The 140,709-nt window shown below is 40.9% G+C and overlaps 2 protein-coding genes across 5 annotated transcripts; both read right to left on the reverse strand.

The window, feature by feature from the left end:
- Positions 1-24,996: 24,996 nt before the first annotated feature.
- vax2 (ventral anterior homeobox 2) lies at positions 24,997-50,394 on the reverse strand (the record flags this gene model as incomplete). Its single annotated transcript, XM_083937275.1, has 3 exons — positions 24,997-25,488; positions 45,370-45,557; positions 50,160-50,394. 3 exons carry the CDS (start codon positions 50,392-50,394, stop codon positions 24,997-24,999), a joined length of 915 nt encoding a protein of 304 aa, XP_083793401.1.
- Positions 50,395-59,133: 8,739 nt separating this feature from the next.
- Positions 59,134-90,646, reverse strand: adisspb (adipose secreted signaling protein b). Of its 4 annotated transcripts, XM_083936774.1 has the most exons (7): positions 90,526-90,646; positions 85,160-85,263; positions 75,199-75,338; positions 68,544-68,682; positions 65,781-65,906; positions 63,402-63,519; positions 59,134-59,167 (listed from the first exon to the last, which is right to left on the reverse strand). In XM_083936774.1, exons 2-6 carry the CDS (start codon positions 85,176-85,178, stop codon positions 63,419-63,421), a joined length of 525 nt encoding a protein of 174 aa, XP_083792900.1. In that variant the 5' UTR covers positions 85,179-85,263; positions 90,526-90,646; the 3' UTR covers positions 59,134-59,167; positions 63,402-63,418. The 4 variants fall into 4 exon arrangements, with proteins under 4 accessions (XP_083792900.1, XP_083792897.1, XP_083792898.1 ...); XM_083936771.1 differs by lacking the exon at positions 59,134-59,167 and having other exon boundaries at positions 60,377-63,519; XM_083936772.1 differs by lacking the exon at positions 59,134-59,167 and having other exon boundaries at positions 60,377-63,519; positions 90,521-90,635.
- Positions 90,647-140,709: the final 50,063 nt, after the last annotated feature.

Here is a 140,709-nt window from a genome sequence, read left to right on the forward strand (position 1 = left end):
AAAAAAAGAAATCAACAGAACATCATCGACTGGTGCAGTGCATCCTGGTAGCTCACAGTCGAGTTCAAGTCATGTCCACCTCTCTCCCCTCTGGGCCTTTCTCTGTAACTATTGAATACAGCAAAAATACTCCCAAAAATGTTGGAAATAATTTCATATCTTTTAATACAACCAGCAATTTGTTGTAGGTTATAGACAGATCTGTAAAGACAAGGCTGGATTACTGAATGGACCTACCAGGCACAGGCCAGGGACCCATAAGGTCTCATAAAATGTAGCTGAAAATCACAAAGATATGCTAAAGTATACACAAAACGCCCAAAAATGACCACAAAGAGACAGAAAAATCACTATAGGGATGCAAAATGATCACAAAGATATCCTAAAGTAGACACAAAACGACCCAAAAATGACCACAAAGAGACAGAAAGATCACTATAGGGATGCAAAATGATCACAAAGATATCCTAAAGTAGACACAAAACGACCAAAAATGACCACAAAGAGACAGAAAAATCACTATAGAGATGCAAAATTATCACAAAGATATGCTAAGTATACACAAAACCACCAAAAATGACCACAAAGAGACAGAGAAATCACTATAGGGATGCAAAATGTTGACAAAGAGAGGCTAAATAACTTAAAATAGACACAAAACGACCACACAGAGACAAAAAATGACCACAAAGACACGCAAAATGTTTGAAAATAGATGTAAAATGACCGAAGAGAAAAATAAAATGATGACATAGAAACGGAAAATGTCTAAAAATAGATGCAAAATGACTAAAAACTGATGCAAAACAATTACAAAGACATACAAAACATCTAAAAATAAGTGCACAATGACCACAAAGAGACCCCAAATTACTACAAAACAACAACAAGTGGACTCTTTGAATGCAGGTGTCTTGTTCTTACGTAGACAGAGTGGGGGGCTCTTACATGTCCGTGCCCAGGGGCCTTTTGTCTCATAATACGTCCATGTGTATAGGCCTGCTTTAATATCAATATTTATTCGTCACAAGCTAAGTAATTATCCTTACATTAAACAACATTAGCACAAATAGCGTTCTGTAGGAATGAGTCGGAAAACCTGGAAATGAGTTTGCGTTTGCACTTATGTTTCCCTTGTCTCAAAGTCGATGTGTGTGTGTGTTGAGTTGGTTAAACACCTTAAATAAGGTCTGGATTAAGAGATATTTATATTATATCATATTATATTATATTATATCTACGACATAGATTCATCAGTAGACTTTGAGGATTTTACATGTCTTAAAAAGGCGGTTGCTACGTGGTTAAGTGAGAGTGCAAACGTCATTGCGGCGTAGGAGAGAAATGAGTTGGAAGCTGCAGGGTGGTGGCGCTCGTTTATAGCCCTGTGTTAACTTTTCACTCCTGGCGATTGCATTTACGCTTCAAAACTCACGTACGTATCATAAACTTTTGTTCGCCACAGAGCTTAAAATCTCTATCTGCTATCTGCTAACGGCTAACTGCTAACTTCTGTGTCGGCCCTACAAAAATACGTGTTTTATTTATTTTATCCGTACGCTGAACGCAGCAGAAAGGCCGAACTGAGTTTAACATCTTTAATGAAGCTGCAACGTCTGTTTCAGTCCACGACACGACGCCGGCGACGCCATCTGGTCGTCGATGTGACAGATTGTCGGGTTTCACCGCCACTGATCTGATGTGTTTTTGCGCCAAACCGGAGAAGCTTGTGATTATCTGCTAAAATCTACATGAGCAAAACAATCTAGTTAAAGATTATGAGAGAGAGAGAGAGAGAGAGAGAGAGAGAGAGAGAGAGAGAGAGAGAGAGAGAGAGAGTGTGTGTGACATAAACACACACACACTCACCTGCTCTGGCCTACTCAGCACTAATGACTGTGTGATTGGATTATCCGGGCTTTTAGCAGCACTGCAGCTGCAGCCGACTGAGAAGCTAACCTGCGCAGGGCCAAGCTGGGGTCAACAAGAGGTCCACGGGGGTCACGACCTTTGCATAAGAGGAGGCCTTTGGGTGGGACTGCGTGAAGAGAGGCGGGGAATGAAAGAGGTGTGATAAGCATGCATCCACGGTGAAAAAGGGGAGGTGTTTTTCTTTATTTTGGGTGACAGACAGGATCCATGTTTCTGGGAACTCAGAGAGGAGGATGCTGAAAAGAGAGAAGGGAGACGGGATGCGTTGTGACAGGAGAGCCTCGCAGACACGGCTGGCCTCGCGATGACTCCACTGTACGCTGGAAACAGAAACAAACAGGGCAGCCGCCACCACCGCGCCGCTGGCTCCACTCCCCTCGTTCTCTCTCACACTTCACCGTAGAAGAGAAAAAAACGCGTACGAGCCATTAGCTACGTTTTGTCCAAACAAACCTCAGAACAGAACGATATCATTTCCCCGTGAACCCAAACTGTCCTTTAACCATCTGCTAGGAGCCAGGGATTTATTTTTAGTTTAATGGGATATTTAACATGTGGGCCATTTTCATATTACATCACCATGAAGTCACAGATTTAACATGCGTTCACGTGATTGGATTTTCTGAGTCACCGCCGTACGACACATGGATATTTGAGGCCGCAGGTGTAAATGAACCGAGTCCAGGCCGTGGCTGAGATGAGTCAGCGCCCTGCAGGGGATTTGTCTCCGCGTTAGCTCAGGCCGGAGGAGGATGATCGAGACTATTAGGGTGAACAAATGAAAATAGGCGGCTCTCGTCGCACACAGATTCACACACTGATCCCCTGAACTGAGAATATTCACAAATGTGCTGCTGGCTGCTGTTGTTATTGATCAAACTTTACATTTAGGGGAACTTTATTACAGTCATTAGTGGATATCTGAAGGACTGTGTGCAGTTTAAATGTGTTTATTGCAATTTTATATTTAATGTGTCTGGTTTCCATGCATTAAGTTTAGGATGAGGATTTTTTTATTGTCATTTCAGCACATTTGCACATGAAAGGGGACTTTTAATAGATGGAAATAGAATTAAAACACAATTAAAGCGTTTTATTCACAGCATGAAGGGAAAAGCTGTTTCTCAGCCAGCGGTTAGTATAAAAATCAAATGTATATTGTGCATTAGTCCCTCTTTGTTTTACTCTTTTACTCTTTTCTCCTTCTTCAAAATGAGTGGAAACAAGTGCTTAAAGCGAAAACACTGAACGCTTGTTGAGATCTTAAATCAAATATTGCCTGATATTTATGCATTTTTTGAGGTTTTCCAAAATATGTGATAGAGTTTTAGTTATTTTTAAATTATATTTACAAAGCTTGTCTCAAATTCCCCCTTCAGAGATGAATAAAGTGAAGAAAACAACAGTGGATTTGTTTTCTGGGTTTTGAAGATAAACCTGTTTTTACTCCTCAAGTGACGTAATGGGGGGGAAAGTATGCCAGCATCTTTAAGATCAATGCCGCCCTACAGGATTTAGTTTAAAATAATAATGATAATAATAATAATAATAATAATAATAATAATAATAATAAGAAGAAGAAGAAGAAGAAGAAGAAGAAGAATCATAAGAAGAAGAAGAAGAAGAAGATTGGTAATAATAATAATGATAATAATAATAATAATAATAATAATAATAATAATAATAATAATAATAATAATAATAATAATAATAATAATAATAATCTTTATTTGTATAGCACCTTTAAAAACAAACTTTTTCTACATATATATACACATACAAACAGACAGTATATGCACACATCTTTGTCATAGTGAAATAAAATATAGGACACTTTTAAAGTTAGGCATTAAATAGAACATGAATTAATATCATGCATAAAATCCACCCACACACACACACACACACACACCCACACACACACACACACACACACACACACACACACACACACACACCCTTTTTTATGTTGTATCTTATCGTATTATATTCTATTTAAGATGTCTTATTTTCTCTTTTTTTGTTATTTTTAAAAATATATTATTTGTATTTTACTGTTATTGTGATATAATGTCATTACATACTTTCTGCTTAAATGAAGTGTTAGTGGTTAAAATGCTGTGTGTGTTGTGTGTTTTAACTAAAATCGATAAAACTTTGATTATTAAAATAATGAAACAGGAATTAAAATAAATGAAACTCAATAAAATCTTAAAGAAAGCCACCTGATCTCTAAAGTTAACGTAATATTTTATCCCTATTGTTTCATTAGTCTAACATGTTTGGTTGCTTTATTATCCTTGCACTGTATTTGTATTTCTTTCTATAGAAAGTCTATCAAAGGAGCTCATGCACGCCTCCTTTACATGATGTTTATTTATTTATGTGTCCCTGCAGAGAAAGAAAATCATAATCTAAACTTCTCAAGGCCTTAGAGCTGCTGTGACTTCGTCCAGCAGGGAACGTAGAGACGCTCCCCTCTCTCCGGCTGTGTGAGTGTGTGTTAAATAGCTGGAGCTGGTGGTTCTTCCACCTCGGGCTCTGTAGGTGTCACTCTAACTCTGTGATCCACCACCTGTTGCTCTGCCACATTTCTGCAACAGGTCCCTCCGTCACCGCTGAACTCTAAACCTTTTAAACTGCAGGGGGAAACATTTGAACTTGGACTTTGAATAGAAAAATAAAGCAAATACTCACACAGAAGTTTAAATTCTTGTGTGTTTTTTTAAATCTAAAGAAAAAAGTAAAGGTTTACATGAAAAATGAGAAACAACACAGTGTTTCTTTGCTCTCATGATGAAGTTTTATTTATTTTGGCTTATTATTATGGGAGATAATAACTGGATTCTCTTTCATTTCTCTGCTCGTGCCACATTCAACTGTAAAACTCAGTGAGAGATGACCACGTCATTAAAGCCCGTGTACGGCAAACAAAATACCAGACGTCCTGTCAGTAACCTCAGCTACATCACCGTCTCGCAGTGATGATGTCAGAGGGGAAGCCGTCTGCTGAACCCGGTACAAAGTGGCACAGACGGGCCCTGATCGCCGTCTCCGGGTCATGACAGGAGAGGAAGCGGGGTGTCTGGTCATGGTGGGCACACAGTGGCACTGTCTGCAGCTACACACACACACACACACACACACACAGATACATGATTCACACACTGCAGCTGACTGAGGCATCTGTCTGTCTGGGTATTAACAGCATACATTAGCATAATTTATCTTTGTTACGGAAAATTATTTCATTACCCCTCGCTCTTAAAATCATAACTTGCTGTACGTTTAGTCACCTTGATTGCTGCTTATTTTCTCCTCAGTGAGCGTCGGAGGAGGCTCTTTGTTGTGGAGCGCCGGTTGACATTAATTACCTGATTGCTCTAAACACACACTTATTTCTCCTAAATACTGCTTTTTCTTTTTAATGCAATCACAGTGTTTTGGTTCCAAACGGGAAGGACACGTTTGAATGAGCGACAAGATGCAAAATACTCACTTAATTAGGACGTTTCTCTGAGGAGAGTTGGCATTTGATCACACACACACAAAACAGATACAATAGGGCTTACTTTAGGTTCAACCGGTGAGGAGAATATAAATATGCTTCTTTGTATAAGTCTCAAAGGGCAAAGGTCAAGAGGAGACTGTCTGCATTTACAAGCAGGCAGCAAAGCGAAAGATATTTTCTTTTATTGCACAAATATATGATTAAAACATTCATTATAGTTCGTTTTAAAGGTCACATATGGTAAAGAGTGAGAGTTATATGTGTTTTCATCATTATAAAGCAAGTCTAGGTGGAATACTCACAGCCCGTATTCAGAAAATGTGTCTTTAAATGAGCCGTCGGGAGTTACTGTACGGTTGTAATGTCACATCTATACTGTATATAGGTAGAATGTGCTTCTACAGTGATGTTACAGTCGTTCCCCGGCTGCAGTGACGGTGCAGAGATGCTGTAGATGTAGAAGGCCCAGAAACAATCAGACTGGGCTTTTTCAGGAGGGCGTCTTAAAGGGACAGGCACGTTTCATTTTTTAAACATTAAAGTGTGTTAACATGTTCGAGTAGAAACCCAAAATACAAGCATGAGCCTGAGCAGAAAACGGGGCCTTTAAAACCGGTCACATCTCCTCACCTGCTCTCATTTTAGCTCAAAGTGTGCTTTACTCTCACAGCATTAAAGTTTTGCAGTCTCAGCTCGGACGAATCGTAGAAGATCAGCAGGAAAAACAAGGTCTATAAGAAGCAATAGTGCAGTATTAAAGCAATTTACAAATGCAGGGTTCAAAGGGGGAGCAGGATGACACCAGACGTGAAAAACATCTGTATTTACCACCAAAGCACCACCCACTTCTCTCCCTCTATCTCTCTCTCCTTCCTGCCATCACAGCATCACTTAGGGCTTCATACCTCGATAACGGTGTATAATCACGATACAGCAGGGTTTCTGGTAATTCAACAAATAGTGAAGTAATGAATAGTGAAATAACCACAAGGGCAAGCCTCTTTTTTATACTCCTGTGTGAATTTAATATGTAACAAACGAAAAGTATTTTCTCATTTTATCAAGAACTCAGAGTATTTCACATCAGATTTTCTGAAAAATTAAAAGTATGTGCTTGTTATGATCAATTTAGACGACGTTTTTATGTGTCACGATATCTGGATGTATGTTTTCTTCTCATCTAAACTTGCCTGACACTCTTCCTCTCTTTATTCCCTCCTTCCATCCATTTTGTTCCCTCAAACTCCCTCCGTAAAATATTCTCTTCCTCGACATCCTCCGCCATTTCGACTCCCGCTCCAAAATCTTCCTATCCATCCCCTTTTTTCCCCACCTCAGTCTTTATTCGGTCTTCATCTTTTTTCCTTACCTCTGTCCTTCCTCCTCCTCCTCCTCCTCCTCCTCCTCCTCCTCCTCCTCCTCCTCCTCCTCCTCCACCTCCTCCTCCTCCTCCTCTCTGTGCAGCTGGTGGGGCCCTTCCATTAGTCCTGACATGCAGAGGCACTGATTCTGTAAAGGTCGTGACCCCTCGCAGCAAGCTTCGCCAGGGCTTAGTCCTTCACACTCACACATCTGCGTGCCCCGGGATGCCCACTGCATGCACCCTTCACACACACACACACACACACACACACACACACACACACACACACACACAAACACACACACACACACACACACACACACACACACACACACACACACACACACACAGACACACACTCATATCTGGATAATATACATCAGAACACACATATATCCGTGCACACTCAGATTCACACACACATCTCTGGCCTGCTTTCATCGTGCTCACAACCCCTCCCTCAAAAGCACCAACTGACTGCACAGCTGCGGTGTGTGTGTGTGTGTGTGTGTGTGTGTGTGTGTGTGTGTGTGTGTGTGTGTGTGTGTGTGCGTATGAGATGTGGAGTGGGAGAAATCCTGCTTAATTGGACTGCTGCAGGCTTGGGAAAGACCCACAGTCGCTCTCTTTTTCTCACCCCTCTCCCTCTCTCTCTCTCTCTCTTTGTCTTTCTTCGCTCGTCCACCTGTACTCTTTATAATCCTGTTTCTGCGCTCTCAACAGCAGTACAGTATTCTGCACAGCTGCAGTGAGTGCAGGTGTGCTTTGGGAATACATACTCAAACGCTCAGAGGCAGATTACTGAGCATCATCCATCGTTTATCAGCAAACAGGCGTTTAAATGTTTAGCCCCAGTCATCAGGTGCGTCCCTTCATGAAGTCAACTTTCACAACACCAGAGCTGAGCAGAGGAAACTTTAACTACAGACAAAGAGGAGATGCCTTAAATCAACCTGCTTTGCAAATTGACAAGAGGCCAGTTAATAAACAAACATATTTATCAATATATGATCAGATAAAATGACACATTACAATGTTTCAATCATCCTGTTTCCACACATGCAGCGCTCTGAAGCAACGTAGCAAAGACAAATGTTTATTGAGTTTACTGCATTGTTGATTTATATATGTACATATATCTATAAAAAAATATATGTATATACAGTATGTTACCCTTCACTTCATTACATATGTGGAAATTATTATAGTTTCCATTTTTTTAAATGTATTTCCAAATGAACTGACTTATTAACACATTAACTAAACCAACGTGGTGCAATAATTGTTAAAATATAATAAACTAAGACAGATTCATTTGTCGATTTTTCTTTTAATTATTTGTTTGTTTTAAACTTTTCTTCTTTTGCACCCTGCAGATCGGTGTGTGCAGCGTTTAAGGGCATTTAGGGATCATTAGTCTCAACCCACAGGAGTCCTCCTGACTTTTGTTTTTTATAAAGAATCTCTATTTTTATGCTTTTTATGCTTTTTATGCTTTTTATGCACTCTGTTGGCACCTTAGCTCCATTCAAAGTACATGAAATCCCCATGGTCAATCAGTATATTTGTGTTAAAGTTATAATGCTGGTGAAGTTGATCCTCCATCATGTTTGTCTCATTTTGTATAAATGTTAAAATTGTTTGCATTCAGATTCTTCAGTTTTAACTTTTACATCCAATCTCAATGTAATCACATTTAACTTAAGGGTTTTAATGGAATTAGATTTGAATTAAAATACTTTTGTAATATAAATAAAGTTAGAGGTACTACTGGACATATTACGAATAAAACTAAAAATATAAACATATATATGAATTTATCATATATATTTATGTCCTTTTTTGTTTGATTATTCTGTCTGATTATTAAAAAAAGGAAAAATCCACTTTTTTAAGCATTAAGATTTTATTTCTAAATTATGTGAGCTTGTTTTTTTACTTCCTTTTCTGTGATTGTCCAGGAGGTCCATTAAATACACCTGTGGTTTCTGTACCTCTCCTGACACTTTTCTTATTTTTCCAACATCTGGATTTTATGCAGTCTTCAGTGTGTGCAAATAAAACGTCTTTTAAATGTGAAAGAGTGTAAAAACATTTTAAACACATGCTACTGTAATGTTGCTTCTGGTGAATTTGCAGCAGAATTTATTTCTATGACATTCAATAAATGCACATTTTTTCCTGCTTTAACGACAAGTTGGTTTGTAGAGAAGTTGCGATCGCGATAAAATTGAACAAACACAATGAAAAAACCTGTGCTCTGATATTAAATATCAATAATAAAGTGATAATAAGTGGATGTTCAACTGTCACTGGACTGCTGCATGAATCTCTTGTGTGACTGAGCCCGAAGAAGAAGAAGAAGAATTCCTTTATTAGTCCCGCGAAAGGGGAAATTCAATTTTCACTCTATTATTTTTCATGTTACACACACACACAGGCCCGAAATACACACACATGCACAGACAGGACCTATATACATGCAACCAATGGAGGGATGTTAGGGCGAGGGGGCTGCCAGTGACCGGCGCCCCGAGCAGTTGGGGGTTCTGTGCCTTGCTCAACAGCACCTCCTCAGTGCCCAGGAGATGAACTGGCACCTCTCCAGCCACCAGTCCACACTCCATACATGGTCCACACAGGGACTCGAACCAGCAACCCTCCGGTTCCCAGCCCAGTCACCTATGGAGTTAGCTGGTGCTGGCCCCTGATGCTATGAAATTCACCCTACTTTATAAACCTGGAGCTTTATTTATTATTATTTAGCCCCTTTAACTCTTTCATTTTAATGACACACTAATTTGCTTGTAAGTTTATGATCAGCATAAAAAAATGACTATCTCTAAACTCGCTTCAGGCAAGTACAGACAGTTCTTTGATGCTTTTTAACTGATAATAAACCACCACAATCATCTTAAATGCTGTCCTATATAAAGTCTTGAGTTAAAACACGTAAAGCTCTTGCTGCAAGTGGATGAAACCTGCACACTGCAGATTTCCCTCCAGTCTCGCCTCGCCCCCCTTTCTTTCTCCTACCAGAATATGTCTTCATCTCATTTCACCACTGTTTTCATCCACTGAACTTCCTCAGATCTCTTCTTTCATCTCTCCCCTCCGCGTTTCCTCCTCTTCCACCCTTCCCCGTTTCCCTCCCCCCCTTCCATGACTCCCTCCTCCCGCTGCTCACTGTAACTGGCAACTTTGCTTCTCTCCCCTTTTGTGGTGGTGACAAAAGGGGCCGGTGCCCTCTCGCAGGCTATGTTACAGGCTGTCACATGAGGCGGACACTCTGGGATGGCCCAGCGTTATCTGCTGTGACAACTCAGATTACTTCCACAGCCTCCCATCTGATCAGCACATCCAATTCAATTAGTGGCAATTAGTCCTGGTCCTCCCCCCCTCTTCTTCCTCCTCCTCCTCCTCCTCCTCCCACCGCTGCCACCTCCTTCCTCACCCGCCTGCTGTGTCTCGACAAAAAAGCAAAGCTGCCGAGCAGGCTGGCTGGTGAACAACTTTGGAGCGACTTGCGGCCCCCACCTTCATCCCCCAATTACCCTCACACACACACACAAAGACTCATTCACACATTCATACTCATTTTCACCGCCAGAGCACATATTCAAAGTGACACATCACATAGAGGGCACAGTTTTGTGCACATAAACTCCCACACATCCAATTCAGCAGCAACACGGAGAGACGTGCATGAATGCGGTGCAAAATCTGCACCTCAATAAGTATACAAACAAAATTAAAGCAGTTATAATCAATATTGTTATAATACCAAAGGTTCAAAAGACGACATGTAATGTGAAGGGATTAGTGACATAAACACAGATTTATCACCTAGATTCGCAGTTCTTCTCAGCTCATCGTTTGTTTTTTGGCCCTCAGCTTTACTTGTTTTGGTTCCCTGCTGACTTGCATCGGTCGCCGCAGGCAGAGATCCTTTTTTTAGCAAGAAAGCTCTAAAAAGCTACAGTATACTGTGCACCAAACGACAGATGTATTTAGCAACTAAAATAGGCAGATATTACCCTTATGAGTCGGTGGAGACCAAAACAGAGCAAAAATAAGTGAAAATTTGTCGCCGTATGACCATAAACTATAGTTTGAGTGAATGCTAATGTTGCTTCATATCTGCTGCATGAATACATCAGCAACTGTTCGCAAACAATTTTGACATTTCAACTTAAAAGGTGCAAATATGCGTTGTTTTTGGCGCCTCTCATAAGGCCAAAGTGCAGGTTTAGTCCATTAACGTACAGTTTAGTGTCGTGTTTCTCAACATTTTTGGATGGTGAGCCCTTTAAAACAAAGCCACTTGCGACACTGCATCTTTAAAAATGTCGACTGTGCTTTATTTCAATGATATATAGAGCTCAATGATATATAGAGTCTGAAATTCTGCTCCAGAAAACGTGTCTTTTCTGCTTTCATCTGCCATTAATCCTCTTGTGACCCCTCAGGTGGGACCCCTTGTGAGGGTCAGACCCCCAGATTAAATTCACACAAACAGAAAACACATTCAAAAACAACCAAAGAAAAAAATTGAGAGAATATGCCAGAAAAAAAGTCTGCTCCGATGCTCCTCCGGTTTGTGGAACCCTTTTGTTTACCCCCTGCCCCTTCTTCCCCCACGCTCACCCTTTTCCTCCCCCTTACTGTGGGTCCGCGCACACCTGGCCTTCGCAAATTAGGGCCCTGGAAAACCAGCGAGCGGAGAGAAAAGCGGGATGCATGGTGGAACGAGGGGAAGGAGAGGGGGGCGTTTGGTCGACGGGGTCTTTCAGCATTCCGATGGAGCAAAAAGTTAATGACGGCTCTATTGTGTTGCGAGAAAGCTGGCCGGAGGAGAAGTGTTACAGGGAATCACGGCCTTGGCCAGTGAGCAGTGACAAAAGGGGGCCGGCATGCAATGAGTTTTTACCATATTTATATCGCTTACATGGTTCGCTTTATGGCGCGCTGAAAAAGTGCACTCACTCATTCTCGCTTCTGAAACAATGCAAAATTTGTTTGGAGCGGCAAATAATGAGAGGACTGTTGTTGCCCTGAGAGAAACACATCGAGGTTATCAAGAAAGACCCCGTAAACCAAAAAAAAAGAAAACGCTTTAATTTTCAGCTGATTTTTTAATCATATCCAATCACTTTCTCGCTCCTTAACTCCCTCCCTCGCTTCCCTCTTCATAAAAGCCGCCCTAACACGCCCGCCTTCCGCGCAGGCCTTAATGCATGCTGACAGCTTCCCTCCGTAATTGGTGATCACACCCAGATGGATGGTTCCTTAATTTGCTGTTCCCAATAAAGCTAGGCAGCTCAAGGGAAAAGGGGCAGCAGGGGGAGTTGAGCTGTGGTGGTGGTGGTGCAGAGGGGGATCCTTGATTTGTTGGTTATAGATACAAGAGCGGTAAACACCCTAGGCTTCGGGCCCGACAGTTTGACCAGGCTTTTGTTCACACGTCCGTTGAAAAGCAGAGAGGGGCCTCGTCCTCCTCCTCCTCTGCTTCGGCCCCCTCCTCCTCCAGTAACCCCGTGGTGAGCCCCTGCTCCGGCTCTCTCACTAGCTCCCCCTGTTTTTTTCACCCCAGTCCGGAAATGCTCTGCATGAGGATGCATGTGTGTGTATATGTGTGTGTGTGTGTGTGTGTGTGTGTGTGTGTGTGTGTGTGTGTGTGTGTGTGTGTGGGCGTCCTGGATTTGAGGGCAGGACGAGGAAATGATCTCCTGTGTGCATGTGTGTCTTTCCCCTTTTCATTGACTAAACGGATTGCTGCAGTCCGACTGAATGAATGAATGAAGTATGAATGGAGGCAAAGAACTAAGTGAAGTTCCCGAGGTTATAGGTTACAGTCCGGGTAGGAACCTCGGTTTATGTGTGGTCGTTTTTCAACTCTATTAGAGAGGACACAAATAGGGTGATGGACTAGGACTGAGACCCCCTGTTACTAATGAGGGCAACCTGCAGTGACCCCAGGGGTGCAGGAGGGTCAAGCTGAGCCTGATGGGAGGATCCGAGTGTGAAACCAAAATTTAGAACAAAAATGAGACATTTTAATATGCCACACCAAAATGGTTGCAGTTTTAGTTTATAGCCTTTTCCAATCATAGCTTAGCATCTGTCAGGCTACCAGGGGGAAAAAACACAAGATGAGGAAGGTGAGGAATGGATTTACCTCTAACATAGGCTGCAAGTGTTAGCATGCTAACGTGGCTTAGTGCTACCAATCATTTGCTAACTACATTATTTTTTGGGTTACAGGTATAAGAAACTCCGATTCCTGGATGCTACTACTTTATATCAGATCGTAAACTAACATCCTAGTTTTATTAAATTTGGGAAGAAAGTCATCATTCTTTTCTTTTGTAAATGTAGACCTAACCCTTTTTATTCACACAGGGTTGTGTGTTTGAATTAAATGCCATTTTAATTACATTTTGTTTTATAATATGCTACTGTACCTCAATAACGGGAGCATACCTATGTTCCCCAGGTCCTATAATCCCTGCTTTTTGTGTGACCCGGGAACATCGGACCCTTGTCTTGTTCCCCGCTTTTCACAGAAAGGGTCCGATGTTCAGTGCCAAATTCCTCAGCAAATAGACCTATGTAGACGCTAACACTACCCCCTAACCCTGACCCCAACCGTTACCTCTAACCTTAACAAAATGCTGAATCAAATCAGTGAGGCAGAGGCTTATGCGACATGGGAACATAGGGATGACCCTCACTTGAGCTGGTGTGTTCTCCGCTAGAGACTGACATGGTAGTGGATTTTCCCGCCCCGCTCCCGTTACATAATAAAGAAATGACATTGACTCCCAATCTGACCCACTCCTGTTTATCTAGTAACGTATGCTGTTAGCCTAGCTCCTGGGCGGTCGTGCTAATGTTGCTAATTCGGTATAAGTCAGCTAGATGGGTCCTTCTCCCCAACATCACATCAATGCTCTTTTTTGGTAAGAGGAAATGAGGCAAAATCTGACAAGATGGCGACTCCCATAGGAAATGATGATTGGATCAACTTGAAATAACTGACATTGACGAAGAGGCTTCATACATCATATATACTGTCTATGCGTGGGAGTCGTCACTACCCCACCTCTTTAGGAGACTAGCGTCAGATCCTGAATGTATTGAAGATCATTTAACCCCAGAATCGCTGCAAGTAAATATTCAACACCTTCTTTTCAAAAGCCAAATATCTCCAAAACATTCTGACACCAAAACGGCATTTTTCAGACAAACACATCAAGAGAAAATTCACTTTGTTTAAGAGCTTTTTTTTTTGTCTCAGATGTTCACGGACGCCGCAGAAAACCCTTTTTTGTAATGTTAAATATGGCTGTTAGCTGTGTAAATATCTCAAATTAGCAAAAGAAAACCCATTCATCCATACACATGATGTTCACTACACTTACAAACGAGGCCGTGCCCATTTAGGAGACTGGAAGTGTACACCATTTAATCCCATTGCTGTATCTTTAGTGTAAAGAATCTTTGCAATCACTCAAAACTGCTTTAGAAATGATGCTTGGCAAGATTAATAGCCCCAACCAGACAGTGAAGGGACACAAATATTCTCAGAAAACTTCATTCATATGAGAAGAGTACCTTTAAAGCTGTCAATGACATACTTAAGACTCCAGTGCAGCAACAAGTGACTTGCATTTAAACATTCAAGGACATGCACACTCTCTATTGAGATTGTCTTCTTATCTTAAATCTTAAAGTCCTTTTTTGCTCTCACTGGTGTGAAAAATGTAGCATTTAGTCTTCGTTTCAGACTAAATGCTGCTTTTCCCCGCCACAGACTGCACTCTGCTCATCTTCACCTCACCTGTAATTTCCTAAAAGGACTTTCTTGTGCCGTTTTAAATAACATATTCCCTCTCAGTGTTGCTGAATATGTAATTAGCTATTGTCGGTTTGCCTTGAATGCGTCTGCAGTTCAGTAAGTCTTGAAGTATGCGATGATCATAGTATATACAGAGGTTTCTGCACAAAACCTCGCATTCATTAGTGGAGGAAGCACTCTGCTGTGCATTAGTGCTGTGCATTATGTTGGATTTAAAAGCAGAATTGATCAGGTTTATTGTAACTCAAGGGAGTCCAAGGTTCTGAGACTGTTTGCGGTGGTTAATGGTAAAAGATCATTGCTTTAGAGGCTGTGCGCATTGTGCTGCCGGAGACAAACGAAGGTGCCATCTTGTGTCCTTGAGGTGTAATCACTTTCTGAAAACCCACTGACCTAATCGGGGAAGATAAGCGCAGGAATGGCTGCCCCCACAAAAGCAGCTTTATAGCCAAGGCCAATGTCAATCTGCAGCTCTGTCCGCTGATTCACAACACAAAACAACGCTGGAATGTTCTTGATGCACTCGCCGCTTATGTTGTATCATCTGAATGCACGCGAAACGGACATAAACGCGGAGGTGAAGAGGTGACGCAAACATGCGGCGTTTGACAAAAACAAGAGACGGAGGGGAGACGTCCTTGAATACAACAGAAAAGTGTAAATTGATGTTATCTTAACTTTTCATGTCTTCGGCTGCACTTCTTTGTACACAGAGGCCAGGTTTTATTCAGCCCTGTGAAAGGCTGAGAAATTGAAAACAGCAACAATACGACGACGTGTTTGTCTTGAGAGTGCGTCACAATACCAAAGGATACAACAATGACGCCTGCGACAATTCTTCAGTCTTAATGCCTGTTTGTCCACATGTTTGATCTGTGTTATGTTGGTTATAGGCCTTGACTCGACTGTTTTCAGATGAAGCTGATCATTTGCTTTTGGAATATTTTTCCTTCTCTGCTTTTGCACAACGTTGTATCAGTGAGAGATACTTTCAATATGAAAGCAGACACAGTGTTGTACTCAATACATATAAATACTGGAGTCTTTTTTAAAACTCTTACCGAAAACCTGTTGTTGTAGAGAAGCAGACTCACGTAGTTTGATGCATAAATGCACTTTAAACACATTCATTCATGACCTTGAAAAACACCAGTTGAGAAAGCCTGAAGGTCCATTTAATAGCTTTTGATCCTCTCACATGATCTTCATCAGCAGATGGAGCTCGCCTGGTGAGATTGTTTTGTCAGCTGTTGGTCCAGAATTAACTTTTAAGCTCAACCTTATTGCGCATATGTATGTATATATATATATATATATATATATATATATATAGAGAGAGAGAGAGAGAGCGAGAGAGAGAGAGAGCGAGAGAGAGAGAGAGAGAGAGAGAGAGAACATCATTTCTAGGAGACAGGGTTGTTGTATTGATTCAAGTGTCTCGACAAGTCTCTTCCCTGCAGACACTTTGACTTGTGCAGGTGTTACAAATAACATTACCGGTGGCTCTGTTCTCTTAGTAAGTCATCACAGTTCATTCACATATATTTATGCACATTTTGAAGTATCACACCACAATACTTCGTATAGAAACGGCAAGAATCTTGCATAAATGTTTTTATAAATGCTTAAGTGGCTTCTGCACTAGATTGGAAACACGCTGAATAAGTTCTGAACGTTTAACTGACATAGCTGATGAGCTGTTTGCTGTCGGTGTCCTCCTGGGTATTCCCAAAAAATGTCTTTGTTTCCGGACAGCGTGAAGCATGAGCGATACTATCTGACATGTAAGAACTGTTTTGCCAAATACATAAAACAAAATGTGACCACACTTCTAAAGACTTCTCTCCATTTTAGATTGTTATATGTCCAGGGTGACTTCTTATGTTTCCTGTTAGCAACCTCTACTTCTTCTACTCTGTCTACTTACATGTGTGTCCTATAGCTCCAACTTCTGAAGAAAGTGTGGCCTAGTTTAATTTCTCCAAACCAGTTGACAGAAACTTCAAAATTAGCTTGACAGTTGAATGGAAACACAGTGAGCCAGCATGCTCAGACCAGGACCCTGAAACTTCTGCAGCTAAATCGTTCAAGTATTATTCACTTTGTGCTTGAACATGTGATTTTCCTACTATATAATGTAAAATACACAATTTACCTTTTAATATTTAGCATGCATAATTTATATTATGCTGCCTTCTTTAACATGTGATGCCTCCTCCCCCTCTTTTATCATCTCACATCTTTCCTTTGCATCGTTTAAGAAATAAAAAAAATGTTCAAGCCGGCTGTTTCTCTCTCTCAATCTGGAAGATTTTCAGGTCGGTTTGTTTCTCACAGGAATGCAGCTGTGAATCTTTTCCGGCGAGCTTAAGCCCGACTCTTGTGTGAATCGTGTCAAAACAAGCAGACATCACTTAGTCCACGAGAGCTGAGAGAGGCAGGCCGGCTTGGGGCCTCCGCTGAGCTGTCCGGCCCTTAAGGTCACCTGGCAATTAACCTCTGACCAGGCAGTGTGTGTCCCCGCCCGAGTTTCTTAACGTGTCTTTCATTTCTCTGCATATCCACTGCTATTCTTTTTGGACAATTTAATACACTTGCATTTGTGTCGGTTTGTTTCCCGGCTCAGAGAAACGCTGACAGAGCGCCTGTAAACGGGTGTGACACCACCCTGGAAAGACATCATCTGTTAACCTTCATTTCCGTTTTGTAATTTACTTTCCAAAGAACTTGTTTGGCTTTCGTTTGGCAAAAAAGAATGAAATCTAAAGCGTGAAATGCATGCTCACTGAAGTTGCTCAATAGCTTACAAACAGGCTACTTTTCCATCGTTTTACCCTTTCTTTTTCCTCCTTTAACCCCTCTCTTCGTCTGCTCGGTCAAACTAATCCAAACCCTCCCTCCTCTCTACCCCCCCGACTACGCGACCCTTGACCCTACGCACCTCTTTGAATGTCACATGACCGTGCAGGTGTGGAGGGGTCTCTGCCCCGGCCAACCCCCAATTAGTGACCCTAATTAGTGGAGGGGGCCCCCTGATGGGCCGCTGAGCTGCTTTATAGGAGGAGGAGGAGGCGGAGGAGGAGAAGGAGGAGGAGGAGGCGGAGGAGGAGGAGGAGGAGGAGGAAGCGGTGGAGGGAGGTGAGCAGGGGGAGGAAAGTGATGCATTCCTAAAGGTCTGTGGACCCTCCAGAATCACACACAAACACATACGGCGGCTGTTAAAAGAAAAACAGAGGCAACATGGAGCTGAGAGTTCATTTGTTGAAGCACAACAAACAGCGTCTGAGTGCTGATGTGGAACTGATACGGTGCTCACTTTTAAACATGAGGCCGGTGGGAAGCATCAGGTGCACATGAAAGACAACTCTTCGTGCATCCTTACTTTTGTTTCTTCTTTCATTTGTTTATTCCTTCACTTGGTTTTATTTGGGGTTTTTTTGTACATCACTGTAGTACATTTTTGTTTTTAACTGCAAACTTTATTGTCTCGTGATCGACAAAACAGTTGTCTGATTGGGATAAATCACAGTAAATTCAGATTTTTTCCTTTTTTGTCATAAGCAAAACATATTAGGTAAAGAATTAATGAATGAATGCAGTCACAGGGACCGTCATCATCGTTATTATAAAGACAAAGTCAAATAAAAAGTCCTAACTTCTTATCTTGTGTCCTGGAAACATTTGACTCCTTCTATTTAACATATAAACATTCAATAAATGGTTTAAAACACACTATAATGTAGTTGTACACAGCTATAAGTGTAAGTGTAAGTGTTTATTAGCATTTGTCAACAATTCTCCTAAGCGTCTCCCTTATGAATGCAGAGTTATAGTTGTTGACAAATATGTTATAGTATACATTAAATAAATTATAATTTGTTATAAATATTTGATTTAATATTAATGTACTTCTTATAAATGCTAAGGGGACTCAAAATTCATATTTTTACACGTATCTTTACACGTATTTTTGATGATGTCTTGAACTCTGAGGCTGATGAATGTTTTAAAAATCATATAATGTTTTTGCAGCTTTCCTGTAGAAATCATGGTGTTATCGACGTATAAATGAACTTTTCTGCGGTTCGCCACAAAACGAATGCAATTCATATGTAAGATACAGCTAAATAAGGGTTTGAATTACACACTTGTAGATTAAAGTTGATGCCAAGTGATTATGAAGAGTGATGATTGTTTAGCACAAACTAAATTTACTCCTGTTTATTTATTTTAATTTTATTAAAAAAAGGAAAGAAAAGGAAATAGGAAATAAATGTGTAATTTGAACCATTTACAGGAAAAAGAGACTGAGTAAGTTATAAGAGTTTAGCCAGTTGTGTTGACTTTCTAAGCATTTTTTAATTTTCAAAATAATTTACTCAAAATAATAATTTTATTGTTCATGATTATTAAATGTATCGGATTATGTGCCTGGAGACAAATCTCCCATTTTTGCACCGACTAAAGACGACATAATAACTGAAAATAATTCATACTAAATACATCAATTCATGTATTTTCTTTAAATAATCATCTAATTCCAGTGCACTTTCCAGGCATAACACAAAACATAACATAGCATGACATACTCTGCTGCATGGCCTCTCAATAGCCTCTATAATAACATGTTATTGTTAATATTATTTTGTTTTTATGACCACTTAGTTAAGTTTTCTACTGTTTCACGCCTTGTTCTGCTGCACACACAAAGCAAAAAGCCCAATTTTAATGTTATTGGTTAATGTGAGAGATTACCAATTAAAACAATCAATAAAAACCCAATTAGTGGAGTTGTGCTGCTGTTTACCACCACAGTTTCTTCCTGTGCTGCAGGGCAGTTCCTCCCGTCCGTCCCCCTCCCTGCCCTCCTCCCCACCTCTAAAACGGGCCACCCATCTGGTCTCCTTTCTGCGGGCCCTCTCGCCTTTTCCTCGCTCAAATAAAGGTGCCAATCACTATAATTGGCACCCTGCAGATCAATTGTCCCAGCTTGGAGAAGAGCCCCTCGCTAAAGTCTGAGGGTATACTGTATGTAGTGTGTTACCTTTACAGCTTACTAAAAAACTGCCCTTATTCTCTTCTGTTGGATATTCTTCTTCTGAAAGTTACGGACACATTTAAGGTTAAATCGGTGAGACGAACTGTTGAATGTATTTGTCGTTTGCACGCAGGTATGCTGGCAGAAGATGCATCAGGGCGGCCTTTAGCTGAGACCCAAAGTGTTCAAAATAGATATAAAAACTTTGTCACAACTCAAAACCCTGAATTCAAAATTGAATTAAAAGACAGAATTATTAAAATATACAGTACTTAAAGGACCAAAAGTAAAAGTACTCGTGTATAATGATATACTCTATATTACATTATTGGATTATAATTACTGGTTGTTCATCACTTTTAAGCACATTTTTTAATATATTTTCTGCTGGGTAGATAAAAATACATCATGATTTATTGATTAACCTTAACCCCTGAACTGCGGTGGAATCCAAGTATAAATTGCACTAACACTCAAGTGAGGTACGAGTACTTGGTCATCTATATTAGAGAACTAGAGGTGCTATTTCTTATGTTAAATGACATTTATATACAGATGACTTTGCATGCTCTTCTTCCGTTTATCATTAGTTGAAGGATTAATTTAAAGCACAAAATAATGAGTGTTTTGTCGTCTTGTCCTGTGCAAAAATCTCAAACCCAAACTACAGCATCAAGTCTTCTGGTCTATCCATGGTTCTAAACATTTGTGAGGGTGCTTGTGCAAGTAAGTTCAACTTTAACAAACAATTCAGCAAGCTCCAGTCTCCAGACATCTTTTATCCTCATTCCTCTTCAGGGAGCGCGTGCGTGCAAGTGTGTCAGAGAGTTTATATGTTTGTGTGTGCTGGACACGCACTGTTTTTTGTAACATTTCATTTGTAACAGGGAGTTTTTGGAACGATTTGGTCAAACTGGGACATTACTTATATCTGGCATTTTGTATAATTATAGTGGGGAATAAAGAATAACATGAGGTGGGGGACGCCAATCACTTTATTGAATTTGTACTTTCACCAGCAGTCCTGTGCAAAAAATAAAAAATTAAAAAACAGTGTTTTTCCACTAATTTTTCAGTATAAAAACATTTGTTTTTGTCATGAAAATATGAGATTTATTTATTCATTGAGTCATTCCACATTTGTGAAGTATATTTTCATCCAATTAATGTCCCAAGGGCAAATCGATTCAGTCTTTGTGCGCCACCATCCAAATCAAAACAGAATTAAAAGTGCAACATATTTAAAGGCCTCTGCGGAGACCTGCAAATAGCGAAATGTCCACTGCCTTGATGTTTTCTGCCATGCAGATTGGGAAGGACAAAGAAGCCAAGGTTTTTTAATACATTTGCGAGCGAGCAAAGTCCCAGTGCGTCCTCAGTGTGAATAGAAAGAGCTCAAACATGCAGATGTCAGTCATGTTTGTCGACTTTTTTTGACTGATTACAAACAGAAACTCATATTTTCACTGAATAGTCCTCTAAAAGCAGCCTGATTCGTATCACGCGCATCTTTGTGAACAGCAAAAAACTGTGAAATAACTTTCCCCCCCTTAATTGAGTCTAAAAAAGACTCTCAGATTTGAGTTTTTGTGGCCTTGGAGCAGGTGACAGAGTGAGGAAAACAGAACACAGGAGCCAAATTACATAGACATATATTTATATGCATATGAATAAAAATACATATACATATTGTACAATATCTTGGCCGAGCGTGAAAACAGCTCTGTCAGCCCAGAAACAGAAGTAAGCCTCTTTAAATAAGTGCAAAATGTTAATGAGACAAAGAATTGTAAAGCATATATAAAGTCTTTTTTTCTGAATCTTCCATCGCATTTTTGTTTTTCCTGTTAAAATCACACGGAGCGGACATGGAGATAACTTGTGCAAAGACCCATTTATATATATTCATATATACATTTATATCTATGTACATACAGTTTGTTCATCATAAGTAGTACTGTAGCTGGTGCCATTAGCTCGACATTAAGTAAAGTTTACTGCTTAAAGAAAAAGAAGTTATGGCCTCTGCAGGACCTTGGCTGTGCATGACGAAAAAAACTAAATAAAGGAACATTTGCACACAATCTCAAAGGATCTTAAAAACCCACGACACAGCAGTGAGAGCTAGGAGGAGTTCCCTAAATGCTTCTGAGATGGCGCGAAAAACAAGTGCGGGATGTCACAGATTGCACACGAACAAAAAAAGCAACACTTCCGCTCAGCTGGAACGAGACGAAGCCGCCTGAAATAGAAGTGAGGAAAAATAAAACGTTGTTTCCCGTAAAAGGGCTCTGCGAAAGCTTGTTTCTGTCGAAGAGAAGTGACACACACGTCACCTCACAAGCTTCACATGGCCACAATACAGGAAGTGCACATGTCTACCTTACAACACACCACCGGACAGTGACAGAACGCGGAGTCAGTGCTGATTCTGAATGAGGGGTGTGAGAGAAGACACCGCACATCTGTTTTTCTATATATTCCTCTCCTGTGACGGACAAATTAATGAAAATGGGAGGTTTCTCTGCAGGTAATATACTCACTATCTTGTGCGGCTCTAAATCATGCAACAAAAAATGTAATATTATACTTTGTTTTGCTTCGGAAGGAAAGCAACTTAGCAATGAAGCAAATTGACCCTCTTGTGAGTAAAAGGGGAAAAAAGAGAGTTTGTGAAAGTGTACATGAGAAGCGAGCCTCCTGACCTCTCAGCTCCATCTCTCTGCTGAATATTTGATGCCGCAGCGTGTGAATTATAGATGCAGCTTATAGAAAATAATATTCAACAACAGCACCAGGTGCACCGCTGCAAAGAGCCGTGAGTGGATGACAGGGGTTTTTCCGAGCGCCGCTGGGGCACCCGAACACAACAACAACGACAAATCACCTGCTACAAGCCGGCGCTACACGGGTGCAAAAAGGCCTGCGAGTCGCCAGACGAGGAGTGAGGGTGGAGGAGGGTTGAGGTCATAACCTTCCCGTGCATTTATCCGCAGCAGGAAACACGCTCGGTGGTTTTAGCTGGAGCCTGGCCTTTAAATTGATGTCAAAAGAGTGTCCGTTTTAAAAAAAAAAAAAAAATAGATGTGGAGTCACCTCCAGTGAGCGTGAGGGAAAGGGAAAAACGTATTAGAGCTCACAATGAAAGAGGAAACCTAGGCATGAATAGACACACAGGGAAATAAGAGGTGAAAACGAGAGATGAGAGACAGAAGTTATGAAAAGGGGCAAGAACTCATCTGACACAAACAAATTGAGGGCAAACTGCAGGGAATCGCAGGCTCTCGCAGGTGTGCTTTGAATTTCTTTAGGGGGGAAACAAAATACAACAGCTGATGTGGTTTCTCTGCTTTTTCAGCCTGTCGCGCATGAATTTAACGTCTCAGCCGCGGAGAAATGTGGGTGTCTCAGTGTCACGTTCTCGGATCCTGAAGTCAACTTAGGTCCGAAACAATCAGTTAAAATTGAAGCTGAAGGAAGACTAGCTTTATTTGGAGGTAAATCTTACTAAAGCTGGGAGTTTTGTTCAGTCTGTTCTCAATAAGGAGTTAATGGGAGGACATACAGGAGGAGGAATAACAAGCTACAAACGTAAAGTGCTTTCAATGAGGGGCGAGCGGAGGAAACCTTTTTGTCTAAGACAGGCTGAAGTCTAACAGGAGGGCGAGCTGAATGTAAAACATCTGAAAAGGTGAAACGTGGTGAAACAAAAATACCAATTTAAAGAAACAAATAAAACACCATTTAACTTTTCACATGCGATGCCGCGTCCATGTGCACACAGTTAAAGTTCCTGACGATGGATATGACCTGATGAGGCAGTACTTCTGATCGTGATGATGTTGTTGCAAACCATAAACTGGGCAACTTAGAAAAAAAAGAAGACAAAGAAGAAGTGCTGCAGCAAATTCTACGGGTGGCGCGGCTCATCGTGACGTTAAAGATCCGTCCCGACTAGGGCTGCAACCAACTGTCGTTTTCATTATTGATTGATCATTTAGTCTGTGGAGCGTTGAAAGAAAAACCCAGACTGAAGTGATTTACAGTCGAGAAACACAAAACAGCAAATCGCCATGTTTTAGAAGCTGATATTTGTGATTTTTGCTTGAAAAATGACAAAAAAAGTCGTGGGCGGATCAATGCAATCATTTTCATCGATTAATGGACTTATAGTTGCAGCTCTAGTCCACACTGATGAACAAGATGCAAAACAGAGATCTCTGGATGTCTAGATCTCAGGATCGAGCGCACACTGAGACTAAAAACTGAGTCCTTGAAAAAGCGTTTTTTTTTTCATTTCCGGGCCAACGAAAAGTTTGGTTCTGCAAACAAAAGTAAAACGTTCAAAAACTCGGCCAAGATGTTTCAAAAAGTGTTTCTTTGAGTCTCATTTAACAAAAGCGTCTCTTGGACGTTTCAGTGAGTCCGAAGACTGAAAAGTGAATCTGGGCTCAAAGGTCAATTCTCGGTTTGACCCTCACGATTGGAGGACACACCTCCAAAGCTTACTCCATAAATGCTTTGGCAGAGTCTAACCAGCTGTCTCACACAACTATTCCTCATGTTCTTTTATATTAAACTTTCAGATCTAGATATGTGATTTTTGCACCATTTGTCCAGATCCTACCACATATTATTTCATACACAAACACAACCAAATAAAGAATTTACAACACACCAAAAACGGCTGATATTAAAATGCTACGATTCTTTTTTTTTTTTTCAGTGTCCATATTGTGATAGCACATTAACTAAAATCAAACATGGCCACCTAAATGGGAATATGTACGGAAAGTGTACGAACTGCTCTCTTTGAACGTCTGCTCTTCTCCTTCAGACACTGATTCAGTCTGAACTATCCGTGTCAAGTATTTTTTTTTTTCCTGAACAGTTAATGAAGGCCTGTATAGAGAGAAAACCACACACACACACACACAAACTCACTGGACAAAAAAGTGAAGAGTCACTTGAAACCACTGCGAAGAGAGTGGTGATAAAAACATCTGTCTGTCACGGTTCAACATACACACACAAGTTCTTTTTTTATATATATATATGTGAGAGAGTCTCCGTCACATCCTGTCCTTTGTCACCATTTTGTGTCAATGTGTCCAACGGTGCTGTGGCACAAAATGGTGCTCTGGTCCAACTGGTCTCTTCCTTTTTTTTCACATTTCTCATGATCCAGGTTGTTTTTTGTCCTGCGTCTGCTGAAGCTCAAGTGTCAAACAGGCGGCAGACTGAGGAGATGCGTCCCGGTCCTCTACTGTCCTAAAAGAGGGACGCATCACTTAAGAAACTGTCTTCTTCCCTCCGAGATCTGCCTCCTTCCTGTCCAGCCGCATGTACGGCTCAAAAGCTGAAGAACCGCAGCCATAGGCGGAGGTCAGTTCATGATGAGCGCCCCCCAGCAGCGGCATGGAGAAGCAGAGGGAGTGTGGCGGTGGGACGCCCAGCCGCGGTGATGGCGGGGTGCCGCCCAGCGAGGGCAGCGACAGCCCGAAAGTCCCCCCTCCGAGGGAGTTGGGAGGAGTGCTGCTGCTGATCCCCGGAGAGGTGGAGGAGCCTCCTGGACTGCTCAGCATTGAGCCGTTCGCCGGATGTGGAGGCCCCAGGAGGGAGTTAGGTGGCGGGACGGGCCCCGAGAGGAGGCGGCCTTGCTCCAGGAGGCGAAGGATGTTGCAGGTGGCCAAAGACTCGTTTGAGGAGGAGGAGCGTTTGTCTGAGTCCTTGGTGGTGTCCTTCTTCTGCTTGGTCCGACGGTTTTGGAACCACACCTTGACCTGCAACAACCAGGAAGAAAGATTCACATCATCAGGTTTTGTCCCAAACGCTTTCTCAGATGTGGAGTCAGAGGAATAGGAAGTGAAAGAGCCGGAAAACTACAAAGAAACACTGACTTAAAACAAGAAGTTGTATATGTTCTTTATGTTAAATCCTTCTGGTTTAATTCCAGTTATATAAATGTTAAAGGTCCTATATTGAAATAAATAAATATGTGTTATTATAAAGCAGGTAGAGGTGCTTTATTAATTCTGTGATATTATTAAAAGGCTCAATCCACAGAGAAACACTCACAGCCTGTATTCAGAAACTGTGTCTTTAAATGACGCGTCAGGACTTCTGAACAGTTGTGATGTCACAAATATACTATATACAGGTAGAAAGTACTGCTACGGTGATGTTACATTCATTCCCCCACTGCAATGATGGTTCAGAAACACAGTGAGCGCAGATGAGGAAGACCCAGAAACACTGACCAATCAGAGCAGACTGGTCTTTTTCAGGAGGGGGTCTTAAAGAGACAGGTGCTAAAACGGAGCGTTTCAGACAGAGGGGGAATACAGGTATATTCAGACGGACAGGATAAACCCAAGTACAAACCTAAAAATGAGCATGATATGGGACCTTTAAATGTGTGTTTTCTTTATATTGCACCACAAAGCTTCTGCTACTAAAAGTGATTCATAAACTCAAGAACTATTCACACTGTTGTCTTCTTATTAACATCAGAACGTGTGCAGATCACTGATGTGTCACTAACACCAACTCATGCTGACATTAGTGCCCAAAAGTTGAAAGTTTGCACAGGGTGAACACAGGTATAATTGACTTCTTTGTGACCTCCGCTCGATGCATATCTATGCTGTAGCATGCTCTGTGAGCTCACGATCGTAAGCGTTGAGAGCACGCTACTCCTAAGCATCAAATCAGTCATACACGCATAAATTCGTGCAGAACAAGGAGAGATGCTGTAATCCCTTGGCACCAGCCATTGGATCAACTCTGTTGTTTTCCTCTGCACATTTGATCATGGTCGGTCCCACGCACTTTGCCTCCTCTCACACTTCAAGGCTCTAACAGCCCTGAAATGTTACGTATGGGGACGCGCAGTGATATTAAAGCTACACAGCAGAGTGGGAATGTTATCCATCACGTTGGAGAGACTAAAAATAGACAGACACCGTGTGTGTGTGTGTGTGTGTGTGTGTGTGTGTGTGTGTGTGTGTGTGTGTGTGTGTGTGTGTGTGTATGCGTATGCGTATGCGTGTGCGTGTGTATGTGTGTGTGTGTGTGTGTGTGTGTGTGTGTGTGTGTACGCGTCTAAAGATAGCATGAGAAAATGGAGAACAGAAGTGTGCAAATGCATCACAAACCCAGCTTTTTTCTGGCTTTAGAGGAAAAAGAAAGTGAACATGTTAAATTAAAAGAAAAAAACAAAAAATAATCTGCACCGCTGTCTTCTCTCACGTCAGCAAACTGCAGAGTTTCAACCGCACGAGTCGTCACGCCACACGCAGCAGATTGAGAAAAGCCTGGTGAACTCTGCCTGTCCTTGTTCGCCGTGTTTAATTGATGGAGTGCAGCGTGGTTTTAATGTATAGCGTGTGGAATAGTGGGGGCCGGGTGAGATGTTGATTGGAGGGCACGCTGGGGTCACAGGAGATCGCTGCACGGAGAGCCACCTCTGAGAGGAATCACACACATGAAAAATGCATACGATCCTGACCGAGATTAACCGCAGACTCATTACAGTGTGCCACGCTGCAGGGTGGTGGGTAACATTCATGGGGGTAATTTAAATGAAATCTTGTTATCTTTTTTAGGTTCATACTTGTATTTTGGGTTTTGAAGAAGTTTAAATGCTTTAATGTTCAAAAAACACATTATTTTTCTCATCCTGCCTGTCTGAATATTCCTGTATTCATCCTCTGTGTGAAACGCTCTGTTTTAGCACCTGTCTCTTAAGACCCCCTCCTGAAAAAGACCATTCTGCTCTGATTGGTCAGTGTTTCTGGGTCTTCTGCATCTGCGCTCTCTGTGTTTCTGCACCATCATTGCAGTCAGCTAAATGACTGTAACGTCACTGTAGCAGTATTTTCTACCTACTTATAGTATAGTTGTGACATCACAAGAGACCGTTTTTGAATACAGTGCGCATCTCTCTGTGGATTTAGTGTTTCGATACCTCCACAGTATTTATAAAGCACCTCGACCTGCTTTTTAATAAAAAAAACATGGAAATCTCTCTTTTTACAGTCTGGGACCTATAATATAAAGTACAAAGTGCATGTTTGTTTCAATAGATGAACAGACGAGTGCTTATGCCACTCATCTTCACCTTTGCACTGTGAGGTTACCAAACACTACACTGAAAGTTATTTACGCACTCAACAGACCTTCCATCAGCCTCTTCGCGATTTTTCGTAGAAATCCATTAATCTAATCCCCGATAATTGGGGATTGACAACAGCACATATAAAAAGGAAACTCCAGTTACGGCAGAAATGCGTAAGCCTGTGACGGGTCAGCGTCTTGATTTAACGAGCAGTTTGATAATCAAACGAACAAACGTGTCAAGCCTGAATGGAGGTACAGTGCAAACACAGCAGGACAGTGTGAGCGCGAACACACACACACACACTCACAGATTTCACATGTGGCCTGAACACGTGACAGTCAGATTTGGAGTGAGCGAACCTCTCACATGATCCCATTTATCGGTGTGACCGCCTTTCTCTGTGATGGTACCACTGGTATTGTCCAACTCTGTCAGACTGGAATAACACTACTCTCTACTTTTAAACTACTTCTCTTGTCTTTTTCAAAGGTTTTTGGCAAACAACAACAAAGTCTGAGACTGTGGGCCTCTCCCAAGCCCCAACCACAGTGATTTCCTAGTTGATCCAATAAGGAAGTGCCAAAACTGCAGTTCTCTGTGTGTCCACTAGGGCAGGTTTCATAATAGAGCAGTTTCTCGTTGACCCCCATGTTAAACAGGTCGTTTTCACAGCATAATTAAACCTCTTTAAAGCCTGGTACTAAAAACATTCTAGTCTGTATGTTTAGGTCATATCTCCCTCCCCCTAACGTCACATACATGCCCTTTTTTTGGTAAGAGGAAATGAGGCAGAGTCGAAGTCAGACAAGATGGCGACTCCCATAGACAAGGACGATTGGATCAAGTTGAGAGAACGGACCTCGACGAACAGGCTAGGTCCATTTTTTACACAGTCTGTGGCCTCTCAGCCTGGTCCCTCACTGGGTCATACTGTAGATCTTTCAGCAACCGACTAAACCAACGGATGAGTAACACAAACAAACCCAGCTGCCAGAATAAAACATTGACATTGTGCGTTTCTGCAAACCACAGATATGTTGAATACCAATTTTTCACCGGCACTTTTAATGCTATGTACGACACAAGGAACGTTACTTAACATAAGCATGAAAATGACTTTGTTAGGTTTAGGAAAAGGTCTCAGTTTGGGTCAAAATAAGTACTTCTGTTATGTAATTGAGTTTCACTTTGACACAAACGGGACACCGGTGTGTGTTTGACCCATCCATCCACCCTGACCTTCTCCCTAAGCGGAGTCTGAGACTCGTTATACAAGATCACATGACTTCTGGAGTACTCACTTTGAATGTGTGATATAGGGTTTTAGTTGAAAGCCTGATACTTTGCACTGAGACGTAAATGGGCGCCAAAAAAGTCAAATATCAAAGTTTCTTTGGTTTGCAGAAACATACAATGCTGTTGTCGTGTACATTCACATATCAGCACTAAACTCTCTTTTTACTGATGCTATCTGTACTGTTTGTATATGTGTCTCTATGTGTACATTTCATTACTGCTTCTGACAACCGTGGGCCCTTTTCTAATCTTTAAACTGTTATTTCGTCCTTATTTTGGTGTATTTTTAGGAGGACTCTTAAAATGGCATGCCCTGCTTTTGTCATTACTTTGTTCTAGTACTACAGATGAAAAATAGCATCTTGGCAAATTATTTTACTATGTGTATTTATTAATTTGCACGTTTACTTGCTTGGGTTAAATCCCTGAATGCCTATTGGATCATGTAGAACTGTTTTTATTTATTTTATTCACATTCAAACCTACACAGTATATGCATGAAATTTGCTCTTGGCTGTTTTAATGTTTTCATATTTTTCTATTATTTGTTTTTATGTCATGCTTTTATTTTTATGGATTGCGGCACTTTGCCGATTCTAATCTGTTCCTTGTTTTGTGTTTTATTAGTTGTTTTTATGTTTCAACTCTCGACTGCAAAACTAGTTTACCCCTGGGTATCAATAAAGTAACCTGAACCTGATCTTTATATTTAATCCCATCAATAATTCAGCCATTAAAGCCAAATATTACTGTTTGACATAACTTATGATGACACCAAAGACACACATGTTGACTATTCTATGTGCATTTCTCTCTTAATCTTGTAACATTGTGCCGGGAAGTCTCTGTTGAATGAAATTCTAACTGAAAAAAAAAAGTTTCTGTGTTTTGCCCTTTAGGAAACACGTTCAAAAGTCCGAGAGTTGTGAAAAAATGCTTCTTTTCTAGTCTGCGGTGTGTTTAACACAGCTCCTTCATGCAGTCGGCGCCGGTTAATCTTCTAAAAACAGTGGTGAGGAGCTTCTCCAACAGCTGCTGATTGGCGGTAACCTGGCTCTGGCTGGTGATAACTATAGTATCACTGCACACAGGCAGCGGGGGCCGGTGAGATTACAGTCGGGCTGCTGACCAGGATCCAAATAACGGGATCGTGGAGGATCCACCGGCTCAGAGAGGAATACTGACACCAGCAGGTCTTACAGTCACCAGCAGTCATTTATACACGCAAACTTGCTTCAGTCAGGGGGCTTTGCAATCTGTACATATTTCGAAAACTCAAACAAATCCCTGTAAAAAAAGAGGCACAGAAGGAGGGAAGGAGACAGGAGAGGAGGTGGGGGAGGAGCAGCAGAGATGATCTGTGCAGATGCTTCTACGTTTCTTCCTCGTTAGCTCACACACCGGCTCTCTAAAGTCCTCATGTGCCACCGTCCTGCCTGACATCCCTTTTAAAAGCTTCACACGCCCGACCAATCGCCGCCCTCCCTCCACACAATGAGGGGCGTGGCTCGGCTCGCTGGTGTTTTACGGGGATTTTACTAGAGCGGGGGAAATGATGAGAAGGGAAGAAAGCAAAGCTGCCTTTGGTACATCTACACTATTGGATGTAAATCCTTTTTAATGGGATCCAGGGTTCAGAGCTGGGGCAGAGATTACCAAGGGAGATCTGGATCTGGCGTGACCTGCATTTGCCCCGGCCTCGCCCTCTGCACCCCGCCCGCTGCACTGGGAGAACTATGGAAGTGGTTAAAAACACATTATTAACTAATATCCATGTCATTGTGTGTTTACGTACACCTGGTTATTGTCTTTTCATGTATTATTATATAGCTTGATGTCAATTTAGTGACAAGGAATTGAACATTTAAGGAAAAGTCAGCTGTTATTCTGTATTTTCCTCACGTGAAAACACCAAAACGACACTTTGTCATTTTGAATAGTGTCTAACTACCCTGACCCGTCTGTGGTACTGAAGGTGTTTAGAAATGCCTCATGAATAGATGGTTACCAGCCTTGTTTTCTGTTAATATATTAATATAAATGAGATAATAAAATGTGGTTCTGGAGACACTGACTGTAGCAGGAACTACCACAGAGGTGGGTTTTTTATTTTGCTAGGTCCCAACTGACCCGACAGTCACAAAAAAGGTCAAGTTCAAAGATGGGTGAAGTCCGAGCAAGAGCAGTCAGACTTCAGCCTGTTTTGCAAGATGGTCTGTAGTTAATTTTATGTATTTATTCATTTATTTTTCACCAGACTAATCATAAAAGCTTTTTTTCCTGGGCCCTCTCAGTTGAATTTCTATTTGAAGGGGGCGTTATCAACAAGCAAAACGCTTCTGGATGCAAATCTGTGGCGGCCGGGTCACAAACTTTATCAAATTACAGCTCAACAGGACTAAAAAACTGCTTCTGAGAAACATTTTATACAGTCATCAATGCTGCCTAGTTCGACAGTATGATCAGAGTTTGGTGAACGGACCTGCAGACTGGACGGGGGCGCTGTCAGTCATCGTCTTAAACCCGCCCCACATGAGATGAACGGTTTTGATTGGTCCCTGTGAACGGGCCTGGATGTCTCTGCCAGAACAAATTAAAACTTGAGTTTGACGGTTGTTCTGTTTCCAGGCTAGGGGGCTGTAGTTTTTACCAAAAATCACCCAAACTGGAGTAAATAGTGTATTTGTTGAGGACTTTTTTCACCTGTGGATTAATGTGCATTTGGTGCTTTAGTGAGTATTTACAGAGCAGACTGATTCGAAGTAAACTAGGACTCTGGTTAGGCAATCTGATGACTTCATTGTTGGTTTTGGTCTTTTTTATTGACATTTAGGAGAATTATCACTGGCTTTGTCCTTTAAGATGGCTGCGAAATTGGTTCATTTTAGATGTAAATTAAAATAAAAGGAGAGACACACGCTTGTTTTTGGTTCGATCCCCAGACCAGCAGGTCAAATCTGGGATCCCCGCCCTCATTACCACCACTGAGGCGCCCTTGAGAAAGGCCTTTAACCCCGACTGCTCCAGTGGAGCTGCTCAGAGGTCAGCAGGTCAGACTGTGGTCGTACGGAGCTGCTAACTCGTATGAATGAGATCGTTCGTTCCTGAAAAAGGGAAGTTGCTCTCAGGGAAACTCCCCCTGAATAAAAAAGGTGAGATCAAGCAAAACAAAACTAAAGTTTACTCAGGCCGACTGTAATAATTAAAGGTAAAGGTGTGAGTTTTGTGTGTCAGTATAAGTGTGCAGAGAAAAGATATTAAAAGAAAAACTAGGGCTGGCTGAGTCATCAAATTTTATTTTCAATTATATAAAAAAGGTATTTGAAATAAAACGAATATTACGCATCCTTTCCTTTACTGACTGAAATATGTTGAAATATGTTATTACTCTTTAAGCAGGTTGTGTACTAATATTACAACAAATTAGATTTTATTTAGTTTGGTCTAATTTAATAAAATATTTTAGAATATGTTTTTAATTGAATATATATATATTTCATGTCTTTTTACAGTTTTTTAAAAATATATTTAAAGTTCAAGAAAATCCCCAAAGTGTGTTTTAAAGTTCAGTTAATGCACAATGTTTCAAAAGTCAATGAATAACTGTATTAAATGATTGGGATTGATTTGATGATCGAGCAGCCTTAAAAAAACACATTATAAAGTTGTTTTTTAACGATAACTTAATTAATTATAAGTTAATAAAACCTCAATACTTTCAATTAAGAGAGGTGTGGGACAAGAAGACGCGAGGTATCGGAGAAAAATGAGAGGCTGTGGGTTAATGTGTTCACGGTGGGGTAAAGTCAAGGTCAGGGAGAGATGGGCGAGGCCGGCGTGCATGGCTACGCAGACCAGTCGGGCAGAGGTCAGCCAATCGGAGGCCTGCGCTGTGAATCCAGACAGCTGCAAAGAGTGCGGCACAAACTGGGCTAGAGGTAGAAAGGTTAAGCCAGCTCAAGACCCAGTGCGCAGATCAACTGGGCATCCATATGTGTCCATAAAACAAATCACATAATCTTACATGAGCAAAGTTAAAGGTGGAATAAAGACGATATTTGTTTGTTTTAGATGTTTTTTTTTTCATAAATCTGTCCTGCTGTTCTTTTTAAATCACTTCCCCGCGACGCAATAAAGCTGAACCCACCTAAGCTTCGACGATGATGGAGGGCATTAACTAAAAAAAACGTCTAATGTGACACACAACGCTCTCCTGCCCGGATCTATAATGCCGATAATGCAGAGTGAAATGCAGGATTGTGACGGTAAAGTCTTTAAGAAGGACACTTGGTGACAGTCTTTCACACTTTCCATGACCCCTCCAGCAGCTCGCTGCACCCTCTGTGACCCCGTTCAGACCCCCTGATCCCAGGCATGTGATGAGCCGCAGCACAATGAAAACTCTTTTCCATGGAGGTTGTACCAGGCGCACCAGCAGCCGTTCAACTGTACGTAACAGACCAGTGGATGTGTAATGTAATGCACCCGTGAAACTGGACGTGACGGGCCAGTGGGTGAAGAAACCAAAAAAGTAATGGGCTGATTTAACGACTTACTCAATAGCGTGTGTTGGATCAACACATCAGTCTCTTTCAGATTGTATCAGTGACACCAGGAGCAATTATTACATCTGCCAATGAGGTTGTGTTTTGGGCTCGGTTTGTCTGTTTGTCAGCGGGATTACGGGAAAAACTATAAGTCTCATTTTCATGAAACTTGGTGGAAGGGTGGAGCACGAGGCGCGGAAGAACCCATTAAATATCGGATTGGATTCAAATCAGGAGGCGGATGCACAAATTATTTTTCACTTTTGTTGACATCGCAAGATAGGGCACTTGTGCTGCGTTCATATGGTGTGGGAATAATTGGAAAAATGAGTTTCCCACTGGGAAAGCTCACACTGTATTAACATTTTGAGATAGGGCTCCGAGTTCCCTTCTAGGTTTAAATTGAAATTATTGCTTCTATAATGAAACCTGCAGACTTTTCAGGTTAGTAGAGTTATTTGACAGACCAATAATTCAGCAGAAATAGGCCTGTAACCGGAGAAAAAGAAATAAGCTAAAAAATTGAGTTATTCATTTTTATTTTAAACATATTTGTTGCCATTCGATGTGGTGCACCCGGGACGGGACAACCTGAGAAAAATACTCATAGTTTGTCAATGAAATGGTCTTTTTCAGCAAATATTAAAGTGATTTAACTCTATTCAAAGAATTATTTAGGCAAAATGACAAATTTACAATTCACAAAAGACTTCTATCTCAAGCTACATTTGTGACAAAATTGAGTTAATTATAACTAACAATTATTTTCTCTACGATAAAAGTGCTGATTATTGTCTGAATTAATGGATTTATCATTTAAAATGTCAGGAAATGCCATAAAAATGTTCACCCAGCTGCTCAAAGTCCGGTGTAATGTGTTTGTACGACTTGTTTTGTCCCAAACCCAAACAGCAAACTATGATTTAAAGCAGAGAAAACAAGGAAATCTCAATATCTGAGACTGAAAACAGCATTTTCCGCCATTTTTGCATGCAAAATTACTTTAAAACTTAATCAAAAATATGTGGAAAATCATTTATTTTGTGTCGATCGACTAATCAAATCATCTGCTCATCGTGGAATCTATTATTTTAACATTTCCGGGGTTATTTGAATAGTCTAATCTGTGTCTTAATATGAAAGGAGACTGCATTTCCTGTTTGTGCAACTGCTCTTTGGAATAGTTGAGCTTCAACGCATTTGACATTTTTTTTACCTCCTCATGCTTTTCTTTTGTTCAGTGTCATTTCTATGTTTGTTCTTGTTTTTTTAAACGAACTCTCGTGCTTTTATGACGGTTTCTGTGAGATGCTTTTATTGTGAAGAACATGGAAGTCCTGTTTTTACAGCAGCCATGACAACAGGGCCTCCGCCGCTGCTGCTGCTGCTGCTGCTGCTGCCGTTAAGGTTAAGAGGACTTGACCTCAACGTTGTCTCTGGGATTTGAAAAAGAACATTTTCTCCTCTGTCATTGTTGAAATGGGTTTTAAAGCAGCATTTAGACAATTGTGTGCTGGAACTGTACAAACTCTACTGTATGTTGTTGTTTATGGTTTCAAATCCACCAGCATTAGGATTACAAACCCATAGATCACAAACGCTCCATTCACGTTGAGTTTGTTCCTGCCTGGTTCTGCTCTTCAAGTCATTTTCCATTAACGCATCAGCCGCTCTCCCCTCCCATCATCCTCCTCTTCTTCATCATCAACCAACATCATGCAGTGCTTTCAACATCCCCTCGAAGCCTCCTCCATCAGCCAACTTCACCCGAATAAACCCGATGTGGTCCTCCATCGCTGCAGCACATGTCCAGCCAGGTTCAGCCAGGGGTTAACCCCGTCTTATAGAATCGCTGGTAGATATGGCGGCCTAATCCTCCTTAGTGCAAAAGCACTTGGGACTCTGTTATGAGGCCCACATCTTTCTCTGTCCCTCCCCTCCTGTCCTCCGTCCATTCACCGCCCAGGAGTGAACCCCACCAGGTTCAGATAATAGCCTCCGCCTCCTCCCTTCCTCACACCGTAATGTCGGAGATGTGCTGCACTCGTGCGTCAGCAGGGGTTTGAATGTGGTCCATGACTTTTCTTGCATGTCACCCCGCAGTCGCTCCAATCGCCTTCGGTTTTATGCTTTTTTTTTGGGTGTTTTTGTTCTTTTAGGAACCAGATTTGATTTTTATTGTCACAGCTGGTGAAAGCAAGACAGAGGACGAGTTCACAATTCAGCTGCCTCACGCTCAGTTTTCATCTTTTATCCCCGTATTTCACATCAGCGCACACACCTACATCAGTTTCTATCTGAGGACAGTGCTGCAACTAACGATTATTTTCATTTTCCATTATTTTCTCGTTTAATCGATCGGTTGTTTGGTCTTTAACATGTTTCCCAAAGCACCACATGACGTCCTCAAGTGTCTTGTTTTGTCCCAAATCCAAACAGTTTATGATGTAAAACAGAGAAAATGAGGAACTCTTAATATTTGAGACTGAAAACAGCATTTTCTGCCATTTTTGCATGAATAATTACTTTAATACTTAATCAAAAATAAGTGAAAAATCATTTAACAACTCACTGATATTCAGTTTAGTGCCATAGTGGAGGAAAGAAACCAGGAGATATTCAGCTGGAATCAAAGAATTTGGACATTTTTTCTTTTTCAAAATGATTTATAAACTGTTAAAGTAGTTGGCGATTAATTCAATAGTTGACAACTAATCGATTAATCAAATTATTATTGGAGCTTTACTGCATTTGTGAGTAAATCTTGACTGAATAATCACTTTTAAGAAGCTGGAATCAAGAGAATTGAACAGTTTTTATAAAAAAACTAAAATACTCAAACTGATCAATTCATTGACAAATCAGCTGCTGATTCATTCGGTTGACAATTAATCGATTAATCGTTTAGTCGATTCATTTTTCATGCAAAAATGGCAGAAAATGTTTTTTTCAGCCTCACAAATACAGAGATTTCCTGCTTTTCTCTATGAATTCATAAAAGAATGAACTGGATATCTTTGCGAAACAAAACATCTTATTGCATCACTATTTTTATTTTCTGACATTTTATTTACCTAAAGATTAATCTAGAAAACACTCGTCAGATGAATGGATAATGAAAATAATCACAACCCTCAAAGAAAAATAAATAAAACACTCAGAACAAATAGCTCCTTCACCGAAGAGTCTACTGGAGTCACGTCTATTCATCTGTGAAGACACTGACCATGTTTTATTTACAGTAACATAACTTTATTTATATCTGACGTAGAGACCAGCTGTGAAACCGCGTCGACGTGGAGCTTTACACAGGACATAAACACACTGTATTGTTGTTTTTATTTCCTACATTTTATCCTGCATTTGTGTGTATAAATAACAAAACAATACTAGTTTCACAAGTTAAATTTAATGTGTATCGTGTATATTTTTCTAAATCGTTCTATAGCGATTTACGCGATTTACGTTCTTCTCCTGCACTTCATGTTGATTTTGCACTTTAATAAAATGAGAAAATACACTTTATTTGTTACGCATTTAATAACAGGAGCATAGAAAAATAGACTTTACCATGTAGTTATGTCACATAGACATGTTATATATGATATATTTCATTAGAGAGATAAAAAGACTTCTATCAGGAGAGAAGACTCCAGCCATTGTTGCCCAGCCCTCATTTTAAATGATTATAATAAACATTTGTATATTTTTTGATAAAGGCCTGTATCATTTTTTTATGAATTTTGGGTTCCTGACAGATTCATCATTTGTCACATTTAATTCTGCCCAACAAGCATTTTATCTTTTGATATTTTAAAGTACACTTCTACACTTTTTCTTTCTTCTTGTAACAAAGTGTTTTTTGTTTTGTCTCCTGAACACGATGACGTTCCCTCTGCACTGGCAGGTGTCTGAAAGCCTCTGCAGGTAATCTGCCAGTTAAATTGCATTACACATTCGTGCGTGCCTGTGTGTGTGTGTGTGTGTGTGTGTGTGTGTGTGTGTGTGTGTGTGTGTGTGTGTGTGTGTGTGTGTGTGTGTGTGTGTGTGTGTGTGTGTGTGTGTGTGTGTGTAGGTGAGAGAGAGAGAGAAAAGAAGAAAACCTCTTGTATCCAATTTGGCTGATTTTCCTGTTTTCACATCGGTTGAAGGATTACATGGTCCTCCATATGTTTGGAAAATTACTCCAACCTTGGCTTCACACAGTCTCACACACACACACGCACACACACACACACACACACACACATACATATACAGACACACACACACACACTTCACTCTCCTAGAAGCTGATGAAACAAGTCAATGCAATCTGAGAGAGTGATTAAGGACAAAGGCAAATACGATTTAATTGCTGTTATGTCCTTCTGATTATCTCATCAACTGATTAGATGATCAGAACCTCGCAGGTTTCTTCTTGACCATCAGTCGGACAAAAGTTTCCGTTCTGACTCTCGCTCTCCTTAGGTCACCGCTAGAGGAAAGAGTTTGTTTCTCTACAGCACCAAACATTGGAGCTGAAGGCACAAAGCAGGGCGTGTGTGTATCTGTCAGTCTGTCTGTGTCCCTTCCTATCTCTTTCTCTATTCTGAGTGTTTGGACAATCCCCGTACTGTGCTGCCTCGTCGCTGCTACATCTGCACGGCTATACGTCATGGCTCGGGTCCTCTACGCTCCAGACGGGTGGCCAGACACCGTCTGTCTGGGCCGTCATGGAGAAAAATACACACAAACGAGGACATTCACTGTACGTAGACGAGCGCTTAAACACAACTTGCCATCTTGTCTCCTCTCGCCTCGGCCTGCGGAGGAAAACACAGATTTCCTGCAGTACGTGGCACAAAACGAGAGGGTTTTTTTTGTCTTTTGAGAGGAAAAAACACAGAAGGATTCGGTTTTTAAGCCAAGGGCGTCCGTTTATCTTAAATCAAATGTACCAATGCAAAGCAGTTGCACAAGCAGGTGTAGCTTCGTAACAGGGAATTTAGATTTAGCAGCTTTCGTAAGAGCCTGAGTCTCTTCTTCGCCCTGCCAAAGAACTCATAATAGAAATACTAATAGGTTTTATTTATAGATCACTACTCAAGGTACTCAAGACATGCGTAACATGTAACAATAAAGTGTCTTGCAGGACAGTAGCAGCCCTCGAACTCTAACCTCAGTCTGTGGTACAGAAAGCCACGAGGCAAAAAGAAACAAACCCAGACAGCAACAAGAAGCGTCGTTTGAAAGTTTTCACAGGCGTCACTAAACTGTGCTTGAGGCTTGTTTGTCCGTGTGAGAGAAAAAGACAGCAGGTCAGGACGTGACACTGAGCTCACATGACTTGCCTGTCGGAGGTTTCACACCGAGGTGGGCTCTGGTCTTAAATCATATCAAGCACACGAGGACGCTGACCGAAAATGTGGGGTTTTTTTTTCGGCAGGTAAATCAGTAAAGGTCCCTGCCTGACAACGTTCACACTAGAGACGGTCTTGATGGGATCACAAAGTCCGCACTTTATACCCCCCCTTCTATAATTCCTGCACCCTGCTCGGACCACACCCATCTTTGATCTTTGAACTACACACCTGTAACGTTTCGTAACTGTACCTTGCACGGTTGGGACGCCATCAGGGTGTCAAAATCAACAACCAAACACCTGACAAATACTCAAATTAATGAAAAATTACTGTCTTTTTTATAAAAAATTGCTTCTGGTCTTTGCTTGTTGTCAAAATGTGTCCCCTGCAGGCCTCCGTACACTCCCTCTTAGTGAACTTTAGTGACCAATAAAATGGCAGGAGAGCAGGGTCATCGTTTTAGTTTACAAGTTCTTGCTTTTAAAAGTTTACTGTACTGAAACCAACACCACATTGATGGCGTTATACATGGATTTCAACCAGAGTTAATGTCGAACGCATGGAGCTTTAATGTTCCACAACTTGACACAATAAAGAGACGACGTCCCTCCTCTTCCAAGCAGCTAGGTGACGTAAATTTGTGCGAGAAGAGAGACGTAGTCCATTGAGCGGTTTCACATAAAACTAACTGGTAGATTATAGGATTTTGTTGACTTGCAAAATGATCTTTTAAATTGACAAAAATCATATTTGTTATTCGTGGCACAATTCAAACGGGATGAAAATACAGTTTGTCTCTCGCAGTTGGCTACCGTACAGATTTATTACAGAAGTAAGGTCCCAGGGGGTCCACTGGAAGAGGAGGGACGTCGCCTCTCTATCTTTAAGTTGTAACGTAACGCCCTTTCAAAGTACTATTTCCAGGTCCAAACCTCGTGTCTCTGTAATTCTGCAGTGTTGTGTTCCAGGAAGAAGATGTGATCGTAAAAGGTTCACAGGTTTGCCCGTTGTTGTTTGTTTTTTCCACGTAAAAAATCACTAATAACATTCATAAATACATTTTTAAAAAAAGGGACTCTGGACTCTGACACTTCCTCCTCCAAATTTAACTGACTTCGTTACACACTTTGGGCTCAGTCTCGAACGTAATATGGCATAATAATGTCCAGCCCTGGGTCCAGATCTAAACCCCATAGAGAATCTCTGGAAAATCCTCAGTAACAAAGTAATGTGTAAGAAACCCACTACAGTTACTGAACTGTGGAAGAGACTGAAGAAGAACGGACCAAGATCAAACCAGAGAAGTGTGAGAAACTAGTGATGTCCTGTGGGCGCAGATGTGCTGAAGTCATTCAAAGCTGTGGCCCCTAACACTTCCTGTTCATGTTTGAATCCTAGAGAAGGAAACATTGTTTAAATCTTCTCTTCTGACACAACGGCTACTGTTCTCTAATTTTGCTCACTGCTTTTTTACAATATAAAGATTTTTGTTGAAGTGTTTTGGTTATTTAAAAAAAAAAACATGCAAGCACAGCAGTGGTATAGCCACAGCTGATATACTATCAAATTATGAACAATGAAAAATAACAGTATTTCAGAATAAATCACGTTTTAATACTTTGTTCTCCAATATTAAGTTTGTGACATTTGTAAACTAATTTGAACAGAATCCTCTTAAATTAAATCCTGACCAGACAAACAATTTAAAAGCAGGAACACATCCACCTCCACTAAATATCCACTTTCATCCCTCAAAGTGTGTCAAAAAAAGGACAACAAACGTAAACATTTGCTCACATGTGTGTGTAATGTTCGCCCAGCTTCACATGAAAGCTTAAATCACTGGAGCTCTCTCCCGTTTGCGGCGGGATTAACATTAAACCCATAGCTTCTCCAGTGGAAAGGGCTGCGAACAACAATGGACTGATACAATGGCAGCGAACACGTCAGCTGCACTCAACTCAGGAGGACTGTGGAAGAGCTTAAAGTGACCACACGCAGCATGGCGTCCTGAAAAAACCCTCCTGAAGTCACACTGTGTGTGTGTGTGTGTGTGTGTGTGTGTGTGTCTGTGTGTGTGTGTGTGTGTGTGTGTGTGTGTGTGTGTGTGTGTAAGTTTGTGTCTCCTTCCTGCCGACAGAGAAAGCAAGTTTGACACATTTAAAGATAAATGTGGAAGAAACTGGGGAAGAAAGACTCTAAAATGTTCAGATTACAAGTTCAAAACACAAAAAATCCACAAAAGAAGTCAAAGACGTAACGATGTTGTCCTTTTTACACAGAAAAAAACAGAAAACGGGGAAGTTAAAGCTCTCCCTGTGCTCATTTACAAAAGACTCACACGTGAATTTATCCTAGAATTAATATTAATGATCCTCCTCCTCATGCAGGAAACACACCTTCACAATAAAAGCTCAAGCGTCCCTAAAAAAACAAAAGAATCCTCCTATAATCTGTGGTCATCCATGAGTAAACTGATCTTTAAAAGGTAACTAAACACACACACACACACTCACACACACACACACCCTCCTGCTGGGTTACCCTGTAGCGGGGAGCCACCTGCCGGGATGAAGGAAGAGCTCCGAGCTGGTAACGGATTACTAAGTAACGCGTTACTCCAGAGGGGATTACTGAACGCAGGAGTTGCTCCGTGTCCTCTCGCGATGCTGCAGATCCCGAGAGACTAAATAAAGTTGGTCCGCACGTGTTTGACGCATTTCAGACTCACATTTCTTTGTATTTATATTTCATTTGAAGTTGTATTTGGAGGAAAGGTGATCGAGTGAATCAAAATGTTGAATAACGGCTCAAATTTACGCATTAACAAGGTTAAGGGGATGCAAGTGACAAGTTAAGACATGCAGGTGGATGCAATTAAAAGAATGACGGACTAATATATTAATGCCATTAATGTTTGTGTTGGATCTGAAGCAACAATAAGCAGTAGATGGTTATTCGCAGAGCAGCGGACTCCACCCAACTGGCTGCGCCCTTTTGTTATAAGCTTTACTGAAGCTGTTTTCTTATGTTTACTCTCATTTGTCCCGTTTGATGAGCGCTTCGTCAAAGGGAAGGTTTTTGGAGACGAAACTGCGCGCAATGGTCGGTGTTTTCAGTGTACTGAGACCAAAAGTCGTCGTTTTGGTTTTTGTTTTTACTTCCTAAAGAAAATATCTTCAAAATTTGCGTTGAAATCACCGGAAGTACATTTGGAAAGCCACAATTTAAAAACATATTTTAAGATTGTGTGTTTACTCCAGTTGTGCGTCTTGGAGATATTTATATTTATTTCTAAGCATCATGTGATTTTGTCTCTGTGTGTGTGCGTGTGTGTGTGTGTGTGCGTGTGCGTGTGCGTGTGCGTGTGTGTGTGTGTGTGTCTGCTGCCTCGTTGCGTGATCAGTTTGAATACCTGACCAAACTAATTGGAGTTACAGCATGGGTCAACGACCCAAACATTGTTAAAAAAACACTTAATGGTCCAACCTCTCGTATTCCTGTATTTCTGCTGCAGCCGCAGATAAAAACCACGTTCATGAAATAAAGTTTATTAACAAACAAAAGTGTGATAATGCTGCTTTGGGTGCAAGAGAGAGGATTGGGTTCAAATGCAAGTGCTAGGTCCCATGGGGCGCTGGGGATACGGTTTCTTTCTTTATGTTAATGTGAAGGCAACTTGTTTCAGTGCCAATGAGAAAATATCTGATTTAATGTTCATATTTGCATCGTTTCAGCACGTTATGGGTTAATATTTCGATTGTAAACCCTGAATTTCATCGAAATAAAAGGAGCAAACTTCGTGCTCTTATAAAACATTTTTAAAAACTCGACTTTTGTATCTAAACAGGAGCTTATTCCAAGTTATTACAGGTTAAAAATGCCTTTAGACGCTTGGAAACGAAGCGAACAGAAACAGTGCTGCTTTAAAAACCCGGAAAACCTGGAAAACGAGTGGCGAAAGGAGCGTGTTTTAATAGAAACATTACAAATAAACCGCAAATATCCCTTTTATGGATGCATGTACAATGAAAAGCAGTCTTAGATGAGCAGAAACGCTCATAATAAAGGATAGATGGATAGATAGAAACAGAGAAAAGCCTGTAACGGAGCGTTTCAGACAAAACAACATTTTGAGAGATCCATCTTTCATTGTGTGATTTGCGTGATTAGCCTTGAATGCTGCATTTGCTTTAAAAAAACACATATGAAAACGCCACAAATTTAAAAAAGAAGATAATAATAATAACAATAATAATAATATTCATAATAAAGAAAAGCCCACTGATGCCAACTAAAAGCATTTTGATCACGCCTAAAAGCTGCCTCAGAAGCGCGCGCGGCTTTAACGCCATTTACTGAAGAGACTTTTTTTTTATTATTTACATTATTCTGTTTTCACTTGAAGGTCAGGACGTTTCCATTCAGCCAATCCGCTGCCGTCTCCTTAGCAGCAGCAGGAAGCTGAGGCCCTCCCATTAACACCCCTAGTGTCAGCACTAATGAGGGACACAGTGGCTGCTCTGTGCTCCCCAAACTGCACACACACACACACACACACACAACACCCTTACACACACACACACACAACACCCTTACACACACACACACACACACACACACACACACACACACACACACCTCTGTGTTTGAGTGCGTTAGATATTAATGTTGGATGATGCGTAAAGCTCCTGCAACAAGTGTTTTTATTTATACAGACGAGGTCATTTAAGTCTGACACGACCTCCAAACCCTCCTGGAGTTTATCTGCATATTGGAATCTAATTAAATTGGCTCAATACGCTTTTAATTATTGTTCCTGGACATATTTACGCTTTGAAACATGTCACCATCTTCCCCAAACACAACTGACCCCCTTTTATTATATTAGCGTTGACGTATTGACACGTGGGTTATTTTACGCACAGAGATGTTTCTGTATTAAACATCGACCTGTATTTGGAGACTCTACGGCACAGTTATTGACAAGTCTGCAGGTTCTCAGTCAGAAGTAAACACTAATAATAAGAATAAAGAGAATAAAGAGTTCCGGGGCTCGTCCTTTAAATAAATGAAGACTAGAACATGTGTTGGGTAAAAGTCACAAGATTTATGCTTTTGGCCCGAATGGCCTCTCCAAGGGGAATCTGAATATTACAGAAACTAATACTAAACACTAAACAACAACACTAAACCCTGCAGTGTGTTGACTATGTTCATTATTTGTTGGTTTCGTTCATATTTTGTTCATGTGCTTTAACGGGTTCTGCAGTAATTTATCACTTTTTGAAGCTTTAAACGTAAAAATATCGCTGTGATGAAACGAATTCTCCGCATTAAATTATTATTACTATTTCTTATATTATTATTATTATTACTGCACTTCTATATGCTCTCCAAGTCCGCGTGTGAGCGAGGATGCACATTAAAAACGCAGAGGGGTTGGGCTCGTGGCGCGGCATGAAGTTTTGAATGAAGCGCGCGGGGTCTGTGCTCGGAGCCCGGATGCACCGACAGGTCGATCTAACCGGGCATCAGCACAGGGAAACACACTTTGGGGTTTCTTTATCAAAACGTATAATAAAAAAACAGCGTGCAAGGAGCGTTTTATAGATATAGATTGTTGGTGCTGAGAAGAAGATACACGTGTAAATATTGTTCTATTCTCTCTTTTTGGTGCATTTTTTTGCAGGATATGAAAGAAACCGGGCGCCTGGAGAAGCTGCTGTCACTCATATTCTATAATTCATACTTGTAATATTTGTATGTTAATGTAGACAACATCCAACATGTTTTGAAAGAACTGGGCCACATAAATGACACACAGACAGTTGTGCAATGTGAGGTTATAGGGAGGCCATATAGCCCCGTGCACATTTAAGGCCTTATCTGGCGCGTGCACAATCCCCTGGGGCCTATTTATCGCGAGGACTTTTGGCGGAGACATCTGAATTTAAAAACTCCTGCCCCTCCTTAAGGATGCTTGGCCCCGGATGTGTCCTTTCAACGAGCCGTGTCTGAGGAAGGTTTTGGGGCGGGGCAGCCCTCCTCCTCCTGCCCTCTGATTGGCTGAGGAGCCAATTAAAGGTCTCCAAACACCTGTGACGGTTCATTTAAATCAAAACGACCCGTAACACTGACTTCGACAGCAAAGACGAACACAATACTTATAATACTTATAATTAAAATATCCCCTTAACTCAGCCGGTTGCTAGGCTACTGGTTAGCTTCGTTGACAACAAATTATTTTGCAAAACAAACAAACAAAATGTTAAAGAGGTTCCTCAAAGAATCCGTTTCTATGTTCGTTTCCACTCTTAAAAACGGATCGTTTGCACCGGCGCGTCCTCGTACCTGGGTTTCGGAGAGGTTCAGCTGCCTCGCGAGCTCGGTGCGCTCGCGGCCCACGACGTACTGGCACCGCTGGAACTCGAGCTCGAGCCGGTAAAGCTGCTCGGCCGTGAAGGAGGTCCGCGTGCGCTTGGGCCGGTCCAGGTCGAGCCCCTTGGGCAGGACGATCTCCCGGATGGTGCCTTTGGCGTCTGTGCAGATTTAAAAAAAAAAAAAAAAAGGAAAACAATATTTAGCAAGTATTTTACATACATCCAGGAACAACTGAGCTCATAATTAAATACGAAAACACTCATGGACTCACAGATAAAACAGATGAATCAGCTTTTCTTTAAGGCTGGAGTGAAGATAGGGTAAAAACAGAAGGAACTGTAGATGTTCATGGCGCCAAACTCATGTAATATCAACGCGAATCGACACAAAGTGGTGGCTTCAAACAGAAAAAATGGATGGAGATCGACTTTGAGAGAAACCAGTTACATTTGTGTTATTTTGAGCAGTGTAAATAACACACCTGTGCTGTGGGAAAGGCCGCATACTGTTATTAATCTGTATGGACACAAGTGTGGTGAAAATGACACCTTCTGTATTTAAATTAGTGGCTCATAATAATAATAATTATTATTATTATTATTAGTATTAAGTAGTATAGTTTGCAGACACCGCGGTATGCTATAATCCATAGTTAGTAAATATATTAAATATTTGCTGGAAGTTGGCAACATGAATCACGCTCAAACGCGTAAATCCCCCTCGCGCAGAATACGTAACGTCGGTTCACGTGGCTGCGTCAGTTTCGCGTAGCTAAGCAAGAAACTGTCTTGTGCTTTAACTGCAAACCATTGGATGAAATCTGCTGCAGTTAGAACACTTTATATAGAGTCAGAGTGATGCAAACATACATATAAGGTGAGTTCTGGTCAGTTTCCCCCCCCCCCGGTTTCTCTGCAGCAGAGTGACACGAGCCCTGAGTGTGTGTCCGAGACGATTAAGTGTTTTTATCAATCAGTGGTGTTGCACCAAAAGCTGCGTAGCTTTATTTCTCTGCATGACCTTTAAATCACCCTAAACTAGAATGTAATCAAAAGCTCCTCAGTTGTTACACTCCGAGTTACTGTGTGCGTGTGTGTGTGTGTGTGTGTGTGTGTGTGTGTGTGTGTGTGTGTGTGTGTGTGTGTGTGTGTGTGTGTGTGTGTGTGTGTGTGTGTGTGTGTGTGTTTTTCATAACAGCATCCCACCTGTCACAGTTTTATGTATTTATTTATTTATTTATATTTGGTTACGTGTGTGCGGCTTATTTGTGTTATTTTGCCTTATTCCAGATTTGTTTGGGTCCTTTGTCCTCACTGTTGGCAGACTACCTGCTGTTAATCTTTGATTTATTTTAAGGATTGGCTGCTTCAGTGCTTGTTTCTAAAGATTGTTTGCTAAAAACAGAACAGATTTAAATAAAAGAAGAAAAGTACGAAACCAACATGGATTATAGATTTTTAGTAAATAACAATATTAGACGGGTCAGGGTCGGGGTTATTATCCACACGGTTAAAAATAAATAAAAATAGTAACTTTAATTTTGCTGAAATCGACAATTCCGGGGGTTAAAATACGCGTTTCAAAGAGTAAAAACTTCGTATGTTTGGCTGCACTGTGGCGGGGAACAGTTGTTGGTATTTATCACATAGCACGGAGGCGCAGGTCAGACACGACCCTCTCTTTGTCCAGGGTTTTGAGGTTATAAAATATGTAAGCCGATAAAATATGAAGCACGCTGAATTAAATATGAAACAAAACTGATTGAACTGCACATCCATAGTGTTTCTATAGGAAGAAGAAACCAAAACTCTAAAGTACAACTTAATTATATGCATTCATTTAAAAAAAAGAAAAATGTCATTGTTGTAAAGGACCATGTCTGCTTACATTAACGTATTTTAACGTGGTATTATGGAGGTAAACCAAACGGCAGAGGCAGTGAAACACAGCAGGTGTAGAGGGCAGAGAATCAGTGCGTAAAAGGAAAACTGTGGGCTGCTTTTGCCCCAGCAGGGGAATTAAAATAACTAATGAAACGCAGTAAATTAACCCTGATCTGTGTTAAATCTGCTATTTTAATCATGGTGTTATGGACAGTTATTCTTCGGTGTTTGGTTTGCCCAACAGCCCTAACATAATAAAACACGCCTGAGAGGTCTCCATCTTTACGCACTTTACGCATAATGACTTTGCGTAATGTGTCGCCATGGCGAGTGCAGATTCCGCGCCAGGGATGCAATAAAAACCCTCCTAATGTACAGATTTTCTTCACTGGATCCAAAAAGAGACAGATACAGAGAGAGGGAGACAGAGAGAGAGAGATAGAGAGAGAGAGGGGGAGAATGAAACAGCTCAAACTGTGATGGAAACATTTGCGAGCAGAGGGGGGAAGCCAGGCTGTGCTCAGACCTGCTGACCTCGCGCTGACCCCGGTCTCTCTGCGGAAAAAACCCAGAGCATCTAGAGGAAAAAAACGCACACAACCCCTGCGTGTACTGTACGAGATCTCCACCAAAACCGGCTCACACCCTGTCCTTCTGCAGGCCACTTCCTCCTCTGATGGACGATGTTAAAGACAAATACAATAACAGGCCTGTGTGTGTTTAAATAACTGGGGATTCACAGGGTTTTAAAGACACTCTATGAACTCCTGCATGTGGAAAACATCAGCAGTACAGATTTATTATAATTATGATTGTTATAAAAACGTGTTTTGCATATGGCAATAGCTTGATAGCCTAACAACCAATGTATCTACAATAATAATAATAATAATAATAAAGAGGCTGTGTATTCCTGCAGCTGCTACAGACACTTGTGCTGGAGCTTCTCGGTGTGAGGAAGCAGATTTTTTTTTTTTAATGTTTCTCTTACGCCATTTTTCCCCGTGTTTCTGCCCTCTCATATTCTCTGTGTGCTTTAATATTTAACACGCGTCGTCGTTGTTCTGTGAATGTCTCCGTCCTCTGCTCCACGGTGTGCCACAGGACACCAGCACCACGACTCAATAACAGTTCAAACTAAGCAGCCACCGATAATATCCCATAATATTCGTCTCCAATGAAGGACCGACAGGCCGACACATCGATTCTGTCCACAGCACAACAGTCACACACACACACACACACACACACACACACACACGCTGCAAAAATATCATACATAACCACCAGTTGCAATTTAATTGTTTGATTTTTTCTTCATAGGAACCGTGCGGAGTTTTTAGTCTTGAGATTTTATTTAATTTTAATTTTTATAAGTCACAGAGTTTGGTCTTTACCTGCTCTGTAAAGTGTCCTGAGATAACTTGTGTTATGATTAGGCACTATAAATAAAATTGAATTGAATTGAATGTAATTTATTCGCCTTTATCCAGGAAACATTTAAAAAAAAACTCCTCCCATTATAATTAATTTAAATTCAGAGTTTTTTTCTTTATGTTTTCGTGCTCAGATATTTAAAATAAAATAAAAAATACCCTAATAACCTTAAATAACCCGCAGGTCCAGATTGATTTGTCCATGTTTTCTTTATGTAACTGGACCCTTTAATCTGCACTGGGAGCCTTTAACACACATGCACTGTGCAGATTCATTTTCCTGAATTTGAAGTGCAAACATTAATTAAATACAAATATTTCTGTTTGTTTAGATTTAAAATATGACTCCAAAGCCTCCTACAATTACACATAGATTTATTTTAAACAAAAAATACAAATGCCAATAGATTTTTTATATTTTATTTTAAGGGTGTTTTAGTGTTTGCAGTCATTTATCTCAATTTTCTGGATTAAAACAAATCTCACTCAGAGGCTAAACAGGCCTCCCGCAGGAGGGCGTGGACGCTGCTATTAAATAAATATTATTCTGATAATCGGTAATGTAACACACACACACACACACACACACACACACACACACACACACACACACACACACACACACACACACACACACACACACACACACACACACACACACACACACACACACACACACACACACACACACACACACACACACACACACACACACACACACGTAATCGATGAAGAATGATGTTTTTCAGCTCCTTTGTTGGAAAAAGCAACACAAACAACCTGCAGAGGTGATTTTCTCCTCTTTATCTTCCACACTTTCCCCTTGTTTTCTTCTCTGTCTCTTCTCATATTCAGACACTTATTAGAGGCAGTTATTCTTTATATTCTGTACCAAAATAACGAGGCAGTGTCTTCAAATAGTCCCTGTTGTGTCTGTTCAATAGATGTGAATATTTCCAAATGAACAAAGGGAACTGTCACAGCTCACTCACACTATCAAACAATGAGTTTAGAAGTGATTTAATTCTCTACTGCAATATATAATTTAAATTAGCCTCATATCTGCGGGTGTGGTGTTACAGTTATTTGGGTATTGCGGAAGTGAAAGTAGCCCCTTGTTACCACAGCAGGAGCCTCACAGTGCACCCTGCACTCCAATTTATCCCCAAATAAACTCATATCTGCTTTCTTTCACTCCTGCAGATTTAATTGTAGCATTCTGACATTTTAAATGGAGTGTCAGGTTCATTTCTTATAAGGTTTGGTGCCGGACAGTTATTCTTTCTTGCATTATTGTAATTAGTGGGACTGTCGTTACAGTGTTCTGACCCTATGGCTCCTATTGTTGGGTCAATTGTGGATGTAATAATAGAGAAGTTAAAACAGCCTCGATGTCCTGGCAGCTCAGAATAAACGTGTGTTTTGTTTTTCGTTCACTTACCTCTCACTAAAATCCTCCGACAGTAGTCAGGGTCCACTCCTAAAAGTTTGTCGTGTCCATCTTCGCTGGAGGACGTCGGGGTGGACGCTGACGTCCCCGGGGTGTCGGTGGAGCTCTGAACCGGGGACCGGCTCCCTATCTCGGCGCGACACTTTGTCTCCATCCGGTCCGGACACAGCGGGTTGGGTCCACAGCGGTGGTTCCCATCGCCCATAGTCGTGGCCTGATCGAACATCTATAAGTAAGTGTCACACTCTTTAAAAAAAAAAGGATGATCTCTCCCTCTGTTCTGTCGCTGCTGGCTCACCCTTGTCTTTCTACTTTCTTCTCCTCTTTGCAAGTGTTCTCCAGAGACGAGGAGAGCATGCCCTCCTCTGCCTTCCAACAGAAAAAAAGAAAAAGAATAAAAGAAAAGTAGATCCAGTTACAAAAGAACCATGCGGTCCTGCAACGGAACAGGGGTGCGCTTCAGGTGTCGCGGCATGACGCGCGGTCCGGAGTCCAAAACCAAAAGGCAAAAAGGGGGGAGTCAGGGAGGAGGGAGGGGGGAGGAAGAGAGAGAAATCTCGGGATCCTGCTTTGACTACAGCAGCCAGGAGGTGCAGGAGGAGTGCATGGTGCGGCTAGTAAAAAAAAAAGGTACAAGGTGGGGAGGGAGGGGGACCAGATCTATGGAGGAGCGGAGGAGGTGCCGCAAAACGCACACGCCGCACACCCGCGTAGAAATAAAGTGAGAGGCGGTGCGCGAGAAAACAACAACAACAACAACAACAACAAAAAAACCTCCACACAAGCAAGCAGCAGCGGTCACAGTTCACCGGGCACCAGCCAGGGGAAGAAAGTTTGTGTCCTAGAGCCAAAGCAGCCTGTTACTTCACTCCCCGGTCACATCGGCTGCCTCGGCGGATCCGTGATTTCATGTCCACGGCCACCCCCAAAAAGAAAAAAGGGTCGGTGGTCGTCTGCTGCTTTTGGAGAGAAAAAGATGTCTGTGTTGAGACCCCTGGGTTGAAAATGGGGAAAGTGTCACATTTGCGCGCAAAATAAAGTCTGGAGCGCGCGTGTCAGTTTTTTAATAATAATTTGCTTCACAGCTGCAACATCACGTCTGCGCGAGGGGGGTCGGCTCGCACACCCTGCCTTCTACGGACAGCAGAGATGTCGGTGTGTGTGGAGATTATTTGTAGCGTTTACACTTCACAGAGGCAGGAACTTGACACGTCACTTCCTGTGACACGCAGGGTCGTCCGCGGATTGGTCGCGCCGCTCGACAGGGCACGTTTTTGACAAAGAGGGACGAGCGGCCGCCGCAGACCGGAGACATGAGACGATGGTTGTGTTGCGTTTTTGCCGCTCTGGAAACAACCAAAGCCCCTCAGAAGCTGTGGTGTGACAGAATAAAAGCCCCTGAGCCAGGGAGGTAAAGGCATAAACATCTAATAATGCAAAAACAATGCTTTTATTTTAGAGCTCCAACAAAAAACAAAGCACAATATGAAAATATGAGATTTTAATACAGAATTTAATCGACATCCAAAGCTCAGGCCTGCACAGACAATTAACAAGTGTTATATTCCCACTGTTGGTTATTTAAAAATACAGAGTCAGCTCTGTTGTATTCACACTGTAAAACATTCAGACATTTTTTTATTGTGTCTCAATGAAGAACATTAAAATATATAATATAATAGAATTACTTTAATGATCCCAGACTGGGAAATTATGTTGTTACAGCAGAAGAGGGTCAGCAAATTAACACTTTGTACATAACATACATAGAATCCAATTTATACATAGTGTTTATAAACAGTGCACAGTGTGCTATAAACAATAATAAAATATACAACAACAAAAATATATATATATATATATTTATATAATCACTCTGCTCTGCTCTGAGGTGAAAACATTATATTTTAATGCACATTTTTCTTGAATTGACTGAATATACGTAGAATAAATGTGTGTTGTGTTCCACTTTCAAGCCAATTTCACTTTTTCAACACCAAATGCAATAACTGTTGGCAGGTTCAAGCTGCCAACACTTTCTCTATCATGTATCTTTTTATGTTTCAATGCATTATATTCAATAAATCTTTCAGTTTCTGGGGAAAAAAGGAAACTACAGCGTCAATTCAACACTCGTTCAGTCTGATTCAAGTGTGTGTGAGAGTTGGCTCCTCCAAAGAGTTAAAAGTGTTGATCCAGTGAGTTAAATCTAAGTAACTCTGTGAAGAGTTCATTTTAAATCTCCACTTCACAGAGTTTCTCCCAGAATCCAACGTATCTGTGACGTAACTTTCATTTCACTTCCTTTGTCCCAACCGAGTGTTTTCGTGTAAGTAAATGAAACGCAGCACGTCTATTTAAGAGGGATCCAACCATATGGATTTTTTAGGGCCGATGCGGATACTAGTTTTTTTTCCATCAATTCAATTCAATTCAAAAAACTTTATTTGTCCCCGGGGGGCAATTCAGGGCACACAGAGCAGCAAATAACGACAGTGCAACTATACAAAAACATTTTAACCTAACACAAGAATAAAGTGTGAGAGAAGAGTAAGTGTCAGGATGTGAGTGTGTTAGTACAGGTGGAACTATTCATCAGCCTCAGCCGATGACCGATACGGGCTGCCGATTTTCTTGAGGCGATATTTGGATTATTCTATATTATTCTACTTTTGCTCCCTCCATTTACATCATAAAAATGACACGATAATGACAAATGTTACGAGTCTCAATTTAAAAAAAGGAACATTTACTGAACTTTAAAAAGGCGTCTCCAGCCACACGGAGCTGCCTGAGGACGCCTGTCTGTAAATAAGGCCGGGAAAAAACTATTGGCGAACACCGATATACCTAAAAAACGCAAATATCGTCCGACCGATGTATCCGTCTATCACTACTATTTAATAAAACTTTCTGTGCCGTAGTATTTTATATGTGTCGATAATGTGTTGTTACATGAACTGTAATGTGAAATTATAATATATAATTATATAAAGTAAAGTTTGAGTTGAGATGATTAGTGTGTAATGTGACCATAGACTGTGATCGTGACAGAGTCCCATGTTAAAGCTTTAGCACGATCGTTGTATCTATGTTTTGATGGGTGCATTAAATGTTCCTTTTGCACAAAACTGTGGATGAATATACATGATTTTCTTAACGTACACTGTAAAAACAGGATCTGTAAACCAGTAAAACAACTGGCAGCAAAGTTTCCAGACAGATGTCGTGAAATTACAGGAAATAATCGTAATTAATTATTAGGCCTGTGAATGTTCTCATTCGTCCAGGTCATCGTTATCCTCAAAGCAATTGAATTATTGTTTGCTGCACTGTTTCTTAATTTAGCCTTCTTGTTTTAATGTACTCACTTGTAGCCTGCTTGTAGTTTAAATATACCTATTTTAATGTATTGGTTTTGGTTTCACTATGTAAAGTGTCTTTGAGTACCTTGAAAAGTGCTTTACAAATAAAAGTATTATTATTTTTATTATTATTATTAAATTACAGTATATTTAATGTAATTTTACTGATTTTGACTTTAAAATATGCTCAGTTTTTTACGGTTTTTACATGTTATTCTGTGATACGATTATTTACAGTAATTTCTCCGCTATCCCTCTGGAAACTTTGCTGCCGGTCGTTTTACTGTTTTTTTTACAGTGTACGTTTACACGTTTAGATAACAATAGTATTTTTAAAATGAAATCAACTATGAAACCTTTCTAGGTTTTTATATATAACACTCTCTACAGTGTTAATATAATTAAACCTCATTCAGATTCAGACTGATAGTACAGTGTAAAATTTGACACTACACACACCAGTGTTGGGTAAATTCAACACTGATGTTTGTTAAATTTCCACTATTGAGAGTGTTGTTCCAACTCTGTCACAGCGTTTAACACGTCCAAAAGTGTTGTTTTAACTGGATCCAGAGTGGAACCAATAGAGACGCTGTGTAAGTGTTGGGTTTAACTCCCAGGGAGTTGAATTAACACCTTCAAATATATGTGTAAAGGCCATCACGGTAATAGGATAGATAGTGAGGATTTGGGTCTCTATAAAAAGAAGTCACACAACCGTTTCTCTCACAGACACATTCAAGTGTTTCAGCTGCTCTTCTAAATGTAGTTTGATATATTTAGCAGCACAAAGAAGCACTTTAGGACTTTACTACATTATGTATGTTTGAATGGAGAAACCAGAGGGAGGTTATTTGCATTCGTGCTCAGAGTTAGTTTAACTTACATTAAATATATCTATACTAAAAATGATAATACACTGTGAAAATGCAGAAATACACATGCATCTATATGTAAACATATATTTATTTATACTAAGTCATGAAACAGACAATACACAAACACACTGAAGAGACTTCTGGTGTTTAACTTCTGTTTCATTCAGTTTAGTGTCGTAAAGTCTGACAGGACTGCTTCAGTCTGTTTCCCCTGCGTCCTACATGGCAGCTGGTGTATGTGTGTGTGTGTGTGTGTGTGTGTGTGTGTGTGTGTGTGTGTGTGTGTGTGTGTGCGCGTGTGTGTGTGTGTGTGTGTGTGTGTGTGTGTGTGTGTGTGTTTAAGAGCTGCACCGAGGCAAATTCAAAATCAACATCCATTCAAAATCAGCTGTGTTGACATAGCAGTACAGTATTGAATTGAATCGAACGGTTGCTCTGTGTGTCCCAGAGTCAGAGCTCTGAAACCTAAAATTCTGTGTGTTTTTATTTCCCTAAGTGACGTTTCAGAAGATGAAAACACTAGAAGTCAACCAACGCTCGTACGATTTTATCGACTAATCGATTAGTTGATTTTAAAATGGGCAGATTTGCAAAAGAACCACCTTAAATCTTGTGTTTGCAAGAGATAATTAAGTACGTTTCTTAGAAATGAGGAATCACGGGGGCGCCTGTAGCTCACTGGGAGAGTGTGTCCCATAGACAGGCGGCACCCCGGGTTTGAATCCGACCTGTGGCCCTTTCACTGCGTGTCCTCCCGCCCGTCCCCCTCAGCTGCTCTAAGAAAAAGGAAATAAAAGCCCCCTCAAAAAATAAATAAAGCATGTAAAAAAACATTTAAAAAAAGGTGAAATCTGAGTCAACTAAGAGCAAAACGGCCGGTGAGTCGTCTAATCGACTAAGACGGGACGGCCCGAGAGAAAACCCCAAATAATATCCTAGTGTTTTGTCAAAAATGTGTAGTATCATCTCAGCTTAACACTAAAATCCTGGCCCCTAGCAGCTCACTCTGGTCACACCCTGTTACACACCCTGTTGTGTCCATCCTGGTGAGGAAGGACACAACAGCAGCAACACACACACACACACACGTTATAATATTCAAATAACTCCACAAAGTAAAGAAAGAGAAGGAGAAGAGCTATTAGAGTCAACAGGTGTTCCTCTTATTTTGTCCACCCGCTCTACACACACACACACACACACACACACACACACGGACACACACACACACACACACACAGAGTCCTGTTTTATGAATTGTTGATGGCACCCTGCACTCTGCACTGTTAACACACATTCTGCGATGACACGATAAAAAGAGCATTACGTGCGGTTTGTGTTTGTTTTGCGTCGCAGATCAAACGTCTCATTCCTCTCCGTCTGTATGCAGACGATGTTCTGCTGTTGAGGCCGCAGCCCGGAGTTTGTTGTGATTGTGAGATAATTTCAGTTGCTGGAACGACTGAAACGCCGGCTGGAATTTCCTCTTTACAGGTGAAACATCTCTGAAAACACTGCAGGGGAGGAGGAAGGAGGGGAAAAAAGGGGGGATTTTGAGCGGGATTATATAATTATAGTTTTTGCCATGTGTGTTTTTTCTTATTTTTCTTATCCGAGGCCATAATTACTGCACACAGCCATGGGTCGTTACTCCTTTCAGCTGGCCTAATCTCACAGAGGATGAATAGAAACTGTCAATCAGACACTGCACTCAGCAGCGAGACAAGAGGGGACTGATTGCTGCTGCTGCACACACACACACACACACACACACACACACACACACACACACACACACACGCACACACACACTTTTTCTTCCTCCTTCTCCCCAGTGTTTTCACCCTCTCCGCCTTCACTGATGCACGACTAAAACCCTCGAAAAAAAGCAGATTTTTACGACGTTTAACTTTTCTCAAGACTGCTCATATTTAGATTTCATGTCTTTGGGTGAATTAGGAAACATTTTTGTGTCACTCTGCGGTGCGATTATAAGATTCTCAAAACATATTTTGACTGCTGGTTTCGCTGCAAAATGTGTCTTAAAGGATGTGTGCAGCACTGACTGACACCTCTTCTGGACAGATACAGAGAAGGACTTAATAAAGAACAAAAAAAAGGAGAAATACAAAAGAAAATAAGGAATTACACAGTTTTAAGTTAGACATTAACATTGCACCATGTTAATTCATATAATGTACACTTTAAATGACGCATTAATACAGATTAACAACAACGTTCTTTAAATAAAAACAGTTTGTACAGAGCAGCGTTGTTGCTTTTATTTGCCATGATGTTTTTAGCCTCTGATTTCTGTCTGTTGTGTGTTTTTTTTTTGTGATGTTTTCTGTCCCTGATTTAATTTGCATATGAAACTTTTTTATTTTGCAGCCCATCTTGACTCCCTGACAGACAGTATATTGTATCTTAATGGGATTTTTCTGGCTAAATAAAGGATGGATAGATAAATAAATAGATAAATAAATAGATCTACAGGTTAATTCTCCAGCAGCTGCAACATCTGAATGCTGTTTACATGTTAATGCATGAAATAATCCTGCCCAATGTGATACTCTGTTTTGCTGATCTACTTTTAAATCAGGGTTTTACTTGTTACAGAGTCTCTTAACATGTTTCTTACTTGATTAAAGGAACTTCCACCACCAACAGGCAGAGTCCTCTTTATTACTTTCCACTGCACATAACTAAGTTTCTCTGTATTTGAACTATTGCTGGCTCTTCCCTGAGTCCTTTACTACAGAATATTAATTCCATTATTGTGTTTTATCCCCCCATAATAATCTGAATGCACTTTCATCTCGGATCAGTGCAGCCAGGGCAAAACAAACTTTAATTTGAATCATATTTCTGCTGCTCACAATCCCAATTAGTCTTCAGATACTGATGCTTATCCAGAGTCTAAACCCCAGATCTGCTCTCTGCCCGTGTTTGCCCAGAGGCCAAAAGGAGGAAAAAAATGTATTTGCACCACGCACCGACCGCCTCATCTCCATCCCCCGCCCTCCACCCCCCAGTGTGCGGCTGGATTGCGGCCTCGTGGAGATGAATCTGATCAATCAGATCAATCAACAGAGATTACTGTAATCCCAGAGGTCAGGGGGAGGACACCGGGCCACTCAGAGTTCAACCATCCCGCACAAGCTCCAGACAAATCTGGACAGGAATGGCAAACATTTGGCCGCGTGGAAGTGTGATTTTATGGGGAGAATTATTTCAGATGATTAATAGAAACCTGCTGCAGCTCTAAGTTTAGACTCAAAATCACCAGAAAATGCTTTTTTTTTTTATCACAAGCAACAAAAAAAACACGTTAAATGATTTCCAAAGTATCTATAAGAGGCAGAAATATTGCAAATGCTGTTGTAGATTATGTTTTTATGTTGGACAGCGTTGGATCCGGTGTGAAAGCCGTGTATCTGCTGCAGGACGAGGACACACCAAGATGCTTTTTTTGTTTTGGGGGGGTCCCGGAGGAAAAATAAGTCCTGATGCAGGTGCGATGCAGGGAATGTGAAATACGCACGAGTGTGACGGACGCGCAGCTTTACGCGCCGGTTATCACCCGCATGAACGGACACAGTGGCATCCTCTCCATCATGAAATCTCCATTACTGAAGTCAGTTTTGGTCTCTTTAAGAAAAGACACTTTTATGTGTGTTGTGTGTGATTTCTCCGGTGTTTGCTCCCCTTCTTTCTCTCCCAGAAGTTCGTAAGCTTCACCAAACTTTTGTGCTGCTACTCAAACTTCTCTGCCGTGTAGTGAGTTTTAAATAATGCTGCACAATTCAATTATTCTGCTGCTTTTGTAAGAAAACTACACAGTTGATACAAATAAGGAAACACAAGAAAACTGCACCTGAATCTATAATTTCGCTCAAACGAAAGGCGTAAAAACAGAACCACCGTGCAGAGGATTTGAACGAAATTTAGACCGTTTTATAAATATATAAATTAATAATAGAAAGCTAATAAAGTGCTACTAAAACCTCACTATTGTTTTGTTTCATAGTTTATAATAAGATATGAAGAGTTTGAATTTATATTTACTGAGCGTCAGTGGAGTCGTTTCTATTCAACAAGCTGCAAAGAACCACGGTGTCGATACACAAAACTGATACAAATCAATTTATTTTACACCTTTAAAATGGAAAATCATACTTTCATACATATAAAAATAATACAATAAAACAAAGTGGTGTAAAGATGCGTAATTGGGACGAACAAGTAACATTTTTAGTGATAGTTTTCTGTATTTAAAATAGTTTTAGGGTGAAGAATTATAAAGCAAAGTGTCCATATTAACATTTCTCTCTCTTGCTCACAGTTAAAGATGTTTATTACAAATACGCAACATGTGAATTATTTATAAGAGCTCATAGTTAATCCATGTTTACTCTACATTCTTTATGTGGATACTATAACACTGCACACCACCACCTATAATAATACTAATACTAATAATAATAATAATTTAAATAGAGTTTTACAGCCTATTTTAAATGTTTTCTTCCTTTTTCTAAATAACCATCCTTGTTGTGCTGTTGAAATAAAATCACACGAGAAAAGAAAGAGAGAAAAAACACAAAAAAAGGAGTAAATGAAAGATATTTCTTCCTCTTTTGCTGCACATCGGATCCCTCCGCAGCTCCGGGGCTGTCGTGTCCCACAGCGGAGCAGCGAGGGGCTCTGTGCTGCTGCTGGACTCGAACTTCTGTCCTCTTTGTCCTGTTTATTCCTTTAAACAACAAATAATCAATGTTTTTAGATGTTAAATGTTTTTATAACATTTGAAAAAATAAGAAGGTGTTGAGTTTAGTGTTCTTGCTGCATTTAGTGGCGTTTAATCTGCATTTTTAATTGTAAAGGTTATTTAAAATTGTAATACAATGGATGGAAATGAGCCACAAAGTCCTCACTGTATTTGTGCAGTAATGTCATTAATGTCATGTTTCTCAGTGACACTTTATTGCCTTTTTTGTCCTTAAATATTCATATTTTTCTTCATAATGTGAAGTTAAAGGGGGTGAAGACATAACTTATGTTCTTCTTTAATATGTACACACACAACAGTGGTTATGTTCAAAAGTTATGTGGTGTTTCAGTGATGTTTGTTCTCTGTTATTTATTATAGAGTTGGTTTAGAGGCTGTTTTAAGTCCACAGTTTGCGCCAGTTTAACCAAAAAACTCACAGATTTCACTCATTAAAATATTATTGAACACCTTCTGAATCCAATAAAGATCATTTTGTAAATTCTACATTTGCATTCAAGAGTTACATTTAAGTGCATTTAAATAAATAAATAAAAAAACAGTTTTCTGTGCAAATCACTCGCTGAAAGTATGAAGCAACAAATAAATTCCACACTGACGGAAAAATGAGAATCTGAGAATCAGAAAAACTTTAATAATCCAGTTGGAAATTGTTTAAAGTTGACCTGTAGCTGCACCGACATTAAATTAGAGTCAACAAATAATTGTAATTCTTTAAAAATATAATTTAAAGTGCACTTTCTGACTCATTTATATAAAAAAAAAAAGAAACACAAGTAAAAGTTAGTGATTCTGAACCTCAGTCCAGTCCAGTGACTGAGCAGTAAAGTGCTGCAGAGTCTTAAAACTGCTTGTTAAATTAAATTAAATTAAATTAAAAACAGCTTTATTCTCACACCTCTGGGGCTGATTTCCATCTCTTGGGGAAGTTTACACACTCCGGGTGTTTCCAATACGTTTAAATGATCCGTCTGAACAGGCTTTATGCTCCATTCTGATGCATGCGGTTGATATTTTAATACACCCGCATACTAAGAAGACGTTCATCTGAAAAGTTGATGGTATTTTATTATTATTTTAATCTGCACAGAGAAAACATTTGGAGGTGCAACCGTGTGGCGGTGTAGACTGCCACCGTGTGTTCCTGCAATGAACTGACGCGAGACACAAAACTCCAACACAACACGCATTTTTTATTCATTTCGACATTAAAAAATACAAATCACACACGCAGAAGACACGTCAACGAGTAAACTGCAACAGTCTTCAAACAGTTACATATTGAGCGTTTCCGTTTTTACACTAAGTAGAAGAAACAGAGCAGACTTTGACCTATTACAAGCAAACATCAAATAAATCTATTTATCTTTGCACTGTGCCGACAGCTCATCACACACAATCGTTTTCCTTTAAGGCCGATGTATTCGAGAGGGTTGAACATAAACAAAATGTTGGTTCACACAAGAAGGGGGGTGCAGCCAGAGCATGGCACAAATGTAAATGAAGCGGAGCTGACAGTTAATTCATGGAGTCGACCGTCTCTGATCTGCTGATGAGAGTCAGACGCACCTCAGTGAGAGGAAAGCTGGTGAAGAAATGGGATTTAAAGTGTGATTCAAGCGCAAAATCATCCCATGGTCTTTTTCGGCACTTACATACATCAAATAAGCCATCGAGACAGTTTTTTTAACAACTATTAACAAAGAAATCCTGAAGAGTCGCTAACAGCCAGACGTGGCTAACACTGATTAGCTCGGGGCAGCACAGTGAAGGCATTAAAACGTCTTTTTTAACCACTAATGCTGCTGAAAATAACAGCAAACCTCTGCAGCAGCATGAGAAGAGTCCCTACACATGAAAACAAAGCACCAATGGGCTCCTTCCTTTGGGATTGACTTTGGTAATCCACTTGAATGGACTTTACTATGAGAGGAGCTGGTACAGGGGCCAGAAGGTAAGTCTTTAAAACACTCTTTTAATGAACTCTGGGTTCACTAACTACGTTGTTGGTGCTTTGTTTTATGTGTAAGGACTCTTCTCATGCTGCTGCAGAGGTTTGGTGTTATTTTGAGCAGTATTAGTGGTTAAAAATGACGTTTTAATGCCTTCACCGTACTGCCTTGAGCTAATTACTGTTAGCCACGTGCGGCTGTTAGCCACGTGCGGCTGTTAGCGACGCTCCAGGATTTCTTTGTTAATGGTTCATACATGAAAATAACTGTCTCGATGGCTTATTTGATGTATATAAGTGCTGAAAAAGACCATGGGATGATTTTGCGCCAGAATTACACTTTAACACTGGAAAGACAGCAAACGTGAAGTCGGTGCATGGGCTTGTGTTTGTCAGGAGGGTCCAATAATGACGGGACGTGCAGGAGACGGTAAAACAACACCAGGTTTTTTGGTTGAAATGAGAAACAGGCCGGTACGACGAAAGGCACTTTGAGTCGCATGTGAAGGCTTCGTGAAATAATTCAGACCAAACAAATGAATCCCACCTGAACTCAGCTGCAGGTTTTCTTAAAGGAAAAATCCACTTTAAACTCTTTAATGCAGAGAGTACTTTTATTGTTGAGTCGGCATCTTAATAGTTTGGTTTGTCCGACGTCAGAATAAAGGAAAATGTCCAAAGTGACGTCTTCAAATGTCTCGAGATGTTAAAAGCTGGAACCAGATCGTGTTGATTATCGGAATAGCTACATTTCACGTTACTTACACGTCAATAATCAACTATTTGTTTCTATTTCAAGTCCTTAAAAACAGCGACGACTGCGACGAATGATTATTTTCATTATGGATTAATCTGCCGATCGTTTTCTCAATTAACTGATTAGTTGTTTGGTTTATAAAATGTCAGAAAATAGAGAAAAAGCCCAAGAAGACGTCCTCAAATGTCTTGTTTTGTCCACAACTCAAATATATTCAGTTGTTGTCACAGAGGAGCAAAGAAACCAGACACTATTAACATTAGAGAAGCTGAAATCGGAGAATTTGGATGTTTTTTCTGACTAAAAATGATCGAAAACGATTAATCAACCATCATATTAGTTGGCGATTAATTCAATTGACAACTAATGGATGAATCGTTGCAGCTTTACTTTATTTGTGATTAAATCTTGTTGTTTGGTTCCATATTTCTCTAATTCTGTGGAACAACACATCAACATCTTCGCAGCGCAACAACAAAGAAGTTTGGTCGCAGAAAAGTGTTTCAGAGGTCTGAGACAAGACTCTAAATCAGTGACATTTACGGCCGGATAGGGTGTTGGGTGTCTACGTTCCGCGTAGAGGTCCGGTCTAAGAAATGTTGGAAATGGACGGTTGAATCTGTGTTTTTGTTTGTTTATTAACCGACCTTGGGCCTCCTGTCAGAGAGGTAAAGCAAGTTGCTCTAAACCCCAGATTGTGGCGTCGGTTCCTCATAATTAAGGGAAAATACTTTTTTGTGGATGAACCGTTTTACACAAACATTAAACAGTCATAGAGGGAGATCCATCCCAGAAAAAAGACCATGTTTTGAGGCGCTATTTCTTCTGTTCTTCTCTCTTTCCATTATTGCTGCTGCAAAAGTGTGCCTCTAACACTCGCTGAAGTAAGTTCACACGTGTTCTTTGGGATTTCTTGGGGAAATGCAGACAAACACGAAAATATAGATCAGTTTAAAAGAGTGTCACAGTTGGATTTTTCCTTTAAAGGGGAGAAATGTGACCCCACTGCAGCTGTTGGTCTAAAAAAAAAAGCCTTCAGACTGGAGGAGCTTTACATGCAGCGGTCTGCAACAGCCCTCTCGTGGTTACACAGAGACATTACAGGCTCGGCTCAGTTCAACTCTTTCCCCCTGGATTGCGCAGATATATATTCCCTCCTATAAGCCAGTTTTCAGCTACTTAATTAATAGAGAAGCCCTTGTTTACTCCCTCATCTATAAATCCATTTGGGATCCAGTTTGCACATGAGGAGCAGAGTGAACAGGAGCCGAGCGTTGACTGACAGAGCGCTGCCGCCCTCCAGAGGTGCAGTGAGGCCGACACAGACAGTCGCAGCAGGGGAATGTTTATGTGTGTTAATGAAGCCAACAGTGAACGCTGTATGTACATAACGTGGCACTAAATCATGTGTGTGTGTGCACTTGTTTTCCTATTTGGTGTGTGTTTAACTCGGCGGACGGCAGGGTAAGTGCGTGTGTCTGTGTGAGTACTTCGGGAGCTTCATCCTTTAGTCGAATCCCTGCCAGTCGCTCTGTTCGGAGTCGTACTCCAGCTCCACCCCGATGCAGCGGACCCCCTCCAGCAGCATGGGTGTGCCGTGGTGACGATCTGCACGAGAGAGAAACATCAACAAGGTGAATCCGACCCTTTGGAACCTGCAGTGTATGTGTAGTGGTACGTGCACACCGTTAAAGATTGTGTGCACGCGTACTATGTCAGAAATGCATTGGTGGTTCAGTGGTAGAATTCTCGCCTGCCACGCGGGAGGCCCGGGTTCGATTCCCGGCCAATGCAACATCCTTTTCGTTTTTCCGTGTCCAATATGTAAAACACTGCGCTGGGTGACTATGCACACATATATACATTGAAGGTAAAATGCATAATTATTACAGCTGCAGCTGCAACAAAATGTTTATTTTCAGTATCAATTCAATAATCTAAAATAGATCAAACTCCCAGAACCAAAGTTGTTGTCTTTGAATTGCTCATTTTGTCCAAGCCCCCACCACAGCGACATACGTGCCCTTTTTTGGTGAGAGGAAATGACACGGAGTCAAATCTGACAAGATGGTGACTCCAGTAGGCGAGGACGATAGGCTCAAGTTAAGTGAACGGACCCCGATATAGACGCTACGTTCATGTTTTATACAGTCTATGGTTTTGTTCGAAAGAACCATCCAAAACCAAAGATATTTCATTTGCAATGATAGAAAAGCAGCAAATCCTCACATTTGAGAAGCTGGAGCTGCCAAATATTTGTGTCTTTTTGATGAAAAGACATTTACATTTCTTTATTTCTTTACCGCACCTTGAACAACACAAAAGTGAGAGCGCTGAACGTACCAGCAGCGGTTCATTGGTATATCACCCTCATTTAGCCACTAATCTATAGTCAGTGGTGCAGCTGAGAGTAACAACAGAGGCAGAGCTTAAGCCGATCTGGTCGTCGTCCAGGCCTCAATTACACACAGACATCTGGACAGATGTGTTAACGCTTTGTGGGTTAAAAATAAACCATCACACACAATCAGGATTCATCCTCAAGCACACATGTGCATGTATACGAACACACACACACACATGAGCTCTGCTATATTTACTGCTATAACACGCCCTCTTTACCTAATTCTCCATCTGCTGACACAAATGTCGACGTCTAATTCGGGCTTAATGACGCTGATTTAAGAGGAGAAAATGCAAATTCATTACAGACTTTACAGCTTTACAATAGCAGAGACCAGAGCAATGATGTTACAGTGTAGGAGAGAAGTTTTGACACCGTCTTACACCTGAAAAACATTGCATTTTATAAATTACCAAGGATTTGTTACTCCCCTGGTTGCACTGAAAAGATCCTCTGTACAGTATATGTTATAGGGATTTAAAACAAACATGTATCATGTATTTTAACTTTTAAAATGCATGTAAATTACATTTTGCTACTATTTTGTTGCTTGTTGGTGATTAACTTGAGCTTTAGTGCCAGAGGGCTGTTACAGTGGCTCTGCCGCAGAAACACCAGCAGGGGGCAGCAGCACACAAACTAAAACAGTTCAACTTTCACTTTATCAGTCAGTTTAAAACTAAAAGAGGAAGAAATAAGAAACTACCAGATGTGAGAAGGCAGCAGTCGTAAAACTAACAGGTTTCAAAACGCTGATTGAAAGAAACTTCATTATGCCACCAGGGGGAAATGTGGCTGCAGCCGAGTAAACAAACACACATAATCACGTAATGCCACAATGTAGACAGATGTATTGTATTGTATTGTATATTATAATACCCTTACTGGCACGGATGAGAAAAATGTATTTCTAAAATAATATTAAATTGGTGCTGAATGATTGGTAGAGATTTTAATAGACGATTAATTGTTAGGTCATTTTAGGAATGTTTAATTTCATCGTAATGTGTGTCCTTTTAAATGTTATCAATGTTTATTTATAATGTATTTTCAAGTTTAATTTCTTTTCTTTTTTATATATGGCCATATGTTCAATTCAGGGCAAGGTTCAGTCAAATAGGAACAATGTGTTAAATGTATAAAACCAATAAAAATATGAAAAACTAGACACTGAGAACTGACAAAACTAGCAGTTTAAAGAAATCGCTTTGGGCTTTAAGAAATTGAAGTAAATTGTGAATTTGTTTTCATATTTTTTTGCATTTTATAGATCAAACGATTTGCTTAGAGTGTGAAAATAATTAAATAATTAGTGCAGCCTTGCCTTGCCGTGTTTAAATTGCAAAAGTGGATAGAAACCCATATTTAAGTTCCTCGTCTGTCTGAAGGTATGACAAAAAAAAGAAAGATGCGCAAGCTGCAGTGTGTTGCAGCCATTACTATCGTATCAGTAAAGCAGCCTCACCCATGACTCTGGCGTGAACTTTGACTTTAACGCAGACGTCCTCGTTGGTCTCGCTCAGCAGCAGCACCTCCTCACACAGAACTCCCTCCTGCTGGGCCATGTACTCACACGTCACCTTCAGACCTCCTGAGGAAGAGAGAGGAACGCAAACAAGTGGGATTAGGGGTTGTACTTTGTCTCTCTGCGTGAAGCGATGTTTTGAATATCGTGTAACAGAAGCGCGTCATATAAAAGCTGTGACAGTCAGCTGAGAGTAAAGGTCAGCAACCCGCTTCAGTTACAGGCGTTTAGTGGATACGACTCCCAGAAACCTTAGAGGGTCACCTTTGGCCCAAATTAGCAGGTTTAGGAGGTGGCGAGGGAGAATCCAGTGAAGACTCGCACACGTCCAGGTTCATGGTTTTAGGTACCAGCTGTTTAGGTACAAGAATCAAATTTCTGTTTTTCTGACTCCACACAGACTGATTGCTGAGCGATCACTTGTCTCGACTGTTAAGTTTGTGTAATCCTCGGCCATCTGGTCCTCCACGCAGCCTGAAACAAAGCCGCGGAGAATCACTCACAAAGTATTTCACATCAGGTCGAAACTTGTCTGTGCATTTGTTTATAACACTGGGAATGAATGTTGCCTTGTACGTATGGCTCATCAGGGTTAAATAACCCAGGATAGGGCACTATCTATGTGACTGGCAAAAGCTTGATATTAAGAAACAAATATAAAGAAGATTTCATAATGGATGACATTTACAAGCTTTGTTTGCAGCTCATAGGAACTGACTGATTGTCACAAGAGCAGTTTGATGGACAATCAGAACTTCAACTGATCAAAATGCAACAAACCAGAATAATAACATTGTGGCGCAATTTACGTTTTTGGCTTGAGCCAGTGGCGGTTCTACTCCCGCCAACAGACAGATAATCTGGCTGTTAAGTCTGACGCAACACCCTTTCAAAATACGATACCGCTCCGTTGACACAAAACAGACACAACGGCCGAACATGTGAACAATTACGATCACCTCTAAGGTCAGTTAAGATGCCTTTTTTGTTGTTTTTTAAAACTCAGATCTGGTCAAACAACGGGGAACACGGCACTGCTGCGTGGTAGAAATACGAGGCTTGGACCTGGAAATCATATTTTGAAAGGGCGTTACGTCACGACTGAACAGCCGGATAGAAAACCGCTCTGCGCGGACAAGATGATTTTTTGTGCGAATTGGACATTTCTATTACATACGTCCTAAGGTAAAACTATTTTACCTAACGTCCCCACATTAAACTAGTCCTGTCCAAATAGAAGAAGAGAAGAAGAATTACTTTATTTATCCCGCAATTTTTTCACCCTTATTATTAGTCATGTTACACACACAGGCCCGAAATACACACACATGCACAGACAGGGCCTATACATGCAATTAAGGAGAGATGTTAGAGCGAGGGGGCTGCCAGTGACCATCGCCCCGAGCAGTTGGGGGTTCGGTGCCTTGCTCAACAGCACATCGGCAGTGCCCAGGAGATGAACTGGCACCTCTCTAGCCACCAGTCCACGCGCCATACATGGTCCACGGACTTGAACCAGCAGCCCTACGGTTCCCAGCCAAGTGACCTATGGACTGAGCTACTGCCGCCCCGAAATAGGGCTTGAGTTTGCTGCTCTGTCTGATTACAACCAGTTGCAAAACCACCTGAATCATCAGGAGCTGGTCTCATTGGATGGGTTTAAAGTGACGCTAAAAGACTTGAGAGTGTCACTGTCACTTCTGGCTGTAGATGCTTTAAATGCTAAAGTATGTTTTCGTATCTGAGAAGATGCTATTTCTTACTTGTTTCCATTGAATTTGGATGTTTGTGTGTTCTGAAACTGTGTCACTTCTGCTGCTGCTGCAGAAGTCATGGACAGGACACTCTAAAAAAAGAGATTTTAATCGATTTTCCCTGGTTAAATAAAGGCTGAAATAAATAAAAAATGAAAAGAAAATATCGTTGGGATTTGATAGCAGACTTTTAAAAACTAAAGCATATTAAAAAGTAAGCATGCAAGTATGGCATTGACAAATGACCTCATCCAACCAGTGTAGACATATTATGGTAACAGGTGTGGTAACTGGGGTTTACAAGGCTTTTTTGCAACGCAGATCGTTTTTTGTTTGTTTTATAACTACAGGCGTGCTGGTCTAGAGCCTAATACACACTGGGAATGGAAAACTTTTACAGTTTCGGTTTGATTCAATCACTAAGGGCGCACTCACACTGTCCCTATGTGCGCACGCTCATGCTCGTACATGTGCAAACACGCTCTACAAAAGCCCAACTCTCCCAAACGGTCCGTGGACGGCAAGCGGGCTGCAGGTAGACGCAGTGCGGTTGCACTTACACTGGTCAAATGAACTAAGCTTTACCCGTAAAACCTGTTTGGGCATGGTACGGATGGACAGTGTGAGTGTGACCTGGAATACCCTTTAAACTCTGTACTCTTACAGTCAAACCTTCCCGTTGGTGCTGGTACACAGATTTTGCCATATCTCCCATGGTTAAAACATCACCAATGCTTTATGTTTACATCATTACCGTAACCCTGCCATCATTTTCAGGAAACACTATGACCCCAATGCACCTGCCTTCATTCGCAGTTTTATTCACAACCAGTTAAACGAGCTGAAAGACCACAATCCTCCCCGTCGATCCGCCTCTAGCTGCAACTGTGCAGGCACTGTTCAGCGTTTGTCTTTGTGTTTAGTATTCCTCATCCTCTCATGATCTTACCCTCCGGAGCCGGTGTGATATCAGTGATCCGGAGGTGTGGACTGGGTACCGGGGCTGGACACACATCCTTCCCCAGAGCTGGGACCTCCGGCAAGGTGAACACTAATTCATACCTGTGCTGCGCCTTTAGGAAGCCAACCTACAGAGAGGGAGAGAGAGAAAGGGATATTTAGAGGGTTGAAAGGGAAAAGAGTCAAAGTAAAGATTTAGTGATTAGGAGGAAAAACAATGGCTGTCCCTCTCTAACCCAAACCTTGGACTAATCCGACTGTAACTTAAGGGAGAGAGGGATTTAAAGAGAGGGAAACAAGCTTTGGCTTGGCCTCACACGGCATAATGTAAGTCCATTACAGGACAATAAATGAGGGATTAATTTCTATGAGAAAAATGGATAAGTAATTCTCATAAGCACTACACTGTGGGGCTGAGTTTTCCTTGAGGGAGTCCTCTAATTGAAATCATTAGTTTTTGCTCCTGTGATCTTAATCCCAGTCACCTCTGCCAAATTGGCAATTTTAAAATGGAAATAAAGCTGAATTACCTGCTGGATTTCACTCAACTCCCAAATACTTATCCCATGTGGTGAGATTTGTCAATAATTCGAGAGCTTAAATGTGTTCATTGTTACTTCTTCTGCAGCAGTTTGGAGCAGAGACTCTCATGCTGTGCCCCAAATCGTGCACTGCAGTGAGTCTACTGACATCCAAACAGCAAACACAACGGATCAGGTGAACCATGAAATATGATAATTTTTCCCCGATTATTCGGACACCACATGAGTGCACAACACATGACCTAACCCGCCCCAAAACTGAATGGGGTTTCCCTTGTTCTGTGCTTCACCCTTCCACCAACTTTCATGAAAATCGGACTTGTAGTTTTTCCATAATCCTGCTGACAAACAAACAAACCCACAAACAGACGGAGCTGAAAACATAAGCGCGTCAGTGGAGGAAATAAAAATGAATAAGAGAGAAATTAAAACCAGGTTCCAAATTGTTGCGTACATAACTGAAGCGACCAAAGTCAACAGCTTTATCTCCTGTTAGGCCTGTGAATGTTCTCATTCGTCCAGGTCATCGTTATCCTCAAAGCAATTTCACTCAAAAACAACTGGACTGGTTGTTTGTCTAGGAAGGCGTTTCACCTCTTATCCAAGAGGCTTCATCAGTTCATGTACGCATCTGACCAGGCTGGGACTGGTCCAACTAACTGGTGTGAGATCCAGGTATTTAACCTCTCAAAAGGCCGATGATGTCGCTGAAACCCTTTGTGCTCCAAGTGCCCACGCCCGTCGTTAGAGTGACAGTCGTTGGTGGGCAGTTGGTTTCGACTTCGTTAGTGCTCTATCGAGTCTGAACGACAGTCGTTGGGGTCACCTGGGCCATGTGTGAACAGTTGTCCTTTGAGGTTAGATTGTTGAATCTCCTGATCTCCTGTTGCTGCTACTGCTGAAAAAGTCAAATTCACACCTTTTCAATTCCTACTAATCACAAGCAACATTTAAAAAGGAGACTACAAGGTCGGGACGTGAGAGCAAGAGCAACAGACAGTTAGAGAGCGGGTGGTGATGTAGAGCTAACATTTAGCAAAGAGAAAAATTCATGAGGGAGTCGTCACACAGGAGTGAAGAAAGCCTCACCGAGGAGTCAGGATGAAACAGAGACAGCGAGAAAGAGAGAGGGAAACTGCAGGGGAGAGCAGGAAAGGAGAGATAAGCCTAAAGCCCCTCAAGCTAGAGCTGCGAACGGCAGCTTCAGCCCCACACGACCCTGGTTTAAGCAGCAGAGCAAAGGCTGCACACAGCATGAAGAGAGACGGGGAGAGCGGGAACACTGGAGGAGCGCTGCAGAGAAAAACAATAATCATTCTATGAGCGTAGTCCCACGCATGTCCAGACACTGGGAACCGCCTCTGAAAAATTGATTTAATATGAATTTCATGCTGCAGTTTTGGAGCAAAACAGAGATTGTTTCAATGATGGAGATCAAGAAGTGATAAAAACCTACATTTCAGACACTTAGTAAGCAGTTCACAGGCGAGTTAATGAGTGCATCGCTGAGAGATGACATTTCCAAAGATGCACTAGAGACACAAACGACGTTCATCCAAAACAATGGTGCAATTCTTTACTCAACCTCAGAGGAAATACCACACATTTTATGAACTTGTTTGTCAAGTTCAGTCAGTATTCACGAACATGCAACACTCTTTACTAACCACAACAATCCTCCATGGACAGTGAATGTGCCACTAAACTATAAGACTCGTCAGTTGTTTTCAATTCTGGTTTACAGCTGTTGACAATGCTGGAATATAAACTGAATTTTGTCAACGTCAGTACAATCAGTACAGTCAGTACAGCCATTAAAGCCATTGTATGAAAAAAAAAAAAATTATTACGGACCCGGTGGGAGGGGGGGGAATAGTTAAAGTGGGCGTGGGCGACTGTGGCTAAGTGGTAGAGTGGATTGTCCTCCACTCGAGAGATTGGCGGTTCGATCCCCACCTCCCCCGGTCCACATGTCGAAGTGTCCTTGGGCAAGAAATTGAACGCTGAATTGCTCCCGTGCTGCGCATGGGTGTGTAAATGTGGTGAATGGTTACATTAGATTAGATGGTCTGTAGATGTCCACTGCCATCTGTGTGATTGGGTGAATGTGACAAAACACTGTGAAAGCGCCTTGAGTAGTCAGAAGACTAGAAAGGCGCTATATAAGTATAAGTCCAAGTCCATTTAAAGAAGCAAATGGCTAATCTACGGGGGAAAAACTGGGATATTCTCTGAGACTAAAGGGGCAAATCTATGAGAAAAAAAGTCGGAAAAATAGTGTTTTGTTTTCCAACGAACTACATCGCTTCAGAATCGTCACAGATGCTGTGCACTATGTCTGCAGCAAACTGTGACGGCGACCATGGTCTGATGACATTATGCCTAAAAAGTAGCCATGTGCATTTACCTTCGGTGGAGAGGGCTGGTTTGTTTCCGCCAGCAGGTGCATCTACAAGACTTGGCCAAAGATTTGTGACAAACATAGATACAGACAGCTCTCATTTTGACTGCTATTTGCAAAGTAGCATTCTGTGTTTGTGTAAAACAATGGCAGTGGATTCACACTTTTAGCTGTGCTTTGTTGTATGATCTCCTGTTGGAAATATCTGGCTCTTTATCTGCCAAATGCTCCACTACGTTCACCAGTTTGTCGCTAACTGTGTCTGTCTTACGTTTGGTGCCAGACAGGTAATGCCCCTTTGGTTAACCAGAGCGTGTTTAATTAAAAACAACCGCCTATTGCACCTGAAAACAACGATTATGAGAGCGGTGAACCAAAACAGAAAAGATGGGGGCCAGAAAATGAGTGGAAAAAAAAGATGCCAAAAGGCTCAGTAGAGCTGCAGGTAACTGCTGAGTCAGGTGATAATTCTCTGTGGGTTTGTCACTACAAGCCCCGCCTTTCACATTACATTTTCATTTCATTCATAAAACTAAAATAAACACCAGTATATCCTCTTCAATGCCTCCTGTGCAATCATTAGCCCTTAATCTGGTCACTCAATGTAACATGATTGTGGTTAATGTTCATGTAAATCTGAAAAACAAAAGCTCATACGTTATCTGCAAGTTATTTAACTTGGTTTTCCTGAGTCACAGAGATAATTTGAATTGGCCTCTGCAGCAACACTTGTTCTGCAGCACTGACAGCTGCTCATTTCCATCCCCTTCTTCACCATCTTACCAAACACTAGAGAACACACACACAAACACACACACAAACATTAACAAGGACTGTGTGCTGCCTGCTGCTCGGACTGCTCTACAGACTTCATGAAACTCTCTTAATCAAAACTGGCATTCATACAGCTGTTGTATGCATACCACTTCAACCCCCCCTATCCATTTCCATAGCAACACCAACCCCCCTTAACTCGGCTAGACAAAGAGCCACGGCGCTGATCTGATAGTACTCTGTGCCCACTCTCAAGCATGCTTAAAAAGCTTTGAGAAACCCACTCTCTCACACAAACTCACACTCTCTGTAACTGTGAAGGTCGAGTTTGTAGCCCAGCCACACGTGCACATGGAGCTTTCAAGCAAATTGATCCGACTGTGAATATGTTTCAGAGCTTGTAAAGGCTCGGTTACAGTTGGAGTGCACTGAACTTCGTAGAAATAGCAGAAGAAGAATAAGAAGGCTAACCCGAAAGCCCTCTGTTTGGCGTCCATTACAGCAGATATACCATCCAAGTTTAGTGCACTTCAACAAAGTCCTATTTACATTTAGATGTGTCTCATAAAGCCACAGTAACATAAAAGGTAGAAAGGAACGTGTGAGTGATTGAACTTAAAGTTAGAGGGTCAGGTTTATTCAGTAGCAGTTAAAAAGAGAGAAAACGACAGCTTAAGTCATTCTGTAATATTGACATAATGTACATGATTCTCTGGACGCACTCTGCCTGCAAGCAGGAAGTCACTTCTCGCGAAACGTGAGCTACTTGAGATGCACTTGATTTTGTGTGCCAGCCACTCGAAGAGAAACCAATCCATCCACTTGTTAGATGCATCAGATCACATGGTTGATCCTCTGCCTGTGTGCACGACTTTCTCAAACATTTAAATCAGGGCTTTTGAATTGTTTTCACGTGAACAGTTACTCATCTGTATACGAGGTTGTTATTGCTTTTGGTGATCTAAGATTACGGTCTAGACACGACTACCTCATGGTTGTGCTGCAGGAAAAGTTAGAGAATCACCAAAGGCATTAAGTGCACACTCACACTGTCCATTTGTACCGTGCCCAAGCACGCGTCACGGCTAAAGTCTAGTTCGTTTGAACAGTGGGAGTACAACTGTTCAACACCCAGGCATTACACGCTTGCCGGCTGCACAGATGCACATGTATGGGCATGAAGCATTGACGGCGGTGCTGATTTCTCTTTATATAGGACTGTTCCCCTCAAGGGACATTGCAAAAGATCCCGCAGAACGGTTTGTGGTGTTCTGATGCGGAGGTGGAGTGTTTACTGCAGATTTGGTCAGATGAAATGTTCAAAAGCAATCAGACAAAGCTAAATCTCCGAGTGATGACGTCTATTAGCAAGAGACATTCGAACCGAGGCCCGGATCAATTTTAAGTAATATGAGTGCAAGCATGCCTGAGCCACGGGAGAAGAGAGAGGGGGGGACAATCACGCTAAAGCACGGCACGGATCATCTGGGCCAAGTGTGAGTGCGCCCTAAGATTCATCCTCCTGGGACCTTGTTGAGATATTTGTCAGATTAGGACACTGTAGGATTAAAGAGCTGTGAAAATAACATCTTTCATCGTTGTTTTAATTGAGCCGTAAGAAGAGACAAGTTTCATCTACGCAGCCCTTCATTAGCATCACGATCATTAGCAGCTTCAATGCTAATGAAGTCTGCACGGCTGAAACAAGTTAATGTTCAAATGTAGGATAGAGGAGCACAGTAGAGTAGGTTTGGCACCTTCTCTTTTCTGTTGCTTGGCTCCTGAGTTGAGCTTCTCCAGGGTTTTAAAGAGCTGACAGCAGAGAACAGATGAAAAGTCTGATATCATTGTTCTGTGCCTCTATAGCCGACAGAGGAGATTAACGGGGATGAGAAAAGACTTTAATCTTCTCCGTGATGTTTCGCAGATAAAGCCCATCAATGCTCGTAGAAACTGAGGACACTGCCCCTCTACATCAAAGCGTTACCTTCTGATATTATATCAGGAAGTCAAGTCCATAATTAAGACCAGGTACAAGACTTTCAAGGCAAACTGAACTAATAATATCTTCTTCAAAAATGATTAGTGATAGTTTGTTTGAGTGGTTGCAATGAATCTGTTTACATCTTTAGTATTGCAGCTTGAGTTGGCCTGGGTTGTTATTTAGCCTGATTGATTTGAAGATGAAATGATAGAGGATGGTATGTCTGGTCAGTATGAGCCTTTAAATCAACCACTGAGCAGTCTTGTCCTTACCTGCTCCCATTTGCGTCCCAATTTAATTGCAAGTTTTATCATGAATGTGATCCATAAAGATATTATAACCCTGGCAGGAACATCAACTTGGACTTAGATGAAGTGATCTGCTGTACATGGTGTCCACGAAGCAGATGGGGACTGAATAATGTCTGTAGGCTGGGCAGAAAACTACTCCAGAAACACTTTCTGATATAAGAGAGCATGTGATGATGCCAGCTGATAACTGAGCTTGGTAAAAAATAATAATGATGATCACGATCGAAAGCCCCTTTCACACATGCACTGCAACCCTGAACTTATCTAGACATTAGCCCGAGGAGCTGTCATTGATCACAAATAACCCTAACCCCATTATGAATTATTATCATTGTTTTAGCAACAATGCAGGTGTTTAGGAAGTACTGAACATACGACTTGATAAACGGGACTTGGATTATACTGAACTAGTTGTGTGAGAGTTTGTATAGTTTTGCTGTGGTTTAACATGGGACCTATTTCCTTCAATGCATCAAGACTTTTCTCCATCTTCTGATTCTACATCCACCGTGGAGGCATGCGACAACAAAGTTTTCTTCATGAATTCAAGGCAACTGACACACAAATTGTCACAAATCTTATTCGTCCGTTGTAGCCAGTGAGTGTCGGGCTGTCGAGAGGTTAAAACGCACCTTGACCATGAAGTTGCCATCATCCTCCGGCGTCACCATGACAACTGAGTCATGCAGCTTTTCATCGAAGTGAACGTGCGACGGGGCTCCGGCAGCGGGGGGTTCCTCTGAGAATCGCACGCCCCCCGTCTTCGCACAACCTGAGGAAGAGAGAAGACCAAAGAGCCTGCTGAAGGTCGGACATGAACAAAAAACACTCACACTGGATCCCTTGAAACGGAAAAGTGAATAATGAGTAAGAATAAAGAAAGAGGTGTCATACGGTGCCAGTCAAATCCTTTCAGTTAGATAAGAAAAAGCTCTTTACAAAGGCAATCGCTCAAACTGGCTGTGGCAATCTGAATCCTCAGGGGGCTGAAAAAAAACACACAGATCTGTGCGCACATACAGTCGATCATATATAAAGTGTTGGCAGGACTGAAGGACAGAGGGATAGAAAGGAGAAATCAAAAGGCAAAGAGAGAAAGCTGAGGGGAAAAGTCTAGAGAAGGAATAAAGAGAAAATGGATGTTTATAAAGTGCAAAAAACAGGTGTTTTGGAGTGAAATATGGTAGAAATGTTGCAGAAACTTCAGCAGGCTGCAGTTAAAAATAAATAAATGAGTCATTAAGACTAGAAAGTCTGTTAAAAAAAAGTCCTGCAGAGATTAAAAGTAGTAATGAAGTAATACTTTATCAATCCCTGCGTGGCGTCCTCTCTATGGCCCTACTTTAGCAGATTAGGTTCTTAGTATCACAGGGTGAGGGACCGATATAATACAGTCTTGTTTTGGTGATATAGTTTATTTTTAAATACTAAAAACTGTTAAGTCTGATATGATGGAGTTTCCTCACGAACCACAACTTCTTATAAATGATTCTGCTTTGCCGCTCTGCTAGAGTTTAAACAAATAAAGACGGCCTTTTTAAAATCATTCATATACTGTGCCGATCTTTAGACTGCTAGCAAAGACAATGTGACATAGAGCTTCCCTTTGAGATTAGATGGCATCTCAAAGTCTCCACAGGATCCTGGGGTCAAAACACGGAGCTGAAGAAGTTCAGGCTTACAAGCCAAACATACTCCTTCCCTTTGGAGAGACACACACACACACACACACACACACACACACACACACACACACACACACACACACACACACACACACACACACACACACACACACACACACACACACACACACACACACACACACACACACACACACACACACACACACACACACACACACACACACACACACACACACACACACACACACACACACACACACACACACACACACACACACACACACACACACACACACACACACACACACACACAGCTATTTATTGTTCTACTGCCTAGGCATTTATTCCCAGCGTGACAGAATGGAAACTTCTCCAAGTAAACCCTTCTCCTCCCCAAAGGAATCACTCATTATTATTTTTATTATTATTATTATCACTCATCAAGTAAACTAAACATTTCAAGTTTACAACTGGTATTTGTGGATTCTTTTGATGTGGACCTGCAGTAGATGGTGGAGGGAGATTTGATACCTTTTCCCAAAGACACTCCTTGTAAAATTGCAGTTGCAGCGTCACCCTATCTACTGCCCTAACACACACACTTCACCGGGCAGTGTTTCTTTTTGCCATCCTCCCAATTATTCTCGATTTACCCAAAAACTTCAAAGGTGCTCCAATCAGTAATGTGGCCGCCGTGCTTCAGGTTTGTTTCATAGCCAATTTTACTGATTGCCAACTCTATCAACACAGACATGTGTGGGTCTGATTTGAACGTACCCTAAAAGTAAAAAGGACTTTTGGCGCTACTTCTCTGGATGGAGTTTATTATACCCACACTAATTGGGTGTTTTCACCACCGCACTGAACAGGATTCAGCATTATTAATTCAGTAAGATAGATGTTGGTTTAATTAACACTGGTGACAAACAAAGCTGGTGCACAGAAGAAGATTTTGATTTATATTGTCTCATCTAAAGACAGAGTGATGACTGGGTTAAATCTGTGTTTATTAAGTTATTATGGCGTACAAAGCTAGTTTTATTAGGGGATGGGGGGTGTCACTATTCTCCAAATCCACGGTTCAATAACTCCTATTTTAAGGTCACAATTCGATTTAAGTTTAGATTTAAAACTTTTAGTTTCCAGCACTAACGCTCATATCATTGTTAAAGTCTTGAGTTCCTAAAGACCAAAAGATCATTTATTTATGCCGTGACACCCTGTCATTTTGATCGAATTTTGGATCAGAATTGAATTCAAATTCAAAAAACTTTATTCGTCCCCGGGGGGCAATTCAGGACACACAGAGCAGCAAATAACGACAGTGCAATTATACAAAAACATTTTAACCTAACACAAGAATAAAGTGTAAGAGAAGAATAGGTGTCAGGATGTTAGTGTGTTAGTACAGGTTAGATACGGAGAACATCGTCGGTGTGAGATGTAGAAAGACGTGTGTATCAGATGTAAGCAGACACGTGAACGGGTGTATATGATGTAAACAATGTAAACATGCAGTAGACTGTTAAACCAGGTATGAACAGAACTGTAGTGCAGAAAAGATATAAGTGGACAGTGATCGGATTCAGATGAGGTCAGACATGATACATATGTCTAATGAGCAGACGTAAACAGAACTATAGTGCAGTAATACAGTATAAATATAATATATAACTATAAGCTATGTGCAGATAATAAATAAATAATAAAGTGATAAAATAATAAAGTGAAATTGTGACACCCTTATTCAAGAGAACGAAAACACTGAAGGTATTACTTTAATTGTTAGACAAAGTTAGAACAATGTTGGTTATTTCAGGAGAGACTTCCCTTTGTGCTTTTCTCATGAGTTTAAAGTCGGCGTGGCTCAGCTGGAAAATAGTCGAGGTCATAGACTTCCATGCACCAATCACGATTTAGCAACATTGGAATCAAAATCTGATGACTGTTCAGATCATTGACTGTGTAAAAAATGGACGTAGCCTCTCCATCGAGGGCCATTGTCTCAACTTGATCCAATCGTACTTGTCTACGGGAGTCGCCATCTTGTCAGACTTTGACTCCGCCTCATTTCCTTTTTACCAAAAAAAAGGGCATTTATGTGACGCTGGGGGGAGGGAGGTACGTCCATCTGGCTGACATTTACCTCTAAGGAGAAGTAAGGGCCGGGGGCTAGCTGTCACTCGAGAGGCCCTGCCCCTAATTATTCATACAATTTAACCTCATAATGAAACCTGCCCCTGGTGGAAACTCAGAGAACTGCAATGTTTGAAGTCGCTGTGGTTGGGGCTTGGTTCAGACAGATCGCTGTCAATCAGATCTGATCAAACCACCACACAGCCCTGATGATTACCTCTTAATAAATACCTGAATTTCTTTTTCTAATAACTTTGATTGTTGGGTAAATTCAGTTTTACGTCCTGGGGGTTGAGATTTTATACTTTTACGGTTTGAAAGTTGGAATATGCCTCTCCTTTTCTTCAAACATATTTGCAGATACAATTCTTCCCCTCCATATTTGGACCAGAAATATTCCTTCAAGTCTAACAAGCCAAGGTGAAACCAGTGCCATCTGTATTAATTACTACGATAACAGAGCCTGACATTAATGTAATATTCATGTTGAAGGTAGAACTGATAACAACAAAATAACTAAAATGAATGAAGCCTGGATGTTTCCAACACATCGATGGGAAAATCCTGCGAACTCTGACCAAAGATGATCACATCTCAATGATGGAAAGTTTTCAAATGCATATTTTTTATATACTGAAGAGCCAAATCTACAGTGTATGATTGCACCAGTACATTTAATTGAATTCCCTAATGCTGAATTATGTCTTTGCATTACATGAAGCACAGGACATTACTGCCCCACTTGGTCGCAGCTCCAAACTTATACTTTCATGCAGACTCATATTGGAGATTAGAAATCCTTGTTATCAGCAATCTGGGTCACTATAATGAGTTCAGGAGTTACATAATGCTCCATATGTGCAGGATGGTGTGTGTGTGTGTGTGTGTGTGTGTGTGTGTGTGTGTGTGTGTGTGTGTGTGTGTGTGTGTGTGGGGGGGGGGGGGGGTTATAATAAAATGTTGTTTAGTATGTAAAGCTGTTTAATAAGATAGCTCTGGACACCTTGCAATATTAACAATATCCTGTAGTGGAAGTTCTGATTAAAGATATACGAGCGCAATATCCCAAGTCTCTGCCAAATCAAGATAAAGGGTAAAAGGAGTCAGCGTAGGTTTATATGTGAAAAAGAGTTTTCTTTGACAATGTGCCTTAAAATCACCGTGTATTAAACCCTAAAGATTATTAATGGGACTTTTCCAAATTCAGATTTCCATCATTTTACAAGACTGATATCTATTTATAAAAGAAAACGCACATAAGAAAGTAGGAATGTCACGATATGAGATTTTAATATCACGATTACTGTCGGGGGAAATGTCACGGTTTTCACTAATATTAAATCAGGAAATGTATTATACGAAGGAAAAGGACATACAAGCATTCTTTTGATCCTGCAAATAAAACGTGCAAGCCTGCGTTATATTCTGTAGCAGGTAGGTACCACCAAACCTAAGTCTGTGTGAGACACTGCTCTGATTACAAAAGCTACACTACGGCTCTGTTACTACACTTCAGAAACATCACATCTGAAAATGCACAAACCTTTACCCCAAAAAAAGAAATCTCCTGACATGCATTCGGCATCACACACCAATGAAAATGTTCTTCTGAATCAAGAGACCAAGACTCAAGCTGTTCATCCATGAGACCTGTAATTTAAGGTCAGCACTCCTGCTATAAGAGGCTTTTTGTTTGAACCCTATAAATTCACACAATAGGGCTCCGTGACTAATTACATTCACACGCCTCGTCTTATAATGGCAGGCTTTCATATTGTTAGCCAGTCTATCGGCGGTTAGAGTTCACATGGTATGGTATAAAAGAGAGGGGGTTTCATATCTGAAACTCTTCTCCAAAGGGATAACACCTTGGAGAAGTGTGGTTCCTATCCAGGCAAACCCATCAGTAGCATGAAGTTAAGACTCACTGTTCACCTCTGCTAACATGTGATGTTGTGCGTCTATTTACAGAGCAAGCGTTGCAATCAAACATGCCTCAAAACCCACTGGGCTGCACACAGTCGTCTTATTGTGCAGCCCAGCCGCGGTGTTGGTGAGTGTAGCTGGTCTGCTTACTTCTGCTCCAATAATAATTCTCCAATTCAAATAACACAATAAAGCTTTTGTGCCAAAAACCATATGTTTGTACTGAACTGTAATGGTCTTTTTTGAGAGGGGATACATCACTTAGTTTTAATGTTATCTTCATTTAATGCAATAATATTTAATTATTACTAGGATTTCTCAAAGGTTGTTTAGGCAGTTATTGTCTGTATGTCCTTTTTTTAACTGTGTCTTGTACGTAAATGTTATCTATTCCCTTCATAATGGCTTATTGATTCTTTTGAATAGTTACTGGTCAGAGTTTAGAAGAAGGAGTCGCTGATTGTGGATTCATTTTACCTTACTGTGAACGCCACTTCTACTGATGTGCTCAATGTTCTTTAAACACAGAAAAAATATTGGATAATGTCACAATAACGTAGGTTAAAGGTCCCATATTGTAAAAAGTGATTTTTCCCCGTCTGATTTTATTATAAAGCAGGTGAAGGTGCTTTATAAATATTGTGAAAGTATCAAAAGGCTCACAGCCTGTATTTAGAAACTGGGTCTTTAAATGAGCCGTCAGGACTTGTGTATGGATGCGATGTCACAAATATACTATATATATATATATAAATGGAAAAAGGGCCGTTACAGCGACGTAACAGTCATTCGCCAGCTGCAATGACTGTGCAGAGACGCAGAGACTGTTGATGCAGACCCAGAAATGCTGACCAATCAGAGCAGATTGGGCTTCTTCAGGATTAGGTTTCTGTATCCCATAATCTGATGTAGGTGAATTAAAATTTCTGAGATCTTTCCTCTCTATTTAAAGTTTTAGAAGGGATTGGCTGTTAAAAAACCCCAATAAGAACAGAAAACAGGACGTGGAAGACCAAGAAATCCGGACAAATCAGTTTAATGCACAAATCAGTGATGGCAAATTTAAAAAATTTGGTCCCATATTTGCCGAATTTTAGCTTTATTTTAGAGTAGTGTTAAATTTAATCTCAGTGATTGGATTTTTTTCTTCTTTTTTTTACCAAAATGCAGTTTGATTCACTAACACCCCTACTTGCATTTTATGAACACCACTTGTACAGTTGAGTTTTTAATCAAAGAACCAGATATTTCATAACACTCTCGTCTCGTATTGATCCAACTTTCTGCACATCAAAGCCTTGGAAGTGCTGCAGTTGTCTGTTATCTTACACTGTCTTCAAACAAAGTTTTACCAATAACCAGAAGATCAAAAATAACTCTTCTCACTTCTCTAGGAATGTTAGTTTAAGCATTTTTCAGTGAGTTGCATACTGCAGCTCTACTCATCCCATCCTGACTCCTGACCTCAGGAATCCTCTCTGCACAGACTCATTAATGACATTCATTCACAGCCTCGAGAGCAAGAAATGTGACCATTCCTAACTGTAAGATGTTAATTTTCTATTTTATAATGTTCGGTTGTTGCAATATCACCTACCTCACTTTGAGCTGCGGCAGGTGTCCTCTCTATTGTCATAACTATGGTTATTAATTTGTATGGCAGCAGGCAGCCAAACACATCTGCCACGAGCATCGGTTAGATGTTTACTTCTTCAGCTCTTTTTGCTTTATATCCTTATTTGATGCAGGTATATAAACAGCCTCAGTGCAGTAGTAGAAGCCTGGGCCAAGCCTCTGTGTCAAACTCATTATCACAATGCTGAGATCTGTGGCCTTTGAGAGGGGTCGGATAATCCCAGACATACACACTCTTACCCTCTCAGACCCATGATGACCACACAAGTAAACATGCACACGTGTGCGCACATGCAACCCCTCCGAACTGGCTTATTTCAGATTAATCCCCATCTACTTCTGCCCCTCCACTAATCTGTCCGTCAGTATGTCTGCCTCTGCTCTGCCGGATATTACAGCGCTCTGTTTACCTAGAAGTCCTCTACTCTTTCTCTTTCCCCAAGACACCAGTGTGCATCAAATAAAACCAAAATCATCATTTGCAGTCTGGGCGGATGAACTTTTTCACTCCTTCCTAAAACACCATTGCCTGCAATTGATCAGCTGTTTTGTTAGATCTCATCCCAGTGTAAACCCAGAGGTGAAACAAGACATTAATAACCAAACACACCTGGGACTCCAATAGTGTAAATCACAAATTCAATTGTGCTTTAAGTACGCTGCTCGCCAGCCTTACAGATGGATTGCAGTAATCCATCTCTGTCTACATTTCTCTTTTTGCATCTCTTCTCTTTGGCACTGCTGCCACATAATAGACATTTGTATAGGAGAACTATTATGCCTTTCCTTCATTTCTGTCACAAGTTCAGGTGTTCATATGAAATAATTAAATGTAGTGCATTATAAGAATTGGTTGATTTTGTTCAAATGGCTGCTAAATGTAAGTCACCCAGGTGTGGACAGGTCTCTACAGAAGAATGTGGCTTTTCTTTCACATCTTGCGAATCAGTGAACACAAGGAGCAATCAATTAGGAATCCTTAAAGGTCCCGTGAACTGGAGAAATATGTGTTGACAACTCTGTTAGCCTCACACCCAGTGTCAGCTGGGATTGGCTCCAGCCCCCCTGCGACCCCGATAGGGACAAGCGGTAGAAGATGAATGAATGAATGAACTCTGTTAGACTCCAAGAGTTGACAACCACATCAGTGTTTTACAAAATGATCTGTTTTTCCTGCTCTCACTCAAAGTAATAGCAAGCTTTTCAACTTATCCACTTGGGAGATGTTTTCAAAAGCAGAAATTGAGCGTTACTAAATCCCAACATTAAATGGTAAATTAACTACTCTTCCAACCACTCAAAGAGCTTTCACACTACTTGTAACATTCATCCATACACACATTCACACATCAATGGCCGGCTTTCGGGAGCTATTAGGGGTTCAGTGTCTTGCCCAAGGACACTTCGACATGCGGACTGGAGGAGCCGGGGATCGAACCTTCGATCTTCCACGTGAGTGTGGTTAAAGTATGAATGGAAAACTGCTTCTGTGGATATTCTTCCCTGCTGTAAAAAGTGTTGTTAAGGAAACAAGACCAAAACTCTTGTTTATGAATGTGTATGTATTCTCCCAAAAACGGCAACTCACTCCCGCCTCTCCTCGTAAAAAAAGCGACAACACTCTTCCTGTGACATTTCAGTCACACAGGAAGTCAATAGAAACCCTTCACATCGCCCTTCATTCAATGACCTTATCAAAGAGGACAAAGACCTGCAGAGGGGCCCTTGAAAACAACAAATACCCATAAGCATGCACTGGGGAGGATATGAAGCGTATTCATGGCGGTAATAAAAACATGATGAGTCATTTACAACTCTCTGCCAGGCTGTGGTGTGAGTCAGTGTTTTTTATTCAGCCTTTCCTGTTTTAGGGGAAATAGATTTGCTGGTATTCACAAAAAAATCTGTCGTGAAGCTGCTGACATTGACACCGCCAGTATCAACACACCCTTTTCCTAAGAAACCCAACTGAAAGGACAAATTGATTGTGGATTTAAATCTAATTGATTATCCTTCCTGCAGTGGCCCCAGGACATCTCACCGGTGAAAAGGTTAATGTGGGGTTCTCAGTCACAACATACTGAAGAATCTGTCGTCCTGTTTTCTCCTGTGTTGTTTTTATAGCAACAGCCAAGCCCTTCTCAGAAACTTTATATCCAGAGGAAAGATGTCAGGAAGTTGAATTCACCAAAAGCAGATCATAGGAGATAGCTACAGTAATTAAGATCATTTCCTGGCTGGAAGTAATTCCTCCTGTGCTCTACAGTGTCACTTTATGCGATCTCCTGTCCTATATGCACATTAATCTTTCTCTCTGTGTTTTGAGTCTGATCAACAAATAAAAGGAGAGGATATATAAAGGGAATCTGGATTTAGAGAACAGTAGACTGGTTTTCATTATGTTGCCACACTGGGCTAGTCAGGACTTTCCCAGTACTGCCCTCACTTCCCCTAAAATACCATACAATTGATTTAAACAACAATATCCCAAGACTTAATCCTGAGACAGTGGGTTAGCCTGGGCTGCCTACATCTTAGATATTAACTACCGCTTGTCCTGACTGCCTCAAAGCGGTATCTACATTTTAAAGAGGATGTATTCTGCTCATTTTAAGGTTTATACTGGTATTTTGGGTTTCTACTAGTACATGTTTACATGCTTTAATGTTCAAAAAACACATTATTTTTCTCACCCTGTCTGTCTGAATATACCTGTATTCACCCTGTGTCTGAAAGGCTCTGTTTTAGCGCCTGTCTCTTTAAGAAAAAGCCCAGTCTGCTCCGATTGGTCTCCGTTTATGGGTCTTCTGCATCTGCTCTCTCTGTGTCTCTGCACAGTCATTGCAGCCGGGGACTGACTGTAACACCACTGTAGCAGCACTTTCTACCTACAGTATATAGAGTATGTTTGTGACATCACAACTGTACAGAAGTCCTGACAGCTTGTTTAAAGTCACAGTTTCTGAAAACGGGCGGTGTGCATTTTTCTGTGGATTGAGTGTTTTGATACTTTCACTTTGTTTATAAAGCACCTAGTGTGGCTTTATGATAACAAAAATACATAAATGTCTCACATTTTACAATATGGGACCTTTAAAATGTATTCCAGTTTGCAAAAGTTGTAGAAAATCATTATTTGACTTTGCATTAATAAAAGACTTAAAGGATACATGACTTTATATATGGAAAGTTGGTATATATCAAAGTGATTTCAACAGACAATTAAAGCAAAAGAAAAAAAAAACCTCACTCTTCTTAGCAGCAGCCATGTCACAGAGATTGGTCCAGTACCGACACACTTGGACACACACTGTCACAGCGCTGTCATCTCAGCAGTCTGACCTCAGAACAACCCTGCAAAACAAGTTAGGATAAAGGAGACGGTGACGCTTTTAGTGACAGAAAGAGAGCGGGAGAGGGAAAGAGACAGGAAATAATAGGCGATGATTAGATCAGCAGAAGAGCACTGGAAGATAAGGTAAAGGTTGAACATTAGAGCAAAATAAAATGGTCAAATAACGTCTGGCAACAGTAAGCTTCTCAGGGTGTTTTTCTTTCTAAATGCATGACCCCAGGTCGGCCTGTGTTTCAGCTGCGAGCACAGCTGTGCCGTAGCAGTCAATCCAGGAGTACCAGAGACTTAAATTAAAGGAAAACAACAAAACAGTCTAAGAGGATTAGCGACGGGCTGAAGCTGCTGTTCATGGGCTTCACACAAATGGAAAACGTTCATCATATCTCTGGGTGGCACTTCATATAAATATCGAAATAAAGGAATTAAATGGCAGCAGGCAGTAAGTGAAAGGGATAGTGGGCAGGTCTATGTAATCTACTAACACAATATTACTCAAGAGAGCAGTCTTATTCAGGCATTACTGCGGTTATACAACAGTAACTAACGCATGTTCAGTCTAGACAGGTTATTAAACAGCAACATGTCAAACTTTGCAGGCACTTCTGACTGTGCCAAAAAAACAATATTACACCAATCCTGTTTTTTTTTTGTCTTTTTATTACTTCTACACATTTGTTTTGTTACTAGAGAGAACACAAATACACTTCTCTTTTGAGATCAAAACTGTCTGAGGTCTCTCAACAAGCAAAGATCAAGTTAATTGGCTTCCCCACACAACTGTGCTGATAGTGCGACTTGTTGCTGCTCATGGGGGAATTGTCATAAAGTGTGGTCTTTACCTACTCTATATGTAAAGTGTCTTGAAATAACTTTTGTTATGATTTGGCACTGTAAATACAATTGAATTGAGTTGCTGTTGCTACTTGGTAACTGTGAATACGAGCTCGACTGATAAGAAAATTTGAGGTTGATAACAACACGGCGGCCGAAATAATACAGTTTTAAGGTGGAATGAAAATTTTTCAATGTGAATTGTGCACCGATATGACTCTGCAAAAGCACTCATAAGGCTGGTTTCTTAAACAAATAACTTTTATACAGAATATTTAACAGTATTATGCAATATACATACAAGTGTTAAATGATGAACCAATTCTAGAAATGAACACTGAGAAATTAAAGAATACAAAAGTAAAATAAATAGCTTAATAATCATCATTGTTTATAATTCAAGTAAAGAATAGATAAAAAATAAAATGATTAGCTTAATATAACTGTATGTTCGGCATCAGTCAATTGCTGAATATTTAGGTTTAAAAAACACTTTAAAAAAAGTAAATAAATAAATAAATAGCTTAGGTCCCCATTTCTAAATCACCCAAAGCATTGTTTTCTGCATTACACACACACACTCATATCCCAATCATCTATAACAATACTGTTTGACAGGCCACTAACTGCCAATAATACTGGCCAACCCATATATTGATCTGGCTCTACTGTGAATATACTTTACAATATCTGTACTGTGTTGTTTTTAATTTGGAAACAAGCATCCAGCAACGGGGAGCAAAAAGGTTGAAGATGTTTTCTCTCACTCGCTCACATTGTGTTTCTCTGCAGTCTTGATTAAAGCAATCGTATTCCAATCTGGACACAATAAATAATCAGACGCTGCTTGGAAACGTTCTTGTTCAAAGAGACCAACTGTGCCAAGTCTGACCTTGTTCTGAGAAATCTGTGATTCCTTCAGTGGGCAGTTTAACCGCTTAATCATTTAACTGCTCCTGTAACAGGAATCGGTCACATCTGAGAGACCAGTGACCCCACAGCTCACTTCAGGGTTGAGCTTCCTCAAGGCTGCTTTTCTTGCTGCACTAGAGAAGGAAGGATTTCACATCGTGGGACAGGAAAAATGTCACATCCACAGAGAATAGGTTGGAATCAGCGAATGATCTACTTTTAACAGTGGGAACTATCAGCGCTGCTTTTGGCCACCTAAATGGGTCGCTATGATTAGAAAACCACTGAGATTCAAATCTACATGCCTCCAGCTGTGAGCGCAGCAACGTGATGGTTAAGTACGTCCGATTGGATGGAAACGGCTTTGCGAGATTACAGATGTTTACATAAATGTTTAGGTGATTGCTGTCACATCGAATACATAACTTACTTTAACCGCTACCACTGGATACAGCTTTATTATGAAATACTGGATTATATTTTTGTATTCATGCCCATCCTTGCCATCAGTAACTTTGCTGAGAGTTGGGGATACAGAAACATCATTAAGAAGGAATCCAAAAGTACAGATGCACCAATTCAGTTTTCTGCAATCCATCGGAAACCGATACCTGGGCTGAGCGTATCGGCCGATACACGATACCGATCCAATAATACTGTTTCATGAATGAACCGTAAACCTTGCCATGAGTGATGTCATCAGGCTTGACATAAACATTTAGCCTTGTTAAAAAAAAAGCTAACAAATTAACACAGATATAAATGTACTTAATATTATTTATCAACAAATAACAAAGTGTACATTAGCAGCAAAAATGAATAAATTGTGATAAAAAATATAAATAAATGAAATAAAAGGTGCCTATTTAAGTTTGTGGTGTTGAATCCACCAACTTTATCACCACCCCTCGCAAGTTTTGTGTTGCAGTCGGACGTATCAAGTTTGAAATGTTTCCAAATAGCAGACTTTGCTCGGTCCGGCATTTGCTACATGTTGCTCTGTGTTTGCTCATCACTAGCTGCTGCGCGTGCTCCGCCTGATGACGTAACCGGTGTCGCAAACATAGAATTGAAGTGACTAGATCGCTGTAACTGTATTGCTAGGTATAATATTAATAAAAAAGAAATGACTGGATCTGAATCATTAATTAGTCAATATCGGAGCTGATATCCAATCCAGGTATCGAATCAGTGCATCTCTATCCAAAAGCACGAGACACACAAGCAAACCAGTTTGAAACAAACCTGCAGGTTAGCCAAACTTTGGCACAGAAAACAAAGAAGACATGTAAAGTTATTATTTCCCAAACACCGATCACAACAACTTCCATACATGTGCGTAGTTTCCTGTACAATAAAGGAGCTGATATGCAACAGGTCTCGTGGATTAGGCCTGGGCAATACACCTACATTAAGTCGATATCTGCAGAAACTAACGAGATATCGTCCTAGATTTTGGATATCGCAGTATCGTAACAGTTGCTAGTTTTACAGTAAAGGCTGCATTACAGTAAAGTGATGCAATTTTCTGCCTTTACCAGACTGTTCTAGCTATTTTATTATTTGCCTTTACCCCCTTCTTCATTATATCAACATCACTGATGATTATTTATCAAAAATCTCATTGTGTAAATATTCTGAGAAAGCACCAATCCTACAATCCCTCATAATATCGATAATGAGGTATACTGAGGCAAAAATACTGTTTATATGATTTTCTCCAAATGGCCCTACCCTATCGAGGAAGCACCCATTGTCAGTTTTACATCCAAATAAAGACTTTGAGATAATCTGGCTTCACTGTTTGTTTGTTTACAACCTGTCATATTATCTGCTGGTGTTTCTGATACAATGTTAAGGTGTTCCTAGATCTCTGCAATACCCCGGAGAGCACAACGTTAATATAATCCATAGAAATATAGCCCAAGTTATAATGAAGCAGAATAAATTATCCTTTAAATTGATCATTTTCTCCAAGGCTGCAGCAGCAAAGGGCTCGAAAGCAGAGTTGTTGAAGGTCACGTGGTAGAAGAAGACAGCTGTTAATTTGATTCAGGCGTCATTAAACTTAAAAAAAAGGTACCAGATAGTGTCGTGAGGTGCGTCAGAACTGTTGATGTTGACGTGTGAGCAGACAAACATAATGAAGGACAGGATGTATTTGCAAAGTCATCCAGAGAAGGCGTGAACCAAAAAGCAAATGTGATGGTTTGTGTGGTTAGAGACACTCACGGATGTGTTTTAAAAATGAAAGCGGTTTATTATGAGTGATAAATTATTGGTAAAAGCTTAAATTATTCACTCAGTTGTCGCTGTATATTCATGGTATGTTAATTGATGCATGGTATAACCTTGTTTCTTCGACACTAACCTTCAAAGGGGGTGAGCACTGAACTTAATTTACATGCATGACCGCCTTATCTAAATCCTGATGCCCGCCCGAGCTGTGCCGCTGACAGCTCTCCCTCAGCTCCGACCACGGTCGACAAATTACAAATGCAGATGCCACAGAGAGACGCAACAGGTACCCATCTTCTGCTTTTCGGATTTTTGGGAATGTGATTTGATGTCCTCCATGTGAAACAGACAAGATGGAAGTGGAACATGACATTCACTAAACAGATAACATAAACTCTTTTTAGATTATGATTAATTTTGTGGATCAACAGATAATGTATCTGCCACATTTGCATCAGTCATTTAATGTCATTTTTTAAGCAAAATTGCCAAAAGAAATTCTCCAAAACCAATTCTAGCTTCTGAAATTTGAATATTTGCTTATTTTCTCCATCTTTTATGGTGGTGAACGGAAGATATTTTGTGTTTAGACTGTTTGAAAAGGTTCACCTGGTCTCTGTAATAAGCATTTTCACTGTTTTTTCTGGCTTTCTAGGCTAAACAGTTAAATTAACGTGTTCTTATTAGTTTGTCCTCCCCAGTTATATCTGGCAACTGAATGTGCCATCACCATTATTGTTCTTGACATGCATTTACCCACAATGCACCTATAACAGGACAGTTGTTTGCTTCTTTTTGCACTGATGTTGGTGCTGTTGTGGCTTTGTTTCTGTTTTGTTGTGCCCTTGAATTGCCCCTCAGAGACAAATAAAGTTTCTTGAATTGATTGCATTGATTTGAATTATCATAGCAGCATACATCGATGCCTCCTTGTACTAATTCCTTTCATTTTTCATCAATTTAAACTTTCCAAAACGCTTAATTGTGCATGAAATATTTTTTTTTAAATGCTGAAAGGAAATTGAAATCACCTATGAATCACTACAGCAGCACAAAAACCACATCAGAACATAACCACACTGTGACTGGAGTATAAATATGTGATAAAAGTGACTTTGGTAACATTAATAATACCGAAACTTCTAGAACAAAGCAGGTTACACAGTTACACAGCAGGAATGCATGTTTAACACGCACATAAAGGCACTATACAGCAGGTATGTACTAAAATGAACATTATTAACAGGTGTTACAGCCACATAAACACACGCTTACCTTACTTTTATTCACGGCAGAGGGAAGCTACGTGTAACTGGATGTGTTGTTGGGTCCAGGTAGTATCCAGCAGCAGCAGCTCAGACACACAAACGTGCACCACAGCCTCCACTCCCCTCTCTCTCGCTTCTCTCTGCTACACTTTCTCTATCGGACAATTTCCGCATTTGATCACGTGGTTCTTTTGCTGGTTTCTCCTCGCGCTCTGCTGCTTACAACCCGCACTTTATTTGTTTTTTTTTCACAGATTTCTAATAAAATAAATTTTAGAGACCGAGAGACACCTGCACAGACTCTCTCTGGGGGGCTCAGTGCACTGTTTTCGCCGAGAAGTGAAGCTCAAAGCCGGCTGTAGAGCAGCGGTTCGCCCCTCTCTCTCCACCTGCAGCCACCGGGGCTCTGTTGAAGGGAAAGGGCGCCATGTAGTGGGGATTATTTATGCACAGGAAAAGCGAAATTAAAAATGATGTGCTCTCTTATATAAGAAGAGCAGCAAAAGATAAATCATAAGTAATAAAAGAAATGATAATAATGTGACTCACACTCCATTTTGGGGTCTTAAGTCTCAGGTTTTTCATTATTTTAAAGGGATTTTATAAATTATTATTATTATTATTATTAATTATGCATCACTTGTTTTCTTTCACTGTCACTTGCCATTTTCTTTTATATATATCTATCTATAGATATATATCTCTATCTATAGATAGAGATATATATAATTTTTATTTTTTTTAACTGTTTAAGCTATTATTAACTGTTAATTTGTTTGTTTTTACTGGTTACATAGACTATAATTATATTTGTATTTGCATCTGTTATTGTTATTATTCTTTTGTTATTTGCACTATCCTATTTTGCTGCTATAACACTGTAAATGTCCCCACTGTGGGACTAATAAAGGATTGTCTTATCTTATCTTATCTTATCTTACTGCTGCAACTTTCTTCAACCATTCAGAACATAATACCCTTTCTTCCCTTTTGTGATAAAACAGACAGGGGTGGAATGAAACTACATATGCTTAAGTACAATTTAGAGATACTTGACTTTAGTTTTTCCACTTTCTGATACTTAACTTCCATTGGAGATTATGAACAGTAGTTTTTTTTTTTAAAGCAAACTGTCTTTAACATGTACATATCGTCATGCATTGTCACTGTCAATAGAAATCCTGCATGCTGTCAATGCTGCCTACATGTAAACATGCAAACACTTCCAAAATACTAATTAAATATTCATTTATATGGTTTATAACTTTTATACAGCCATTTTATGTTGTGTTGTTGGTCATTGGTCACACACCTTTTTCACATAGGCTCACTTGTAAACATAATAACCCTGTCTATTATTACCTTTGACTGTTTGTTGTCCTTGTTCTTCGCTTTTGTGTCCAGCCTATTACTGTGTATTAACAGAAATGTGAAAACACAGAGCCAATATCTTGTATGTTTGTACACATACTTCACTGATTATATTCAGTACTTTAGGAAAATGTTGTGCTTTTTACTCCACTACATTTAAGCTACTGCCTCTCACATTATAATTACAAGTTAATTTGTCAATTATCGGTCACAAACTAAACACATGATCAAGTAATGATAAACATGACATTGTTACAAATCACAATGGCCAACAACATGTGATCAGTGTGTCCACCAGCTACAACATGAAAAAGCTTTTTACATGTTGATGTATCAATAATACAGACGTATATATATATATATATATATATATATAAAAGTTACACTTTTAGTGTAACTTAAAACAGTAAAACTGTAACAGTAAAAGCAAAAAATAAGTAATAATAATGAAATTAACATACGCTAAGGTTATAGACAGTAAAGAGACAACAAAATAAATAAAAAACGAAGATAAAGCAACATACACAAAGCCATAGCATGTAATTAATGATATGAAACATAAACAGGTGAAATAAAATAAATAATAAAAAATAATCAAACATGTTTTAACCTTTACATTTGCGACATCGTAACTCTCCAGCCTCAGCATAAGATCAGTGTGTCTACCAACCACAACATTAAAAAGCTTTTTATATGTTTATGTATCATTTATACAGAAAGGATTAAGTTACTCTCTTAGTGTGACTTAAAACAATAAAACTGTAACATTTTAAAAAAATGAATTAGTAAATATATAATTAATAATAATGCAATAAACATATGATAAGGTAAAAGACAGTAAAGAGACAATAAAATAATAATGAAATAGAAGATAAAGCATCATACACAAAGGCAGAGCATGTTATTCACGATAATAAACAAAAAACAGGGGTGAAATAAAAAATAATAAAATGACTGTTTTAATATAAGACATTAAACTATTCTGTGAAGACAACAATAATAAAGTAAATGTTTATTATTAGTGGCAACGTCTTAATATAAATATAAAACTATTCTGTAAAGACAACAATAATAAAGTAACTGTTTAGCATTAGTGGCAACGTTTTAATATAAACATTAAACTATTCTGTGAGGACAACAATAATAAAGTAAATGTTTAGCATTAGTGGCAACGTTTTAATATAAACATTAACCTCTTCTGTGAAGACAAAAATAATAAAGTAATTGTTTAGCATTAGTGGCAACGTCTTAATATAAATATAAAGTTTTCTGGGAAGACAAAGTTAGAAAGGGACTTGGAAAATATCTTTTTGTGGATGTGGATTTTTTTCTGTTATAATCATGAGGTTTATTATGAAGCAAACTGATTTGTCATCAATTTCAAAATTATACTTTTGGGTCTAATTTTTATATATTGTTTAGTTTTGTTGTAGACAAAGTTTTAAAAAAACGTGAAAAAGTGCAAATAAATGTATAATTGTTTCTGGCTCATTGATACAAAAAGTGCACATTTCAGCAAACCTATACATTAATTTATAACAGTGGTAAAAACAAAGCAACATTTTAATTGAATGTATCATTTAATAATAAAATAAAGTGTGTGACGTCACAGCATCGGACCACCTTAGCCCCGCCCCCTCCTCTGAAGGTCCCGGATGGAAGAAAAAAAAACGTTACAGTTTTTCGCTAAAGTTAAGAGAGCATCTTTGAAACAGTTGCGCAGCACTTTGACACATACGTCAAACGCCTTTTTAACGTTATTTTCGACGGTTTATCGTGTTTATAGTGTTTCGGCTTAAAAGGGCATATTTTAATTAGCTTTATTTTAATTATTTGATGCGCAACCGGAGGCTGAACAACGAGCATCGTCGAGCATCAGCGAGCATCAGCGAGGACCAACGCCCATGAAGCCGTCGACGGTTTGACATCTCAGCGGGTCACGGTAAGAAAGTTATATGCAATTTTAACGTTTAATAACGTTTATTAACTTATTTCGTAAAGAATACGACTTTGTTGGGCGAATTCCTGTTGTTAATACATGATTAATAACGGCCGTTTTGTATAATGCGTCACGGTAAAAGCACATGCGTGTCGCAGCGCTAGCATTAGCTTCAAACCTTAACTTTCATTACCGTTAGCATGGCGTCGGTGGCTGTCATTTAGTATTACTTTACGATGTTATTTGTGTTTTTCGTGTGTTTCATGCATGTTTGTAAATAACTGACAAGGACATGTGAAGTGAATAAGAGTTAACGACCTTGAGTTCATGGTCATTATTTTAAGATATAGCTAGTTTTGGCCGAAGTTTAGCTAAAGTTAGCTTCTCTTTTATTGACAACAAAAAAGGTTTTGACATTTTAATTAAAGATGCGTTTTGACAGTGTTGCGCTTTAGTCAAACCTTTTGAAACATTACCAAGAGGTTTTCAAAGCCTTTGCTCGATAGTTCTACAGAGAATACAACTCACTTTAAACATTATTTACCGTATCTAGCACCGACTTTAAAGCAGTGTAGCTGTGAGGTATGGAGACGGTGTAATTGAGCTATTTAACTGCGTTCACAACAAACGCGAACATAATAAACATGGTAGAAGGGGCACGTCCATCTGGCTGACGTTCACCTCCAAGGAGAAGTTAAGACCATAGGCTAGCTGTCACTCAATAGGCCACGCCCCAATTATTCATAAACTTTAACAAATAATAAAATTTAATAAAATAAAAACTAGCCTGCCCTCAGTGTTGGCATGGAGATACGACCTAAACATAAGGACTGGACTGGTATTTTTTATGGGCCTTTTAAATAGGTTTAATTATGCTGTGAAACATGTTTAACATGGGGGTCAATGAGGAATTGCTCTATTATGAAACATGCCCCTAGTGTACACTCGGAGAACTGCACTTTTTGGAACTTTCTTATCGGAGCAACCAGGAAGTTGCTGTGGTTGGGGCTAAGCACAGCTACAGGATAAAATAGGGTGAGTTGGGTTGCGCCATGGCGCAATTGAAGTGGTCAAAATGTTACAGACGTGCTCAAGCGACGCCATAGCCACTTTCCTCAAGGCAAGGCAAGGTAAGTTCACCTTTATAACATAATTCAACAGCAAGGTAAACGTTAACAGCACTGATTTAAAAAGAAAAGTTTAGAAGCATTATGCAGCCTTCCTCGTTAGTATAGTGGACAGTATCTCCGCCTGTCACGCGGAAGACCGGGGTTCGATTCCCCGACGGGGAGTATTTATTGCATTTTTATGATGATTTTCATGAAATATCTTCGTCAGGTGACGTGACAGCTAAATATACCGTCAGACTACAGTTTTTCATGTTAAAAATATACAACATAAAACCGAAACATACCATATGTATTTAGTTCCTCTCCTCTATTTGTAACCACATGCATTTTTCAAAAATCATTAGGCATTTGCTTTGATCTGCTACTGAAACTGTTAAAATGTCATATGGTGTGACCGTCAGGGCATGAATCCAGTGTTAGAGAATTTATTTAAATTAATTGAAATCTATTCAGAACTTTTTTCTGCCCTATTTGGCATAAATTCTAAAGTGTCTTGTAACCTTGTGTGAAACTACAGTGATCTTGTAATGATATTTCCCTGTTAGTACATGAGTAAACATTGTCCAAGGATGTCTATTTTATGAAATATCATGTGGTGCAACCATTGATAAACCATCATTTTGGAGCTTTTATTTGGAAAGCTACCCCAAGTAAAGGAAGTTCAACTTCGCAATGGACCCACAGCATGACACCGAAGCAGTTAGCAGGTTTGTAGCTCTCTCTTATCTTTTAAAAAAAAAAAAAAAAAAACTTTTTAAATGGCCAGTAGATAGTTTCCAAATCTGGATGTCATGTGGTATGACCTCAGAAAAATTATAAATATCGATTTACTTTCACAAATTAATAATTTGATCGTAAATGTCATTGTGACCTATAGCTAGAAAATATCTAGTTTCGTTTAGGTGTCCCTTGCTATGCCTGTAAATATTGATTGAATTTGAAAATATCATGCGGTGCAACCAAAAGTCATGTGGTGCGACTATTGCAGCTCGCTTTTCATGAGTTGTAGACATATTTTAAGGAAGTTGTTTGTGTTTTAATGGCATTTTGATGGTTTACATATGATGATGATAGTAAATAGTTATATTATTTATTATTATTAAATTGCACTTTTTCTTATTTTTTTCATGAATTTCAGAGACAACGCTTGTTACTATGTTAAATCCTTGTAGATAATATTGAAAATAAATAAAGAAAAAGTATTTGGACCATGCTATTTCACCATTATGACCTCGTTGTTAACGTTTAAAAAAAATCTATTTCATTAGATGCCGCTCTCAAGCAAAGAGAAGACTGTGTGCCACAAGCAGCATGTGAACGCTGGCCCTGCAGCAAGGGCAGAGTACCTTGATAGGAGAAGAGAAAGTTTTTGTTGTAGAAAGGAAAAAAATTAAAACTTTAGATTGAAAAGCACCTTGAACTACATGAGGTTATCTTGGGTGGAGGACATTTAAAATATCATACACATTTTAATTGAAATATGAAAAAAGCCAAAAACTGTTTGACAAAGCTAAATTTGTTTCAGTTACCAACGAACAAGGCAACAGTGAACTGTCAGACAGAGAGGAAGAAGCAGAGCAAGCAGGCAACCATCCATATAGCTGTTCACTACACAGTAGGTGAACTCAAGTCTTATGCAACAGTCTCAAACTGCCTTCTTCATGATGAGAGAGCAGTGTAGGGACACATTTAGCCCCTCTTGAAAGAACTGCGAGCAACCAACCCCCAGATGATAACATTACACTTCATCAGCAATGGACCACTTACTCAATACAGGAACAAAGGGAACTTTTATCTGTTGAACACTGTGCCATTCCTGTTTGGTTTTGCACACATAATAGGTAACTTTTCAGAGAAGTATCACGTAAAGTGTGCTCCAGATGGCATTGGTGCTGCTGTGAAGAGGGAGGCAGACCAATACGTCATTGACCCTGTTTTATGTCATAAAGTGTTATATTAGTTTGTCGGGAAAAAATGCCAAAAATGATGTTAGTTGTGCAAATTTCGAATTTCACTTCATGGGTTCACCATACATGTGTTTACCAAATGTCAGAAAATAAAAAAATGAAATTCACAAGTATTTTTTAAAATTTTTTTTTACAAATGGGTTGGGACGTCTCTTATTAGACTTCTGTGCTAGTCACGGATTGTCTATAACGAACACCATGTTCAAACATAATGATGCTCATAAGTGTACGTGTTACCGGAGTACCCTAGGCCAAAGGTCGATGATCGATTTTGTGATCGTATCATCTGATCTGGGGCTGCATGTTTTGGACACTTCACTCACAGTGAAGAGAGTGGCAGAGCTATCAACTGATCACCATCTGGTGATGAGTTGGGTCAGAGGATGGAGAAAGATTCTGGACGCCCAAACGAGTAGTGCGGGTGAACTGGGAGCGTCTGGAGGAGGCCCCTGTCCGAGAGATCTTCAAATCACATCCCTGGCGGAGATTTTCTTGCATCCCTGTGAAGGTTGGACCGGAGTTGGCAATGTTCAAAGCTTCCATTGCTGAAGCTGCAGCGGTGAGCTGTGGCCTCAAGGTCTAAGGTTCCTCAAGGGATGGTAACCCCCCAAACACTGTGGTGGACACCGGTGGTCAGGGAAGCTGTCCAACTGAAGAAGGAGGCCTTCCGGGATATGTTATCCCAGAAGACTCTGGAGGCAGTTGCAAGGTACCGACAGACCAGAAGGGCTGCATCCTCTGCTGTGTCAGAGGCAAAGCATCGGGTGTGGGAGAAGTTCGCAGAAGTCATGGTGAAGGACATTCAGGCGACACCAAGGTGCTTCTGGAAAACCTTTCGACACCTCAGGAGGGGCAAACGGGGAACTGTCCAAGCTGTTTACAGTAAGGACAGGACACTGGTGACCTCAGCTGATGAGGTTATCGGGCGGTGGAAGGAGCACTTTGCGGAACTCCTTAATCTGACTCACACGCCCTCTTTTGTAGAGGCAGAGGTGGAGGCTGATGGCGAATCCTTGTCAATATCTCTGACGGAGGTCACTGAGGTAGTCAAACAACTCCACAGTGGCAAAGCCTGAGGGATTGAAGAAATTCGTCCTGAAAGGCTGAAAGCTTTGGCTTGGGAGGGGCTGTCTTGGTTGACACGTCTCTTCAAAATTGTGTGGAAGTCTGGGACAGTACCAAGGGAGTGGCAGACCGGGGTGGTGGTTCCCCTATTTAAAAAGGGGGAACAGAGGGTGTGTGCCAATTACAGGGGTATCACACTACTCAGCCTCCCTGATAAAGTCTACTCCAAGTGCTGGAAAGGAGGGTTCATCCTATAGTCGAACCTCAGATTGAAGAGGAACAATACGAATTCCGTCCTGGACGTGGAACAACGGACCAGCTCTTCACTCTTGCAAGGATCCTGGAGGGGGCATGGGAGTATGCCCATCCAGTCTACATGTGTTTTGTGGATCTGGATAAGGAATATGACCGGGTCCCCTGGGAGATACTGTTGAAGGTGCTGTGGGAGTATGGGGTGAGGGGGTCACATTTGTAGGCCATCCAATCTCTGCATACCCAAAGCAAAGCTGTGTCCGGATCTTTGGCATTAAGTCGGATTTGATTCCGGTGGGCGTTGGCCTCCGCCAGGGCTGCGCTTTGTAACCAACCCTGTTTGTGATTTTCATGGACAGGTAATCAAGGCGTAGTCGTGGTGGGGAAGGGGTTGCAGTTCGGTGGGCTGAGGATCTCTCTTTAACATGGGGGTCAATGAGGAATTGCTCTATTATGAAACATGCCCCTAGTGGACACTTGGAGAACTGCACTTTCTGCAACTTCCTTATTGGAGCACCCAGGAAGTTGCTGTGGTTGGGGCTTGGCACAGCTACAGGATAAAATAGGGTGAGTTGGGTTGCGCCTTGGCGCAATTGAAGTGGTCAAAGTGTTACAGATGTGATCAAGCGACGCCATAGCCACTTTCTTCAAGGCAAGGTAAGTTCACCTTTATAACAAAATTCAACAACATGGTAAATGTTAACAGCACTGATTTAAAAAGAAAAGTTTAGTGGACAGTATGCAGCCTTCCTCGTTAGTATAGTGGACAGTATCTCCGCCTGTCACGCGGAAGACCGGGGTTCGATTCCCCGACGGGGAGTATTTATTGCATTCTTAAGATGTATTTATGTAAGGTGTGTCATAATAAAGAAGGAAAAAGTCTGAGTATTTTATATTTTTTATTTTTAGTCAGAATTGTCCTTGACTATTTTTTTTCTCGTTTCAGCTGATAAAAACTGATAACATTTTAGTCTAGATTTAGCCAAAAAAAATTATATATTAGTCTCTTTTTACTAATGCAATTATATTAATACCCACCAATATAGTCTAAGCATCTAGTAGTAAAGAGGGAACCAACATTTCTTTTAGCCAAACCTATTTCACAATTCAAATGAAAAAAAAAAAAAAATAGTACATTCAATTTTCAAAAGAGAAACAAGGTGCTTGAAAAAAGCAATTAAAATGTGTGCCTGACTTGTCCATTCTGCGCTATTCCCTCCTCTTTGGTACGTTGCTCTGGGGAGTTCTTGTAATCCTTGTGGCAAATCCTGTTCACTAGTTTTCTTGGGCTGGACTTGGCTTTACTGATGATCCTGCTAGAATCTAGCATTTAGCATCTAGCTAGAGTGACTTGACTGCCAGTAAAAGAGAAGAAAATCTAGGCTACATCATGAAAGTGCCTTGATTAGTCAAAAGACTAGAAATGCGCTATATACGTACAAGTCCATTTACCATGGTCAGGGAAAGAATTATGAAAGAAAGGCTCTCAGATTGAAGGTCTCATGCTCTACTCACTGAGCTACATGAACTGTTTCAGGCTCTTTGACGAATGAGCTAGTTGAGCTATGAATCATCCCATCCCCCACAACCCCACAACAACAACAACTCTGTAAATCTCTGGATAATTTATCCCCCATCCCCCGATACGGCAGAGGGAAATAATCATAGGCAAGGAGGTGCGTCAACTCTGTCTCTGTGGCGCAATCGGTTAGCGCGTTCGGCTGTTAACCGAAAGGTTGGTGGTTCGAGCCCACCCAGGGACGGGAAACTGTTGTTTTTTTTATGGTTTAATCTGCTATTGTCCCAATATCAAAACCAAAACTTTGGTACAAAAGATCTTAACAATACCACCAAATCAAAGACGTAATAAGCCTTTTTTGCTGTCTGGATACATTAAATTGACAATAAAAATACATATTTTATACCTAAATAGTATAGTAATTGAAACTTCAATATGTACTTTATTATTTCATTTATATTCAATTAAAATAAAGTGTAAAAATAGTGAGAAATTTATATCATGAAGTGCAAAATTGTCATTTAGTGTAATGGTCAGGACTTCAATTTGACTATTTCTTCCTCAAATATTGTGTAAAATACCAAACATGATTACATTTGAACTTTCTTGGCACATTTTAATGAGTGTTTGGATTGCTATATTAGAAATACACTGAGTTATTGTTATGTTTTGTTATTCAAATCATTAGGGGACTTTTGTCCCAAATAGTAAGTTCATTAGAGGTCACTCAGAGTAATTACATAAAGAAGCCATTTTGAAATCTAATCAGGAACTGATTGTCATGTGACAATCTGTGACCCCTGGAGACCCCTGAGGTGAAACAGCAAACTGAGTTTAGCTCTCTTATAATAAATATATTTTCAACTTTTCATGTTGCTGATGTAGAAATCCACGTCAATCAGTGAAATGCCAGAAACGCTTTGTAATATATATTAAAACACTTCTGAATCAAATTGACCAAAAAAAAAATTATATCCATAAAAAGTATATATTTAATGCCAATTAGATGCTCCAGTCTCTGTAGCAGAGTGCGACGTCCAATAGTGTCCAGGGCTGCACTTAGATCTAATAAAACAAGTACAGAAACAAGTCCTTTGTCTTTAGCCATTAGAAGGTCTTTTGTAATTTTTACCAGTGCTGTCTAGGTGCTATGATTCGCTCTAAATCCTGACTGGAAGTCCTCAAATAACTCATTATTATGTAAAAAGTCCCACAGCTCATTGGCGACTAATTTCTCGAGGATCTTAGAGAGGAAAGGAAGGTTAGATATAGGTCTATAGTTGGCTAGAACCTCTGGATCAAGACTGGGCTTTTTAAGAAAAGCTACTTTAAAAGATTGTGGTACATACCCTGCTGATAAAGACATGTTAATCATATCTAATACAGGAGTCCTAACTAAAGGTAACACTTCTTTAAGTAATCTAGTCGGAATAGAGTCTAGGGGAAATGTAGAAGGCTTTGATGTCGAAATAGTAGAGGTTAATTTGTTGAGGTCAACTGTAGAAAAGCAGTCCAAGAATATATCGGGTCGTACCTTTGTTTTGAAGGTTCCTGGGTTTGAAGAAAGATTGATGCCAAGCGAGTTGATTTTGTCTCTAATAGTTATAATTTTGCCATTAAAGAAGGCCATGAAGTTGTTACTACTGAGGGTTATAGGAATACATGGCTCAATAGAGCTGTGGCTCTCTGTCAGCCTTGCTACAGTGCTGAAAAGAAATCTAGGATTGTTCTTATTCTCCTTTATTAATGATGAGTAATAGGCTGCTCTGGCATTATGGAGGGCCTTCCTATATATTTTGTATCTTTCTTGTCAAACTAAGCGAGCGTCCTCCAATTTAGTGGAACGCCATTTTCTTTCCAATTTTCGCGATATTTGTTTTAATTCACGGGTTTGTGAGTTATACCATGGAGCTAACTTCCCCCTATTTATTATCTTTTTTTTAAATGAAGCAACAGAGTCGAGTGTTGTTCGTAGTGAGCCCTGCAACACTGTCAACAAGGTGATCAACTTCCGAGAAATTAACATTAGTATAGAAATCTTGACTATTAGGATAAGGCATTCAATTAAATCATAGGGAATTGATTCCTTAAATTTAGTGACAGCACTATCAAATACACATCTAGTGTAGAAGTTTTTGCCCAGAGGTTAGTAGTCCTGTTATATAAATTCAAAAGTTATTAAATAATGGTCTGATGAAATAGGATTCTGTGGAAAGACTATTAAGTCATTGATTTCCACACCATAAGCCAAAAGAAGGATGAGGGTATGATCAAAACAGTGAGTAAGTTTACGTACATTCTGACCAAAACCAATGGAATCTAATCGAGAGATAAACGCAATACTAAGGATATTTTTTATCAACATCCACGTGCATATTGAAATCTCCTACAATGATTACTTTATCAGATTTAAGGATTAAATTTGACAGAAACTCTTGAGAATTCAGAAAGAAATTCAGAGTACGGACCAGGAGCACGGTACACGATAACAAGTATAATTGGCTGCACAGTGTTCCAGGTTGAATGTGAAAGACAAAGAACAAGACTTTCAAATGAATTATAATTTAGTTTAGGTTAAGGGTTGATTAATGGGAGGACTTTGCTAGGTCAAGTAACATCGCTACCAAGAAGACCCGTTTCTGTAATTCTGTCCAAAGGTCGGCCCTTTTCCCACCGCTTGGGGTTTTGACAAAGGTGAACCGGAAAATAAAGCCATATTCCAAGCAAGTGTATGTTGGCAGAGCGCTACCTACTCCAGCAGAGGTTGAGTTACTCCTGTCATTTTCCCATTCAACCCCCTTTCATATATAGGTGGGGAACTTCAATTATCTGATTATTCCCTTAACCGGGAAAAGACCATTTTCTGGTTACTGATTATTATAGAACTTTATCAGTTAATTCTGCTGTAACGCTAAAAAGTGTTCGCTTCCTCCTGCATCCTTCTGTTATTCAGAAAGTGGCCAGCCCAGCCAGCCCTATCAAAATGTTATTCACTGAACTCAAGTGAGTGATAAAGGAATATGATTTGCATTTGTTCTATACATCTTTATATCATAAGGAAGATAGCATTTTATGTTACGTATAGACTTTTTCGAGTTGTAAACAAACATTCTAAACGTGTCCAAGTTTAATTCCTGTTGCAGTGAATGTGAACGACATCAGCTGACAAGAAGTTAACAAGGACCAAGGCCCTGGTAATGGAATTCCATCGAAAAGGTCTATAACTTAAACCTATTTGGAGGGAAATTCGAAAAAATTTTAGGCCCCGCCCCAAAATAAGCGTCTCTGTGGCGCAATTGGTTAGCGCGTTCGGCTGTCAGAAAGGTTGGTGGTTCAAGCCCACCCAGGGACGGGATACTTTTCTTTTGAGTAGTTTAATCTGCTATTGTTGTCACAAGACCAAAACTTTGGTACGATGTTTGTCTAAAATGTCATAATAGCAATACCTCCTGGTCAAAGATGTGATGAGCCTTTTTTGCTGTCTGGATACATCAAATTGACCAAAAAAAAGAATTATATCCATAAAAAGTATATATTTAATGCCAATTAGATGCTCCAGTCTCTGTAGCAGAGTGCGACGTCCAATAGTGTCCAGGGCTGCACTTAGATCTAATAAAACAAGTACAGAAACAAGTCCTTTGTCTTGAGCCATTAGAAGGTCTTTTGTAATTTTTACCAGTGCTGTCTAGGTGCTATGATTCGCTCTAAATCCTGACTGGAAGTCCTCAAATAACTCATTATTATGTAAAAAGTCCCACAGCTCATTGGCGACTAATTTCTCGAGGATCTTAGAGAGGAAAGGAAGGTTAGATATAGGTCTATAGTTGGCTAGAACCTCTGGCTCAAGACTGGGCTTTTTAAGAAAAGCTACTTTAAAAGATTGTGGTACATACTCTGCTGATAAAGACATGTTAATCATATCTAATACAGGAGTCCTAACTAAAGGTAACACTTCTTTAAGTAACCTAGTCGGAATAGATTCTAGGCGAAATGTAGAAGGCTTCGATGTCGAAATAGTAGAGGTTAATTTGTTGAGGTCAACTGTAGAAAAGCAGTCCAAGAATATATCGGGTCGTACCGTTGTTTTGAAGGTTCCTGGGTTTGAAGAAAGATTGATGCCAAGCGAGTTGATTTTGTCTCTAATAGTTATAATTTTGCCATTAAAGAAGGCCATGAAGTTGTTACTACTGAGGGTTATAGGAATACATGGCTCAATAGAGCTGTGGCTCTCTGTCAGCCTTGCTACAGTGCTGAAAAGAAATCTAGGATTGTTCTTATTCTCCTTTATTAATGATGAGCAATAGGCTGCTCTGGCATTATGGAGGGCCTTCCTATATATTTTGTATCTTTCTTGTCAAACTAAGCGAGAGTCCTCCAATTTAGTGGAACGCCATTTACTTTCCAATTTTCGCGATATTTGTTTTAATTCACGGGTTTGTGAGTTATACCATGGAGCTAACTTCCCCCTATTTATTATCTTTTTTTTAAATGAAGCAACAGAGTCGAGTGTTGTTCGTAGTGAGCCCTGCAACACTGTCAACAAGGTGATCAACTTCCGAGAAATTAACATTAGTACAGAAATCTTGACTATTAGGATAAGGCATTCAATTAAATCATAGGGAATTGATTCCTTAAATTTAGTGACAGCACTATCAAATACACATCTAGTGTAGAGGTTTTTGCCCAGAGGTGAGTAGTCCTGGTATATAAATTCAAAAGTTATTAAATAATGGTCTGATGAAATAGGATTCTGTGGAAAGACTATTAAGTCATTGATTTCCACACCATAAGCCAAAAGAAGGATGAGGGTATGATCAAAACAGTGAGTAAGTTTACGTACATTCTGACCAAAACCAATGGAATCTAATCGAGAGATAAACGCAATACTAAGGATATTTTTTATCAACATCCACGTGCATATTGAAATCTCCTACAATGATTACTTTATCAGATTTAAGGATTAAATTTGACAGAAACTCTTGAGAATTCAGAAAGCAATTCAGAGTACGGACCAGGAGCACGGTACACTATAACAAGTATAATTGGCTGCACAGTGTTCCAGGTTGAATGTGAAAGACAAAGAACAAGACTTTCAAATGAATTATAATTTAGTTTAGGTTAAGGGTTGATTAATGGGAGGACTTTGCTAGGTCAAGTAACATCGCTATCAAGAAGACCCGTTTCTGTAATTCTGTCCAAAGGTCGGCCCTTTTCCCACCGCTTGGGGTTTTGACAAAGGTGAACCGGAAAATAAAGCCATATTCCAAGCAAGTGTATGTTGGCAGAGCGCTACCTACTCCAGCAGAGGTTGAGTTACTCCTGTCATTTTCCCATTCAACCCCCTCTCATATATAGGTGTGGAACTTCAATTATCTGATTATTCCCTTAACCGGGAAAAGACCATTTTCTGGTTACTGATTATTATAGAACTTTATCAGTTAATTCTGCTATTATGCTAAAAAGTGTTAGCTTCCTCCTGCATCCTTCTGTTATTCAGAAAGTGGCCAGCCCAGCCAGCCCTATCAAAATGTTATTCACTGAACTCAAGTGAGTGATAAAGGAATATGATTTGCATTTGTTCTATACATCTTTATATCATAAGGAAGATAGCATTTTATGTTACGTATAGACCTTTTCAAAGTTGTAAACAAACATTCTAAACATGTCCAAGTTTAATTCCTGTTGCAGTGAATGTGAACGACATCAGCTGACAAGAAGTTAACAAGGACCAAGGCCCTGGTAATGGAATTCCATCAAAAGGTCTATAACTTTAACCTATTTGGAGGGAAATCGGAAAAAATTTTAGGCCCCGCCCCAAATTCAGCGTCTCTGTGGCGCAATTGGTTAGCGCGTTCGGCTGTTAACCGAAAGGTTGGTGGTTCAAGCCCACCCAGGGACGGGATACTTTTCTTTTGAGTAGTTTAATCTGCTATTGTTGTCACAAGACCAAAACTTTGGTACGATGTTTGTCTAAAATGTCATAATAGCAATACCTCCTGGTCAAAGATGTGATGAGCCTTTTTTGCTGTCTGGATACATCAAATTGACCAAAAAAAAGAATTATATCCATAAAAAGTATATATTTAATGCCAATTAGATGCTCCAGTCTCTGTAGCAGAGTGCGACGTCCAATAGTGTCCAGGGCTGCACTTAGATCTAATAAAACAAGTACAGAAACAAGTCCTTTGTCTTTAGCCATTAGAAGGTCTTTTGTAATTTTTACCAGTGCTGTCTAGGTGCTATGATTCGCTCTAAATCCTGACTGGAAGTCCTCAAATAACTCATTATTATGTAAAAAGTCCCACAGCTCATTGGCGACTAATTTCTCGAGGATCTTAGAGAGGAAAGGAAGGTTAGATATAGGTCTATAGTTGGCTAGAACCTCTGGCTCAAGACTGGGCTTTTTAAGAAAAGCTACTTTAAAAGATTGTGGTACATACTCTGCTGATAAAGACATGTTAATCATATCTAATACAGGAGTCCTAACTAAAGGTAACACTTCTTTAAGTAACCTAGTCGGAATAGATTCTAGGCGAAATGTAGAAGGCTTCGATGTCGAAATAGTAGAGGTTAATTTGTTGAGGTCAACTGTAGAAAAGCAGTCCAAGAATATATCGGGTCGTACCGTTGTTTTGAAGGTTCCTGGGTTTGAAGAAAGATTGATGCCAAGCGAGTTGATTTTGTCTCTAATAGTTATAATTTTGCCATTAAAGAAGGCCATGAAGTTGTTACTACTGAGGGTTATAGGAATACATGGCTCAATAGAGCTGTGGCTCTCTGTCAGCCTTGCTACAGTGCTGAAAAGAAATCTAGGATTGTTCTTATTCTCCTTTATTAATGATGAGCAATAGGCTGCTCTGGCATTATGGAGGGCCTTCCTATATATTTTGTATCTTTCTTGTCAAACTAAGCGAGAGTCCTCCAATTTAGTGGAACGCCATTTACTTTCCAATTTTCGCGATATTTGTTTTAATTCACGGGTTTGTGAGTTATACCATGGAGCTAACTTCCCCCTATTTATTATCTTTTTTTTAAATGAAGCAACAGAGTCGAGTGTTGTTCGTAGTGAGCCCTGCAACACTGTCAACAAGGTGATCAACTTCCGAGAAATTAACATTAGTACAGAAATCTTGACTATTAGGATAAGGCATTCAGTTAAATCATAGGGAATTGATTCCTTAAATTTAGTGACAGCACTATCAAATACACATCTAGTGTAGAGGTTTTTGCCCAGAGGTGAGTAGTCCTGTTATATAAATTCAAAAGTTATTAAATAATGGTCTGATGAAATAGGATTCTGTGGAAAGACTATTAAGTCATTGATTTCCACACCATAAGCCAAAAGAAGGATGAGGGTATGATCAAAACAGTGAGTAAGTTTACGTACATTCTGACCAAAACCAATGGAATCTAATCGAGAGATAAACGCAATACTAAGGATATTTTTTATCAACATCCACGTGCATATTGAAATCTCCTACAATGATTACTTTATCAGATTTAAGGATTAAATTTGACAGAAACTCTTGAGAATTCAGAAAGCAATTCAGAGTACGGACCAGGAGCACGGTACACTATAACAAGTATAATTGGCTGCACAGTGTTCCAGGTTGAATGTGAAAGACAAAGAACAAGACTTTCAAATGAATTATAATTTAGTTTAGGTTAAGGGTTGATTAATGGGAGGACTTTGCTAGGTCAAGTAACATCGCTATCAAGAAGACCCGTTTCTGTAATTCTGTCCAAAGGTCGGCCCTTTTCCCACCGCTTGGGGTTTTGACAAAGGTGAACCGGAAAATAAAGCCATATTCCAAGCAAGTGTATGTTGGCAGAGCGCTACCTACTCCAGCAGAGGTTGAGTTACTCCTGTCATTTTCCCATTCAACCCCCTCTCATATATAGGTGTGGAACTTCAATTATCTGATTATTCCCTTAACCGGGAAAAGACCATTTTCTGGTTACTGATTATTATAGAACTTTATCAGTTAATTCTGCTATTATGCTAAAAAGTGTTAGCTTCCTCCTGCATCCTTCTGTTATTCAGAAAGTGGCCAGCCCAGCCAGCCCTATCAAAATGTTATTCACTGAACTCAAGTGAGTGATAAAGGAATATGATTTGCATTTGTTCTATACATCTTTATATCATAAGGAAGATAGCATTTTATGTTACGTATAGACCTTTTCAAAGTTGTAAACAAACATTCTAAACATGTCCAAGTTTAATTCCTGTTGCAGTGAATGTGAACGACATCAGCTGACAAGAAGTTAACAAGGACCAAGGCCCTGGTAATGGAATTCCATCAAAAGGTCTATAACTTTAACCTATTTGGAGGGAAATCAAAAAAAATGTTAGGCCCCGCCCCAAATTCAGCGTCTCTGTGGCGCAATTGGTTAGCGCGTTCGGCTGTTAACCGAAAGGTTGGTGGTTCAAGCCCACCCAGGGACGGGATACTTTTCTTTTGAGTAGTTTAATCTGCTATTGTTGTCACAAGACCAAAACTTTGGTACGATGTTTGTCTAAAATGTCATAATGGCAATACCTCCTGGTCAAAGATGTGATGAGCCTTTTTTGCTGTCTGGATACATCAAATTGACCAAATAAAAGAATTATATCCATAAAAAGTATATATTTAATGCCAATTAGATGCTCCAGTCTCTGTAGCAGAGTGCGACGTCCAATAGTGTCCAGGGCTGCACTTAGATCTAATAAAACAAGTACAGAAACAAGTCCTTTGTCTTTAGCCATTAGAAGGTCTTTTGTAATTTTTACCAGTGCTGTCTAGGTGCTATGATTCGCTCTAAATCCTGACTGGAAGTCCTCAAATAACTCATTATTATGTAAAAAGTCCCACAGCTCATTGGCGACTAATTTCTCGAGGATCTTAGAGAGGAAAGGAAGGTTAGATATAGGTCTATAGTTGGCTAGAACCTCTGGCTCAAGACTGGGCTTTTTAAGAAAAGCTACTTTAAAAGATTGTGGTACATACTCTGCTGATAAAGACATGTTAATCATATCTAATACAGGAGTCCTAACTAAAGGTAACACTTCTTTAAGTAACCTAGTCGGAATAGATTCTAGGCGAAATGTAGAAGGCTTCGATGTCGAAATAGTAGAGGTTAATTTGTTGAGGTCAACTGTAGAAAAGCAGTCCAAGAATATATCGGTTCGTACCGTTGTTTTGAAGGTTCCTGGGTTTGAAGAAAGATTGATGCCAAGCGAGTTGATTTTGTCTCTAATAGTTATAATTTTGCCATTAAAGAAGGCCATGAAGTTGTTACTACTGAGGGTTATAGGAATACATGGCTCAATAGAGCTGTGGCTCTCTGTCAGCCTTGCTACAGTGCTGAAAAGAAATCTAGGATTGTTCTTATTCTCCTTTATTAATGATGAGCAATAGGCTGCTCTGGCATTATGGAGGGCCTTCCTATATATTTTGTATCTTTCTTGTCAAACTAAGCGAGAGTCCTCCAATTTAGTGGAACGCCATTTACTTTCCAATTTTCGCGATATTTGTTTTAATTCACGGGTTTGTGAGTTATACCATGGAGCTAACTTCCCCCTATTTATTATCTTTTTTTTAAATGAAGCAACAGAGTCGAGTGTTGTTCGCAGTGAGCCCTGCAACACTGTCAACAAGGTGATCAACTTCCGAGAAATTAACATTAGTACAGAAATCTTGACTATTAGGATAAGGCATTCAGTTAAATCATAGGGAATTGATTCCTTAAATTTAGTGACAGCACTATCAAATACACATCTAGTGTAGAGGTTTTTGCCCAGAGGTGAGTAGTCCTGTTATATAAATTCAAAAGTTATTAAATAATGGTCTGATGAAATAGGATTCTGTGGAAAGACTATTAAGTCATTGATTTCCACACCATAAGCCAAAAGAAGGATGAGGGTATGATCAAAACAGTGAGTAAGTTTACGTACATTCTGACCAAAACCAATGGAATCTAATCGAGAGATAAACGCAATACTAAGGATATTTTTTATCAACATCCACGTGCATATTGAAATCTCCTACAATGATTACTTTATCAGATTTAAGGATTAAATTTGACAGAAACTCTTGAGAATTCAGAAAGCAATTCAGAGTACGGACCAGGAGCACGGTACACTATAACAAGTATAATTGGCTGCACAGTGTTCCAGGTTGAATGTGAAAGACAAAGAACAAGACTTTCAAATGAATTATAATTTAGTTTAGGTTAAGGGTTGATTAATGGGAGGACTTTGCTAGGTCAAGTAACATCGCTATCAAGAAGACCCGTTTCTGTAATTCTGTCCAAAGGTCGGCCCTTTTCCCACCGCTTGGGGTTTTGACAAAGGTGAACCGGAAAATAAAGCCATATTCCAAGCAAGTGTATGTTGGCAGAGCGCTACCTACTCCAGCAGAGGTTGAGTTACTCCTGTCATTTTCCCATTCAACCCCCTCTCATATATAGGTGTGGAACTTCAATTATCTGATTATTCCCTTAACCGGGAAAAGACCATTTTCTGGTTACTGATTATTATAGAACTTTATCAGTTAATTCTGCTATTATGCTAAAAAGTGTTAGCTTCCTCCTGCATCCTTCTGTTATTCAGAAAGTGGCCAGCCCAGCCAGCCCTATCAAAATGTTATTCACTGAACTCAAGTGAGTGATAAAGGAATATGATTTGCATTTGTTCTATACATCTTTATATCATAAGGAAGATAGCATTTTATGTTACGTATAGACCTTTTCAAAGTTGTAAACAAACATTCTAAACGTGTCCAAGTTTAATTCCTGTTGCAGTGAATGTGAACGACATCAGCTGACAAGAAGTTAACAAGGACCAAGGCCCTGGTAATGGAATTCCATCGAAAAGGTCTATAACTTTAACCTATTTGGAGGGAAATTCGAAATTTTTTTAGGCCCCGCCCCAAAATCAGCGTCTCTGTGGCGCAATTGGTTAGCGCGTTCGGCTGTTAACCGAAAGGTTGGTGGTTCAAGCCCACCCAGGGACGGGATACTTTTCTTTTGAGTAGTTTAATCTGCTATTGTTGTCACAAGACCAAAACTTTGGTACGATGTTTGTCTAAAATGTCATAATAGCAATACCTCCTGGTCAAAGATGTGATGAGCCTTTTTTGCTGTCTGCATACATCAAATTGACCAAAAAAAAGAATTATATCCATAAAAAGTATATATTTAATGCCAATAAAATGCTTCAGTCTCTGTAGCAGAGTGCGACGTCCAATAGTGTCCAGGGCTGCACTTAGATCTAATAAAACAAGTACAGAAACAAGTCCTTTGTCTTAAGCCATTAGAAGGTCTTTTGTAATTTTTACCAGTGCTGTCTAGGTGCTATGATTCGCTCTAAATCCTGACTGGAAGTCCTCAAATAACTCATTATTATGTAAAAAGTCCCACAGCTCATTGGCGACTAATTTCTCGAGGATCTTAGAGAGGAAAGGAAGGTTAGATATAGGTCTATAGTTGGCTAGAACCTCTGGATCAAGACTGGGCTTTTTAAGAAAAGCTACTTTAAAAGATTGTGGTACATACCCTGCTGATAAAGACATGTTAATCATATCTAATACAGGAGTCCTAACTAAAGGTAACACTTCTTTAAGTAACCTAGTTGGAATAGAGTCTAGGAGAAATGTAGAAGGCTTTGATGCCGAAATAGTAGAGGTTCATTTGTTGAGGTCAACTGTAGAAAAGCAGTCCAAGAATATATCGGGTCGTGCCGTTGTTTTGAAGGTTCCTGGGTTTGAAGAAAGATTGATGCCAAGCGAGTTGATTTTGTCCCTAAAAGTTATAATTTTGCCATTAAAGAAGGTCATGAAGTTGTTACTACTGAGGGTTATAGGAATACATGGTTCAATAGAGCTGTGGCTCTCTGTCAGCCTTGCTACAGTGCTGAAAAGAAATCTAGGATTGTTCTTATTCTCCTTTATTAATGATGAGCAATAGGCTGCTCTGGCATTATGGAGGGCCTTCCTATATATTTTGTATCTTTCTTGTCAAACTAAGCGAGAGTCCTCCAATTTAGTGGAACGCCATTTACTTTCCAATTTTCGCGATATTTGTTTTAATTCACGGGTTTGTGAGTTATACCATGGAGCTAACTTCCCCCTATTTATTATCGTTTTTTTAAATGAAGCAACAGAGTCAAGTTGTTCGTAGTGAGCCCTGCAACACTGTCAACAAGGTGATCGACTTCCGAGAAATTAACATTAGTACAGAAATCTTGAATATTAGGATAAGGCATTCAATTAAATCATAGGGAATCGATTCCTTAAATTTAGTGACAGCACTATCAAATACACATCTAGTGTAGAGGTTTCTGCCCAGAGGTGAGTAGTCCTGTGATATAAATTCAAAAGTCATTAAATAATGGTCTGATGAAATAGGATTCTGTGGAAAGACTATTAAGTCATTGATTTCCACACCATAAGCCAAAAGAAGGATGAGGTAATGATCAAAACAGTGAGTAGGTTTACATACACTCTGACCAAAACCAATGGAATCTAATCGAGAGATAAACGCAATACTAAGGATATTTTTTATCAACATCCACGTGCATATTGAAATCTCCTACAATGATTACTTTATCAGATTTAAGGATTAAATTTGACAGAAACTCTTGAGAATTCAGAAAGAAATTCAGAGTACGGACCAGGAGCATGGTACACTATAATAAGTATAATTGGCTGCACAGTGTTCCAGGTTGAATGTGAAAGACAAAGAACAAGACCTTCAAATGAATTATAATTTAGTTTAGGTTAAGGGTTGATTAATGGGAGGACTTTGCCAGGTCAAGTAACATCACTACCAAGAAGACCCGTTTCTGTAATTCTGTCCAAAGGTCGGCCCTTTTCCCACCGCTTGGGGTTTTGACAAAGGTGAACCGGAAAATCAAGCCATATTCCAACCAGCTGTATGTTGGCAGAGCGCTACCTACTCCAGCAGAGGTTGAGTTACTCCTGTCATTTTCCCATTCAACCCCCTCTCATATATAGGTGGGGAACTTCAATTATCTGATTATTCCCTTAACCGGGAAAAGACCATTTTCTGGTTACTGATTATTATAGAACTTTATCAGTTAATTCTGCTGTTATGCTAAAAAAGTGTTAGCTTCCTCCTGCATCCTTCTGTTATTCAGAAAGTGGCCAGCCCTATCAAAATGTTATTCACTGAACTCAAGTGAGTGATAAAGGAATATGATTTGCATTTGTTCTATACATCTTTATATCATAAGGAAGATAGCATTTTATGTTACGTATAGACCTTTTCAAAGTTGTAAACAAACATTCTAAACGTGTCCAAGTTTAATTCCTGTTGCAGTGAATGTGAACGACATCAGCTGACAAGAAGTTAACAAGGACCAAGGCCGTGGTAATGGAATTCCATCCAAAAGGTCTATAACTTTAACCTATTTGGAGGGAAATTCGAAAAAGTTTTAGGCCCCGCCCCAAAATCAGCGTCTCTGTGGCGCAATTGGTTAGCGCGTTCGGCTGTTAACCGAAAGGTTGGTGGTTCAAGCCCACCCAGGGACGGGATACTTTTCTTTTGAGTAGTTTAATCTGCTATTGTTGTCACAAGACCAAAATCAAAACTTTGGTACGATGTTTGTCTAAAATGTCATAATAGCAATACCTCCTGGTCAAAGATGTGATGAGCCTTTTTTGCTGTCTGCATACATCAAATTGACCAAAAAAAAGAATTATATCCATAAAAAGTATATATTTAATGCCAATTAAGTGCTCCAGTCTCTGTAGCAGAGTGCGACGTCCAATAGTGTCCAGGGCTGCACTTAGATCTAATAAAACAAGTACAGAAACAAGTCCTTTGTCTTAAGCCATTAGAAGGTCTTTTGTAATTTTTACCAGTGCTGTCTAGGTGCTATGATTCGCTCTAAATCCTGACTGGAAGTCCTCAAATAACTCATTATTATGTAAAAAGTCCCACAGCTCATTGGGGACTAATTTCTCGAGGATCTTAGAGAGGAAAGGAAGGTTAGATATAGGTCTATAGTTGGCTAGCACCTCTGGATCAAGACTGGGCTTTTTAAGAAAAGCTACTTTAAAAGATTGTGGTACATACCCTGCTGATAAAGACATGTTAATCATATCTAATACAGGAGTCCTAACTAAAGGTAACACTTCTTTAAGTAACCTAGTTGGAATAGAGTCTAGGAGAAATGTAGAAGGCTTTGATGCCGAAATAGTAGAGGTTCATTTGTTGAGGTCAACTGTAGAAAAGCAGTCCAAGAATATATCGGGTCGTGCCGTTGTTTTGAAGGTTCCTGGGTTTGAAGAAAGATTGATGCCAAGCGAGTTGATTTTGTCTCTAAAAGTTATAATTTTGCCATTAAAGAAGGTCATGAAGTTGTTACTACTGAGGGTTATAGGAATACATGGTTCAATAGAGCTGTGGCTCTCTGTCAGCCTTGCTACAGTGCTGAAAAGAAATCTAGGATTGTTCTTATTCTCCTTTATTAATGATGAGCAATAGGCTGCTCTGGCATTATGGAGGGCCTTCCTATATATTTTGTATCTTTCTTGTCAAACTAAGCGAGAGTCCTCCAATTTAGTGGAACGCCATTTACTTTCCAATTTTCGCGATATTTGTTTTAATTCACGGGTTTGTGAGTTATACCATGGAGCTAACTTCCCCCTATTTATTATCTTTTTTTTAAATGAAGCAACAGAGTCGAGTTGTTCGTAGTGAGCCCTGCAACACTGTCAACAAGGTGATCAACGTCCGAGAAATTAACATTAGTACAGAAATCTTGAATATTAGGATAAGGCATTCAATTAAATCATAGGGAATCGATTCCTTAAATTTAGTGACAGCACTATCAAATACACATCTAGTGTAGAGGTTTTTGCCCAGAGGTGAGTAGTCCTGTGATATAAATTCAAAAGTCATTAAATAATGGTCTGATGAAATAGGATTCTGTGGAAAGACTATTAAGTAGGGATGTCCGATAATATCGGCCCACCGATATTATCGGCCGATATTGAGTTAAAAATGTAATATCGGGAATTATCGGTATCGGGTTTTTACAACCGATGTTAGTTCTGTAGGCTTCAGCATTTCCGAGTGTACCTGAATGCAACACGGGCCGTAGGCTTCAGCATTTCCGAGTGTACCTGAATGCAACACGGGCCGTTTACAGGCGCGTGCTTGATGACGTATAACAACAACACGCTTCACTCGTAGGTTGCTAACCGTGGCTAACAAGCTTCAGCTCTCCCGGTGCATGAGATGTCCGTGGTTTGGAAGTATTTCCAAGTGTCACCTATTAACAGTAAATGTTCGCTTTGCAATGACTGCAAGGCGTTGGTTATGAGAGGAGGAAACAAGGCGTCTTCCTTTAGAACATCACATTTGATAACCCACCTCAAGAAGATTCATGCGGAGTTAAACGCTACATCTGTGCAGCAAAGTGATGAAAAGAAGCAACAGCCGACACCGAGAAACAGACTTTTTCTATCGTTCAGGATGCCGGATTCACCAAACGTGTGGAGTTCCTCGAGCCACGTTATGTCTGTCTAACGCCCAGTCGCATGTATTTCTCAGACCAGTGTTTACCCGAACTGTACAGCGTTGTTTACCGTCACGTCGAGAAGCTAATTTCTGGTGCTGTATCCATTAGATCCAATACAGGTTAGCATGTTGAGCTTAACTGCTAATTTATTGATTGTATTATTTGTCAAGTTACGGCTCTGTCGTTACTCAGTCTGGAAAAAGAAAACTAAGTTTGTTTACTACTCTGGACTGAAGCTATGCATCTTCCTTGTTGTGATGTTGTCTGTAGTGTTGTTTGAGGCAAAATATTCTCTCTAAAAACACAAACAATTAAATGAATGGCACTTTTTTCAATAACTTATTTTGTACAGACTGTGTTTACATTTGAAAAGCAGTGTTGCATTTATGTATGCATCCAGTGGGGCATCACAATACAATTAGGCATAATGTGTTAATTCCATAATAGGTGATATGTGATGAATTTTGGTGTAAAAAGGCTGCATATATAGGTATCGGGTGATATCGGACAATATCGGATATCGGATATCGGCAGAAAAGCCAATATCGAGCATCCCTACTATTAAGTCATTGATTTCCACACCATAAGCCAAAAGAAGGATGAGGTAATGATCAAAACAGTGAGTAGGTTTACATACACTCTGACCAAAACCAATGGAATCTAATCGAGAGATAAACGCAATACTAAGGATATTTTTTATCAACATCCACGTGCATATTGAAATCTCCTACAATGATTACTTTATCAGATTTAAGGATTAAATTTGACAGAAACTCTTGAGAATTCAGAAAGAAATTCAGAGTACGGACCAGGAGCATGGTACACTATAACAAGTATAATTGGCTGCACAGTGTTCCAGGTTGAATGTGAAAGACAAAGAACAAGACTTTCAAATGAATTATAATTTAGTTTAGGTTAAGGGTTGATTAATGGGAGGACTTTGCTAGGTCAAGTAACATCGCTATCAAGAAGACCCGTTTCTGTAATTCTGTCCAAAGGTCGGCCCTTTTCCCACCGCTTGGGGTTTTGACAAAGGTGAACCGGAAAATAAAGCCATATTCCAACCAGCTGTATGTTGGCAGAGCGCTACCTACTCCAGCGGAGGTTGAGTTACTCCTGTCATTTTCCCATTCAACCCCCTCTCATATATAGGTGGGGAACTTCAGTTATCTGATTATTCCCTTAACCGGGAAAAGACCATTTTCTGGTTACGGATTACTATATGACTTCATCAGTTAATTCTGCTGTTATGCTAAAAAGTGGTAGCTTCCTCCTGCTTCCTTCTGTTATTCAGAAAGTGGCCAGCCCAGCCAGCCCTATCAAAATGTTATTCACTGAACTCAAGTGAGTGATTAAGGAATATGATTTGCATTTTTTCTATATATCTTTATATCATAAGGAAGATAGCATTTTATGTTATGTATAGACCTTTTCAATGTTGTAAACAAAGCTTAATTCCTGTTGCAGCGAATGTGAACGACATCAGCTGAGCTATTCAGAGGGAACTTTGAAATAATACGAGGCCGTAAACCTGAAACACTGTCTCTGTGGCGCAATTGGTTAGCGCGTTCGGCTGTTAACCGAAAGGTTGGTGGTTCAAGCCCACCCAGGGACGGGATACTTTTCTTTTGAGTAGTTTAATCTGCTTTTGTTGTCCTAATACCAAAACCAAAACTTTGGTACGAGGTCTGCTTAAAAGATCTTTTTGCTTTAAAAGATTGTGGTACATAACCAGCCAAGGGCATCAAGATTTCTCAATGCAGACAGGCCGTAAAGGCATACTTTTACATCAAACTAGATTAACTGAATGATTACGTAGATGAAACCATATGTATAGGCTGTATTGATGTAGGTCCCCATACATCAGTTTATGACCAGTGTAGGAAGCTGAAGATCTATGATACTCTTTAAACTTTGAAATCCGAATTTTGACTTTGAATCTTCTTTTGGATACAAGTACTGTACCTGATGATGTGTGAGACACACTGCCTCGGGGTGGAGACTTTACATTTTAGGCTCATCCCACTCTCAGCTGCGTTTTACCTCTTGAGGTCTGGCAGTATAACATTATCAGTTAATTCTGCTGTTATCCAAAGAAGATGAAGCTTCCTTCTGCAGAGCTGTTGAAGGTGAAGGTCTATTATGGTTTCTCAAACCTTCGTTAGCCTCGTTGGTGGCCCTCATGGGCTTGTAAGTGGCTGGCCCGATTTGTACAGATCTTGAGAAGCTGTAGGTCTATGATATTCTTAACACTTTATAATTCAAATTTGTGGGCTGCGGGGTGGTTAGAGCAGTCCGCCCCATGGTGAGAGGCTGAAGATCCTCAAGGCAGCAGCAGCCGCGGGTTCAACTCCGACCTGGGCCCTTTGCTGCATGTCTCCCCCCCCCTCTCTCTCTCTCACCCATTTTCTGTCTGTCCTATATAATAAAGGCTTGAAAACTGCCTCTTTTTTTGGATACAAGTACTGCACCGGATGATGTGTTAGTTATCTTGCCTGTGGTTTCTCAAACGTTAACCCCTAATCATGGTAACTAGCTTCATTGGCGTCCCTTGTGAGCTTTAACTTCCAACCGTTCGTTTAATTTTGCCAAATGTGCTTCACTGATTGGGTCACAGAGACAACTCTGGCCTTAGATAGAAGGGGTGTTCGCCGATCCTTGAGGCCTCTGCAGTTAGCACGCACTTCTACCAGTCTGGCTATTTTCAGTTTTTCCCTTTTATTTTGAAGGTGGCAAGCCCATGTTGTGCAGATCTGTAGAAGCTGAACGTCAATGACATTCTTTTAAATCCAAATTTAACTTTGAATGCTCTTCTTTTGGATCGGACCAGTCCCAGCCTGGTCAGATGCGTACATGAACTGATGAAGCCTCTTGGATGAGAGGTGAAACGTCTTCCTAGACAAACAACCAGTCCAGTTGTTTTTGACTGAAATTGCTTTGAGGATAACGATGACCTGGACGAATGAGAACATTCACAGGCTCTTCTTTTGGATACAAGCACTGTAACTGATGATGTGTCAGTGATCCTACTTGTGGTTTCTCAAACCTTTACTCCACTGATCACAGCGATGAGGTTGTTGATTTTCCTAAAGCTACATGATAATTTAAGCACACAGAGACACACAGACCAGAGGATGGGACCTGAATCTTTTAGCCCCTCCCACTCCAGTCTGCTGTTTACCTCTTAAGGTCTGACTGTATAACTTTATCAGTCAATTCTGCTGTTATACTAAATGTGGAAGCTTTCGCCTGCAGAAAGCTTTCTCCTGCAGAGCTGTTGAAGGTGAAGGTCTATTATGGTTCTGAATCTTTCAGTAGTAACTTTGACCTTGAATTAATTTCCTATGTATTCCAGGAAATACTGCATCTGGTGATGTATCAAGGTGGTGACACATACTTTATTAATACTTCATTGTTATCTTTAGATGAGCAGTAAACCAAAGAGCCACAAAGCCATGGGAGATGAAGAGTGGATGTCGAGATTGACACAATTTGCCAACTCTGGGTTTTGGCCCTCAGGAGTAGGAAATAGACCATCCTCAAGGCAGCGGAAGTGGCATGTTCTTTATCAGAAGGTAAAGTATAGTAAAATATGTACCTATAACTCATTGGGTAATTAGTCTGTGGGCATTGATGAAAAAGGGGGGGGGGGGTACGATGGTGCTGATATTACCAAACTAGACGATGGACTGCACACTGACTGAGTTATTTCAGGCAAATATACAGTTCTCATCTGAACAAAAACTGTCTTTTTCTCAGATTAACAATTGCCCCAGTCAGAGCCGTGGACAGACCACTCCCTTCAGAGCATCCATGGCATGTAGTTGTGGATTCCACACCATTCAGGTGATTTGAAAATTACACTTAATTGTTTTTAATGTCGCATCATATGTCTCCTGTTGTATGCTGTTACCTGATGCTGTTGCTATTACATCACCTGTTGTAATGCTGTTGTTTTAGTTGCCTTCCACTCAGTCTCCTTCTGCAGCATCACAAAGTCAGACCTGGCCCCTGCTGCTTTTCATTTTCATAGGAGTAAATGTTTTATATCCATAATTTTGTGTTGTGTAAAATTAATTCTGTTTCTCTACTGTCATTTCACTAATTCATTCTCATTCCAGGCTGCTCCCTCCTCCCTGACTGCTGCCTCCTTCCATGCTGCTCCCTCCACCCTGACTGCTGCCTCCTTCCATGCTGCTCCCTCCACCCTGACTGCTGCCTCCTTCCATGCTGCTCCCTCCACCCTGACTGCTACCTCCTCCCTGGCTGCTCCCTCCACCCTGACTGCTGCCTCCTTCCATGCTGCTCCCTCCACCCTGACTGCTGCCTCCTTCCATGCTGCTCCCTCCACCCTGACTGCTGCCTCCTCCCTGGCTGCTCCCTCCACCCTGACTGCTGCCTCCTTCCATGCTGCTCCCTCCACCCTGACTGCTGCCTCCTCCCTGGCTGCTCCCTCCACCCTGACTGCTACCTCCTTCCATGCTGCTCCCTCCACCCTAACTGCTGCCTCCTTCCATGCTGCTCCCTCCACCCTGACTGTTACTTCCTTCCTGGCTGCTCTCTCCACCCTGACTGCTACCTCCTTCCTGGCTGCTGCTGCCTCCTCCATGGCTTCTCACTCCATCCTTACTGCTACCTCCTCCCCCACTGCTACCTCCTCCCTGGCTGCTCCTTCCACCATTGCTGCTATCTCCTCCCTGGCTGCTCCTTCCACCATTGCTGCTACCTCCTCCCTGGCTGCTCCCTTCTCCCTGGCTGCTCCTTCCATTTTGGATGCTCCGTCCTCCCTGGCTGCTACCTCCTCGCTGGCTGCTACCTCCACCCTGGAGGCTCCCTCCACCCTTACTGCACCCTCCTGCCCGGCAGCACCGTAGGTCAGGCACAGGCGAAGAAGAAGGTCCCTGCCACATTTGCCACACCGTCAGCTGTAAAGTTTCGGCGCATTTTACCTGCTCCACCCTCAGACCGTCAGGGGCCTATCCTGTTCGCTGCTCCACCCTCAGACCCTAAACTTGTGATGCTGGCTCCAGCGTCCGGCCAGGTGCCTATCCTGTTCGCTGCTCCACAGGCCGTGGGTGTCGGCTTCTCCTCTGCCCCTCCTGCTCCAGTCCGAAAACTGACCCGCCATGTACTGCATAACACCTGCAAAAAATGTGGGCAGTTTAGGACAGCTGAGACTGGACACAGCCAGTACAGGGGTGTTGTGTACTGCCCCTCCTTCGAGGCTATTTCAAAAGAGCAGTGGTTGGAGGAAATTAAAAAAAATAGAAAATGAGGCATGGACACTTTACTCTAGTGCCCTTCACTGGACACTTTCATTTCTGTTTAGAGTTCTGTATGTTTTCTGTTGAAGGTTGTGTTCAGTTGTGTTGAAACTGATTTAGAAGTGTTGACTCCGTTTTGTGGTCATTTTTAGTGTGCAGTTTGTAATTTTGATAAATAGTTAAATTATGTTATATTTTTATATATTATCTTTTTATAAAATGTTTATATTAATAAGAAAAAAAGTTGTGTTTTGGGACCCATGCACCATCGTTACGCAGAGTTAAGGACTCTTATTATACATCATGTCATTTCTTTCTTTGCTTCTGAAGTAATTTCTAGAGTAATAAATGTTAAAAAAATAATTGTTGAATATACAAACATGTCATTTTAACGAATGCAACTGGTAATTGTAATGCAACCAGTCAACTTATTGTGAGATCAAGGTCAGACTGACCAACTAGTAAAAGAGTAACTACTGCATACAACAAAGACTCTGGATTGAGGATGAGGGAGTGGGATCTCAATCTTCAAGCCTCACCCATTTTCCTCTGCTATTTACATCTTTATGTCAGGCTGTATAGGTTTATCAGTTAATGTCCCTGTTATTCATGTAGACCTTTAGAAGTTGAAGTTGTGTTATATTCTTTAAACTTTAAAAATGAGAGGAGAAAACAATTCTGTAGCACTTTTTTCTCTGTTTTTTGAAAACTTGCCAAACTCAATCCCCACTCCAGCAGGATTAAGTTTTATACGCTGCTGAATAAAAGTGTTTGCTTTGTTGCCTTTGATTATTTTAATTAAGATATTGACTTTAATAAGAATAATAATAATTAACTGGGTATTGCACACTTAAACATGTTTATCTGTGATGAAAATCATCAATGCTGGTGTTCTGGTGTATCTACCAAGCTCATTGTTGCCCTCAGGAACAAAATTAAAGGTTCAATATGGAGAACGAGCAGTACACCGCCATCTAGTGTCTCAAGATCGTAGTCGCAACAACAAAATATAACAGCAGTCATGTTGCTAGGTTGGTCAGACAATAGCCTACAGGAGTCCGACTGGGCCCGTTTGATAATCACACCAGAAAAACAAGACTGACAGTTAGCATTAGCCATTACAGCTAAGTAAACATCAAACTTAGCTTACCGATCAGGAGAAAAGTAGCCATTTGGGTGTTTGTTTTAATGCTGTAGAACTCCTTTATCTCAGTCCATGGAGTGAATGCTTGGCCTATAGATACTCTGATTTTTATGCCCGTCTCCGTCACTCAGCTGCTGCAGGATTGGTAAACTCCATTTCACCCAGTGCTAGCTTACAGTAGCTGTACACAACAACTGGAAACCCGCAATGCCGGCTGCTTAATGGCTGGTACAATGTATACAGAAAGTCATTGTTAAACCCAACAACAAAAAAATTAAGGCTAAATATATCTTAAAGGTATAGCTTTTAATAAAGATTCTACATATTTAACCTTTAAGGCTTTAGTGTTAACTCTGTTAATGAAACATATGATTAAATAGATACATTAATTTATTTTTGGCAATTTTCCAAGCATTTATTGTGCAGGACAGACAAGAAGGGGGGGGGGACATACCGCAAAGGGCTGCACGTCGGAGTCGAGTCCACGGCTGCTGCCTCGAGCCCCTTCAGCTTCTTAACAAGTGGCGATTTCTCGAACCACCAGCCGCCGCATATTTGTACTTATAACATGATTGTTTGGGGGCTTTTCACGCATCCATCAAGAGTGTCATGAAATGGGAGAGCGAGTGAGCGCAGCCTGCAGCAGAGGCCCACAGGTCGGAGTCGAACCCGCAGCTGCTGCGTGGAGGACCCGTATGCCCCCAGCATGGGAAGCGTCAACGACACTTTTTTTCCCCACAATGACGAGACGGCGATGACGTCATTAACACTCACTGATTATCAATATGCATGATCGTCAAAAAAAGTCTCCAAATTCACCATTTATTTTTGCTGAAGAAAAACAAACAGATTAGATTGATTTTTTTTTAAATCTATAAATTCTGTTTCCTGTGCTGCCTGTGGCCTTTTCAGTGCTGCGTGCAAAGAAGGTTGACACCATAGACATAAAGACACATTCCCACAGAGGCTAATCTCCATGCCTCCACTGTGACAAGATAATAATAATATAATAAGGGACAGCAGCTCCTCTGGCAGCTAAATATTTATCTACCTGCCACAGCCTGAGGGACTCACTATAACATTCAAAAATGCATGGATTTATGTATGATTGTTTAAAATTGTACTGTACCGTACTGATTATGAATTGTAATATTGTAATATTAGATTAGAGCAGGAATACGCTGCACAGTGCTCTGGCATCTTGTTCCTTCTGCTGCTCAACTCAGAGGCTCAACGAGTCACTCATAGAACTGATCTGGTAGAATGACCGGTCCAAGATGGCGGACGCATTTCTCGCGGCCCAACGTTCGATGCGGCGTCTACTCTTTATATGTCTATGGTTGACCCAACGGCAGCAGCACTACAGTGCACACGGCACTATTAGTGCTGCGTGCAAAAAAACGTTGATAAAACGGCCTTATCAGTGCTACTTAGTTAACGGAGATTTTTTAAATAGTAGCCATATTTAAAAAAAATAAATAAACAAAACAACAGAACTTGAGAGAGAAAATTAACTGATATATGAGTTTATGTTCCTTTTAATTGAGGCAGAGGGGAAAAAAAACTCCTCGTTTCATAGGAAGGGAAGAAATTAGGTCATAAAACCACCAACCTGAAGACACAACAAGGCTCAAAACAAAGGACCCGGGGTGAGTGAACTAAACGTCGTTTTTTAGTTACATTAAACCAACTACTGAGGCAGTGGAGTTACATTATGTGGGCTGTGTTTGCTCACTCATTAAGCTAGGAGGCCAAAATGTTGTGAAATTTGTGAATGAGCGGGAAATGTAGCTAACAGTGACGTAACGTTTGCGTTAGATTGGCTAATGAGGGAAAGTACAAGCCCGTTGTTTTTGTTTTGATTGTTTTCTATTTATGTATTTTTGCCACCATATTGTATTGTCATTATTACTCACATCGACTGGAAGGACTGGTTTTTGTTTTTCGTAAAGTGAATTCAAATAAAGTTTGTGTAAAAAAAAAAACAGAAAGTAGAAGCCCAGTCAGTCAGCTATAGTTAAGCTGCTAGGTAACTTTTTTTATGGTAACCACTGCTAGATCAAGTTTATTCAAAGCAGTACTAGGAGTTTTTTTTTATTTTTGTTTAGTTTTTTTTTGCACAATACAAAGCAAAAAAAAAAAAAAAAAGAACATAAAATACACAAGAATAAAAAAAAAAAAAAGAAAGACTGGGCATTTTATTTAAAAAAAAATAGTCTTAAGCAAATATCACCTCCAAATGTCGTGAAACCTAGTTTACAGAGGTTAAAAGAGCAAGCAAGGTAGGTATCATTGAACAGATGCATAAATAACAGCCTATAGTCAGCCATTTTGGGGCTCCACTGCCCAGTCAGACAGGTCCTGAGCCTGCGATGCAATTTCTTCAGAAAGTGGACTTTAAATATATTTGTTCCATATCTGAGCCCCCCTTGTATCTAACTGAGTATTCACAGGTCCCAGTCTGTAACTTCAGTCCTAAACTAGGCAGCCAGTAGCTAAAAGCCCACTATGCACCTACTAACTCTTTACCAGCTTGACTAACTGATGCAGTTGGTGACGTAAAATGCTTATTTGTCATTTATTACCATGAAAAGGAATTTGTTTGGCATCAAAAATTAATTTAGCTTGTAATAAAGACTAGTTGCCTACTAAAACATAACTTGTCACATTTATAGTACAGTACGATAACTTTACACTTGACCGAGATAGTGACCGTCCGTTTCATAGCGACACCGTTGAACTGAGCGAGGAGCAACGGCGACTCGCGATTGGGTGGTGAGATGGGACAAGGAGGCGGGACCTTGGGTGCTGTCCGGGCACGCCATTGGCTGATGGCTTTGAAGGAGGCGGCTCGCGATTGGATGAGAGCGAGACCGACTATTGGACGCGAAGAGACCTCGCGGATGGTGCACGATAGTCTGTTAAGGGGGAAGAAGAGACGAGGAAGAGGAAAAGAGAGAAAAACAGAGTAAAAGAGGAGAAAACACACTTGTGTAGCAACATCCTCTCACCCCGTTACCTTTTACAGTCTCTACGTGCCATATGTGCCCTGTTTCAGTTGAAAAAAGCTTATTTTAGGTGTTTCAGGAGGAGGGGGACATGACCTCCCGGACGCCATTACGAATCCCGACTCTGACAGGATGGATTATTATAACATGTCGAATAAAAGTGTCTGTTTTGGCACGATTTTACTTGAATTTATGAAAGATATGGACTTGTGCAATGTAAACACTAGTTTCATATCTACCAAGTTTGTGGATAAAGTTATATTCCATACCAAAGATACAAAAGGATGATGATGATGATGATGATGATAACGTGGTGGCCTCAAAAAACAAGCCTTATAAGTTCAAAATGTTTGTTTGAATAAAGCATATTGTATTGTACTGTATTTGTGCAATGTTTTTATTGAAATGGACTTAGTTATACGTTTCTGGCAATGCTGCACCCTTTACTCCACTCCAATCATTGTTAATACCTTGAAAACAAGATTGTGCACACACACAAAACATAAGAATGAATCACGTTTAATTTAAGAAAAATTACCAGTGGAACAAAGTACAGTAGTGCAAAGTACTATAATAATATATAAGAACTATGATGATAATTAAAAAAAATAAGAAATCAATTTAATTATGAGCTTAAACACTATTATCACCTTTAATTTCAACAAAATGACAAATGGAACATGTGGAAAGTTAATGTGGAAGATAATGGATAATAATATATACACCATGTCAATATTATGACTTCATTGTTATCTTTAGATGAGCAGTAAACCGAAGAGGCACAAAGGCATGGGAGAGGAAGAGTGGATGTCAAGACTGAGGCAATTTGCCAACTCTGGGGTTTGGCCCTCAGGAGCGGGCAATAGACCATCCCCAAGGCAGCGGAAGTGGCATGACCTTTATCAGAAGGTAGAGTATTGAAAAATATGTACCTATAACTTCTTAGGGTCATTAGATAAAAAACAACGGTGCTGATAATACAAATGAGACGATGGATTGTACACTGACCGAGTGACTAATTCCAGGCCAAATCTCTATTCTGATCTGTTTTTCAGATTGAGAAGTGCCCCATGCAGGCCCGGGGACAGACCAACCTCTTTGGAGCATCTGTGGCCTGTCGTTGTGGTTTCCACACCACTCAGGTGATTTATTTTAAAGAAAAATTTAATTCTCTTGTTGTTAATCTTGCATCGGATGTCTCCTCAATCGCAGTTACTCTATGCTGTTGTTTCAGCTGCCTGCCACTCAGTCTCCTGCTGCTGCAGCCTCTCAGTCTGCAGCCCCAAAGTTGTTCCTGCGCCCCCCTCCGAGTTTGGAAACGGTGAATATTTTGATAGTAATTAATGTTTTATATCAATAATTTTGTGTTGTATCAAAAGTGTCTCTGTTTCTCTGTTGTCAGTTCACTAAATTACACTTTGGGATGGGCTCTCATCCTGGCAGATTACAGGCACATCAGGACGCGTGTTATGTCCAATGCCACAGTCACGCAGCAGACCACTATGCAGCTGGTGAGTGTCAACCAGACTACCCTGGTGCAGTGGCACAATAAAAGGGGGAAGAGACTAGACACCGCATCGCTGACGCGCCAACTGAATTTACCTGGCCGGTTGTCTGTGGCAGCGAACCCCCTCCCCCCTGCTCATGTGCATCCCCCATTTGCGACCCGCTAACCGGCCCAGTCCTCCAATACCACCTGCCCAGAAGCACCGTGGGTCAGGCGCAGGGGAAAAGGAAGGTGTCGGCTAAATTTGCTGCACCGGCACCCGTAATGCCTCGGCCCGAGCAGTGGGCAATTTTACCTGCTCCACGTTCCCAAAGCGCTCCACCCTCACATTTGCCTGCTCCATCGGCACCCTTTTTACCCGCTCAACCCGTGCGCATTTTACCTGCCCCACCCTCAGGTACGCCACTCTTTATGCTGGCTCCAGTGTCTCCTAGCCAGGGACCTGTCTTTTTTGCCACTCCACAGGCCCTGGGTGTGGGCCTATCCCCTGCCACTCCGGCTCCTGCCCGAAAACTGACCCGCCATGTACTGCACACCACAAGCAAGAAACGCGGGCAGTTTAGGGCAGCAGGACTGGACACAGCCAGTACAGGGGCGTTGTCTACTGACCCTCTGTAGAGACTCTGACAAAGGAGCAATGGTTGGAGCAAATTAAACAAAATAGAAAGTGAGGCATGGACTCTTGGGAAGTGCCTCTCTATGCCCCTCCCAGAGCCATAGACACTTTGCTTGTGCCCCTCACTGGACACTTTTAATGATGTATATAGTTCTGTATATTTTGTTTTCAAAGTGATTTTCAATTGTTGACTCAATTCTGTGGTCATTGGTAGTGTGAAGTTTGTGTTGATGAATCGTTAAATGATGCTATGTCATGTATATATGTTTTATTTAGATGATGTTATATTTAGGAGGAGGCACGAGCAGCCAGAGAGGAGGAGGCACGAGCAGCGGTGAAAGCAGCGAAGCTCGGGTCACTGAGGAGACTAGACATAGATAGATCCGGTGTGAGGTCTTCCTCAAAGCCCTGGTCTTTTTCCTCCACATCCTCCAGCATGTTCTCCGTCTCCTCTGACTCTGGGATGAGTCAGTCAGAGGCTGCCCCGTCTGACTCAGCAAATAATCATCACCAAGAAGCTCTCCTATTAAAAAGACAAGTGAGATGAACACACACACAAGCTATTAGTTGTAATAAATGCATTCTAGATAGAAACCATTTTATGTTATACATTGTGTCTGTATCAGGAGTGTGTGGTATAATATAACCAGATATCAATTAGACATACCAGCGTATATGGCAGGTGGCCTGATATTGGGCGCATATTTGCTGCCAGACACCTTCAAGCTGTTGGTGTTGATGCTGTGCGTCATGTCACCGGCGTAAGTGAGCAGAGCTGACTTGTTGCCGGTCGCAGCCGCAGTTCCCCGGTTCTGGTTCCACTGATGCCGGCGCCTTCCAGGAGGTACAGTTGAAAGTTCAACACATTCGCACTGGTTCCTGGCAAAACAACAACATATAAATGTCTCTGAATGATGCAATTTCATTTTTTTAAATATAACATACATAAGAGAGACACCAACCTGGAATAAACCTGTGAAAGTGGAAAGACTCCAGGAACGTTGACCCTCTGGCACAGCGGTTCCTTTTTCAGGACAACGCCTCCCTTGGTGGTCGGGAGCCTACCACTGTGTAGAGCTCCACACCTTGCACGTCCTGGAGACACTTGACATGGCGTTTCTGCAAACGCCAGATGTGCTCCATCTGCACCTGGTCCAGCAGTGGTTGGGTAGTGCCAGAGGAGGACGAAGCAGGGCTGGGGGCCCTCACTGAGGATGTAGGAAGAGGAGGAGATAAAAACTTGTAAACATTGTATGTTTACAAGTGCAATATTATGAGTACAGTGACATAATACTGAAGGCTCTTTTTAAGTCTCCCATGTGCGCTCTGAAATGTGTCTATAGATTAAATGCATTATTATAATGAATTCTTTTTAAAACAGATAAATAGGCAAAAGTATGTATAGCTGACTACAATACAATATAGGGTATAAAACAGTATAAATACTGATAATGCTGAAATGAGAACTATTGTGTGCTGTATTTGAAACCCGAGCATACTGCACAGTACAGTTATTACGGTATTATCACCCATTGGTCAATCATATAATATACTGTATATATACATCCATAACAGTGTCATTATTCGCTGGAGTAAGCTACATAACAAGTTGGCATTAACAGTAAAACACGGATGGCAGCGCTACTGTGAGCAAACAAGATAACACTAAATGTGAACATGTAATAAACAATAAACGGACACGACGCTACAGCACAGTCAGTCACGGTGCCTATGGATGAAGTAGTAACAGCACTGTAGCGCGGGACGCCATTGATAAAAGTTAACGGCGACAACCGTGTAACTATTTCAGAAGAAAACATAAACATTTAACGTTTGCTAACGTTAGCAGCGGTGCCGACTGGGGTCACTGTACTGCGGGGCCGGCCGCCATTGTTACAGTACTGTTCAACAGAGCGGCGCGAAAAGATGGCGCGAGTTTTTTAGGTCAACCGTGAGACTATTTACGTGGAATAAAATACACATTTATAGTTTTACTTACGGTTGACGCGTTGAGTGTGACGACACCGTCCGTTGGGTACAGTACGAAAACTTTACACTTGACCGAGATAGTGACCGTCCGTTTCATAGCGACACCGTTGAACTGAGCGAGGAGCAACGGCGACTCGCGATTGGGTGGTGATATGGGACAAGGAGGCGGGCCTTTGGGTGCTGTCCGGGCACGCCATTGGCTGATGTCTTTGAAGGAGGCGGCTCGCAATTGGATGAGAGCGAGAGCGACTATTGGACGCGATGACACCTCGCGGATGGTGCACGATAGTCTGTTAAGGGGGAAGAAGAGACGAGAAAGAGGAAAAAGAGAGAAAAACAGAGTAAAAGAGGAGAAAACACATTTCTGTAGCAACATCCTCTCACCCCCGTTACGTTTTACAGTCTCTACATGCCACATTTTCTCGGTTTCAATTGAAAAAAGCTATATTTAGTTGTTTCATGAGGAGGGGGACCGGGAACTCCCGGACGCCATTTCGAATCCCGACTCTGACAGGATGGATTTTTATAACATGTCGTAGTTACAAGTTTCTGGCAATGCTGCACCCTTTACTCCACTCCAATCATTATTAGTACCTTGAAAACAAGATTTTGCACACAGAACATTAGAATGAATCACGTTTAATTTTAGAAAAATGACCAGTGGAACAAAGTACAGTACTATAATAATATATAAGAACTATGATGAGAATAAAATAATATATATATATATGACATAGCATCATTTAACGATTCAACAACACAAACTACACACTACAAATGACCACAGAATTGAGTCAACACAATTGAAAACAAAATAAACAGAACTATATACATCATTAAAAGTGTCCAGTGAGGGGCACAAGCAAAGTGTCTATGGCTCTGGGAGGGGCAGAGAGAGGCACTTCTCAAGAGTCCATGCCTCACTTTCTATTTTTTTTTTTAATTAGCTCCAACCATTGCTCCTTTGTCAGAGTCTCTACAGAGGGGCAGTAGACAACGCCCCTGTACTGGCTGTGTCCAGTCCTGCTGTCCTAAACTGCCCGCGTTTCTTGCATGTGTTGTGCATGTGATGACCCTCCCTCTCTCTCTCCCCCTCTGACATCAGCAGGGTCGTCAGCAGCATTGGCATCACCTGGGCTGTGAGAGTCTGGGTGCTTTTAACTCTCTCCTGCAGCTCAGTCAGTGTGGCTCTCCTTCCAGAGACACCTTGGTCACCCTTTGTTTGGCGTTTGGGTTTTTTGTACATCCGTTTGGGGAGTCTTTTGTCCAGCAGTCTCAGGTGTTGGCCTGAGTGTGCAGGTGTGGGCTACTAGCTGTGATTGTATGGTCTTGTAGTGTAATAGATCTTGGCTTTGTGGAGTTTCCCTGGTTAGGTTGAGCAATGTGGTCCATTGAGGCTCATTGATTTTTTTGTTTTAGTTTGTTATTTTTGTGTGGTGGGCGGTTGGAGCAGTTGTCTCGGGTACACATCCACAACCAGTAGGTAAGTAACCAGCGTGCTGGGGGCTTAACTCGGTTGTTGGTTTAAGTGTTTAAATAACCCACCGCTAAGCTGCATGAAGACTAGGCATAGTGAGTTAGATTAGTTTTTGGATAGGCAGTTTAGTTAGAGGGAGACTTCACATTAGTCTCAGGGACATTTGTAATGTCCTTTTGTTACATTGGATGACCTTTGAATCACTGTTTGGTTGAACCCTGAAGTGGGGTCGTCAGCAGCATTGGCATCACCTGGGCTGTGAGAGTCTGGGTGCTTTTAACTCTCTCCTGCAGCTCAGTCAGTGTGGCTCTCCTCCCAGAGACACCTTTATATGTTTTGTTTGGGTTTTTGTACATCCTTCTTACAACATTACACAAACACACTTCTCCACTCATGCATTCACCTACACCACTGACTACAGTGGATTAGTTTAGACTGATTAGTTTAGGTTACTTTTTATTAAGGGGCAGGGGATAGGCCCACACCCAGGGCCTGTGGAGTGGCAAAAAGACAGGTCCCTGGCCAGGAGACACTGGAGCCAGCATCAAGAGCTGCGTGCCTGAGGGTGGTGCAGGTAAAATGCGCACGGGTTGAGCGGGTAAAACAGGTGTCGGTGGAGCAGGCAAAATGTGTGAGGGTGGAGCGCTTTGGGAAAGTGGAGCAGGTAAAATTGTCCGCTGCTGGGGCCGAGGCCTTACGGGTGCCAGTGCAGCAAATGTGGCCGACACCTTCCTCTTCCCCTGCGCCTGAACCACGGTGCTGCTGGGCAGGTGGTATTGGAGGACTGGGCCTGGCAGCGGGGGCGCAAATGGGGGACGCACATGAGCAGGGGGGAGGTGGTTAGCTGCCACAGACAACCAGCCAGGTAAATTCAGTTGACGCGTCAGCGATGCGGTGTCTAGTCTCTACACCCTTTTATTGTGCCACTGCACCAGGGTAGTCTGGTTGACACTCACCAGCTGCATAGTGGTCTGCTGCGTGACTTTGGCATTGGACATAACACGCGTCCTGATGTGCCTGTAATCTGCCAGGATGAGAGCCCATCGAGATGTCGTCTTCCTTGGATTGCGATGGATCTCACAGAGCCTGATGAAAATAGTCTCCATCAAGCAGCAGCAATCTGGCCACTGGGCGAGCGGGGCAGTTGTGGTGAGTGCATGCCTCTTGACACTCTCCACCCCTGGGGTAAACTCCTGCCTCTTCTTTGGAGACCTAAACCTCCCCGTGTCCAGCTTGCTCTGATGTCTGGCAGCGAACACTATTCTCCTCTTATCGTAGTCCAGCAGGTTTTGCCACAGAGCAATAATGTTGCTCTCCTAAACAGAGAGAGAAGACAACATCACATGAGAAGGCATTTACATGTGCCAATATAAATATGTATGACAGGACACAGAGGGTAAGTAGTAACACAATAAAATGCTCCTGACCTGCTGGTTATCTAGAGTCAGTCTACTCATTCCTCAGCTCCACCAGACACTCTGCCAGGCTGTCAATGCCTGGTATGCCAGAGTCATCAACAGTCTGGAAATAAAACACAAATGAACAACCAAATTAGAAAAAAATTAAAGTGTGACAAAAGGCTGATGCATAGATTCAATTTCCCTACACATAATTATGTATTTACATACCCCTGACACCGCTGGCTGCCGCATGGGGGCAGCAATTGTTGAGGCAGCAGTCCCTAGAGCGGAGGCAGCACCCAGAGAGAAGGAGGCAGGAGCAGCGGTCGGTGAAGGCAGCGAAGATCAGGTCACTGAGGAGACTAGACAGATAGATCCTGTGTGAGGTCTTCCTCAAAGCCCTGGTCTTCTTCTTCCACATCCTCCAGCATGTTCTGTCTCCTGACTCGGTGATGACTTTCAGAGACTGCCCCGTCTGACCAAGCAAATAATCGACACCAAGCAACACTCCGACTAAAAAGACAAGTGAGATGCACACGCACACAAGTTATTAGTTGTATTCAATGCATTCTAGATAGAAACCATTTAATGTTATACATTGTGTCTGTATCAGGAGTGTGTGGTATTATATAACCAGATTTCAATTAGACATACCATTGTAAATGGCAGGTGGTCTGAAATTGGGTGCATATTCGCTGCTCGACACCTTCAAGCTGTTGTTGATGCTGTGCGTCATGTCACCGGCGTAAGTCAGCAGAGCTGACTGGTTGCCAGTCACAGCCGCAGTGCCCCGGTTCTGGTTCCACCGGTGCCGGCGCCTTCCAGGAGGTACAGTTGAAAGTTCAACACATTCGAACTGGTTCCTGGGAAAACAACATATAAATGTCTCTGAATAACGCTATAATATTTTTTGAAATATAACATACATAAGAGAGACACCAACCTGGAATAAACCTGTTGACGTTGCAGTGGAAAGACTCCAGGGACGTCGACCCTCTGGCACAGCGGTACCTCTTCAGGACAACGCCCCCCCTTGGTGGTCGGGAGCCTACCACTGTGTAGAGCTCCACACCTGGCACGTCCTGCAAACAGGACATGGCGTTTCTGCACACGCCAGATGTGCTCCATCCGCACCTGGTCCAGCAGTGGCACCCCCATGATGTCTCTGCCATTACCCCCGCCCAGTGTCTGCAGCAGCTGCTCTATGAGCTTGATGGTGACCTCCTCGCCGCATGTCCTCCTGTGGCAGTATTGGCTCAACTCCTTCTTGGTGATCCTTCAGTCTACCAAGTGGTGGGAAAGAGTCCCCACACCTTCCACCGGTGATAGGGCATCAATGCCATCAGCCCATGGGTGAAGAACCGGTCGGGCGTCAGTGCCTGGTGGTAGGTGAGGGCCGGGACAGGGGGTTCGTACCACAGCCTCAAATCTGGCCGTAGTTTGCCAGAGTGAAAGAGCGTGGTTGAAATCCACCTCTGGTCCTGCAGAGGGATCGCCCTACTCTTTTCCCCGGGCAACCAGAATGACGCTGCAGCCACGAGCCCAGCAGCAGCGGGCTGAACTCCACCAGAATCACCCTGTTTAGAAGACAACAAATAATGAGTTTATTTCACATATAAAGGCTCAACTTAAGATGACTTTAAACAGAGCCTTGTGTAGACGCTGTACTCACAGATGCTACAGCCTGGCCAGTAGCATGGGGCCGGGTAGTGCCAGAGGAGGACGAAGCAGGTCTGGGGGTCCTCACTGAGGATGTAGGAAGAATGGGAGGAGAAGGGCTGGGGGGCCTCACAGAGCCCGCAGTCCCAGGGGGTGGAGGAGGAGAAGGGCTGGGGGACCTCACAGAGCCCGCAGTCCCAGGGGGTGGAGGAGGAGAAGGGCTGGGGGACCTCCTAGCCACTGAATTGGGCTTCAGTGGTGCAGACCCAGCGAAGCGCGATTTAGTGAACTAACAACAGAGAAACATATGCGACATAGTTGACATCCGTTAGCAGCTGTGCTAACTGTATAGCAGTTAATGGGACACTCGTAGACAACAAAACGGCAACAATCATGTGAGAGACTGATGTTAATATTGTGTCGTGTGACCATTTCTCCAAAAAACTAGTAGCCACAGTAACGGCGATAGGAGCAGCGGTGCAGACTGAAGTCACTGTGCTTATGGATGACGTAACAGCGCTGTAGCGCGGGCCGCCATTGATAAAAGTTAACGGCGACAACGGAAATGACATTTTAATTCAACTGTGTAATTATTTCAGTAGAAAAGAAAAATTTAACGTTTGCTAACGTTAGCAGCGGTGCCGACTGAGGTCACTGTACCGCGGGGCCGGCCGCCATTGTTACAGTACTGTTCAACAGAGCGGCGCGAAAAGATGACGTGAATTTTTAGGTCAACCGTGAGACTACTTACGTGGAATAAAATATACATTTATAGTTTTACTTACAGTTGACGCGTTGAGTGTGACGACAACATCCGTCCGTTGGGTACGGTACGATAACTTTACACTTGACCGAGATAGTGACCGTCCGTTTCATAGCGACACCGTTAAACTGAACAAGGAGCAACGGCGACTCGCGATTGGGTGGTGAGATGGGACAAGGAGGCGGGCCTTTGGGTGCTGTCCGGGCACGCCATTGGCTGATGGCTTTGAAGGAGGCGGCTCGCGATTGGATGAGAGCGAGACCGACTATTGGACGCGAAGAGACCTCGCGGATGGTGCACGATAGTCTGTTAAGGGGGGAGAAGAGACGAGAAAGAGGAAAAGAGGAGAAAACACACTTCTGTAGCAACCCCCTCTCACCCCCGTTACCCTTTACAGTCTCTACATGCCATATTTTCTCGGTTTCAGTTGAAAAAAGCTATATTTAGTTGTTTCATGAGGAAGGGGACCGGGAACTCCCGGACGCCATTTCGAATCCCGACTCTGACAGGATGGATTTTTATAACATGTCGTAGTTACAAGTTTCTGGCAATGCTGCACCCTTTACTCCACTCCAATCATTATTAGTACCTTGAAAACAAGATTGTGCACACATAACATTAGAATGAATCAGGTTTAATTTTAGAAAAATGACCAGTGGAACAAAGTACAGTACTATAATAATATATAAGAACTATGATGAGAATAAAAAAACATATATACATGACATAGCATCATTTAACAAATCATTAACACAAACTACACGCTACAAATTACCACAGAATTGAGTCAACACAATTGAAAATCCCTTTGAAAACAAAATATACAGAACTATATACATCATTAAAAGTGTCCAGTGAGGGGAACAAGCAAAGTGTCTATGGCTCTGGGAGGGGCAGAGAGAGGCACTTCCCAAGAGTGCATGCCTCACTTTCTATTTTGTTTAATTTGCTCCGACCAGTGCTCCTTTGTCAGAGTCTCTACAGAGGGGCAGTAGACAACTCCCCTGTACTGGCTGTGTCCAGTCCTGCTGTCCTAAACTGCCCGCGTTTCTTGCATGTGTTGTGCATGTGATGACCCTCCCTCTCTCTCTCTCCCTCTGACATCAGCAGGGCCGTCAGCAGCATTGGCATCACCTCGGCTGTGAGAGTCTGGGTGCTTTTTAACTCTCTCCTGCAGCTCAGTCAGTGTGGCTCTCCTCCCAGAGACTACTTGGTCACCTTTTGTTTTGCATTTTTGTACATCCTTCTTACATTACACACACCTTTCCAATCATGCACCCATGGGCTGATGGCATTGATGCCCTTTCACCGGTGGAAGGTGTGGGGACTCTTTCCCATCACTTTGTAGACTCAAGGATCACCAAGAAGGAGTTGAGCCAATACTGCCGCAGGAGGACACGCAGCGAGGAGGTCACCATCAAGCTCATAGAGTAGCTGCTGCAGACAGTGGGCGGGGGTAATGGCAGAGACATCATGGGGGTGCCACTGCTGGACCAGGTGCCGATGGAGCACATCTGGCATGTGCAGAAACGCCATGTCAAAAGTTTACAGGACATGCCAGGTGTGGAGCTCTACACAGTGGTAGGCTCCCGACCACCAAGGGAGGCGTTGTCCTGAAGAGGTACTGCTGTGCCAGAGGGTCGACGTCCCTGGGGTCTTTCCACTGCAACGTCAACAGGTTTATTCCAGGTTGGTGTCTCTCTTGTTTATGTTTTAAAAAATGTTATAGCATTATTCATAGACATATGTTGTTTTCCCAGGAACCAGTGCGAATGTTTTGAACTTTCAACTGTACCTCCTGGAAGGCCTGCACCGGTGGAACCAGAACCGCAGCACTGCGGCTACGACCGGCAACCAGTCAGCTCTGCTGACTTACACCGTCATGTGGTCATGTGTGTCATGTGGTGACATGACGCACATCAAACACCAACAGCTTGAATGTGTCTGGCAGCGAATATGCGCCCAATTTCAAGCCACCTGCCATTTACACTGGTATGTCTAATTGATATCTGGTTATATAATACCACAGACTCCTGATACAGACACATTGTATAACATTACATGGTTTCTATCTAGAATGCTTTGAATACAACTAATAACTTGTGTGTGTTCATCTCACTTGTCTTTTTAAAAGGAGTGTTGCTTGGTGTTGATTATTTGCTTAGTCAGACGGGGCAACCTCTGAAAGTCATCCCTGAGTCAGAGGAGGCAGAACATGCTGAAGGGTGTGGAGGAAGAAGACGACCAGGGTTTTGAGAAAGACCTCACACCGGATCTATCTATGTCTAGTCTCATCAGTGACCTGAGCTTCGCTGCCTTCACCGCTGCTCCTGCCTCCTCCTCTCTGGGTGCTGCCTCCTCCTAAATAGAACATCATCTAAATGAAACATACATGCATGACATAGCATCATTTAACGATTCATCAACAAAAACTACACACTACAAATGACCACAGAGTTGAGTCAGCACAATTGAAAATCACTTTGAAAACACTGGCTGTGTCCAGTCCTGCTGTCTGAAACTACCTGTATTTCTTGCATGTGTTGTGCATGTGATGACCCTCCCTTCTCTCTCTCTCTCTCTCTCTCTGACATCAGCGGGGTCGTCAGCAGCATTGACATCACCTGGGCTGTGAGAGTCTGGGTGCTTTTAACTCTCTCCTGCAGCTCAGCTCTCCTCCCAGAGACACCTGGTCATGTTTTTTTTTTTTGGGGGGGGTGTAAACCAGCCGGGTAAATCCAGTCAGCGATGCAGTGTCTAGTCTCTTCACCCCTTTATTGTGCCACTGCACCAGGGTAGTCTGGTTGACACTCGCCAGGTGCATAGTGGTCTGCTGCGTGACTTTGGCACGCGTCCTGATGTGCCTGTTATCTGCCAGGATGAGAGCCCATCAAGATGTCGTCATCCTGGGATTGCGATGGATCTCACAGTCTCCATCAAGCGGCAGCAATCTGGCCACTGGGCGAGCGGGGCAGTTGTGGTGAGCGCATGTCTCTTGACACTCATCACCCCTGGGGTAAGCTCCTGCCTCTTCTTTGGAGACCTAAGCCTCCCCGTGTCCAGCTTGCTCTGATGTCTGGCAGCAAACACTATTCTCCTCTTATCGTAGTCCAGCAGGTTTTGCCACAGAGAAATAATGTTGCTCTCCTAAACAGAGAGAGAAGACAACATTTCATGAGAAGGCATTCCTGACCCGCTGGTTATCTAAAGTCAGAGTCGACTCGTTCCTCAGCTCTGCCAGGCTGTCAACTTTGTCATATGAGCTTAGACTATTATCACCTTTTTAATTTCAACAAATGGAACATGTGGAAAGTAAATCCGGATGATGTATAACAATATAGTATATAGTAGTACAATATAATAACTATGAGAATAATAAAATAAGAATTCAGTTTCAATAATATGAGCTCAAACACTATTTGACAGATTGGGTGGGGTAAATGTATATTTTTATGGAAAAGCTATACTTTCATTATGTACCCCTCAAAACGCCCCTTGGGTGTGTTATTAATATTTTTAAATGTAGCTTTTAATAAAGACTACATATTCAACCTTTAACAGAAAATACTAGGCTCTTAGATAATCCTGGAGTTAAATTACGTTACACCCACCAGCATTTTAGCTTTATTGTTATTGATGGATGACTGCAGATTAAATTAGCAAGAAATAATTAATTTATTAAAACCTTAAATGAAAATAGAGCTCAGTGCAGATCAATATCTGACCAGACATACATGAAACCTACTCCACTGGGGAAGAATAATCTAAAAACATTAGATTTGAGCTACTTTGAAGTTACCTTTACGCAAATATTAAACACTCAACCGGTGTTCGTGATGTGAATACAACCTAGAAACATAAAACTAAAGGGAAAAAGCTTCAATACTTTTACATAACTTTTAGAAATTGAATACATTGACAAACAACATTGAATCCCGGTCATTTATTAAACCACACCGGGGGATCTCGTTTCAAACCGTGCTCGTTATTTTAGCGGACGTTAAAATTCGTTACTATGGTTACAGTGGATCGGAGTTCTTAACCGACGTTGTTGTACACGGACGTTAGCTTACGTGCTAATACGCTTTCAAACAGTTACCGGTGGAAAGCGAGATGGGGTAACGTTAATAAAAATGAAACGTTAACATTCCTGTAGCAGGTTATGTTAGCTTAACAGCAGGTAAAGTTAGCTTAACAGCAGGTAAAGTTAGCTTAACAGCAGGTAAAGTTAGCTTAACAGCAGGTAAAGTTAGCTTAACAGCAGGTAAAGTTAGCTTAACAGCAGGTAAAGTTAGCTTAACAGCAGGTAAAGTTAGCTTAACAGCAGGTAAAGTTAGCTTAACAGCAGGTAAAGTTAGCTTAACAGCAGGTAATGTTAGTTAAACGGCAGGTAAAGTTAGCTAAACGGCAGGTAAAGTTAGCTAAACGGCAGGTAAAGTTAGCTAAACGGCAGGTAAAGTTAGCTAAATGGCAGGTAAAGTTAGTTAAACGGCAGGTAAAGTTAGTTAAACGGCAGGTTACGTTAGCTAAACAGCAGGTTACGTTAGCTAAACAGCAGGTTACGTTAGCTAAACAGCAGGTTACGTTAGCTAAACAGCAGGTTACGTTAGCTAAACAGCAGGTTACGTTAGCTAAACAGCAGGTTACGTTAGCTAAACAGCAGGTTACGTTAGCTAAACAGCAGGTTACGTTATTTAAACAGCAGATTACGTTATTTAAACAGCAGGTTACGTTATTTAAACAGCAGGTTAGTTAAACAGCAGGTAATGTTAGCTAAACAGCAGGTTACGTTAGTTAAACAGCAGGTTACGTTATTTAAACAGCAGGTTACGTTATTTAAACAGCAGGTTACGTTATTTAAACAGCAGGTTACGTTAGTTAAACAGCAGGTAATGTTAGTTAAACAGCAGGTAATGTTAGTTAAACAGCAGGTTATCATAGTTAAACAGCAGATTATGTCAGTTAAACTGCAATTTACATCAATGGTAGGAAAAGTTACCTTAAAGTTGTAGAACCGCGAAAGTTGTGTTCAGCCGTTGAAAAGACTACGTCTTAAGCTCTGATTGGTCGAAAGACTCGTGACGTCACACAAAGATGTTTTATTGAGAAGACGATCGCGGGAAAACTACTGTAAAAGCTGTTTCCACGGGTGTGATCGAGTTAATACAACTGTTTTCAAAAGGTCAAGGTTCAGACACCTGCTCTCAAACATGGTGGAGTTGATATAATGCATAGAAAATGTACAAACACGCAGATAAGGAAAGTATTACAGGGAGGTGTCTTTGCAAATTTGCAGTCTGCTGGTACTTTTATTTAAAAAAATCCCCCTTTTCATTCTGTATTTCAATCAAAATCAGAGAGATTCACTTTAAAATGTTGTATTGTATCTATCAGTGTAACAAATACGTTCTAGGCTTGCTGATGTGGATGAAATGTGCACTTTTTGAACAATTTGACATTTATTTTGTATTTGCACACTGTCAACAAAACTAAACGATACATAACAATTAGACCCAAAGATATCTCATCTCATTCATCTCATCTTCATCCTCTTATCCGGGGTCGGGCCGCGGGGGCAGCAGCTTTAGCAGGGGACCCCAAACTTCCCTTTCCCGGGCCACATTAACCAGCTCTAACTGGGGATCCCGAGGCGTTCCCAAGCCAGTGTGGAGATCTAATCTCTCCACCTGGTCCTGGGTCTTCCCCGAGGCCTCCTCCCAGATTTTAAATTTGAACATGATGACAAATCCGTTTGCTTCATAATAAACCTATAAACAGGAAAAGTCCACAGCCATAAGAAGACATTTTCCTTCCTAACTTAAACGTCTTCACAGAAGAGTTTAATGTTTATATAAAAACCTTGTCACTGATGCTAAACTAGAAGTGATCGCACACTATTATACTTCAACTTATTCTCACTTACCCCAGAATAAGAAGTGCCATATCTGTATATTTGTTTTAATATATATCTTTTACTTGATTTTATTTATTCATGTTTTTATATATATTTGGCTGTACTTTTCCAATTGTGAAATAAACATTTTCATTTAAAAAAAAATAGCTATGGAAGAAGATTAGGGCCACATTTAACATTTATTTGAGTTTTAATTTCAGTAGAGTTTAAAGTCAGAATACCCCAATCCGCTGGTTCTCAAGCTGTGGTACTTGTACTTGAAGGAATCTCCAAAATTAAAAAAAAAAAGGGAACAATTAGTAAGTTATTATAATACTAAGAAACCACTTTAACTTTAGAGATCTGTGAAATGTAATTTAAAATTAATTCAGCATCTCCTGTAATATTTTTGTTTGAACATCAGCCTAAACTGCTAAACTGTGACGGCAGAGAGTGATCAGAGGTGAAATGAGTGGTTTGGAAACAGTCAGTTCTGGTGCTTCCCTTTTCTACAGTGTGGCTGTGGATGAAGACAGTCAACAATAAATAATCCTCTGATTACGTATAAACCTTCCTGTTCGTAGCTGATTAGTATCGGCCTACGCTGCTGTATGTTAACATTGGTCTGAGTGGTTAGCCTGATCTGTTTTGAGGTGGTCCGTCATGTACAAAGGTTGAGCATCACTGCCCTAATCCTCTTCCAT

Source organism: Echiichthys vipera, assembly GCF_963691815.1.
Source record: "Echiichthys vipera genome assembly, chromosome: 22".
Classification (NCBI taxonomy): Eukaryota; Metazoa; Chordata; class Actinopteri; order Perciformes; family Trachinidae; genus Echiichthys; species Echiichthys vipera.

What these genes read in the sequence shown, in the direction of transcription:
- adisspb (XM_083936774.1), bottom strand. An exon ending in TATCACACCGGCTCCGGAGG is followed by an intron (nt 65,907 to 68,543) that starts GTAAGATCATGA and finishes TCTCTTCCTCAG; the next exon opens with GAGGTCTGAAGGTGACGTGT. An exon ending in AGTTCACGCCAGAGTCATGG is followed by an intron (nt 63,520 to 65,780) that starts GTGAGGCTGCTT and finishes TCTCTCGTGCAG; the next exon opens with ATCGTCACCACGGCACACCC.